Below are 144179 nucleotides of genomic sequence, written 5' to 3' on the forward strand. Positions count from 1 at the left end.
ACCTCTGAAACTAATAATACACTATATGTTAATTAACTGAATTTAAATGAAAAAAATTGTGTCATCAGGTAAAGTTAACACAAACTTTAAATTCTTATGTTAGCAAAGGAAGAATGGTCTAGAATCGGTTGTCTAAACTCTCACTTTAAGCAACTAATAAAAGAAAATTAAATTTAAGGTAAATATAAAGATACAAGCAGAAATCAATGAAACAGAAAATGGACAAATATTAGAGAAAAAAATCAAATCAAAAGCTGGTTTTTTGAAAAGATCAATAATATCAATAAAATTCAAGCTAGATTGATTAGATTGAGGGTGGTGGAGAGAACATAAATTATTAGCATCCAAAATGAAAGGAAAAAGGTAATTACATACAATAAGGCCACTAAAGGAATGATAATAGAAAATTTCAAAAAACTACGTTTCAGTAATTTTGCCAACCTATACGAAAAAGAAAAATTCCTTAAAAGACACAAACTACTGAAATTGAATAAAGTAAAAATTTAAAAACCTCTTTTCAATTAAAAATTTTAATTCCTATTTAGAAACCTGCATAGAGAAAATTCCAGGCCCAAACATGAAAGAATAAATAATACAAATTCTATATAAACTCTTCCTGATAGAAATGAGGAGGAAATGTTTCTCAACTAATTTTATGGGGCCAGATTTAACTTGATCCCAAAACCAGGGATCCAAACTTCCAAAAAAAAAGCCAGTTTTGTTTTTTTTTAAGGTTTTATTTATTTATTTGAGAGAGACACAGCGAGAGAGGGAACACAAGCAGGGGGAGTGAGAGAGGGAAAAGCCCAGTTTTGGGCTTAATCCCAGGACCCGGAGGTCATGACCTGAGCCGAAGGCAGTTGCTTAATGACTGAGCCACCCAAGAACCCAACCAGGCCGGTTTTAATCATGCTTAATGATATGACAAGATAGGGGCACCTGGTTTACTCAGGACAGCAGAGCAACTCTTGATCCCAGGGTTGTAAGTTCGGGTCTCACATTGGGTATAGAGATTACTTAAAAATAAAATCTTTAAAAAAATGATATAACAAGAAGGAAAACTATGAGCCAATATCTCTCCTATACATAGTTGCAAAAGTATTTGAGAAATATTAGCAATATTCATCAATACACAAAACAATAGTATACCATAACCAAGTGGCACATATAACATAATCCAAGGTTATTTTACCATTTGAAAATCAAACAACATAATCCCCACAATATCTGAATAAAGGAGAACTACCACAGGATCATCTCAATAAGGACAGCAAAATAATTTTATAAAATCTAATACCTAACCATAATAAAAACTGTCAAAAAAATGAAAGAAACCTCCTCAGTCTGATAAAGGGTATCTATAAAAATGTACAGCTATCATCACACGTAATGGTAAAAGACTGCATATTTTCCTCTGAAATCAGAAAGACAAAAAAGAAGTCCACTCTCATATCCATCTGACATCATACTTGAGATCATAACCAGTGGAATAAGGAAGGGAAGAAAAATAAATAGAAAGCATGTAGACCGGAAATGAAGAAGAAAGCATGCAGAATAAATAGAAAGCATGTAGACCAGAAATAAAAACTATGTTGATTCACAGAGAACACCTGTAGAAAATAGTAATGTACAGAAAAACTACTAGAACTATTAAGAGATGTTCTAAGTTAACTTGCACCCCACTTGCCAATTCAAATGTTGAAACCCTAATTCCTAGTACCCCAGATTGTGACTTTATTTTGAGAAAAGGTCTTTACAGAGTTAAAATGAGGTCATCAGTTGGGTCCTGTTGTAGATTGAATGTTTATGGCCTCCCCAAATTAATATGTTGACACTCTAACTGCTCAGTGTGATGGCATCCGGAGTTGAGCCTTTGGGAGGTGATCAGGCCATCAGGGTGGGACCTTTGTGCATGGTATTAGTGCCTTTATAAGAAAACATACCAGAGAACTTCCTCTTTCTCTCTGCTCTGCCGTGTAAGGAGGCAAGAAGATGGTCCTCTGGTGAGGAAGAGATCTCTTGCTCGAGCCTAAACATGCTGGCACACCTGATTCCAAACTTCCTAGGCTTCAGAATTGTGAGAAATAAATTTCTGTCATTGAAGCCATCCAGTCTATGGTCATTGATGAAAGCAGCCTGAAGGAAGGCGGGTTCTAATTTTATCTGACTGAAGTCTTCCTAGAAAGGGGAATTTGGAATTGCCATGCATATAGGGAAAATGCCATGTGAGCATGAAGACAAGCCAAAAAGAAAGGCCTGGAACTGATTCTTCCTTTATAGCCTTCAGAGGGATTCAATCCTGACAACACATTGATTTTGGACTTCTAGCTTTAAGAAGTGTCTGTTGTTTAAGCTACCCACTTTGTGATGCTTTGTTATGGCAGTCTTAGCCAATACAAGACAGGTTAGCAAGTCTGCAAGATAGAACGTCATTTTATAAAAATAAATTGATTTCTTTATACAAGCAACATAATACTAGAAAATAAAAATTTTAAAAATCCACTTACAGTAGTGTGCAGAAAAGGAAATAGGTATGGATGAATATAACATTCTTAGCTAAGACTCAAAAAAACCATGACTTATGAAAGCGAAAATTGAATTGACTCTACCAAAATCAAAAGTTTATGCTTTTTAAAAGACAGCATTAAGAAGTTGAAAAGACAAACACCACCTTTGGGGAAAATGTCTGCAAAACTTGTATCTGACAAAGGCTTTGTGTCCAAAATATATGAGAATTCATAGGAAGAAGACCAACAACTCAGTAAAAAAATAGGCAAAGTATTTTGAGACATGTCACAAAAGGAGGCATACAACTAGGTAATAAGCCCATCAAAAATGGCCAACATATTAGTCATCAGAGAAATTCAAATTAAATCCATCATTAGCTAACATTCATGAATGTTAGCATAAATTAGACTGCCAATACCAAGTACTGGTGAAATATGCAGATCAAATAAAATCAAACACTCAGGCACTGTAAAATACACAACCACTTTGGGAAAGATTTTGGGCATTTCTTAAAAAGGTAAGCATTCATTTACTATTTGATGCAGTAATTTCACTTATATGTATTTTATAGGAGAAATGAAAACATATGTTCATGCAAAAGCTTGTATGCAAAAATATAGAAGCTTTATCCATAAAAGTTCCAAACAGGAAACAATACAAAAGTCAATCAACAAGAAAATGGATAAACCAATTGTATATCCATGCAGAGCCATATTACTAAAAAGTTAAAAGATAAGTATATTACTAAAAAGTTAAAAGATAAGTAAATACAAATACCATAAGGATGAGTATCAAAAATGTTATGTTGGGGCATGTGGGTGGCTCAGTGGGTTAAGCCTCTGCCTTCGGCTCAGGTCATGATCTCAGGGTCCTGGGATCAAGCCCCACACCGGGCTCTCTGCTCAGCAGGGAGCCTGCTTCCCCCTCTCTCACTGCCTGCTGCTCTGCCTAGTTCTGATCTCTCTCTGTCAAATAAATAAGATTTTTTAAAAAAGAAAAAAAAGAAAGACATTATGTTGAGCAAAAGAAGCCAGATATGAGAGTATACATTATGTAATTCCAGTTACATGAAGCTCTAAAAACACATATATTTAATGTATAGTGACAGAAAACAGATCAGTGGGTTGGAGTGTGTCTTGGACTCTTAGGCAGCGGGTAACTGGAAAGGGGCACAAGGAAACCTAGTGTGAAGGATTATTTGCATTTTGATTTTGATGTTGCCTAGGAGGTGCATGTATTTTTCAAAATTCATTGCACTATACACCTAAAATTAGTGTATTTTACATGAATTATATCTCAATAAAAATTAAAAAATAGGGTCTAGATTTTCAAAATGGATAAAAACAAAAGAAAATCATGGGCTGCTTGCAAGAAATGCATCTAAAGCATACAGACACAGAAATGTTGCAAATAAGAAGATGGAAAATATATTTCACCTAGTACTAACTACAACAGTAGACTCTAAAACAAACTGAACCAACAAACCAAAGTCACAACCACTATAACCACCAGCGCAACCAACCAGATAGCAATCCTTCCTCACGGAACCAACGCTTGAGAGAGTCAAGAGAAAGAGAGACAAGCTGGTAATTAGATTCATGTCAAATTGTAAAATGATTTTAAGTCTTCATTTAGCTGAAGCATTGTTATGAAATCATAAAAAAATAAAGTATGGCATCAAATAATAGGTTTTATTGTCTTCATGATTCAGAGAGACAGATTTCATTTATAGAAAGAACTTTCATGTTTTGGGGAGGGGGATAATTGATTAAAAGGAGGATAGCAACTTATTTAACCAAGCCTAAAAAGGAAATGCAGTGTGATGAGAGAGATGGCTCGACAGAATGTAGCTTGAGATAGTATTTCTTCTGAAAGGGAAAGATTTGAGCAGTTAAGTGCTACGAGGAAAACTGAGGAAGATACGAGCAGTGGAAGATTCTTGTTTACAACTCAGAGTGGAGTTCTGAGACACCAGGGGCTCCAGAACATTAATATGCTTCTTGTGGTTGTAGCAGGAAAAGTAGAGAGAGGAATGGGTGTAGAATTGGGCAAATTTGTAGATGTGGGTGACAGGCAGTTGAAGGCGTTCCTGTCAGACATCTTTCATTTTCTGCCACCTGGGAGATGTGGTCATGTTCTGAGAGCCAGAGTAGAGATAGTAGTTGGAGGAGATTAGAGAAATTTTAGACTTGGGAGAAAGGGCTGTGGAGCAGCACTGAGATGCCAGTTAGAGGTCATCTAATACAAGTGGTTCCTATTGGGGTGCCTGGGTGGTTCAGTTGGTTAAATGTTGGACTTCTGATTTCAGCTCAGGTTATGAACTTGAGGTCCTGGGATTGAGCCCCAGATCTGGTTCCATGCTCAGTGTGGAACCAACTTGGGGTTCTATGTCTCCCTCTGTTCCTCCCCCCACCCCAGCTTGTGCTCCTTGTCTCTCTCTCTCAAACAAGTAAGTCTTAAAAAACAATTAAGTGGGGGCGCCTGGGTGGCTCAGTGGGTTACGCTGCTGCCTTCGGCTCAGGTCATGATCTCAGGGTCCTGGGATCGAGTCCTGCATCGGGCTCTCTGCTCAGCAGGGAGCCTGCTTCCTCCTCTCTCTCTCTGCCTGCCTCTCTGCCTACTTGTCTCTCTCTGTCAAATAAATAAATAAAATCTTTAAGAAAAAAAAAAAAACAATTAAGTGGTTCCTCTCTGTGCAGTCCTGGGATTTTTCTTCAGCACTTTTCTGGAGCAACAGTGCTTTTAGGCAGGGTCTGGACAGGTGCATGCATATGTTTGAGGAGACAGAACAAGAACCAAGGGAGTCGAGGATACTAGCAGAAGAGTGGTTTAAGTGATGGACCCGGCGATCTAAGTGGGAGACGAAAAAACAGAAAGAATCAAGGGCACTGATTCATAGGCGGAAAGTACAGATGGTGGATGAATAATCCAGAGAGAGTAGACTGACTCAGTGAGGGAGCGGCGTTAAAAGGAGAAGCAAGGGAGTTGAAAATGACTCTTAGAAGACATCTGTATTTTGTTGGATGGGATTCACCCCCTTTAGCCCCTAAAAATAGAGGCAGGGGAAGGAAATCATAACTGAAGTCACAAAATAATCTCCATCACATGATTCCCCTGTTTAAGAAGACAATGTATTTTTTAAAAATTTTATTTATTTATTTGGCAGAGAGAGAGAGAGAGAGAGTGAGAGAAGGAACACAAGCAAGGGGAGTGGGAGAGGGAGAAGCAGGCTCAGCTCTGAGCAGGGAACCTGATGTGGGGCTGGATCCCAGGTCGCCGGGATCATGACCTGAGCTGAAAGCAGATGCTTAACGACTGAGGCACTTGGGCACCCCAAGAAGTCAATGTATTTCTTTACTGATTATTATAGATGACTGAAGTACAGGCTTGGCTATACAGCCTGTACTTCACTCTTAGTAGACACTCAATAGGTGTCTACTAAGAAATGAATAAATGATTGCAAACGTAATCTTTGAAAATCCTCTCTTACATGTCTTTCTAGTTCTGTTTTCCTTAGGCAACTAATAGTTGAATAATTACTCCTAGGAAGCAATGGAGTTGTGATTAGTTTTGGAGTCAGAATTTGGTTCAAATCCCAGAACAACCAGATGCTAGACTAATTATGGCAATGTCCAGTAAAAGTTCTCACCTACTGGCTCCCTCCCCATTTTGGGGGGATACAAGGATAGCGGGTAACAAGGCCTTTCTCCAGACCAAGATGGTCTTATTTTTTATGTGCAAAGTTACTAGACAGTTAGCAGAGATACAAAAGTAAATTAAAACAGATTTTAATCTACAGGAATTTTCCAGACTGTAGGAGAAATAGACACAAATACAAGGTATACACCAATTTCTGGGAAAGATGTAGGAAATAATTATTTTTAAGGGGTGGGTGAGAACAGTGAAGTTTTATGTAGAAAGTGGCACTGGACCTGGGTATTGAAAGATGAGCAGAAAAGGTAAGGGACTATCTAGAATGCAGTAACCACCTAACGAAAGGTAGAGAGAGGGTTACGGAAAGCTTGGAATCTGTTGCGGAAGACAACAGCATCAGAGAGAGAGTAATTTAATTCATTGTTTGGGTCCTGTCCTTGGAAGCTTGTTTTAACTGAATAGGGAAATAGAACAAGTACCTAAATACACACAAAATTAGTGGGCTTCAAAATGAGGAGAGATTCCGTCCAGTTTTGGAGATTTTTCTGGCTGCGGTGTCCTGGAATCCAGCTCACAAGTGTTCAGAATCACCTCTTTAGAATATGATCAATCAAAGAGGTTAAAAGTGAGATCCTGTATGTTCCAGATTCAATTTCGAATGAGGGAGCGTCTGTGTGCCTCAGTTAACTTTTAAATAAAAAGGAAATACTTTCCTCAAAGAATTGTAAAGAATGACAGTGCGTGGGGACGCCTGGGTGGCTCAGTGGGTTAAAGCCTCTGCCCTGGGCTCAGGTCATGATCTCGGGGTCCTCGGATCGAGCCCCGCATCGGGATCTCTGCTCAGCAGGGAGCCTGCTTCCCCCTCTCTGCCTGCCTCTCTGCCTACTTGGGATCTCTCTGTCAAATACATAAATAAATAAAATCTTAAAAAAAAGAAGAAGAAGAAGAATGATAGTGGGTGAAGAATGCCCCGCAAGCAGAGAACCTCACATCTATGTCCTAAACTGTGTGTTTAGTAAGCAGGTACCTGGAGAGTTGGCCAGACAGCATAATTCCGCCGGTTGTAGGCGACAGACCACGCCTTCCCGCGGGTCCGCGGGTTCCCCGGCTTTTGCGGAAACAGCGGTTCAAAACGTCTCCCAGCCTCTGAGAACGCACGTGGTCTCGCCCTCCCACGACAACAAAAAAACACCGTAACTCCAGCGCCGGCCCCCTGTGGTGAGAGCTTGATTTTTAAATCCGTCCGAAAGAACCAATCAGAGCCGGCAGTCCGAGTGCGCGGAAGCCGATTGGCCCATTTCTGCTTACGACGACCAATAGGCTTGGAGGGTGCGTTTGGTCCGTCCCGGAAGCGGGCAAATCGAAAACCGGTGGCGGTCGCGGGCAGTTTGAATTGGAATCTGGGCGGAAGCCCGCGGAGCCTGCCCCGGGAGCCCGACTCTCTGAGGGGTCGTCTTTCCCTCCCCGCCAGCAAGGTGAGTGTCCTGCGTGGGTCGTGGCGTCGGCGGCGGGTGTGATGGGGGCTGGCCTTCCGCCCGGGGCTCCTGAGCAGGGATGCCGGTGGAACCGAGCCCCCGGGGCCAGCGGACCGCCCCCTCCCACCTCAAGGGACTGGAGGATCCACCCGGCCGAGGCCTTCAGGGCTTATCCGCGCTCTTCCGCGCCCGTGCTCGCACGAGTGTCCGCAGACCCTGCTCGGTCCTGAGCTCGCACTTCGGGGGATCACATTCCTCTGGAAGATACATGAATTGGAGATTAGCAGATATTTCCTAGCAACCGTCTAGGTCCAGAGCCAGTGGCTCCTTTTTGAAATGTGGGCGTCGGTCCTTTGTTGCCTGGAGGAGAGAAAAGCTTGGATTTTGATCTGCGCGGCACATTGGTGTGCCCCTTGCTATCCGCGAGAGCATTTCCCCTGCCTTCCACATTTCTTTGGACACGCTTGAGTGCCCGGCTCTGCTGTGTTAGGAAGACCCAGAAATAAGTAAACGACGAGTCCTATCCCTGAGCTCTGCGTAGGAGAGCAGGCAGGGTTTCCACCCTTCGGGCTCAGCCGTGGCACGAGAGGGGACGACTGGGGTTTCTTGGAGATGGGAGCTCTTTTTAAAGGGAAAGCGCGAAAGTGGGCCTCCAGTGCCGGGGGTGGATAATTAGGGCATAAGGAGTGCCCTCCCCATATTTAAGATAGAAAGAGCGTTTTCTGCAAAATCCTCCTTGCAGGAACCTTGACACCCGGGGCTTTTCTTCATCTACGCATCCTTCTTTATACCTGCAGCTGCTTAGGTGTCAGTCTGGAGATTTACGCTTTTTGATCTTTGCCCCAGTAGCTCCCTACAGACTGAATGGTTGATGCTTTAATCTGATCAAAATTGGCTTGGTCTGGTGGTTGTTTTAACTACTTCTTTATAGCTGTATCTTAGACTTTGCAATAGAAAAGCATTCAACTTGCTAGTTTTCCTTCTGTTTATTTTCCTCATCCCTATCATCTTCCTAAATTGATCCTTCTAATATTTTGTTGATGATGGCATCTTGATGTAATGATTGCAGTGGTTGGCAGCTCTGTTTAGGACAGTTATTCTTTTGTGCCGCTGGGCTAGGGTACTCCCACCCCTGCATGAGCAAGCTGGATTGAAATGGCAGGAGAAGCCTATTGTGACAGTGTAAAATTGTCCTTTGTTGGTGGAGAGGCATGAGATTTCTTCCAGCAGTTTCTGGGCAAATGGCAGTGGAGGTTAAGATGCTGCGTTCAAAGAATTGAGATCTGGAAAAAGAAAAAAAATTAAACTGGCAGAGAAAACACTGCTTTTCAAGACTTAATAGCTAAGCCATGTTTCCCATGAACTTTGCTCTGTCTCTTTAATCTTTGAACATCTTTTTATCATTCTTAGTACTTTTGTCAACCGTTTATTAGTTCTGATAAAAAGTTTTATTGATACAGTGACACTAAAATGTTCGTGGACTTCATTTGTCAAAAAGCAGATTCTCACCTTGCTCAACTAGCTGGAAAATGAATGCGTTTCTTTAAGTTCCGGAGGCTAATGAATAAAGAACAATTAACATACTTTTCTCCCAGCTCCTTTAAATTTTAGGAAATGTGGCTGTGAAGGAGGTAAGCCACTTCCTTCTTGGTATTAGTGGCTGAAATATACAAATGAAGTATTTTTGAGGATTAATATAATAACTAACAGGTACAGAATGCTTATTGGGAAATATAGGACTGTTATAAGCCTTTGGAAAGTCACCGTCGCTATTATCCACACTTTACAAATGAGGAAACCGAGGCACAGAGCAGTTAAATAACTTGCCCAAGGTCACACATCTTGAAGGTGGTTGAGCTGAAATTTGAATTATTGAGGCTATATACAAGTTTCCACATCAAAGTCTATCTGGAGCATGGCTTTACCACATTTTGCAATGATTTTAGCACTTATATGTCATTCGCTCTTTGCTCATTCTTGCAATAATCCAACACATGATAGTTGCTGGGAAGGAGAGGTAGGGGGGCCTATGCCATCACTGACCAGGAGATATGGTCAGACTGGGGACCTCCCTAGGAAAGGCTTCTCAGAGGAAGAGGGACAAAGTGTGCATGGCAATGAGGTGAAGAGCATTTGCAAAATAACTTACCATGAGTCTTGTTTGTTTACAGGACGTATTTCACCTGTAACCCCAGAGCAGAGTACTCCTGTTCTATATCATGAAAACAAAGTGAGCAGTAGAAAGCAGGTAGCTAAGAAGTCAAACCTGAGAAATAGGAAAAACAGAGCCAGGGAAGCCACACGAGCATCTGGGGTACCTCGCAATCAGAACTGTTGGTGGCCACCTTTCAGGGGGTGGAGAAGATAGAGGTTATACGTCCTTATCTGTTGAAAGGTGAAGCTTTGAAACTCCTTAGAGACTCGTTAGTCTCTGAGACTTTTTGGTCCCTTTTCCTACAGTAAGACCAACAGTCTGCTTATTCTTTCCAGTTTATTTTTAAATGTGTGACTAGTAAAGAAAGGAGAGCAACATGAGCTGGGCTTTGGAAGAATGGAAGGAGGGGCTGCCCACCAGAGCTCTGCAGAAAATCCAAGAGCTGGAAGGCCAGCTGGACAAACTGAAGAAAGAGAGGCAGCAAAGGCAGTTCCAGCTGGAGACCCTCGAGGCCGCACTGCAGAAGCAGAAACAGAAGGTATCAGCCAAACGCTGGCTTTTAAAACCGTTCACTCAGTATTTGGATTGTTTGATCTTGGTCTAAAATTTCAAGAAAAATGAGCGCTCTCTTTGGGTGGCAATCCGACCCTCTCCTTTTTCTCCAGCCTCTGCCCCTCATTTTTCCTTTCCTGCTAATATCGAGGGCTGCTGAGTTCTTATTAATTCCATTTGGGACCACACGTGGGAAATTGCTTTTCTATTCTGTACCAACATGGCCAGATCCTCTGACTCTGAATTAGGGTGCTTTGTGGTCCAAATGGATATTGCTTCCTGAGGGTGGGCTTTTCACCATGGTATTCCTGGACTACTTCTCTTCTGGGCTAGGAAGTGAAAACTAAAACGGTGTTTCTTCCTTCCCTCTGCGTTAGCCAACAAGCTGGTGGTACAGTCATGGCTTCTAAAATGGCTTTGCTAGTGGGAGAATTTTTACAACTTAGTTCAGCGGTCAAGCTTTTTTTTTTTTAAGATTTTATTTACTTAGGTGGGAGAGAGAGAGAGGGCGGGGGTGGGGGAGAGAGCGTACAAGTCAGGGGAAGGAGCAGAGGGAGAAGCAGACTCCCCACTAAGCAGAGAGCCTGACCTAGGACTCGATCCTAGGACCCTGAGATCATGACCTGAGCCAAAGGCAGACACTTAACAGACTGAGCCACCCAGGCACCCCACACTTTAAAATGAATTACTAAGGAGATTTATAGGGTTTATTTTTGGTTTGTTATACTTGAAAGAACATTAAACCCTCCCTTTCCAGGAAGGGTACATTTAGCCCTGACCAAAGACAGTGTAATTCCTGACTTTGTAGAACTTTTCTATCTACAAGCTTCAAAGTGAGGTCATTTAAAATATGCTGTGTTCGTGGGGAACCTGGGCGGTGCAATCAGTTAAGCATCTCACTCTTGGTTTCCACTCAGGTCATGATCTCAGAGTCGTGATATCGAGCCCCTGTCAGTCTCCGGGCTCAGCATGGAATCTGCTTGGACTTTTTCTCCCTTTCCCTCTGCCCCTCTACCCGTGCTCGTGCTCTCTCTCTTTCTGTCTCAAATAAATAAATCTTTAAAAAAATTTTTTTGTGTTTGTGAAGAAACACTGACCTGTAGATTACAGCAAATACGTCTCAAAATAATTAGTCTTCGGTGTTGCATTCAGATTTACAAATACTTGATAAATTCCCAAAGTCGAGATCTATTTCTTTCTGGACGATCTGTTAGGTTGAGAATGAAAAAACAGAGGGCGCAAACCTCAAAAGGGAGAACCAAAGCTTGATGGAAATATGTGAGAATCTGGAGAAGACCAAGCAGAAAATTTCTCATGAACTTCAAGTCAAGGAGTCACAAGTGAATTTCCAAGAAGGGCAGCTGAACTCCAGCAAAAAACAAATAGAAAAATTAGAACAGGAACTGAAAAGGTAATTATTTTTGAGTGGTATTAATGTGGATATCCTTTATATGTGTTCATTGGATCCTTTATCTTTTCCTTTGATGATGTAATTTTACGTTGCAATCATTTTTGCAATGAAATAAACAATGACTTGAGAGGAATTAATTCTTCTGTACTTCAGTCCTATCATTGCCTGGCTCAGTAGTACGTATATTCATTAAATGGCTTCTCGCTTATTCATTTATTCACTCAAGATATATTTATTAAGCTGCTTCATGGGCCAGATGCTGTGTTTGTTACTGGATGATATAATATTAAATAATACCACATCTCCCAATAGCGAGTACTAGAAGATGGAGGGGAGTTAAGCATGGCTAATACTGATGGCTTATGTTTTTTCCTCTGAGTGGAAAAGCTATTGTAGATAATGAGACAGAACGAGGGAATTTCAGGGGCACCTGGGTGGCTCAGTGGGTTAAAGCCTCTGCCTTCAGCTCAGTCATGGTCTCAGGGTCCTGGGATCAAGCCCCGCATCGGGCTCTCTGCTCAGCGGGGAACCTGCTTCCTCCTCTGTCTCTGCCTGCCTCTCTACCTACTTGTAATCTCTGTCTATCAAATAAATAAAATATTTAAAAAATTAAAAAAAAAAAAGAACTAGGGAATTTCAAAAAACCTAGGAGCACTGAGGGCCCAGTTGAGGTTGGAGACCAGGAATTTATAACAGGACCCGTCTATAGAGTTGTTTGCCCCCCGCCCTCCCCCACTCCACCTCCTTTTAGCATCTGGGTTGTAAATGCTGAGAATGTGAGCAGGAGGATTGACTTAGGGTTGTTTTTAGCCAGGGTAATAGGATGAAAGACGGTGGAATGATGGAGGGTGCTGAGAAGAGGGTGGTTCAAATCGTGTGCCGTGATATCTAGGCTGGAGAGGGAAGGAAGTGTACTCAAGAAGAGTTTCCTCCTGAGGTCCCCATCTTCCATCTTAAGCATTAAATAACCAGTTTGCCAGCTTAAGCAATAAAAAATGGTGCTTATGACTTCTTTTCCATTAAAAAAAATCCTCAAACAATTTGAGACATTAATCAAAATAAATTCAGTGGGACCAAAATACGCTAGCTTATAAATGGTATTTTCTTACTGTAATAGTGGAGATTTGTCAAAATATCAAAGAGTAATACAGGCGGAAAGCAAAGTGGATGTTAGCAGATTGTCCCATTGTTGATTCTGCTAATACACACCCAGAAGTTTAAAAATAAAAAAAATTTTCATTTTGAAATAACTTTAGATTTACAGAAACAGTTGTTAACATCTTACATAACCAAAGTGTAAGACCAAACCAGAAATGAACATTGATTCAGTACTATTAACTAAACTACGGACTTTATTAGAATGTCACTGGTTTTTCCAGTCACGAGCTGTCTCTGTTCCAGACTCGGATCTAGGATTGTACATTATATTTAGTTGATATTTTCTTAGTCTCTTTCTAAGCTGTGACAGTTTCTTGTTGTTTATGTTGTTGAAATTGTTGAAGAATCTGATAGAGTCTAATAGAGTCTGCTCTATTGTAGAGCAGTCTGCAGTTTAGGCCTGTTGGCTGTTTTTTCACTGACGAGATCACAGTTTTTCAGCAGCGGCACAATTCACATCCAGGACTGGATGGTCCTTTGCTGAGGAAAGCTGTCTTGTGCATTGTGGGATACCTAACCGCATTTCTGGCCTCTACCCACTAGATGCCAGTAACACCTCCTCTACCTGCCTGTTTTGATAATCAAACACGTCTCCAGGCATCGCCAGATGCCTTTGGGGAGGTAAAATCATCCTGGATTGAGAACCACTGGGTCAGATTGAGGTTATGAGTTTTGGGTGAGAAGACCACAGAAGGAGCGATGTGCCTTTCTCAATGTATCTTTGCAGAGGATGCGTGACCTAATACAATTTTTACCCTGATTCCCTGGCTGATTAATAAATATCATGATCCCAAGAATTTTTTTTCCTAACATAGCTGCAATAATCTTAATTCTACTTACCTCTCGAATAAATTTTTGCAAGTTAAAGCACTTTAAAATTACTCCTGTTTTCCTGTGAAGATAATTAGGTACACAGAAATATCTTCCTAATTTTGGTTCCTACCCACATAGGCAGATGGCTCTCTTATAAGTTGTATGTTAGAATGATAAATAACTTCTATCTCATTGAATTTTTTCGTTTTCTTGTTTACTGTCTGCCATACCAGACTCCATGAGAATAGGGACCTGGTCAGTCTTATCCGCGTTCCCCACGCACCTGGCAGGCCCTCAAATATTTGTCAAATGAAAAAGTGAGAGATAAGTAGTTGTTTTTGGAAAACAGATGCCAAGGAAGTAGGAAGTTTACTTTATGAATGCCAGAATAGTTTTCTTTGAAAGCATATTTTGGCTGCTGGTTTTAAAAATACTGGTTTTCTTTTTATTTATTTTTAAAGATATTATTTATTTATTTGAGAGAGAGAAAGAGCAAGCTGAGGGAGAGGCAGAGAGAGGGAAAGAATCTCAAGCAGGCTCCCCGCCGAGTGTTGTGCCCCATGTGGATTCGATCCCTTGACCCAGGGATCATGACCTGAGTGGAAACCAAGAGTCAGTTGCTTAACTGGCTGAGCCACCCAGGCTCCCTAGAAATACTGGCTTTAATAATTTAGACAGAAATGTTTGTATTTTTAACATTTTAGGTAAACATTTTTGTATACATGTCTATATTGCAAAGTGACATTTGGTGGGAAGACTTGTAGATACAAAGTACAGGGTTGTGTGGGATACCTGGCAACTTGGTTAAGTGTTAGCTTTATTATTATCAGTTGTTATAGTTGGGGCTAGGATAGCACATTTAGTTTAGAAGTATTTTTATTACCAGTGATGTAGGTATAGATGTTTATAAACATTTACAAACTCTATAAACCTCAAACTGTAAAAACTATTAAGAATACAGTTTTCCAGAATATAAAAGCTATAAACTACAACAACTTTTGAGTGTATTCAAATTCCCACTGGTAACCTTCAAGTGCAGGCTGAAACTTACCTTCTCCAACAGTGGCCACTGATCAGGTTTCTGGAAGGTCTCAAACAAGTTAGTCTGGACTATTGGAAATGTTGGTCAAAAACTGTTGAGTATTGACAATCTCATAGTTAAACCAAGTAGAAAGATGCTTAATTTCGTGTTGTTTTTGGAGGCAGTTTTTTTCTTTATAGGAAACAGGAGAAATAAAGGCTTATAGGAATAAAGCAGGGTATAGTTTTATATTTTAAATAAATACACTTGTTTTTTTTCTAATGAAAGGATAGATAGAGGGGGATGAAATGTGAATTTGTGAGGAAAAAGAAACACTGAGTCTACAAGGTTTTTTAAAATTCGTCTCTAAAATCACCAAATTTGTCACACCTTTGGTAGTCTGTAGACCTACACCATTCATCATGGTGGCTGCTGGCTACATGTGACTGTTATGTGCTTGAAATGTGGCTATTACAAATTGAGATGTGACAGGGTGCCTGCGTGGCTCAGTCGGTTAAGCAGCTACCTTCAACCTTCAATTCAGGTCATGATACCAGGGTCCTGGGATCAAGTCTTGCATTGGGCTCCCTGCTCAGCAGGGAGTCTGCTTCTCCCTCTTTCTGTCCCCTCTCCTGCTTGTGTTCTCTCTCTCTCTCAAATAAAATCCTAAAAAAAAAAAAAAAAAAAATCAAATTGAGATGTGCTATAAGTATGCAATGCATACCAAATTCTGAAGGTTAAATAGAAAAAAATGTAAAATATCTCAATAATTTTAGTGTTGACTGCAAGTTGAAAGGATGATATTTTAAAAATATAGAGTTAAATAAAATACTAAGATTAAATTCATTTGTTTCTTGTTACTCTTTACATGTTAGTAGAACCTTTCTATTGGACAGTGCTGTTACTTACCAGGAGCTTAAATCTGATGATTTGATTTGTAGAGCAGTCCTTTTTAGCCCAGACATTGATTTTTCCTCCCACATTGAGGTTGGATCTGAGTGGGGCTGGGGCACTGGGGCACTTTCCTCATTCCTTGTTTTGAGAGACATGTCCATGAGAAAGAGACTGCTGCGCATCATTAGCTCTTCTATGGAGTGTTCATTTCATTTCTTGATTTGAGCTAAAATCAGAGACATTATAGATTTGTGAGAATTGAGTCCTCCTAACTTAGGTTGTTTGATTCTGAAAGGTGTTCAGAACTTAAGTGATAGAAATATTCTGTGCATATATACAATATATAGCTTACTTTTCCCATTTCTTTGTGACTTTCTCTAGCCCTGTTTTCTCTAGATGCATTATGTTAACTTGATTTTTGTGTCTCTGTTTTTAAAGATTTTATTTATTTAACAGACAGATATCACAAGAAGACAGAGAGGCAGGCAGAGAGAGAGTGGGAGGGAAACAGGCTCCCTGCTCAGCAGAGAGCCTGATGTGGGTCTCGATCCCAGGGCTCTGGGATCTTGACCTGGGCTGAAAGCAGAGGCTTTAACCCCCTGAGCCACCCATGCACCCCTTTGTGTCTCTGGTTTTTTTTTTTAATGTCATAAAATACATGGCAAGTTTATGTTTTTTTAATGACTTAATATCACAAGTGATGTCATTCAATTTTGTGATTTGAATCAATGCTTCAGTGATGCCAATTTCTTCCTATGCTTCTGAAGTTCTGGGGTTTTTTTGGGGTTGTTGTTTGTTTGTTTTTAAATATTCCTGGGTCTTTCGTTGACTTGGAGTAAAAAATTTGCTCAGAGTACATTCCCAACCTCCCAACTCTATAACCATAGTGTCATTACAGACCTTCACTGTAGCTTTTGTAATATTGCAATTTTAAGTTTATATTTTTGTTTCCCTAACCAGACTGAGTTCCTTTGAAGAGGGGGAACTGAGTTTGGGTCTGTCCCATAAGTTAGTTCTTATGAAATGTCTATTGGACCAAGGAAGTGGTAAGAATTCTCAGAGGGTGGGGTTTTTGTAAGTTTATTACTCTCTGGGAACAGGTGGTGCTAGTGTTTGGCAGCATTTGCTCTGATTTGCATCTTCTTGGGTCCTTTCCTAACAGGTGTAAATCTGAACTTGAAAGAAGCCAACAAGCTGCACAGGCTGCAGATGTCTCTCTGCATCCATCCACGACACCACAAAAAATCTTTGCAACTCCACTGACACCAAGTCAGTATTATAGTGGTAAGGATTATTTCCCCTCATTGCTCTTTTACTGGGATTTTAATTTTGCCAAAGAAATCACATAATTCATCTTTGAATTCAACTTTTAACTTGGGCATTAAAAAAAATAAACCTTTTAATTTGGGCATTAATGGCCCACATATCCACTTGTGTATCTGTGTAGTGGAACTACCCACTTAAGCCTTTAAACTTTTCATTTTAGCCTATAGTGTGTTTTTAAAAAAATTCAGGTTCAGAATATTCAAACCCAGCATCTGTTCACTTCGTGTACTACAATATTCATTTCTAAACTATTACGATGATTGTTGACCTGTGAATTCCTTTACAAAATCAGTGACCAAAGTAAAACTGTATCTCATTGTCTTTGTTTAGGTTCCAAGTATGAAGATCTAAAAGAAAAATATAATAAGGAGGTTGAAGAACGAAAAAGATTAGAGGCAGAGGTTAAAGCCTTGCAAGCTAAAGTAAGTTAATGATGGGTCTTCTCAGTGGAGTATGTAGTTGAACAAGTACTTTGATATGCAGGAGTCCAAGGTTAGAGAAAAATCTGGTTCACGTAGAGCTTGACACATTTTTCTTAGATTGAGAAGGTAAAGTTCCTGGATGATTACATTAGTTATAATTACTTATTGGTTTTAAAAGCAAGTAGAAGCAAAAAGTAGTGTGAGGAGATCAGTTTATCCCTTGACAATAGATGTTCATCAAATTCTACAGAAATTGCAGCCATCTAATTATTTCCCTATGGAGACATAATGGTAAGGAGAGGAGAGGACCAGAGCCATTCTAGACATTCACCGGCTGGCTTTATCACCTGGAGGCCCTTGGCTGCTTCCCATTCAGTCCTTATGGAATGTACTGATTGCCACGAGGGACATGGGGTTTAAGGGTCATTATCTATGAAATATTTATTTAGAGGAGAGAATTATCAAGATAATCTCCCCAATTCTGTTACGTAAGTTACAGAGACTCAAATTTTAAGCTCCATTTTGGTACGGGTAAATAGGCAGAGGGGTGGGTCATGAGGTTTGTTTGAATGTCAGCAAAAGAAACAAAATGCAGGTTTCAAAAACCCCTGCTTCTAGTTTAGGGACTGACCCAAATATACCTGGTATCTGTACAATTTACCTTTAGCATTTCTGCTTGTGTGATGTTACTTGCTACAGAAAAGGGGCTGGGGGCAGAAAAACAACCTAAATCCCAGTTTTGTACTTTATGTATTTGTGTAACCATAAGAACTCGCTGAAATGGGACAATTCAAACAGCTTAAGCCTGGAATTCTAAGTAGATACTTATGTACTGAGGATCACAAAGTACCTACGAGAGCTTGATCCTTTAATTATTCTCATGCTTTTAACCCTTGTTTGGAGATCACCAGGATTCTGATATGTAGCAAAAGTATTGGTTCTCACGGAGGAGTACAAATTAAATAGTAATTCTCTGGTTTGTCTTAGAAACATCATGTGTTTGGTGATCAGTTCAGTCATTGGTGCCCACTTTCCTTCTGACATCGATTCCCATAGTTTTCTTGGTGGAGAAATTTGAGTCTGCAAACACGAAACCTCTCTGTGTGGCAAAGAAAAGATTTTGCTATAAAAAATTTAATGCACCGGGGCACCTGGGTGGCTCATTTGTTAAATGTCTGCCTTTAGCTCAGGTTATGATCCTAGGGTCCTAAGATCGAGCCCCGCATTGGGATCTCTGCTGAACAAGAAGCCTGCTCCGCCCTCTCTCACTTCCCCTGCTTGTGTTCCCTCCTTCGTTGTGTCTCTCTCTGTCAAATAAATAAATAAAATCTTTAAGAAAAAGATTAATGCAACATCTATAATCATGTCTTGATATTAGTCAGAATGGAGGTAAAGAGAAAAGAAGGAGATAAGGGGGATTATTTGATGAGGACTGAGAAATCTACAGACTTGTTGAATTATTGTACACTTGAAACTAATATAACGCTGTATGTTAACTATACTTGAATTAAAAAAATAAGGAATTCAGAGCAATTGCAAATCCACAAATGTGTGTTACATAAAACACCTTGTATGACATTTTTTGGGAGTGGTATGGTGGAAAGTGAGATTCTTGAAAGAATTCTTTAGGTTAATATTTAGTTTTGATCCTCTTTGTGCAAAGCTAGGGGAGGAGGTGACCAAGGATAGGCCAAGGACACCGAATTTCAGAACTCAAAATGGTAGCGAATACTCACTTGTTTTTAATAGAGTGTATGAGAGATCCAGAATAAATATAAAAACTGAGCCCATTTTAATAGATTGGGACTCAAATACTACTGCCTTAAGCCTTCAGTGCTAAAGTGTAACCATGAGACAGTTCCTTCCCTGGATATTGCAACCTTATGGTTCCCTTGACTTGATGAACATTCTTTCTTGGTATGTAGTGGAAGTGGTAACTTCTTGGCATTATGTCCTTATGCTCTACCTGAAAATAAATAACCTTGAATATTGAGATGTTTAAGGGGCCCTAAAGAGTTTCTGTCTTTACAGAAAACGAGTCAGGCTGTTCCCCAAAGCACAATGAATCACAGGGACATTGCACGACATCAGGCTTCCTCGTCCGTATTCTCGTGGCAACAAGAAAAGACCCCAACTCGGCTTTCATCGAATGCACTAAAAACTCCGATTAGGAGAGAGTTCTCTGCATCTCACTTCTCTGGGGAACAAGAGGTGACTCCAAGTAGATCAACTTTGCAAACAGGGAAAAGAGATGCTAATGGCAGTTTCTGTGATAATTCGAGCAATTCTCACCTTTTGGACCAATTAAAAGCCCAGAATCAAGGTAACTTTGTGAGCTAAATTAAGTTGAAATTAAATTTTTCTGAGATGATTTCCAAGGTGATTTCAGACGTTTATAGTCCTAGAAGGTGCTTGTGTGTTCTGTTAGTTATATCAAAACTCAACATCTCAATCTGGTGATGTGAAATACTGCTTGGAGGATACAAGATACCATAGTTCTGGAACGTACGTTTATTTGTACTAGAAACCTGGTACCTGGAAACCTTCAAAAGTAGTTTTGAGTGGCTTTGTCTTTCTAGAAGTAGGGTGAGTAGGTCAGTTACAGTAGCCCTGCGCCATTCTTCTCTTTGGGCTTCTCTCGTGGCCCATGGAGCAAGCCTGGGGTCTGGCCAGCTTTGGCCAGAGGTGTGGCCCATGTTTGTGGGCAGCTTTGCTCTGTACTGCCAGGTTGTCCATGTAGGAACCAACCTGTAACTTTGGCTGGAGTATCACCCCACAGCTGACAGCCAAGGGCACCAGGTGGTGTTTTGGAATCTACTGTGCAGAAGATAATTTTCCGTGCTATAGTATATTGCAAATCACCTTCAGTATTTGCTGGTGAGAATTGTCAAACTGCCAATACCATTGGAACCAGTATTATATGTATGTAGGGGGGAAAAATTTATTGTTAATTTTGGCAGTATAGGAGGCTCACACTGTCTTGATCTTTACTGGAGGTAAAACTGCCGGAGAATACAGGAAGGTGAATTTTGCACTGCTTGGCACTTTTTGCATTGACATGGGCACAAAACAAATACTAGTTTGCCAGCGTATAAAACCAAGTAGTAATTTCAATGTGGAGTATCCTATGGGATACAATTTTTTCAGCCTCGATAAGGCACTCTTCATGACTTTAGAAAACCATTTTCTTTCTCAAGTTTCTCTGAAAACATTGGAAAATTTGTTTCACCTGCTTCCTATGGGATCCTTGAATACAAATGACAATAGAGACTAACCATTGAATTAAATCCGATTAAAGTAGTTTCTGTGTTTAGTGTGAATTTATATTTATCCCACCAAAGATTTCAGAGCAGAGTAATAACATAAATGATACATTCTGAATTGAGCTATATAAATTTGTCAAAATTATGTATTAATTAAATTGTGGCTTTTGTATGTCATTTAAGACCTAAGGAACAAGATTAGTGAGTTGGAACTACATCTGCAAGGACAAGAGAAAGAAATGAAAGGCCAAGCAAATAAATGTCAAGAACTCCAACTCCAACTGGAGAAAGCAAAAGCAGAATTAGTTGAAAAAGAGAAAATTCTGAATAAAAATAGGGATGAACTGGTGAGATCAACAGCGCAATATGACCAGGCATCAACCAAGGTACTGGACTTCTCAAGTGTTGTTGAAAACCTACATTTTATCATACAGTTCTTTGGAAATTTTTTTCATGCAATACTTCAACACTAAAATTTTTGAAATGTTAGTAATGAACCTCATTAATACATACTAGACAGTATTGATGCAATTGAATTAGTAAGTTCTTTTAGAGTTGGGCAGATGTGGGGTGAAATCCAGACTGCATGTTTTCCCAGCAAAGTGACTTGGGCAAGTCACTAAGAGGGTGGGGAAGAATAAAGATCATGTATATATGGCACTTGACACATATAAGAGGAGACTAAGTAATGGAGCTTTAAAAGAAGCTGGGACACCTGGGTGGCTCAGTTGGTTAAGCATCTGCCTTCTGCTCAGGTCCTAATCCCAGGGTCTGGGGATCGAGCCATGCATTGGGATCCCTGCTTAGCAGGGAGTCTGCTTCTCCCTCTGCCTGGCACTCCTGTGCTTGTACTCATTCTCTCTCTGTCTGTCTGATAAATAAATAGTCTTTAAGAAAAAATGAAAGAAAGAAAATGTGAGACTTTAAGAAGCACGCAAGAGGGCAGAGAAGCTGGTAGAGTCCAGAGTTTTTGAGGTTTATGCTGAGAACCTTGAAATTAATCCTATTAGATCCATGTCTGATGTGCGCCTAAGGAAATTTACTTTTAATAAACTCTAGATATTTCTAAGGCAGCAGGTAAGAACTACTGTAGTAGGTAGACTTATATCGTCTGTTTGCCTTGTGAAGACAGGTTCGTTCTTTCTTTTTAAAATTATTTTAAGGTAATTGTAGATTTACATGTAATTGTACAAAATAGTAGCTTATTAATATGATGGGTTACATTGATTGCTTTTCAAATATTTGAATAAGCTTTGTGTCCTTGGAATAAAACCTACAAGACCATGGTATATAATTCTTTTTATATATTTCTAAATTTTATTTGCTAATAATTCATTGAGGATTTTTATGTCTATGTTCATGAGGGATATTGGTCAGCTGTATTCTATTTTTGTTCTTTCTTTAGTATTTGTATCAGAGATCATACTAGCTTTATGAAATGAATTGGGAACTGCCATAATTTTGTGGGTCATGAGATAAAGCTCCACGTTGGGCTCTGCACCCAGTGTGGAACCTTCTTGAAATTCTCTCCCTCTCCTGTTTCTCCTGCTCATGCACTCTCTCTCTCTCAAATAAATAAGTCTTTAAAAAATAACAAATTTAATTTTTAAAATAGACATATAGCTATTAAAATTATTTATTTCATACTGGATGAGTTGGGATAGCTTGTGTTTTTTGAGGAAATGGTCCATTTTATCCAAATTTTTAAACTTAAAAACGTAGTTTTTGTAGTATTATTCTTTTGATGTTGTTAGGTGAAGTGATATTCTGTTCCTGATATTTATGCCATTTTCTCTTTGCCAATCTTGCTAGAGATGTGTCAATTTTGTCAATAATGACAATAGAATTTGTCAGTTTAATGATCTTTTGTTGATCTTTCTAAAGAGTCAGCTCTTTGGGGGCGCCAGGGTGGCTCAGTGGGTTAAGCCGCTGCCTTCGCCTCAGGTCATGATCTCAGAGTCCTGGGATCAAGCCCCGCATCGGGCTCTCTGCTCATCGGGGAGCCTGCTTCCTCCTCTCCCTCGGCCTGCCTCTCTGCCTGCTTGTGATCTCTCTCTGTCAAATAAGTAAATAAAATATTAAAAAAAAAAAAAAAAGAGTCAGCTCTTTGGTTCATTTATTTTCTTTTTTCAATTTTATATATTTTTGCTCTGTTATTTCCCTCTGCTTGCTTTGGGTTTATTTTGCTCTTCTTCTGGGTTGTTGAGGTGGGGAGCTTAAATGATTGATTTGACACTTTTCTTTTCTAGTGTAGGCATTTAAAGCTATAAATTTCCCTCAGTACTGCTTTAGCTATGTCCTACAGATTTTGATATATTGTGTTTTTACTCTTATTCTGTGTATTTTTATTTGCTTAAGACTTCCTCTTTTCCCCAGGGATTACTTAGAAATACCTTTCTGAGTACTAATCATACTGTACCATACTTACTGAATACCAATCATACTGTATGATTTCAAATCTTTTAAGTTTGTTGAGGCTTGTTTTATGGTCTAAGACAATGGTCTACCTTGGTATATGATATGTTTCATGGGCACTTGGGGGGAAAAGTATATTCTGTTGTTGGGTGAAGTGTTCTCAAATTATCCTTAGCCCCAAATTATCTGTTGGTTGATGGTGTTGTTGAATTCTATATTTATGCTCGTTTCCTGTCTATCGGTTGTTGAAAGAAGGATGGTGAAAGTCTTCCATGATTGTTGATTTATCTATTTCTCCTGTCCATTCTCAGTTTTCACTTCACATATTTTATAGCTTTGTTGTTTGGTGCATAAACATTTAGGATTGCTGTGTCTTCTTGGTAGATTGACTTTTATCACTATATAATAGCCCTCATTGTTCCTGGAAATTTCCTTCTTTCTCAAGTCTACTCTTTCTTTTCCTTTTTTTTTTTTTTTAAGATTTTATTTATTTATTTGACAGAGAGAGACAAGGAGAGAAGGAACACAACCAGGGGGAGTATGAGAGGGAGAAGCAGGCTTCCCACTGAGCAGGGAGCCCAATGCAGGGCTTGATCCCAGGATCCTGAGATCATGACCTGAGCCGAAAGCAAATGCTTAATGGCTGCATCCAGCCATCCAGCCATCCAGGTGTCCCAAGTCTACTCTTTCTGATATTAACTTAGTCACTCCAGTTTTCCTTTAATTTTGCATAATGTATTTCCTTCTGTCTTTTGAGTTTCAGCCTGTCTTTTAATTATTATATTTGAAGTGAGTTTTGTATAGACAGCATATAGTTGGGCTTTTTCTTGTTTTTTTAAGATTTTATTTATTTATTTGATAGACAGTGAAAGAGGGAACATAAGCAGGGAGAGAGAGACAGGGAGAAGTAGGTTCCCCACTGAGCAGGGAGCCTAACGTGGGACTTGATCCCAGGACCCTGGGATCATGACCTGAGCCTAAGGCAGATAGCCAATGACTAAGCCACCCAGGCACCTGTGCATATATATATTTTTCAAATATTTTATTTATTTATTTGAGAGTGAGAGTGTGAGAGAGAGCATAAGAGGGGAGAAAGTCAGAGGGAGAAGCAGACTTCCCATGGAGCTGGGAGTCCTGTGTAGGACTCCATCCTGGGACTCTGGGATCAAGACCTGAGCTGAAAACAGTTGCTTAACCAACTGAGCCACTCAGGTGCCCCAAGTTGGTTATATTTTTTAATCCATTTTTCCATCATCTGTCTTTTAATTAGCATGTTTAGGCCATTTACATTTGATGTAATCATTGATTGGTCGTGGCTTAAAACTGCCATCTTATTTTTTTGTTTTCTTTTTCTTTTTTGTGAGTTACTCAAACATTTTATAGGATTTCATTTTAATTTATCTAGGGTTTTTAGATACATTTCGTTGTAGAGCTTTTATAGTGACTGCCCTAGATAATACATTATATATACACATCATTTATCAGTCTGTTGGTGTTGTCATGTAAGCAGCTCTAAGGGATTACAGAAAATTTACTGCTCTCTTCATCCTTTTACCCTCCCATAGTTATAATACAATTTCTTTAAGTGTTTACTCTACCTACATTCAGAACTACATCAGATGGTGTTATAATTTCTGCTTTAACTGTCAAACATAACTTAGAGATTCTTTCTCTTCGGTTTTCTATTTATGCCAAGATTATTGCCTACCCTGTTTTTCCTTCTTTCCTGATTCCTTCCAGTATTCCTTCTTTCATCATTTTCATTTTTTTTAAAAGAACTTCCTTTAGCCATTTCTTTCTTTCTTTCTTTCTTTCTTTCTTTCTTTCTTTCTTTCTTTCTTTCTTTTTTTTTAGTTTGGTCTATTGGCCACATATTCTCTTAGTTTTCCTTTCTCTGGAAATGTCTTGATACTTCATCTTGGAAGGTGTTTCCTCAGGATACAGGTATTCTGGGTTGACTGTTCTCTTCTTTCAGGACCATCATGTTTTCCCCTTGAGTTCCAAAGTCCTTAGTCACTCAGTCTCTTCCTTTAGAGCTTTCTTAACATTTGTGCAGAGTTTTGAATTGTTGTCAATGGAAGGAATAGAGAAATGAATGTTTATTCTATCTTTCTGGATGTGGTAGTCTAGGTTCATTTTTTAGACATTCTCCTAGTGCCATGCTTTGCACAAAATATTGTTCATAAATACTGATTCATTGTATGAGGGTGCAATGGAGGGCCAATGGGACCATGACCTACCTTGACCTATATACTTATTTTCTTTGTGCAGTCTGAGTATGTAGGTTGGTTTTCCAAGTTAGAAAGACTGAATTTGAGTCCTGCCTCATCCCTATTGTTTTGTTTTTGACTTCTCAGCCTCCACTGCCTAATCAATAAAATGGTGTTAAAAATGTCCATGTCCGGGGTACCTGGGTGGCTCAGTGGGTTGAAGCCTCTGCCTGCGGCTCAGGTGATGATCCCAGTGTCCTGGGATTGAGCCCCCGCATTGGGCTCTCTGTTCAGCAGGGAGCCTCCCTCCTCTCTCTCTGCCTGCCTCTCTGCCTGCTTGTGATCCCTGTCTGTCAAATAAATAAATAAAATCTTAAAAAAAAAAAAGTCTGTGTCCTAGGATTGTTGTAAAGATTGAGATAACATTTTTAAAGGCTGTAGCGTAGTGCCTGGCACAGGGTAAGTTTATAATAATACATTAGTTATTATTCCATTGAGTTTCTTGTCATTTAAGCTTATTTTCAGTTGCATTTCCTGCCAACTTGGGCTTTCCTTTATATAATTAACTTATGTTATTATACTTTGTCTTACTGGTTTTTATGTGACAGGATCACTGAATCTTTGTTCTACCTAGCATTTTTGATAAAGTTTCTTCTTACCAGATCATGAATTAAAACTTTTGACAAGGACAGTGCTGAGAACACAGCTCTGGCTTTCTATTAGAAGCTTTCTTCCAGGGGCGCCTGGGTGGCTCAGTGGGTTAAAGCCTCTGCCTTCAGCTCAGGTCATGATCCCAGGGTCCTGGGATGGAGCCCTGCATGGGGCTTTCTGCTCAGCAGGGAGCCTGCTTCCTCCTCTCACTCTGCCTGCCTCTCTGCCTGCTTGTGATTTCTGTCTGTCAAATAAATAAAATCTAAAAAAAACAAAAAACAAAAAAACACCTAACTTTCCTCCAGGTTATTAAGACTCATTTGTTCAATGCTTTCTGGATTCCTTTTTCCCAGTGAGCAACAAATCTACCTAACTGATAATTCAGACTACCTTTCTCCCTCTCACCTCTAGGACTAGGTCCTAGGATAATAGGACCTGGTCAAATGTGTTGCTGAAATCAAATTGTGCTTTGTTTATGCTGTTCCTTGACCTACCATTAGAATTACCCATTAAGTAAAATGGAGCTAATTTAATCAAAATCAATACCATGTTCTTTTGTGAGTACATGCTATTTCTAGTTTGCTTCTTTTCCAAGTATTTTCAAACTGTGTGGGATATAAAGTTTGAACTCACATAGAAACTTTGAGGCAGAAAACCTGGTGTTCAGCACCCACATTTTACAGATGAAAACTTGGGCCCAGGGTGCTGAGTGAGTGCCCAAGGTCATACACTACATATTTTCAAGGATTTTAGCTCTGGAAACTATTTTAGAACATTCATGATACTCAGTGGTCAGCTACTCTTACATGGATTGTGCATCTTCAATATCAGAATATTATTGTAAAAATTTAAAATAAGATATAAGTATCTTCTAAGTGCTTTTTTTAAACCTGTTTTGTAGTGATAAAGTTACTGATTTTGAGATTAGAGGAATGTGTTGCAGTTTGAGGCACGACCAGCAGAGGGCACCAAGGGTTCATGCATCTCTGCCCTGCATGGTGTGTTTTTTTGTTTTTTGGGGTTTTATTTCCCCCCTGAGAATTGTCAGCCACCAACATTTGGACAGTTATCTGAGCAGTGACTTTTATCTGGGTTGTTTCCTGATGCATTCCCCCATGCCTAGCACAGTGCTTGACATCTAGTAGGCTCTCAATAAATACTTGTTATTATTATAAATAATTTCTTTAATACTTTTCTTTGGGGATTTAAAAATATAAGAACAGTAAAGATAATGAAAAGGTGTCTTACTGTATTAATTTGAACCACTGGCTCAATTATTTTTCCTTTTGAATTTGGTATATTTAAAGTTCTGACCAACTCTTTTTTTTTTCATCTTTTGTTAGTTAATAATCATTGTCTGATCTTCCAGCTAAGTATTAGTTAGTGTTTTCTTTTCCTCCAATTTTTCTGTTAAATTTCTAGTGTTTCTAATAGTTCTGAATGAGATTATAGTGCTTCCCGGAAAAATACTTTAGAAGAGAGATTTGCCAAACTGGGACACCTTTCTTTTAGACCAGGGAGTTCTCCCCCGCCCCTATGACATGTTTTTAGTCTTCCCTGGAACTTTAGAGTTGTTTTGAGGATTTGAACACTGTGGGGAAAATTCAAAGGAATGATTTTCAGTATTGGTGATTTAAGGCCATTTTGCTCCAATTTAATTTTAGAAGGACATCCTAAATTTTGATTTAGTTCATGTTTTAAAACTTATCCTGAATGTATTGGGTATGATTAAGGGAAAGAAATGTTCTTTGTGTTGCTTATGGCAGCTTGGCTAAAAACCAGTTGTGATATTCTCTGGAGTGCTGTGAACCTTCAGAAATTGAAAATGTCATAGTGGGAGCGTTGTGGAAAGAGGTTTTTTAATATTTAAAATTTTACCTATTATTCTTGAAACAGACTCTCATATGAGGGTCATGGACACCCTCTGATTATTCTACAGCTGTTACATTACACAGGTCAACATCACCGCATTTGAGTGTCTCATTTCCATGCAACAAAGTGTTAGATGAATCTTTATTCATTATTCAGAAACACTTATTTCTTTTTTCATAGTGCAAATTATGAAGTATTTCTTGAAATGGTCGAATATTTACATTTTTTCTAATACTTCCCAGATACAAACTTTATGTGTGCTAAAATAATTAATAGCAGTTTTAGTATTTGTTGATCATTTTATTTTATTCTATTCATTTGTTTTTTAAAGTTTTATTTAGTTAAGTAATCTCTACACTCAGTGTGGGGCTTGAACTCAACCCCAAGATCAAGAGTCACAAGCTCTCCTGGCTAAGCCAGTGAGGCTTCCCTGCTGATCCTTTAAAAATCAAACTTTTAGTGAAACAAAAATGTCAAAATACAGATGATCTTGAACCAGATCTTATAACCAATTTTTCTAAAATTCAAAATATTTGTTTCTCACCTCGAATAACTTTGTATTGACCGTTTTTATTTGTTGTTAAGTGTACCTCATTGGAACAAAAACTGAAAAGATTGTCTGAAGATTTGAGTTGTCAGCGACAAAATGCAGAAAGTGCCAGATGCTCTCTGGAACAGAAACTCAAGGAGAAAGAAAAGGAGTTTCAAGAGGTAAGGTGAATGGCTTCACAAGGAGTTTGCATTTTGTAGTTTTGTCATTTGAAAAGCATTGCTGTTGCTTGGGGTGTTCTACGAGAGGGGAACTCCTTTGTGAGGAACAGGTTCCCCGTGTGATCCTTCACACTTCTGTCTTGCAGTTTTCGATTGGAGAAGTAACTCAGGAGCTCGAATGTTCTTTTTTACCTGTTTCCTCTGATTTCTTAGAGATTTGATACCAAGTAGGAAAGAATCCTTTCTCTTCTTTCAAAGACTCTCAGTTGTGGAGGAAGTTGTATCCTGTTCACCACATGTTTCTAAAGGCTGTGGGTTGGCGAATACGTTAGACAGGTAGTTGATGTGGTGGGGAAAGAAGCTGGCAGCCATGTTATGGGTGAAGACGCCTTTCTAGAAGTGTTGCTGCCAGTGGAGAGTGAGTTAGCCTGGCCGAGTATATCCTATGGATTGAGGCTCTCTAGTCTTTCAGTAAGAGCCCCTGGAGATGCAAGTCTGGTCTCCCGATGTGGTTATCAAAGTTAATTGGTGGCATATCTTTGCTCACATTCTAAGTTATGAGTGTTATGATGTTTGATATCTTAAACCCCTTTTTTTTTTTTTTTTTTTTTTAGATTTTATTTATTTATTTGACAGATCACAAGTAGGCAGAGAGGCAGGTAGACAGAAAGGGGGAAGCAGGCTCCCTGCTGAACAGAGAGCCTGATGTGGGGCTCGATCCCAGGAACCTGAGACCATGACCTGAGCCGAAGGCAGAGGCTTAACCCACTGAGCCACCCAGGTGCCCATTAAACCCCATTTTTGAGTGTCTTTGTTTCCTAGCTGAGTTGTCACCGTGGCGGCTCTGTTCTACTCCCTTTTGCCCCTGGACTTGTGGAAACAGAGATGAAGAATTTCAGCCTGGGGCTGGGACTGAAGCTGGCTGGTCTCCATGTGGCCAACTGGCAGACTCTGCTTTCCCTCTGAAGGCCCGCATTTGATCACCCGGACCAGTGCTGAAGACAGTTTACATTTATTGTTAAGTGAACGGTCAGCCTGGCTTCCTCTTGTCTCCTGCTCTCTCAGCCAGCACGGCCTGCCTGTAGGAGGCTTGCCCACCCTGGCCTCTCCTTGTCACCTGTCGGCAGTCCGACTGACGTACATGCCTTCGGTGTTTCAGGAGCTCTCCCGCCAACAGCGCGCCTTCCAAGCCCTGGACCAGGAGTGTGCGCAGACGAAAGCCAGACTCACGCAGGAGTTACAGCAAGCCAAGAACACTGGCAACATCCTGCAGGCCGACCTGGATAAAGTAGGGAGCTGCCTTATTTCTCTCCTCAGTTAGTCCCCGTTTTCCTTATTCATGCGTTTTCTATCCTGCAGCTGACGTGGTGATGCTTTTAATGAAGAATGGCTCTAACCTCCCTTTCCTTACTTCACCAAGGAAGAGAGCAAGCAGTCCTTCTGAGTCTGGGGTTTCTCATTTCCAGGAAGAGGGGAGTGAGTGAGGATCTCAGACCTGAATGTCTGTGCAGGGGTGTGATGGTGGTTCTTGGGTGCTACACCAGATGGAAACCCTCCCCACTAATTCATGCCCCCCAAACCATCAAAGCGCTGAAAACTATAATCCGTTACTTATTTAACACTTACTCCAAAAATGATCTCAACCATGTTATGGCTTTGTCTTTTATCTATATGATGACAACCCTTGTATTATTTTCTCCAGCTGGGATGCCTGTCCTGAACTTCAGGCTTGTGGGTGTGTACCTGGTATTTCCACTTGCTGGTCCATCAGGCATCTCACACTTGGCGGGGTAATAGCTGAACTCCTGCTACTTATATCAAACGTGCTCCTCCCGGAGTCTTCCTTATCCCAATCAACAGCAATTCCATCCTTCACATCGCTGAGACCAGATCGCATGTCATCTTCAACTCTGCCTTTTCTCTCACACCTCAAAGCCTTCCATTAGGATTCTTCTGACTCCGCCTTTATTTACACATACGTGTGTGTATTTGCGTCTCTCTGTGTGCCCATGTATTTTTGCATATGTGTGGATACTATCTGTATAGCTATATTTAAACCTTTTCATGTTAATATACAAAATTTACATAGGACATATTTACAATTCAATAAATTATTATAAGGAATGTTCTCTTAGAACCATTATCTGTGTCAGGGCCTAGAATCTTCTCAGCTACTCCAAGAAACCCTCTATGTGCTCCCTTCCTCCTTGCTAAGAATAAACCTGATTTGTATGCCTTTTTTTTAAAGGGAGTAAATATAAGTTATGTTTTACTGGTTTTCAGGTTTTTGAATAGAGATATGAACACTTATTCATAGTTACAGAATATAAAATATGTATTTATACAAAATTTAACAATCTTATCTGTTCTTTCCCAATCAGTGTATTTGTGTGAATTACAATACAAAATAGTGCCCCCCCTGCAAGACCCTGTGATAACCATACAAACCAAATGAGTCCCAAATGAGGACTAGGAGTTGCCTGTAAAATTGTAAACTCAAGGTCCTGAGTAAATGAACACACCTTGAAGAGTCCAGAGAAGACAAAAAGCTTGCTAGAAAGGCATGTTTATACATTTTACTTAATAGAAAGTCAAGATACATATTTAAAATTATTGGATCAAGGAAAAGAGACTTAGATTTATTATTTAATATTATAATATTAAGGCAACGGAAGAAGCAAAAGAATAAAAATAGAAATGGTAAAAGACTATATATAGAAAGAAGGATGGTGCTGGACAGAAATCAGTTTATTTCCTACCATCCTGTGCTGTTGTATTCGTTTTTATTTGGATTACTATTATAATCATTTTAAACGGTGGCACTGCCTATTTATGAACAAATGATTATGTTCAATACATAGTTTTATAAAATCTACACCAACCATGAGCTTTGCTTATTTCTGGACTATACTGTTAAGCAGTTTTGTTTTATTTTGGCTTTTGTCTATTTTTAATTTTTCCAAATAGTCCTGTGTAATATACTTTATTAATAAAATAAATATTAGATTGCCATCAATGACTGAAATGTTAAAACCCCTATTTGAGGAAATTGGCAGCAAACTCTGCTCTTCCGTTCCTTCCTTCTGATTCTGTTATCTCCCTGAATTTCTGTCTAATGAACGTTGCTGTCCAGCTTTGTGTTTTATGCTTACTATGGCTACTGTTCACCATTGCTGGTCCCTGTCTGGTCTAAGACTGTCATCTGTCACCTGGTTTACCATGCTAGCCTCCTCACTTCTCTCCCTCCTTCTAGACTTGCTCCTCACAGTGTGTTTTCAACCAGCCACCAGAGTGAGTCTTGTAAAGTCTCAGTCCCAATTATGTCACCCCTCTACTTGCAACAGCAGTCACTTCTTGTCTCTCGCCTAGTAGGAGCCGTGTCCTTCCAAGGATCTGCAGGACCTGGTGGGCTTCCCACCACCTCGCTCACTGGCTTCCTCGCTGTTGGTAGAGCACACTCTGCATGTGCTCTCTGGGGAAGCGCTGTGTCTGGACGGGTGTGTAGGGCACGCACCTTTGCTTGCATACGCTTTCTGCTCTAATGTCGCTGTATCAGTGACATCTGCTCTTGTCATCACGTAGATTCCTACCCTCAAGTACTTTCTGCTTCCTTTCCCTTACTTAACGTTTCTCCATAGGGCACATCCTCTAATGTCTGATACAGTGATTTCTTTCTTTTTATGTTGTCTTCCTTCCATTACTTAAATCTTTCCATGAGGACAGGCTTTTGTCTGTTTAGTTCCCAGCTCGACCTGCAACACGCCAACACTGAACACCAGAGCTCGGAAGCGGCAGGCGATCACAGGTGCTCATTCTTTTCTTGACTTGACCCATGTTGCTTGACCGGTGACGCATTCTGGTTTTTTAATTATTTTTTAAAGATTTTATTTACTTATTTGAGAGCGTGCAGAGCAAGAGAGAAAGAAAGAGACAGAGTGAGCATGAGCAGGGAGCCCGGTGCGCATCTCGATCCCAGGGCCGTAAGATCATAACCTGAGCCAAAGGCAGATGCTTAACTGACTGAGCCACCCAGGTACCCCAGGGTGACACATTCTTGAATTTACCCTGAGTATGTCTGGTATTCACCTTTTGTCAGAATTCCAACTATCTCCTCAGGACTTGCTTCTCTGTTCCTAAAATTAAGGTTCTCCCATTGAGGTAGAGTCTCATTTTATGGAAAATATTGGTTAACTCTCAAATTTAGGACATAACCTAGTGGGACATGTTGACCTCTCTTAGAGGGAAGAGAGATGGGGATGCAGCCAAAATGGGAGCGGTGACATTCCCTGACATCTGTTTGTACTAAGAGTTAGTCCTCTAACCGGCTATCCAAGTTTGAGAGACGAGACAAAACAAAAACACCCCCCAAACAAATGAACAAACAAAAACTCCTTTCCCAGGATGAAAGTTTAACAACTTTAAAAAAACAATTTTTTTAAAGTTTAACATTTAACAGTTTTCAACTGTTAAATGGGCTTCCTCCAAGACCTTTAAAAAAAAAAAGGCTTTTTTTTTTTGCTTTTTGGTTTTTATTTTGCCTGAGCCTTGCTTTTATTAGATGTTGTGTACTATATATACTTACTCTGTGGGTGGATGTTCAGGTTCCCAATATCTTCTTGTTCATTGTAGCCGCGGTAATAACATCCCTGTGTCACATCATGGTGTTTCTGTAGGACAGGTTTCCACATGTGAACTTGGCCATTTCGGGCACGTGTATTCTCCCTTCTGATCGATTCTGACAAGCTGCCCTCCAAAAAACTGTAATGTACCTTCTCACCCGGTTGGTGTAAGAGAGGTCCTGGTCTTGCTTATTCTTCTTGATAGGAGATAGTCCTGGTTTTATAAATTTTGCCAACCAAGGAGTGAAAAAGTCATCTTATTGTTGTTTTAATTCATGCTTCCTTGATTACCATTCAGGATGTTTCTTTCAGAGGTTGATTAGCTATTTTTTTTTTTTTTTTTTGGTATAAAATTGTCTGTTTCTATTCTTTACTCTTAAAAAAATCAGTTTACTTTCTTCTGAATTAACCATAGATGTCCTTTGTTTGTTGTATCATGGATATGTAACTTTGAATCTGTCACACAGCAAATATGTTCTCCCAGTTTTGTTTCTTAGCTCAACTTTTTGTTTTGGTTGTTTATTACTATTTCATTGTGTTCACTTTTTGGTGATCAAATTTGTTTATTTCTTCTGTGGCTCCCTCCCCAAACCCAGCCCTTTTCCCTCTTCTATCTGCTGTCCCCCAAATTGATCTGATGGTATTTTAAGTGAAAACTATAATGCTGTATTCAGCTCTGACATAGATCGTGTCTCACCCAAAATAGATGGTGTTAGTTCTTAAATTTCATGACCATTTCATTTAAGAATAAATAAGTAATTTAAAAAGTAAAGAACATAAAAACAAAACTTTGTCCTATTTCCTCTTTGCAGGTCACATCAGGAAAGCACCAGCTAGAAAAAACTTTGGAAGAGTTTAAGCAGAAGTTCTGCAGAACCGAACAGGCCTTACAGGCAAGTCAGGTCCAGGAAAATGAGCTGAGGAGAAGCAGTGAAGTAAGTGAGGCATCAAGATGCAAATTTATCAGCTGCTTTGTGGGGTGAAGTGGGAGGGTACAAGAGAATTCCTGTGTTGTTTCTCTGTCGTGTATCATGACCACATGTAATTTTCCTTTTTATTTATTGGAAGTATTACAAAGTGTTTTGTAGATAACCTATGACCTAGAACGTATGTGCTTTTTTTTCCACTTTCCATTTGTATATGATTACTAATAAGTGTCTAGCAATTATAGGTAAACATGGGTTGTATTAAGATCATGTATTAATTTTTTTAAAGATTATTTTAGATTATCTGAGAGATGGAAAGAAACAAAATTTTTCATTCTAAGAGGAAAGAAAATTGGTGATGGGAGGTATAATTTAAATCCCTTTTCTAAGGGTTGGTTTTTGAGTCATCAAATATTAACTTTGTTGAAAATCACAGATTTAAATAAACAAAAGCAAAAGTTCTTGGAAGGGGCTCCTGGGTGGCTCTGTTGGTTAAGCCTCAGACTCTTGATTTCGGTTCAAGTCTCGGTGTTAGGGTGTTAAAACTGAACCTTGTGTCGGGCTCTGCAGTGGCCAGGGAGCCTGTTTGAGATTCTCTTCCTCTGCTCCAACCCCCACTTGCATGCGTTCTCTCTCTCTTTTTCTCAAAAACAACAAGTAATTGTTAGTTGTTGCCCAAAGTCATGTTGCCATGTGCAAGTTTGACAGTGTCTTTTTTTTGAGATTCATTTATTACACAAAACGGGTGGATGAAGTTTCTCCAGTCGCTTGGATATGAGGAGAGTGACCTGATGTTGTTATGGGATTTTATCCATACTTACTTGATTCAGCTTCTCTATTTAGTGGCCTGGAGTTTTATTTTTTTTTAAGAGGGAGAAGAGAGGTTGGAAGGACAGAGGGAGAGAGAGAATCTTAAGCCAACTCCCTGCCTGCCCAGCACAGAGCTTGATGTGGGGCTCCATCCCACAACCCTGAGATCGTGACCTGAGCCGAAATCAAGAGTTGGATCTTTAACTGACGTGGCCACCGGGGTGCACTGGCCTGGAGCTTATCTTAAACAGCTCATTTGGGGACAGTTAGTAGACTGAAACAGCCTGACTAGAACCATAAATCAGCACTGTACTCTTTTTTTTTTTTTTTAAGATTTTATTTATTTATTTGACAGAGAGGAATCACAAGTAGATGGAGAGGCAGGCAGAGAGAGAGAGAGGGAAGCAGGCTCCCTGCTGAGCAGAGAGCCCGATGCGGGACTCGATCCCAGGACCCTGAGATCATGACCTGAGCCGAAGGCAGCGGCTTAACCCACTGAGCCACCCAGGCGCCCTCAGCACTGTACTCTTACAAAGAAGCACGGCAGAATGGGAGTTTTTTTCTCTATCAAATATCACAGGAAAGAATTTTTCCCACTTCTTTAAATCTTTTGCAATCATTTTTTAGACTGAAGATTCTTTTTTTGAAAAAAGAATTCTGTATAAAGAACAGTTCTTCATCAGATGGGGAAAGTCTCCATGTGTTTATCCCCACAGCTCTGAAGAGCGTATCCTGATTGCAAAATCTGAACATCTGTCAGTAGCAAAGAGGTGATGGCTAGAGCAGCAGGCCTCGGAGGGGTCATGCTGCTGGGGACAGGAGGCCACAGCTCTAGCCACCCAAGTGGAGGCAAACTTTGTGTCAGATGATGGTTTCATCAGCGACTGTTTTCAAATGGCAGTGTTTGTTTCAGCAAAACAAATGTTTGCCTTTTTGGCCAGTGGGGACCAACCAACAGATGCTTCTGCGAACATTTCCACAGGCGCACTGGCACCGAACCCTTCCCCCTGTGAGCTTTCCTTCTAGCCAGAAACTCTCCCTTGACTCCACTGGCTGCCTAGTAGAAACATTTTGTCGAAGCAGTTGTCTGGTGAAGAGGTTCCAGCCACTTTTTGCTTGGCCAAGTCACAGTAGTGGACTGGACACTGTGTGGCAGGTGTTTCTGAAGACGTGTGTGCCTCCATGGGCTCTGGGCTGCCCACTGTGGAGCTTGTCCATCTTGAACTCTAGCCTGTATGGTTAAATACATGTCCTGTTGGCGTTTAGATTTCATTGATTTCTGTGTCCCGTGAAAGGGGCTAGCCCAGGGCTTAGGGTTTCATGTACTGTTGGCCTTCATTTATGTTTGTGGATCTGTGTCTTTATCAAGACTTCCCAGGGTCTAGCTGGCTCCCAATTTTGAATTGGGATTGGCATTAGAAAAGCGATTTACCCAGTTAGAGCAGTGGTGTGACTTAGTAGCAGAACGGTAGCTTAGAGGAAAGGAGACCTTGGATTGCATCATTTTCTGCCACTTCCCTGTTGTGTGACCTGCAGACAATGACCTAAACTTTCTGAGTCTGACTTAACTCATCTGCATATAGGGACTAATAATACCCTTCCCTTTTCCAAGCTATATTAATGATGGCATTAAATATTCTACAAAAAGTGCTTAGCCCAGTGCCCAACACATGAATGTTTGTTAGTAAAGTATTGCAGGCTACCTGATCATTGCCCTGGTCTCCACAACAGCTATGACCTTTTGTCGTTCCTGCCGTTTGCTGTCCCTGGTAGGCACAGAAAGTGAGGAGCCGCAGGACAGTGCATTTGAGATTTTTCACATTAAAGATGTTGCCTGTTCTATGCTTCTCTCACTCTGGTATCTTTCTGTGTCGTATTCCAAGGACAAACAGGCCTAACATGCTTATAGATTTTGGATGCTGAAATAATGCGACAGTTGTACCGAAATTTTCCTTGTCTGCATTTAGTAAATAGGCTGCTCACAATGAGGAAATACCCGTAACAGGAATGTGATTTAATGGCCCAATCAATGGCAAAATTAACTCTAGTATCAGAGTGAAAGGAGGCTTTAGGTAAGCTGCTCATCCCACGTCCAGTGCCAGCCCCCTAGCGTTAGGGGTAGGCGATAAAATACCATCATGTGATAGCCGAGATGAGGGAACGCTTGCCTGGGGACCTCCCTGAGCTTGAGGATCTGTAGCATACCAGGTTCTCTAAGGAGCTTGGCCTGGCCGGCAGGAATGACGAGCTGGAAGGGGACACATCCTCTGCATCCATCCCTTGTTCATGATAGAGACTTGGTCCCGGGGTGGGGGACTATTAAGCTCCATTCATGGGCGGAGATCACAAAATGCCCACAGTAACCGAAATTTGTTTTGTCTGGCCCTAGGAAATGATGCTTCCCTTGCTGCTCCTAAACTGAAGTTGATCAGGGCGGAATTGCTTGCTAAGCTCTAATGTGGGCTTGTGGTGATAGGGATGTTTGTTGTGCTTTTCCACACTAGTGCCCAGTTTTGCAAATCATTTGAGGATGCAAGAGATGCCTAGGAGAATACATCCTTGTATGCTTAACTCATTGTTGCTGATGAGCTAGCCAATCAAGTCTTAAGTGGCTATGGCCTCACAGAAAACTAATTGGTGATGGACGGCAGCCTACAGATCCATTTTCAGATGTTCATTTTCCACATTTTGGCCTTTTAAAATTCTTGGGTTGGTCGTAGCCATAGTATTACAAGCCTGCTGGGTCCCAGGATTGGCTGAACATTTTGTTAGAAACAAATATTTACGGAGCTAATGCCAGAATAGAGAAAGACATGTTAGTCTCTCCGTTGGGCTTCCTATTCATTTAAATGCCCCCAGTTATGGACAGAGATGGATAGAGACCAACAGACACATAAACAAGCACAAGTTGCCCCCTTCCCTCTCTCTTCTTTTTACCTTGCTTCCTTCTGTGGGGGTGCCCCCAACTTTAAGCAGTGTCTTCTCAGCTTTGTGGCCCCTCCTCCAAATGCAGATGTCACTCGATTTGATTAGATTTTTAGGGTATGAAAATAAGTGTCACTGTAAGACTGGGAAGTCAACTCAGGTGGTTAAACAAGCTGGTTACTATTTTACATTGAACTCATTCTGCTTACCTAGCACGAGCATGTAGATTCGGAGGCTGTCAAATTTGGGGAAGAAATGCTAATAATATTGCTCAGTTACCCTTGTTAAAGTGCTTTAAGGTAGTTTTCCTTTCACATCTGTGATCTCTTCTGAGTGGTGATCATTCTTAGCCTGGAGAGCAAACAAGCGATATAGTTTCTTATAGTTTAATGATGCTTGTTCAAGCCCGCAACATCCGTGCACCTTGATGGTCACTCTTGGCAGAGTTTAACACTGACTGGGGTGAACATTCGCTTCTCAGTCTCCAGATTAGTCGGAGATGCCCATCAGTCCTGATTGATGAAGGGAGCAGGACTAGGACAAAGGAGCCAGAGGAGTGTAATTACAACAGGCTCTGTCTTATTCTGAGGATGAAATGAACATATATGCATGAACACAGCAGCTGCCAGGAAGTTTTCAAGTACGTTCTACTAGCCAGATTCTCCCTCTTCTTGAATTTGGCTTTGCTGCATGGGTACCCATCTGCTGGTAGTAACCAGACTGATAATTGAAGGCAACCTTCCAACACAGCTTTGCCAGGGCCATCTGTTTTCTAACGGGGCTGTAGGGTTTTGGAGGATGGGTCTTAATTGTTTCTTTAAGATTCAAAAATCTCTCCCTTCTGCGGGAGGATATTTTTGAAGTGCAGTTTTTGAAAAAGGTGGCCTTCTGAAATGTTTTCCCCCTAAGGATGTGAGGAGCTTTGTTCCGTCTGTTTGTAACAATACTTACCAATCCCTGATGGTCCAGACCGTAGCATAGAATATAGGCCGAGATACTTATCGCCTAGTCATTGAAGGTAGAAGAACAGATTGAGGAATATAAATAGAGGATTTATTTATCACGGAAGTCTTATGTGGTTGATAAGCAATAGTGTTTTTATTTTGTTGTTTTTAAGATTATGTATTTATTTGAGAGAGAGAGAGAGCGCACAAGCAAGGGAAGGAAAGGGAGAAGTGGACTCCTCGCTAAGCAGGGAGCCTGATGCAAAGTTCGATCCCAGGAGCCCAGGATCATGACCTGAGCTGAAGGCAGATGCTTGACAGACTGAGCCACCCAGGTGCCCCAGCAATAGTTTTTATTTGGCATTTAAATAAATATTGCTCGGTTTTAAGATTAAAAAATAGGCATAGTCATAAAATGGACATGCGTATGAGTCTCTGCTACTTTTTGGTGTGGCTACTTCACCTAATCAGGTACCCAGAGAACCTGTTTTTACTGTGAAAGCTCAGATTCCCCCATCTAGAATGAATTCTTCCTTCCGTGCATCTGCCCTCTGATTTCCATAACCTATTCCACCTTTCTTTAGTATTTAGCACATCCTGATAAACTAAGTGATTAGTATCAAGTCCTCCCCCACTGGAGTGCGAGACCGGCTCTGAGGGCAGGAGATTCTAATTTATGTTTGTATCTTTCCTAATACCATTCCAGCATCTTGCACACTGTAAATTTTCTTAAAAAAAACTTAATATTCATAAAAACATCCTAATTATAGTAAGCCCTAAGATAGTTTTACAATGAAAAGTAAAAAAAAAAATCCGTCATGTGAATTTTGGTTTATTAGTACATCAGATCTTTGCAAAGATGTATTTGATCATTCAGATGTGCTAGGACCTTGGAGCCTCTTTTTTTTATTTTTTTATTTTTTTATTTTATTTATTTGACAGAGATCACAGGTAGGCAGAGAGGCAGCCAGAGAGAGAGGAAGGGAAGCAGGCTCCCTGCTGAGCAAAGAGCCCAATGCGGAGCTCAATCCCAGAACCCTGAGAGTATGACCTGAGCTGAAGGCAGAGGCTATAACCCACTGAGCCACCCAGGTGCCCCTTGGAGCCTATTTCTTTGAGGATCTTGTGAATAGGATTTTCCTTATGAGTTAACTGTTTAGCAAGCATAGGTACATCGAGAAAGATCAGAGAAGTGTTTCTTGAAGAAAAAAGATTATTTGTCTGTGTTAGGTTTTGTGTTTTTGTTTTGAGTTCTCTTTATAACATCATCTGATTGAAGTAAGAATGTCTAACTTCATTAAGTACTTGAGAGGAAAGTGAGATTCCTCCCCTAGTGATATATTTAAGTAGTCCCATTTAGGGACCCTTATAAGGCAGAGGTCATAACTAGCTCGAGTGGTTTTGATTATAACCAGTTAAATGTGTGTTTTAGGAAGTGAAGAAGGAATACAGCGTCCTGAAGAGTCAGTTTGAGCAACGGGCTAGAGAAGTCTGCCACCTGGAGGAAGAGCTGAGGAAAGCCAGACAGAGTTTGAGTCAGAGCCAGAACTCTACAGAAGAAATGAGGGGTGAGTAAACATTGCCTTTGGAGGTATTCTTCTAAGCTGATGTCGCATGAGGGAGGATGGATGTCCTTAGAAACGTTTTTCGATTTTGCTATATATTCTCCCAGGAGGAAGTCTACAGTTGATGTGGAGAAAGTTTTCTCTCTTCCGCTTTCTAGTTTCAGAGTGATAGTCTGACTTTTTTTTTTTTTTTTTTTTTTTTAAACTGGAACACACAGAGTCCCAAACTGTCTTTGAAACCAGAAGGGTAAATATTCTCCAAACAAAAGTAAATTGTCAGTGCTGTCTCTCACCCCAGAGTGTTATTCTTTGTGTCTCAAGTGTGTTTGTTCGTTTTATCTGGACAGCTCATTTCCTTGCTTGTTATCATTTCCCAACAGTGGAGAAATCCTGGATTAAATGCACGTTTTCCCAGCCTTTAATGACCATTGTTTTTTTGATGACTTACTTGACTGAATGATTTTATTTCCTCACTTTCTGCACAGACACTGGATTATGCTGCACACACACACCACACAAGCCCACCATGTCACATTTATCTGTAAGTCCCCTTTGTCTTTTACGTATATTAGTTTTCTCAGCTGGGTATTTGCCCCTCTAGAACTTCTTTTAACCTGCCCTAGGGAATGTGTGTTGTAGTTCCGTGTGACTCCTTTCTCTTTTAAATTCTGATCTAAGACAGCTTTCAGTTCTTCCACAGCAGGGGGTAAAAGTGTCAGTCTTCAGCTTTCTGGAAAGAAAACTAAGAAAAGGCAGGCCGAGGGCATTTTTCAGTGTTGGTCACGAGTGTGGTTGTGCCAGGTGCTCACAAGTAAAGTGGAATGGTGGCCTAGGAAGTAGCACCTCAAGGGCCTTCAACTTTCAGTAGGTAGACTGAAAACTAGGAACTGAGGCACCAGGGTGGCTCAGTCGATTAAGTGTCTGCCTTAGGCTCAGGCGATGATACCAGGGTCCTGGAATCAAGCCCCACATTGGGCTTCCTACTCAGCGGGGAGCCTGCTTCTCTTTCTCCTCCCCAATCCAGCTCTTTCTTGCTTTCTCTCTCTCTCCCTCTCTCAAATAAATAAATAAATAAAATCTGAACAACAATAACAACTAGGAATTGTTTTCCTTTGAGTGTAACAACTGGGTTTATCATACATGCTAGCTTAATCATCTATTGAGATTCTCAATATTTATTCTCCCTCAATGTATTTGAGGAACATGGAGACCTCCATCTCAGCTGAATGAAAGCACGGTCATTATTTCCATCTAGGAGGGGCCTGTGGGTAGACATGAGATCCTAAGCAGAAAACAAGTTGGCAGTGGAGTCTAAAAAATCTTCCATTTGATTCCTCTATTCATAGACACACTGTGAGGGGCTAGGATGTGGGCGACATTGTTCCTCAGTAGTACCTGTAGGCCTTGAGAGTTGTTGATATACAACAACTCTTTTGTACTTAAGCCCAATCCTGTGGATTTTTGGCTAACATGGTGAAATAATTACTCACTTTTCTGGGAAACCGGAATTACTCTGTAGTGAAATATAATGTTTCCACCTTAATGCCTCTCTTCTCACAGTTTTCTTTCTCTGAATAAGTGTCTCCAAAGGGGAAACATACACATAACATATTTGTAAACATAGAAAACATATAAAAGAAAATAGTTTCAAGTGCTTAGAAAAATAAACCCCTTGCTGTTTTACACAGCAGCACTTTACTAAGCTGCTGAGAAAGAAGATGAACAAATATCTTATCATCCTTATAAGGACCATTTCCTCATTGTCTGTGAGTAAGCTCAGGTAATTATCAGGTGATCTACGTTCCAGGAGGTACCCAGGCAGTAATGCTGATTGTTATAGGGCCTGAGAAGCTGTTGGTTTGTTTGGATTTTTTAAGTTTCGAATTCTTCTAGAATAAGTATTTTATTAAAAAATGACAGCTAAGGGCACCTGGGTGGCTCAGTGGGTTAAGCTTCTACCTTCAGTTCAGGTCATGATCTCAGGGTTGGATCGGGTCAGGTTGGGTCCCACATCAGGCTTTCTGCTACCTCCTCTCTCTCTCTCTCTCTCTCTCTGCCTGCCTCTCTGCCTACTTGTGATCTCTCTCTGTTAAATAAATAAAATCTTAAAAAAAAAAAAAAAGCTAATTTTTTTTTTTTTTTTAATAGCTAAGAATGCCTCTCAGGAAACCATGTTAAGAGATCTTCAAGAAAAAATCAATCAGCAAGAGAATTCCTTGACTTTAGAAAAACTGAAGCTTGCCTTGGCTGATCTGGAAAAGCAGCGAGATTGCTCTCAGGACCTTTTGAAGAAAAGGGAGCATCACATTGAACAACTGAACGAGAAGTTAAGCAAAATAGAGAAAGAGTCCGAAGCTTTACTGCTTGCTTTGGAGTTAAAAAAGAAAGAATATGAAGAACTGAAAGAAGAGAAGACTCTGTTTGCTCGTTGGAAAAGTGAAAATGAACAACTTTTAAGTCAGCTGGAGTCAGAAAAGGGAAGCTTGCAAAGTAAAATTAATCACTTGGAAACTTGTCTCAAGACACAACAAATAAAAAGTCATGAATACAATGAGAAAGTAAGAACATTGGAGATGGAAAGTGAAAATCTCAGTGTTGAGATCAGAAACCTTCACAATGTGATAGACAGCAAGACTCTGGAGGTGGAGAGACAGAAACAAGCTTACGCTGACTTGCAACAGAAAGCTGAGTTCTCTGATCAGAAACACAATAAGGAAATAGAGAACATGTGCTTGAAGATTTCTGAGCTTACTGGGCAAGTGCATGATCTTGAACACAAGCTTCAGTTACTGTCAAGTGAAGTCATAGACAAAGACCAGCGTTACCAAGACTTGCAGGCTGAATATGAGAACCTCCAGGATCTGGTAAAATCCAAAGATTCTTCTCTTGTGACAAATGAGGCTCTAAACAGAAGTCTTTTGGCTTTTGAACAGCAGCCTGCAATGAATAATTCCTTTGCAATAACTGGAGAGCAAGGAAGCATGCCTTCAGAGAGGAGCAAATGCCATCTAGAAGCAGACCCAAGTCCAAAAAGTTCAGCCGTCTTACAAAATCGAGTAATGTCTCTCGAGTTTTCATTAGAGTCTCAAAAGCAGATGAACTCGGATCTACAAAAGCAGTGTGAAGAGCTGGTGCAGATCAGAGGAGAAATAGAAGAAAATCTCATTAAAGCAGAACAGATGCATCAAAGTTTTGTGGCTGAAACAAGTCAACGCATTAGTAAGTTACAGGAAGACACTTCTGTTCATCAGAATGCTTTTACTGAAACTTTAGCAGCCCTGGAGAACAAAGAAAGAGAGTTCCAACTTTTGAATGAAAAATTAGAAACTGAGCAAGCAGAGATTCAAGAATTGAAAAAGAGTAACCATTTACTTCAAGACTCTCTAAAGGAGTTACAACTTTTGTCTGAAACCCTGAGCTCAGAGAAAAAGGAAATGAGTTCCACCATTTCTTTAAACAGAAAGGAAATTGAAGATCTGGCCCAGGAGAATGCGACTCTCAAGGAAATTAATGCAACCTTAAATCAAGAGAAGATTAACTTACTCCAAAAAAGTGAGAGTTTTGCAAACTGTATAGATGAGAGAGACAAAAGCATTTCAGAGTTATCCAATCAGTACAAACAAGAAAGACTTATTTTACAACAAAGATGTGAAGAAACAGGGCACGCATTGGAGGATCTTAGTGAAAAATATAATGCAGCTCAAGCAAAGAACTCTCAGTTAGAATGCTTGCTAAATGAGTGCACTATTGCTTGTGAAAATAGACAAAAGGAACTGGAACATCTAAAGGAAACATTTGCAAGGGAACAGCAAGCCTTTGTAACAAAATTAGCATTAGCTGAAGAAACAAACCAGAATCTAGTACTGGAGTTGGGGGCGGTGCGGCATGATCTGTCATCAGAGATTGCAGATATCCAAAACAATTCCAAGAGTGAGGTGGACGGTTTAAAGCAAGAAATCATGACTTTAAAGGAAGAACAAAGTAAGATGCAAAAGGAACTTAATGCCTTACTACAAGAGAATGAGCACCTGGTGACGTTAATGAAGACGAAGCAAGAGCACCAGATTCCAGAATCAGAACCAGTTAGCGACGCGGTGGAAGGAGTGAGTGAGATAAATAAATGTCATGTTCAACTTCCGATGGATCAAGAAGTTAAAGATCCTTCTCTAGACTGTCAGAACGCACAGTTGGTACAATTAGAAGCTAAGGGAATTAGGGAATTAAAACTTCGGGAAGGTGAGAAGGAAAAGGAATGCCTACTGCATGAACTATGCACAATTAGAATGGAATTAGAAACCGGAAATTTGCAACCAGACGCTCAGTCACCAGAACCTAGTGGCCCTAAAGACTGTGACGTAGGCACAGAAGAAAAGTATATGTCAGTGCTTCATGAATTGTCAGCAAGTCAAAATGACAACGCACATCTCCTGTGCTCTCTACAAACAGCAATGAGCAAGCTGAGCGAGCTAGAAAAGATGTGTGAGATGCTGCGGGTTGAAAAGCTCGAGCTAATGTCTGAGCTTGATGATTCAAGATCAGAATGTATTACAGCAACTCATAAAATGGCAGAGGAGATGGAGAAACTAGTAAATGAAGTTAAAATACTAAACAACGAAAATGGCCTTCTCCAAGGGGAGTTGGTGAAAGAAATGGCAGAAGATGAGTCTTATGAACAACAAAGTGAGCGGAAACGTACATCCTTAAATCCCTTGGGTGACAGTAATTGCTATGAGCATTTGACATTGTCAAATAAAGAAGTTCAAATGCACTTCGCTGAATTACAGGAGAAATTCTCATCTTTACAAAACGAACACAAAATTTTACATGATCAGCACTGTCAAGTGAGCTCTAAGATGTCAGAGCTACAGTCTTATGTGGACACATTAAAGGCTGAAAATTCGATCTTGTCAACAAGTCTGAGAAGCTTCCAAGGTGACTTGGTAAAGGAGGAGATGCCAGGACCCGAGGAAGGGCATTTTCTGTCATTATCATTCTCTTGTGTGACTGACAGCCCTAGCCTTACACGTTTGGGGGAATCCTCTTTTTGCAAAGACATTTTAGACCAGACAGGAGAAACATCACTTTTGAATAATTTAGATGGGACTATTTCAGCAAACCAGTCTAATGTAGAGGAACGATCTTGCTGCAGTCCGGGGGAGGAGAATCTGACCAAGAAAGAAATTCTGTCTGCCCCAGCGAGGAGTGTTGAAGAACTTGAAACCCTCTGTCAGATGTACGTGCAATCCCTCAAAGAGCTAGAAGAGAAAATTGAAAGTCAGGAGATTATGAAAAATAAGGAAATTAAAGAGCTCGAACAAATATTAAGTTCTGAAAGGGAAGAGCTTGACTGTCTCAGGAAGCAGTATTTGTCAGAAAATGAACAGTGGCAACAGAAGCTGACAAGCGTGACCATGGAGATGGAGTCCAAGTTGGCAGCAGAAAAGAAGCAGACTGAACACCTATCATTTGAGCTTGAAATAGCACGACTCCAGCTACAAGGTCTGGACTTGAGTTCTCGGTCTTTGCTCGGCACTGACATAGAAGATGTAAGTATCTGGGATTTACATGATGTTTCTCTAGATACATGCCCAGTAGGCACTCGAGAAATGTTTGTTCAATTGAAGTCTACATTAAATCAAACTTAAAATATTTTTAGAATTCAGGGGTATAAAAACAAAATATACCAAAGGTTGTTTTTTGTTTTCAATTTGTTTTTTGTTTTTTAACAAACTTCAACTTTAGAAAAATAAGTAAGCCTGATTGGGGCAGGGTGTATGAGTGTGAATTTCTATGATTCCACTCAAATATTACTCTATAGGAAATTACTGAAGATGTTTTTTAAAGCCTGGAGAAAATTCTATTATGGAGTCAGAAAGTCATCTTCAGGACATATATGTGTTTTCACTCTGTCAGTTAATGGACCACAGTTAAATACTAAATTAAAACTTATGGATGACTATGTGATACGAATTTTAAGTTTTCTTGCCCTTTTCATACCATTTTATTGTTACAGAGTTAAAGTCATAAAAGTAAGTGCAGTTTATTACATATTACTGAATAATTTTCTTATCAACTTGCTCTGGTACAAGTCTATGATTTGTTAACAGTCATTTAAAGGGACATCTCTTTCTTTATGGAAGGTCAAATTGTTCACTCATAACTTCTGCCCTTTCTGGTCTACCAGCTAAACTAGTAATGTTGTACAGTCTACAAGTCTCACTTGATTCCCTCTGTCTGCCTCAGTAAGGTAGAGAGGGCAGGTGGTGATCTAATAGTCGTAGTGGGCACAGCAGAAGATCCCCATTTTACAGATGAGGAGAAGGTGAGGTCCAGACATGTAGTTTATCCAAGTATATGAATAGTTAGTCCTTGGGCTGAGGATCTGGTCATGAAAACTTCCGTCAGTGAAGAATATCGTAAATGCTGAAGATGGAAATTGAACATTTTATATGGAAATTGTTAGCCTCTTAGTTGAGAATCATGAAAAGAAATTTTATATTTAGGCTACCAAGAATATTTCTAGCTAGAAAAAATTATGACGTTTAAATATGTTACAATTTAGAGGTGCCTGGGTGGCTCAGGGGGTTAAAGCCCCTTCAGCTCAGGTCATGATCCCAGAGTCCTGGGATCGAGGCTTGCATTGGGCTCAGCGGGGAACCTGCTTCTCCCACTCTCCCGCCTGCCTCTCTGCCTACCTGTGATCTCTCTCTGTCAAATAAATAAATAAAATCTTAAAAAAAAAATAGATATGTTACAATTTAGATGATCAGATAACTAATTTGGAGGATTTGTCTTCATGATAAATACCTTACCCAGAGCCGTGCCTGTGGAAAGCACTGACTGTTTGTTTAATTGTATTGGATATTTGATGGAGAGAGGAGAATGGGGTGAGAAATATGCCATTTGAGGAGATGTGTTCAGCAGAGGCAAGAAACCAGTTTTTCTATAAAGTAATAATTAAGCATATTTATTCTATTTTGGTTCCTCTTGAAAAATAAAATGAGTTTTCATTGTGTATAACAACTACAGGCTCTTCGGGGTGGAAACAGTAGCTGTGATGTAAAAGAATCAGAAGAATATACTTTGGAAACTCAAGAGAGAACACCAAAGCGTGACATTCATCAGATTTGTGAAGAAGGTGTTCAGCAGGACCTCAGTCGGGAGATGGAAAAAATAACCAAGACCAGTCCAGTCAGATTCACCGGAGAAGAATGGTCTAGGGAACAGTCTCCAGAAACCCCAGCAGAAGACAAAACCCAGGGCTGTTTAGAATGCATTTCTCAATTGTCACTTTCTGGTCCTAATGCTCCGGTTCCTGTGGATTTTCTAGAGAATCAGGTCACCATTCAGAATCTTCAGCTGCAGGTAAAAGAGTCATCAAATGAGAATTTGAGGTTACTTCACGTCATAGAGGAACGTGACAAAAAAGTTGAAAGTTTACTAAATGAAATAAAAGAGTTAGACTCAAAACTCGATTTACAGGAAGCACAAATAACCACCAAGACGGAAGCATGTGTAGAATTAGAAAAAATAGTTGGGAAACTCAAGAAAGAAAAATCAGACTTAAGGGAAAGATTGGAATCTTTTGCTTGTGACAACCAGGAATTACACCAGAGAACAGAAAGTTTGGAAGGCCTCAATTCTAATTTAGAAACAGGCACAGATAAAAGGTCACATGCAGTTATTGAAGATAACGTGGCCGACATGAACGACAACTGGAGAGAGCGATTTCTTGATGCAGAAAAGGAGCTAAAGAGGATCCAGTTTGAGAAAGGTAACATGGAGCATCACGCCCTCTCTGTGGAAGCCAACTTAGAGACAGTTCAGACAGAGAAGCTATACTTAGAAAAAGACAATGAAAGTAAGCAGAAAGTTATAACCCACCTTGAAGAAGAACTCTCTGTGGTCACCAATGAGAGAAACCAGCTTCATGGAGAGTTAGATACTTTGTCAAAAGAAAATAAAGAACTGGATCTAATGTCTGAAAAGATGAAGGAGAAAATATGTGAGCTTGAATCTCATCAAGATGAATGTCTCCATCACATTGACGTGGCTGAAGCTGAGCTAAAGGACAAAGCACAGCTCATTCAGACGTTGTCCTCCAACGTCACCGAGCTCTCGGAAGAGAACACTCGTCTCCAGGAGCAGCTGCAGAGTTTGGAAAAGGACTCACAGGCTCTGACTTTGGTAAAAAGTGAGCTGGAAATCCAAATTGAGCAACTGAATAAAGAGAAAGAATCACTTGCAGGGGAATCTGAAAGCCTGCAGACCAGACTGCATGAATCAGAACATGAAAAGCTGACCATCGCCAAGGCCCTGGAGGATGCACTGATGGAGAAAGGTGAGGTTGCAGTGAGGCTGAGCTCAACACAGGAGGAAGTGCACCAGCTAAGAAAAGGCATTGAGAAGCTGAGGGTCCGCATTGAGGCTGATGACAAAAAGCAGCTCCATGTCCTAGAGAAACTGAGAGCGAGCGAGCGTAAGAGTGATTCGCTTCAGGATAAAGTGGAGAACCTTGAAAGAGAACTGCAGATGTCAGAGGAAAACCAAGAGCTGGTGATTCTTGATGCTGAGAATTCCAAAGCAGAGGTGGAAGCCCTAAAGACACAAATGGAATTGATGACCAAAACCCTGAAAGATCTAGAACTAGACCTTGGCACAGTCAAGTTCGAAAAAGAAAATCTGATAAAACAACTACAAGAAAAACAAGGTCAAGTGTCTGAATTAGACACATTACTCTCTTCACTGAAAAGTCGGTTAGAAGAAGAAGAGAAAGAAAAAATAGAGACGAGAGAAGAATCCAAAGCTGCATTGGAGATGCTCCAAACACAATTGAAAGAGCTAAATGAGGAAGTAATAGCCTTGTGTCATGACCAGGAGATCCAGAAGGTCGAAGAACAGAGTATGGACACCTCGGGGCAGAAAATACATCAGCTGAGGAATAGCATTGAAAAGCTGAAAGTCCGCCTAGAAGCTGATGAAAAGGAGCAGCTCCAGGTCTTAGGAAAACTGAAGGAAAGTGAGCATCATGCTGACTTGCTTAAGGATAGAGTCGAGAAACTTGAAAGAGAACTAGAGATATCAGGGAAAAACCAAGAGCGCATGATTCTTGAGGCTGAGAATTCCAAAGCAGAGGTGGGGACTCTAAAAGCAAAAATAGAGGAGATGGCCCAAAACCTGAGAGATCTGGAATTAGATCTTGTTCATATCAGGTCAGAAAAAGAAAATGTGATAGAAGAATTACAGAAGGAGCAAGGACGGGTATCCGAATTGGAAATATTAAAGTCTTCCTTTGAAAATCTATTGCAAGAAAAAGAGCAAGAAAAGGTACAAATGAGAGAAGACTCTAAAATTGCCGTGGAGATGCTTCAAACACAAGTAAAGGAGCTAAATCAGAAAGTGGAAGCGTTGGGTCATGACCAAGATGCCTGGAAGGCCCAAGCACAGAATCTGCACAGTCAAGTAGATGCTCTTGAACTCGAGAAGGCTCAGTTGCTGCAAGACCTTGACGAGGTCAAGAATAACTACCTCAATGTGCAGTCTTCTGCGAATGGCCTCCTTCAACAAGTAGAAGACGGCAAACATAAGCTAGAGAAGAAGGAGGAAGAAATCAGCCTACTGAAAAATCAAATTCAAGACCGAGAGCAACTCACCTCCAAACTGGCCCAGGTAGAGGGAGAGCAGCAGCTTTGGAAGAAGCAAAAAGGGGAGCTGGAAAATCTGCTGGTGGAATTGGAGCAGAAGAGCCAAGGGCTGCAAGCCAAAAATGACACTTTGCAGGACACCTTAGAAGCACTGCAGAGATCTCACAAGGATCTGGAGAAAGAGCTTGAGTTGACAAAAATAGAAAACATGTCCTTTGTTGAAAAAGTAAGTGGCTTAACCTGTCTATATTTGCATATGTAGTCACGAGGGAGGGAAATCCGCTGTGTGGATTAGATTTCTTTCTGGGCCGTGTTTGCAGCATTGGACCAGACTCTGTAAAGGTTTTAAGTTCGTGGGGCCTTGAACTTTGGGGACAGAGAGCAGGCTGGAACAGCTGTGACTCTTGGCTTTGGCACACATTTACATGGGACTCTTCTATGGGTTAGCCCAGGTTTTCAGTGTGGCACCTGGACACGGCAGAAGCTTTGGGTTAGGCCCAGTTCCTGGTTCTAATTATAGTTCTCTCTTTACAGTACATTAGTGTCGTAGCTTCCCAATACCTGGCTGGGAACTTTTGCCAAGGAGTCTGTAACAGTTACTAGTGAGGATCAGGAGGGACCCCCATGGCCCCTGCACTGCATTTTTGCCTTTAGGAGAAGGTACTATTAAAGGTGCCCATATAACGGTAACCAGCAGAAGTCTCATGCCTCCTAGGGTAGGTCTTGGGGATATTGTGCTTTCAGCCCCTCTTACGCCTTCTCTTTGTGCAACCTCCTGTTTTGTCAGCTCGTAGTTAAAGAGGAAAATCTGCCATCGAGGGCCTCGATTAGTAATGAAAAATTAAGTTTTTGTCCTCTAGGCTTCCATACTGATCTAGAAAAGTGCTTCAAATTCAGTTTTTACTGGGCAAATATTAAAAGAAAAAAGGAGTCTCCAGAAAATGGGATCAATCATAACCCTATAATATTTTCCAGGAATTTCAAGTTTTGACACAGCTTCGAGAGACGGTAGTTACGATAGAGATCATTTGGCAAATTCTGCCAGCCTCTTTCAACGTCAAGGGCAAACGCCAATGGTGAGGCTTTGACTGGTTTTGACTAATCCTAGGCATATTCCTGGCAGATTAGTATGGTATCAGGGGATTAGTAGAGATCCCTGAACTGATAAAAATATAAGACGCTACCTCATACAATGGTCTCTACTATTTTTGTTTAATACAAATTAATACCTTTATGAAGGATTTTAAGACTTAGTAATATTATCTTTCTTTGTCATTGCTTCCCTTATTTCTGTCTTTTATTAAATCTTGGCTGAGAAGAAAAGGTAAGCTTGCCAGAAGGTTTTGAGGATAGGAGCTGAGTGGATTTGTGAAGGGAGGAGTAGCCCGGTTCCATTTTATTTCTGAAGGTGAAAGGAAATGTTTCGAGTGTGTTGTACCAGAGTGACTCATTTGTGCAAAAATGACAACCCCAAACAGATCCTAACGAAAGATGAAATTCCAGGTAAAGGCGATGACTGGGAAGGAAACCGAGCTGCAGAGGGAAATGCACGAGATGGTGCAGAAAACCACAGAGCTGAAAGAAGAATTTACCAGGGAGAGAAATAGGCTAACTGAGGAATTAAATATAATGTCGGAGGACATAAAGAGCAGCAAGGTAAGTCTCTCTGTGACGTGTTTGTGATGCTCTGATAAGGCAGTGTGCACCCTCTCCCTCTTTGTTTTTGTAAGACCTAGAATGTACCAGACTGTTTTTTAAGCTTTTGAAAAAAATAGCCCCGCACTTAGGTCATGATGAGACCTGCACTCATCTTCACCCTCCAGCCCTGAAAGAGCTGGAGCCCTGAAAGAGCCCCAAGCAGCTTTGGCAAAATATTCCAATATTTTTAACTGAAGGCAAGCCGGGTTCTATGTTAACTCACATCAGAAATAGATTTCCTGCAGCTTTCAACAGATTTATCGGCTCTTCTAGCCTGCCTCAGATGAGGAGCCAGAATGTTGCCAGAGACAGATGCCCTGATCTTGCTAAGAATGGCAAAGTCACGGGAAGTCACAGGGAAACGTAAAGCTGGAACAGTCTTTGGATGTTATTTTACGGCAGGGTTCCTGGGGCAGATCTGTATCATCTGGGCTGCCACTCCTCACTGCTGTTTGCAGAGCAGACGTTGCTGATTCATGCCCTCTCCTCTTCCTGAATCTCTTCACACTGAGTCCCCACGGAGCAACTACCGTGCACACAGAGCTGGCAGGTGCAATGAAACCTGTTTGCCAAACCTGGTTAAATGTTGAACACTCGCATATCCGTGATGTCCTCATGCACGTTCATCCCCAGGAAATACTTAGCACAGGGTAATGAGACCATTGGGATTGTGACCCCGAAAGATCCCAAAGAGTTGACATGCTGTTGGTAAGAGCCTGCGTAAGGAGTTGGGGAAATTGGTCCTTTAAATGTGGTATTTAATGAAAATTGAAAAGGTTTGGCATCTCAGCACTTAACTCATGGAATTTTCTGGCAGTGCTGCATGGAAGGAGTTTGTACGAATGATATTTGAGTATGGCACCTGCTGGAATTTCCTTTGGTACTGAGCTGGTTGGGAGTACCCCAACTTGAATCTGGCTTACGGCTCTACTAGAAGGCAAAGCGAGGTGTTTAGGCTCGGTCCGTAGTGCTGGGCTACTGCACTCAGAGAGCTTACAGTCTAGACACACAATACATCATAACATAGGAGCTGTAGGAGAGAAGCTTAATCTCTCAAGTGCCATAAATCAATCAACACGATTCTTTATGGCAAACTTATTGAGAAGTGGGTTGTGTGGGGTAGAGACTAACCTAATTTTGTAGGGAGGTCAGAGAACGTAACCTGCAGGATGTGGAGTCAGCTCTGCAAGGAACAGCGCAGAAGAAGGAAGCTTCTAGGTCTAGAGAACAATCTTAGTTTGTTTTTTTTTTTATCCTAAGAAAGTGAAAGGAAGCCATTGTGAGATAGAAAATGATATGAAAAAAGACTGGATAAGGAAGGTCATCACAATGAATTAGAACAAAATCTAAAGGGATGGCAAATATGTGAGGCTAGAGTTTAAAGGTGAAGGTTTAAGGGGGCTCGTTCGGAATATAGGTAGTACTTACAAATTGGGGGGAATGGTAAAAAATACTGTTGGAGAAGAGAAAGCGGTTTGGTGCAAAGACCCCAGCCTGTGAGATAAGATGGAGGAAGAGGAGCCAGCAGAGAGAATGAGAAGGCATGAGGAGACGAGCCAGGAGTGGAGGCTGCCTCAGGGAGGGAGGAGTGGTCAGCAGCGTCACATACTACAGAGCTTGGACCGGGTGAAGAGTACTCCTTGGGTTTGCAGTGTGGAGGCTGCTGAGGCCATGGAAAACGATCTGTGGAGGAGAAGGTGGGCTATAACCAGGCTGGAGGGCTTGAGTCAGTGGAGAGGAACAAGTGGACACCATGTGTATAGACACACGGATAGAAGCGGTCATTTGGGACCACGCACGGAGAACACAGGGGCTTCTGGCGCTGGAGTCTTGCCTGTCTCACACAGTGTAGGGAGAGAGGAGCAGAAGAGGTGAGGGCATTTGGAAGGAAATTGTCACCATGACAGAACATAGAATCAAGCCTGGTCAAGGAAAATAATGTAAGTCTGGAGGGGCTTCAGTGGCAGTGGGAGTGGTAGGGGCGCTGTTGATGATGTCAAGGAATTACCGCACTGCAAGCACTTCAGTAAATGAGGCTGGAAGCCTAGGAAGTTATGGTCTGGACTGGTTCAGCTCAAGGTGGGTCTCAGAGAGTCTGTGGTCCCAGTGGATATCCGTACCTTGGGGGTGGTTGGGCTGCAACAGAAGAAATTGTCATGGGAGGTGAAGTCACAGTTTCAAGTGAGTCCATCATTAAGGGTTGTAGCACTATTCTATACAAATTTTGTCTTATCTGTAAATTCTTTTTTTCTTCTTCTCTTTTCAGTACTCCGTATTTCCTAAAACTGTATATCCAGGTTCTTAATTATTTTAGCATGATTTTTTTTTTTTTTTTTTTTTTTTACTTTTTCCATTAGGGTCAATTGAAGGAGCTCATGCTAGAAAATAGTGAATTAAAGAAGAGTTTAGATTGCATACACAAGGACCAGATGGAAAAGGAAGAGAAAGTGCGAGAAGAAATAGCTGAGTATCAACTACAGCTGCAGGAAGCTGAAAAGAAACACCAGACTCTGCTTCTGGATATAAACAAACAGGTAAAAACGTGGGGATTGTTTCCTGGAGGAGCCGCAGAGTGGTGTGTTGACCATGGTAATGAGGCATTTTTTGCAAGGTCATGTTCTGCAGGATTGTGTTATAGTCTTCTGTCTCATCACATTACCTGCACTGTCTTCCCTGGTTACCTCACAGGTCTTACTTTACAATGTGAGCTTTTAAAATATATTTACTTCCATCTTGGAATAGGTTAATAGCAGGGTCCCAAGGACTATTTGAAATGGTCCTTGGGACAGCAGTTTTCTTTAGTTTGTTTTCTAGCTGAGAAATTTTTTTAGCTGAGCCTCCTGACTAAAGTAACATTTTTCCTTCTTAGTACGAAATGGAAATCCAGACATACCGGGAGAAACTGTCTTCTCAGGAAGAATGTCTCAGCTCGCAGAAGGCCGAGGTAGATCTCTTAAAGTCCAGCAAAGAAGAACTCAATAATTCTTTGAAAGCTACCACTAAGATTTTAGAAGAATTGAAGAAAACCCAGGTATGTTCCTTTTTTATTACTTCATGACTTAGAATGATTTGTACAGGTAATGGTGGTTTCCATCACATGGAATTAATGTTTTCATTTTAATTGTTACGACATTTTTCTTGGTAGTCAAAAACAAGCGCATCACTTCTCTGCTGAGTTATTATTTAAAAATCAGCAGATGATCGCGGTCTCACAGCTTGAATAAACGTTATGCATTGCTCAGTGAATCCTCTCAAATTAGAGGATGGTAAAAGACTTTCTCAAGATGGATATGAAGAGCCTGATGATAGCAGAGTAGGGCAGGCCTCTCCAGCTGTAGACAATAATTTTGTGGGTAATTCCGAAGTCTTGCTTGATTGGTCTCCAAGTTCACTGCTGTCACCAAGCCCACTTTTTCCGTGGCTCGTGTGGAGATGAAGGTGCACCAGAGCACTTGGTCATGCACTCGTCCGTGTATACTCACCTCTTATCTCCACACAAGGATCGTAAAACTTTCTCCTTTCCAAAGAAGAAAGAGGTGAACTGTACTCTTGGGATTGTTTAGTTATAGGTGGTGCTACAGTAATTCTACTTCTTAGAAAGAGGTGTTTTGATTCCTACCGATATTTTTCATAAGATGAATATCATCCAAGATGTATAAAAATGAACCTGGAAGATAAATACCTATAAAGGTCTTTACTTAAAGGTGATTTAAATTGCAAAAATTATGATGTCGTATATTCAATACATTGAAACAGAAAAATAGGGGCAAACTTCTTAAGTCTGTAGCTCTTAAGTAATTCTCAAGTTGAAGGAAATATACCAACAAAATACCAAGTAGGAAAAGTCAAGATAACATTCATGGTCACTAATGTTCTGCTACTACGAAATGAAACATGATAGGTCTCATAACAGAAGAGTTTCAGTCTACTTTTTTGTTTACTCACTTTCTGCCTTTAAAAAACTGAGGTTTTTTATATAGTTTGGTATATAGTGATATTTTAGTTTCAGGTATGCTTTCTGCTTGTCTGATCTTTGACAGTTCTATTGTGGGGAATGTCTGTGTCTTACACATACTGTGTGCAAAATGGCTCATTGTTAGGTGAGCCCATTCAGATTGCATAATTTTAATGAGCACTGTTGAAATGGAATTAAATGGATCTCTAATCCAATTAATGTTGGACTCAGAAATAAAAATCCTGAAAAATGCAGATTTACTGCAACACTGCTAATATTATTCCAAAATGAAATAGACAAAGAATGAAATCTACTTGCAGTGTGAATGGGATGCCCAGTTCTTTTTTTTTTTTTCTCTTAAACTTAAATAGTTCAGTTTGCCTTTGTATGTTCATGATCTCTTAACAGCAAACTCTGGGAGTTAGTTTGTTTTAGAAGCCTGCTTTTTTTTAATATCACATAATACAAGGCATATGCCATAGATCACATAATATCCCAGCAAGGTATGGGGCAATACTTCATTATCAAATTCATATTTCTGCAACAAAATGTATGATTATGCTTACAAGGTGGGATAAATAAAGACTATATATAAATACCTCTGTATCTGTTCAGGTGAGGTTTTTCCTCTAAATCATTGTCTGAGCTTTCTGGAATATGCAGATGTGGTTAAGGAATCCTGAACTTGTACTCCTGAGAAGTGTATTATTCTATCATTCTCCTACCATTCTATTCACTTTCTATTTGAGCAACTGTAGAACTTAAGTTTGTATCATGAGCCATAAAATTATTTGGCCTTCACTTGGTGTCACCAACACAAATGCCATCTTGGGTATTGAAATTATACAAAGGCACGGACTACAAATGGAAGTAGTTCTATCCTCAAGAATTTTTTTTTAAGATTTTTTTATTTGAGAGAGAGAAAGAGTGAGCACACAGAGGGAAGGGGCAGAGGGAGAGGTGACAGAGAATCTCCAGCAGACTCTGCTTTGAGTGGGGAGTTTAATGCAGGGCTCGATCTCATGACCCAGAGATCAGGACCTGGGCTGAAACCCAAGAGTCAGCCACTCAACTGACTGCACCACTAGGCCCCTCAATCATTGAGAAGTTTTGACCCACCAAAAATATGCCCATGTATCTCCCACCCTAGCCCCTAAGGTGTGATTCCCATTGGGTGAACCCAGACATGGTGGGCTCCTTAGGAACCAAGATTTATGCTTGCTGCCACTCAGAAAGTAACAAAACCACAGTGTCTACTGGGGAGACCTAGGAAATTGAATAGAGAAGATGAATCATTTTTATTTTGAACATCATAATTCTTAAATTTACAATATATGATCCTTAATTATACCTCATGATTATTTTCTCATATACTCATAAAAAATTAATTCAAGGTTTTAAATTCAAGGTTTTGTTTCGTAGGCGGACAATGTAAAATATGCAAATCAGTTGAAGAAGGAAAATGAACGTGCCCAGGGGAAAATAAAATTGTTAATCAAATCCTGTAAACAGCTGGAAGAGGAAAAGGAGATGTTGCAGAAAGAGCTGTCTAAGCTTGAAGCTGCACAAGAGAAACAGAAGACAGGTAGGCGTTAATTGGGCACATCCATGAGCCAAAACCCTTTTCTGCTAGTGAAACCATACACGAATGGTATGTAGACACAGAGATGTTTTTAGTGCTGTGTGTTCTTTTTGTTTTGTTTTTAGGTTTAGTTATTTAGTTTTATTTATTTTTTCTTATGTTCAGTTAGCCAGCATATAGTAAGTACATCGTTTTTTGAGGTAGTGTGATAATTCATTAGTTGCATATAACACCCAGCACTCATCACACTAGTGTAGTTTTCCTTTACTGCGTGTTGATGTCCATTTTCCAGTTTCTGAATTTTCTGTGCAGCTTGGGGTCACAGGATTAGTAGGATTCAGAATGAAGTCTGCAGTTTGAAATAGAATTATTGTGTCTTCTGTTCTATAGAACATATGAAAAACTGGTAGCACATTTTGCAAATGAGCTGTTCCAAGAATTGTTCATGTGGATGTCCATTTATGAAGTTCCTATGTCAAAGGCAGATTGACATTCTGTGCTGGCATTGGTCATTTATCAGTAGCCGATTCTGGCTGTCCTTGGCCCATCTTTGTGGGTCCACTAAATGGAAGGCTTAGGGACTGTAGGTTTGGGTGGCAGGTAAAATAAAAAAGAAATCACAGCTATCCTTGTCACTCTTTTCCACTTACGTCTGCGGAGTAGAATGCTCTCACTGTGTGGGAAGATGGTGCCAAGCCTAGTATGAGGGGCTTTTCTGGACCACAGCTTCACAGGGTGGGTCAGTGGTCTTCCCTGCTTCGAAGAGTACTTGGAGTAAACTGTGGATCCAGGGGGTTTTTCCAGTGGATTTGGTGCCAACCATGGCCAGCTACAAGTTGATCAGGACTCCTGGCTTCCTCTTCATGAGGTCCCCAAAATATCTTGAAGTTCCTTCACTTGCCAGGAAGTGACATTCTTTACTTACCTGGTGTGGCTGCTAAAAACTCTGTAAGCAGGGTATCAGCCCAACATTTCCAAGGGGCTTTATGGCTCCACATTTCATAAAGTCAACCTTAGTTCCTTAATGCTGTTTGGTCCCTGAGTCTGCATGGCTCTCAAATAAGAAATTCCAGTCAAAGCTTTGGTAAAATCACTGAAATTTTCAATGGTGCACTGTTACAAGGAGAACAGATTCTTATTGAACTTCTGCAAATAACTATGACTGCCATGGAAGAAAGAACACTTACTGAGACCTTTCGAATTTTAGAAGGTTCAGGTAGAGAGAAAAGTTAAATGCTTCAATTTGTTTACAAATGAAAACTTCATCATGTTTTTTGTTAAGCCATAGATATCTTAAGAGGAAATTTCTCTTAATCCAGAAGAATAGACAGTAGAGACCAGCAATGTCTCCGACAGCGCTGCAGCCCTGTGCTTGTCCTTTTAGTTCCTTTAGTCCCGCGTTACTGACCCTTGTCTAGTTTGAATGCGACTTTTAGTTCTGGAAATTCTTACTCATTTTAGTTTTGATCTTAAAGATATCAAATATCTGTTTTGTCCTAAAAGTCCTTTATATGAACTTCCTTGAAGATGAAACTCATTTTGCAGGACAGGAAGAACAATTGTAAGTGACAACAACTCAGAATGGACATGGTTAAAGAGCTGATGAGATGAGAGTTTACAGTATAGCTGGCAAGGAAATCAGGTTATTTCTGTGACATATAACACTTCAGTAATTAAAATATCAAGTGAGGACCTTATTAAAACTTTAGGAATTGCATACAACCTCTAGAATAGTTACAGCATTTACCCAAGTGTAACATAAGGTTTATCCCCTGTTTAGCAGTACTTCCTGAGTAACTTAGCATATCAAGATAAAGTCCTAATGAGTTAAAGGGACTTCATTTACAATTTAAATCTTGTGAAAACTTGTTAAACCTTAGAAAGTTTTAAAGCACATGCCTAAATAGGATTAGCCATGCTAAAGACCTGATATAGGCAAAACCTAGAAACTGGTTTTTTTGGACAAGTGTTTACATTTTTTTCTTAATAGCAAATCAATTTTTTTAAAGATTTTATTTATTTATTTGACAGACAGAGAGATCACAAGTAGGCAAAGAGAAAGGCGGGGGTGGGGGCGGGGAAGCAGGCTCCCTGCTGAGCAGAGAGCCCAATGTGGGGCTCCATCCCAGGACCCTGAGATCATGACCTGAGCTGAAGGTAGACACTTAACCAACTGAGCCACCCAGGTGCCCCGAAACATTTTTGAACAGAGAGATCGCAGACTTATGCCAGCATACTTTAAAATCTGTTTATTTCAATCTTAGTCCGTCCTGACCACATCTAAAACTCTGTTACAAAGTCTTCCCTCCATAAACCTTCTACAGCTTTCCTTTGGTTTCTGATTTTGCACCAACCCATTTCTTTCCAAACACCCATCTCATTTAGTACAACATTACCTTATTTTACCTTCAACAAAAATGCATTCCCACTCCTTATAACTTTCTTACATATCTTCTACTTTTCTACATACAGAGTTGTTTCCCTTATTTCCACCAGTCTTAGTTACAGTTAGCAGAATTATGCACTCTTTAGAAACCTTAATCTCTAGTGAAAACTAAAGAGTAGTGAACTGTTGCACCAGAATTCTTTAGATGGCAAATTTGTGAATCAGTTAAGCACAAAACATATTTAACGGCAGATTTAAATATCCTTGGTTTCTTTGCAGTAAGAAGTCAAAAGCACCATCCTATGTCTAGTAATTAACGACTTAGCACTTTATCCTATTTGGAAAAGACCTAGATGTCCAATAAATTTAATTCCATTTATCATCCAAGCAAAATTTTTAAGTTTTAGTTTACCAAAGATTTTGAAAGCTATCTTAACAATCACCCAAGAAGACTTTGAGACAATTATCTAGAGGGCAGGGAAAGGGATCCCGGTTCAGGAGCTCATCAGCTCCAGAGAAGCAGACGCCATATTTTCCCGCCAACAAGGGGGAGAAGGCAGTCCATGTCAGGCCAGACAGGAAATTTCCCAGAAATAAAGGGAGCTTCGGCAGCTGCTTGGGAATATTCCTTAAAGTCCCTGGCTGAAGGATGCCTGGGATCATGACCTGAGTGGAAGGCAGACGCTTAACTGACTGAGCCACCCAGACGTGCCCCCCACAAACGTAAGGATGAGAGCTCCTGTTATTTTACATCCTGTTTCTGTCTGGATCAGTTTTCCTGTGGGCTGTCCGAGCTGCTAAATCAGGTTCTCCCCACACATGCCACTGAGAAGCAGCAGGAGCACCGTGTTCCTGCAGCTCAGCTTCAGGCCCTGGGTCAGAGGAGGACGGTCGTCCCCATGCTTCTTGACTGGCTCATCCTTGTCCAGAGCTCATCCCTGTTGCTGCTGCCGATGCCCCTGGGCAGGGCCTCCCTGATAAGCTTTGCTTCCTCACAGCCTTTGGGCTCATCTACTTGTGTTACAAATATCCTACTTTGGTCCTTCCTATTAGCACAAAAATCGGACTCGAGGGGGCAGAGTTTGGGCTACCTGAAGCCAAGAATCGATATACGGGAACTGGGCAGGGTGCCCGGGAGTCCCGACCACGACTGTGTAAATGACCTGGACAGTGGGTAGGGCTCAGGGCACCCTCGGAGGGCCATTCGACCCCGAAGGTGGCCCATTCCGGTTCACCTAAAGTGCTTAATTTTCCAGGAGACGATTTGACCCCATAGTCTCCTGAGAATCCCTTCTCAAAACTTTTGAGCATATGGTCTAAGACAGTAGGTTTGGAAGAACTTCCACCCATGATGACCAGGGGCTCTCTTGTCTACCCTGTGTGTTCCCTCCCGGTGTCGTTGGCGTGAAGACAGATAAAGGGTGGGTGTCCCTCCAGAGGAGAGACCAGTCAGATGCCCATCTGTCCACCCTCCGAGAGGACACCTGGGTGCCTCTTAGCCAAAGTGAGTCCGTATAAACCCCAGAGTGGTGCCCCAAGGGCTTGCCGTAGACCCTATGAGGTCACTATAGAAACAGGTTAGGGCCCACTCGGACTACGCAGGCTTCTGGGGACACTAAGTGTGCCCACCTGTGGAGCCACAGACTCAGTCCCCGACAAGCAGGGCAAACTGCACATTCACTCCTGCATTCACTCCACAAGTTCTTACATTCCCCCCACACCCTGCCCCAGAGGCCCTGATCTGTGGAATTCCCTTCCTTTCAGAAATTCCTTCTTGTCCCCACTTTCGGGGCATTCCTGACCTGAGGGGCCCTTCCTCTCCCCCCACCCCCCCAGGGAGGCCCGACCTGTGAGACTTCTAAGGGGTCTCTGGGAGGTGGTCAGTCTCCCCTTCCACCCCGACGGGTGGGCCTGACTGGGTCCTGGGGTCCCAGGCCTCACCGGAATCCGACGTGGGGACCAGGTCGTCACCTGCCAGGTCTCCTTTGAGTCTGGTTGGGAACAGCGGGGTGTGGCGGGCCTGAGGCGACTGGGCGGGAGGGAGGCTGCCGGAAATCAGGCCGCGCGCCTTCTCCTTTACGACCTCGCTCGCTCCCTGCCCCGCCAATGCCGCAAACTGCAAACTGGTAGCAACAATGGGCCAGTGTGGTTGGGTTTCCAGGGCAGGGAACCACGTGTTAGGGAACCTGGACTGGGTCCCGATGGAAGAACCAAGTGGCCCTCGGAGACCTTGGAGGATGGGAGGTTTGCTTAACACCGATGGGCTCGGAGGAGACCGTTCTCTAAAAGTCTGAGCCCCGAGCACTCGCAGGGAGGGGAATTTATACCCTTCTACTTCCGTATCCTTGGTCGTTTTAGTGCACGCAGGGAACGGGGTAGGGAAGAAGAACCCAGAAGGGCTTTGAAATAGGGGCTGGAATTGCCTTGCTGGTTTGGTCGGCCAGTTTAGACCACAGTTTTCCCCTTATCACCGCCTTTGAAGCAGCTCTCAAGCACTTGTCCACCAGATCCTCTTGAAAATGGTTTTCAGAGCTGTTTTCTACTTGTCTTGTCACTATCCTCTTCCATTTCCCAAAGCTATTCCAACAGACTTCCTAGTCTTTACCACCTTTTATTTTTTACTCACTTATGCTGAAAAGAATGAACAGGGGAGATTGAGGATGTGATCCATTAACTCGTCTGATCTCCTATGAACTGCAAGGAAGTTTTGATGGGGTGGCTGGGATACGAGTTTGAGATTTTGATGGACTTTATTTAAGCTGTCTTAATGAAAGTCATTTAACCTACTAGAATACGTACTTGATATGATCCCTCCCAAACAAGAGTTGTTTGATCTATAAGAACACACATACATATACTTTCCCACTTCTCTTAAGCGAAAATCTAAGATCAAATCTAAGGTTATCTGCTTTATCATTCTATAGTTAGAGAAACGTCAAGTGGTCTACAGTGTGTTGCTGTTTTTGACAGGTACTGCTGTGGATTCTAACGCAGAGGAATTAATGGCAGAGATCAAAGAACTGAAAGAAACTCTTGAAGAGAAAAACAAGGAGGCCGATGAGTACCTGGACAAGTACTGCTCCCTGCTCATCGGCCACGAGAAGTTAGAGAAAGCCAAAGAGATGTTGGAGACACAAGTTGCTCGTCTGAGTTCACGGTCTAAACTTAATCTCCAGAATTCTCCTTTGCTAAATTCCGTTGTTTCAGAAGACTCTCCAGCCCCTTCTGCTACTGAAAAGAAGTTGTCATCCAGCCAAAATAAAACTTCAGGCAAAAGACAAAGGTCCACTGGGATTCGGGAAGATGGAGGAGGCACAGCGCCTTCTACCCCAGAGACATTTTCTAAAAAGAGTAGGAAAGCAGTCAAAAGTGGTATTCACCCCACAGAGGACACCAGAGACACTGAGTTTGAGCCAGAAGGACTTCCAGAAGTTGTAAAGAAAGGTAGGTATAATTTAAAAGCAAAATTATGTGTGTTCTTTTGAAATTCCCTGTAAAAGTCCACATATGAAAAAGAAGCATTTATGTTTTAGATTATTGTGCAACAGAACTAAATGACCTTCAGAAACAATAGTCCGCCTTTAAACTGGTAAGGTATATTTTTCTTTCTGCATGAGAAAAGGACCAGGACCTAATTACTCATGTTTGCAACACAAAACGTGCTAGTAGATTTCAGAAATGCCTATTCAAAATCTCTTCGGACTTTGATGTTTCTGTGCTGAAAATCCCCAAATCGAGGACACTCTTTAAGCTTTTCCACCTTTAATCTATGTCTCACCCAGGTAGGAGGCGAGCTAGGGGATGTGAGACACTTACCACTTTTTGTTTTTTTTTTTAATTTAAACCTAGTGATCGATCCTTCAAGTGTGGCCCAGGGACCCTGGCCAGTCTGGGAATGGTTTGTTACTGGTCTTTGTCCAAAAAAAAAAAAAAATCAAGAGTAAGAGTTGGGACATTTTCATTACAATTTGACCTGGTAACAACATGCAAAACACATTTTGAGTTTTCTCTTGGTTCTTTCTTGTTGTGTTATACAGAGATTATCATTCCATAGCTGGTTGGAAACCACCCCCCCCACCCCTGTAGCTCAAAGAAATATCAGCACTGATTCTTTGCCATAGATAATTTGAAGAGCACTGTTCTGAGTAATTTTGGCCCTTAGGAAATCTGGCCCCAAAGCGGTTAGCTATCTCTTTCTCATTACTGCGTTTTATTTATAATTAAAGGGTTAAAGGCAAAAACAAATGCTGCTTTAGTTAGCCATCAGCGTGGCTCTGGAGGGTGTGTGACATGCCGACCGTTAGCGTCACTGGGATTGACTTTCTGCTCTTACGCACCTCCGGTCACGTCTGCTCCCACTGTGGAGGGAAACCTTGTGAGCAGACAGTGAGATCCCTCTTTTATAGGGTCGGCTCTCTCCTCCCACCTGAGTAGCAGGGGCTGTTACCATTTTACCTTTTCTCATTTTAAACAAGAGCTGACTTTTTTTTTTTCTCTGCGTTTCCATTTGATCCTCCCTTTTTCTCTCCAATCCAAATTTTATGGGGAGTCTTGCTGGTATGTTCTCCAGATCTTAGAAAAATGAAGAGTTAAGACATCTGATTAGAATTAGAAGAAGCGGGAAAAAAATTTTCTGTTTAATGTTATTTTCCCCTTTTCCATTGTGTTTTCTTGTGTGTCTGGTAAGAAACCACTAGCTACTTGTTTGATTTGGCAACTGTGAAGTCAATCCCTTGTCCACTGGGGCTGGCAGTGTTTCTGGAGTTACTCTTCTATCCGTGAGAACTTCACCTGATGTCTGTTGTTTCCACTGTGGATTCAGTCGGACCTAGCCATGTTGACAGCCAGCATTTTTTGCCTTTAGGGTTTGCTGATATCCCAACAGGAAAGACAAGCCCGTATGTCCTGCGGAGAACCACCATGCCGACTCGGACCAGCCCCCGCCTCGCTGCGCAGAAGTTAGTGCCATCCCCTCTGAGCCTCAACAAAGAAAATCAGGCTGAGACCTCCCAGCCAACAGCTGGTGGCAGCAGATCACAGAAGGTAACTCCTAGGAACCTGGATCTGCCGTCCTAAATCCAGGAAATTACAGGGTTGTCAGGCCAGGGTTTGACACTGACTTGGGAACTCTTAAAAGTCTGACCTTCTCCACACACTGTAAGGAAGCTAATCCTGAGGACATAGTGAGCAGACCTGGGGATAAACATTACATTATCCTGCAGCTGTGGTCTCCTTGATCCGGCAGGCCGCTTAGAGTTTGATGGAAAATGCTCAGTGAGGAGAAATTGTAGATCAGACATCAAAGTGTGTGTAAGCCCGTGTTAAGCAGGACATTGAAGGAATCGAAGAGGTCATCTTTCTTTTGACCACAGGCATTGCTCATTGCTTGTTTCACACTTATTCCTCTAACCCCTTGGACCCCCAGCTGGCAATTCGTTTTTTCCCCTATCTTTTTTACTCCTTTACTTTATAAAAAGCAAATATTTCATTAGACATCTAAAGAAAGGAGCTCTCCTTCTGAGCTGCACTATGAGGACTGTGGGGCTCCTGACTACGATTCCGGTTTCCCTGTGTCTTTGTCTCTCATACGGTGTCAGGCATCCGGCCGCCTATTTGTTGACTTTCTGGAGCTGCTGGTGTCCTCACGTGATTACAATAGGAGAAGTTTAAAGATATGTTAGGAAATCCTCTCATGAAATTGCCCCAGGGGTCATTTTTCTCCCCTCTTTTCCGAGGACCTGTTGGAAAGGCAGTTTCCATGTGCTGTTCAGACTTATTATCCAGGAACAAGAGCTTTGCACACTAGGGGGCCTGCTTTCCACATGCTGCGGAGCCCGCTGAGTGAAGCGGTAACCATGGTTTCCTGCAGGTTCGTGTTCAGTGTGGCGGCACCCGGCCGCCCTGGGCACCAGTGTTGAGGAATCGCGAGGCAGTCTTGTGCGCTTGTGTAAGGGAATGGGGCCTGGTTCCTCTTGACAGGGGGCCCCTGGGAGACTTCCCGGTTAGATGCAAACTCTTCAAAACCCAGCCTATTGGTCAGTCAGCATTTTCTGAGGCGCCTTATAAAATGCTTGCCTCATCAGTTAAGCAAATTTCATCATTCAGGTTGAAAAATAGAGAGCCGAGGCATCTTTTCCAAAGGCAATTGCTTAGAAATAGGATGTTGAGTCCTTGCCTGATGTGCCTGGCTGCGGTCTGAGAGAGACATTCCCTTAGGTCATTTAGCGGGACCTTTGGTGACATCTGTCGGGTTCAAGGTGGGGGAGATGCAAAGCAGGTGAGGGTCAGTCTCCGGGATGTCTCTGGGATGGATAAGCCCAGATGCTCCTCTTTTGTTGGGGACACGTGAGTCATGACTGTAGACTTGGTCTGAACCTGGGGATGGTGGTCAGTGCCAGGGGACCCGACACTAAAGTACAGAGGATGATGGTGATGCCGTCACTGCGGTGTTGGTCAGTGGTCTAGTGAGTACTTGTGTTTCTTACTGTGAATGAGGTTCATTTTTACTGAGCCCTCCACGTGCTTGTCCTCTGGCTGCTGTGGTTGCAGATGGAGTTGTAAGATAGGGTAGGGACCCGGCGCGGGGCTTGATCTGTCAGGACTCCGAGACCATGATCTGAGCCGGAGACAGACGCTTAATCAACTGAGCCACTCAGACACCCCTACACTTAATAGCTTAAATACTTAGTGAATTGGACCTCATCTACCTACAGGGACAAGTCTGAAGCCAATTGACTAACATGAGGATCAAAATCACAGTTTAAACTGATCGCAGCCTATAATAATTTCCTCAGTTCATGATCAGAGAACTTGAGTCTAGAGGGGAAGCCAATGGGTGGGCTTTGGCTATTTAATTGGGATTAAGAAAGAGTTTCATGGCTCAGATACTCTTTTCCCAATGCGAGTGATCTCGATCTCTCTCTCTCTTTTCAATGGTGAACCTGAAGATCTGACTTTCCTACATCTGATGGGTTCAAGGGAAATGCCTGTCTTTTGTATCATTTTCTACTTAAAAAAAGTATCAGTGAAACTCTGTTTTTTTCCTTTAACTTTCCATGGACGGTAATTTTCCATTAAGTTCTGATCCTTCGAGGCTGATCCTTTTAAGTGTCCTGCACACAATCCGAGTTAGAGGCAAGCTTTCCAGGGATTTGATCTGTTGGCCAGATTTACTATGTTTTCTGTAATGAAAAGTAGTTAGCTGCCTTTTAAAACCACCTACTTCCTATGGAAAGAATATAAATGGGGAAATAGTTTCCATTCTTTTTTCTTGCTGCTTCAGGAGGAGGTCACTGGAGTCTGTGGCTCTCCGTCACGTAGCTCCTTCTCCCTGTAGGGACGAACAGGGGTCCCCTCCTTGTTCTTCTTTACCTTTTAAAGATCTTCCTGCTTGAGTCCTCCACTCTTGCCTTTAACTTTGGCTAAATGAAGCTTTTCTATCCTTCATCGGTCTTGTTCCTCTCTCTCTTTCCCGACCCCATATCTTCTGTTATGACTGTGTAAACCTCAGAAACTTGACTCTACCGGCTACCGTGCCCTCTCGACAGCTTCTTAAAGTCCCACATTTTCTTTTCCTTCCTTCCTCCCTCCCTCCCTTCCTTCCTTCCAAGATTTTATCAGACTGAGAGAGAGCACAAGCAGTGTGAGGAGAAGAGGGAGAAGCAGGCTCCCCACTGAGCAAGGAGCTCGATGCAGGACTCGATCCTAGGACTCTGGGATCAGGATCTGAACTGAAGGTAAACACTTCATTGACTGAGCCACCCAGGTGTCCGAAAGCCTCACATCTTCTGAGGTCCCTCTTTCTCTTAAAAGGCCGGTATCAGAAAGTGGATTTACTCTCTTGGGACTTTATTATTTATTCTGCTTTAATGCAAATACAGTATGGAAACAAAACAAGTATAAGTAGAGGAGTAGAGGGGCGCCTGGGTGGCTCAGTTGGTTAAGTGTCTGCCTTCAGCTCAGGTCATGATCCCAGGGTCCTGAAATCGAGTCTCGAGTGGAGCTCCCTGCTCAGTGGGAGTCTGCTTCTCCCTCTGTCCCTCCTGCCTGCTCGTGCCTCATTCAAATAAATACATAAAATCTTTAAAATATATATATAAATAGAATGTTTAAAATGACTATATATGAGGAACAGGTTCTAGGTATTTTAAATGTTGTAAATAAACCTTCCACCATATGAAGATAGTCTTACTCATTTGGATTATATTCATTTGAATGACAGCAGGGCTCACTTGAGCTGAATGAAAGCTGGTTTTGATTCTCACTCAGGCATATATTGAAATTTGCCAGTTAGTCAAGCCTATTCTGGGCACTGGGGATAGAACGGTAAAGAGGACTTTGCCCTCAAAGTTTACCTTCTGATCTAAGAATATCACACTAGCCTTTGGAGTGAGTCTTCTTTGGCCATCAGAGGTGTCAAGGAAGGCTTACAGGGGGAGTCACCAGAGTTCATGTCCGATATCCTCCTAGCTTCTGTGAGGTGGGGCCTTTTCTCAGGGAAAAAGAAATGGTATAGCTGTGTACCTGCAGAGGGCTGAGTTAAAGTTAAACATTTTAACTCAAAATGTGGTGACATAAGCACTTTATTTTCATGTTGTAGAAATGTGAATGTGATTTACGCTTCTAACAAAGATGCTTCGTTGCAGGTCAAGGTTGCTCAACAAAGCCCAGTGGATTCAAGCGCCCCATTCCGAGAACCCACCACGAGATCCCTCTCGGTCAGTAACCTTCCTGAGAGAAGTCCAGCTGACAGCCCCAGGGAGGGCCTGAGGGCCAAGCGAGGCCGGCTCGCCCCCAGCCCGGAAGCTGTCCCCGAGTCCAAGAGCAGTGAGAACTGCAGGGTCCAGTAGAAGCGACCTTGTGTGTCAGGACCCTGGCAGGTGGCCGTGTTTGACCAGAAGGCAGCATGCCTGTCTGCAAAGGCTTTTCTTCAGTCAGAGAGCACATTACTCGTGGGAAGAAAACAATCACTTAGAAATCTAAGTACATTGTACTCTTTAGCTCTCGCAGGTAGAAGTATTGGACAAGTTCGAAAGCACTGATCACCACCTCATGGACAGTTTTCTTCCATGGCGTATGTGGCACCATATAAAGGTTTTGGTGATGTCGCACTTCGATGGCAAGCATGATGCCGTGACTTCTGTTCATATGTGGGTTTCACCCTAAGAGAATCCAAAATATGTCGTCTACTTCCGATGAAAAACTCCCAGGAAAATGTGAACTTTTGCTTTATATTTCCTATGTGTACAGCTAGGCATGAAGCAATTTTAGATCAAGAATTTCTTTCAGTTGAGTAAAATGGAGAAAGATCACGCACGCATAGACACGTGTGAGTGTGATCCTCCTCCTCGTCCGGCGTGGTTTCTAAATGTTCGCGGGTGTGACCTGTACATACTTGTGTGTGGGGCTGGCAGGAGCTGTGGGTTTGTTTCCACTGGGCCTGTTTGCAGGCTCCTTGAAGATGTGGTGTAGCAAGTTTTCTGTCATTGTATTATTTCTTCCTGAGACCAATTTGTTACTGTTCTTTTAGTGTGCGTTCTCACGAATGGTGATCTCGTATTAAAACAAGACATTTTCCTTCCTAATAAAAGTCACTTTTGTTTTCTGTAAAAATGATTTCTAAATATAAATGCATTCAGAGCATTGGCACTATTTCTTGCTAATGTCAACAGCCTCTTAGAAAAGTTTTGGGGCACCTGGGTGGCTCAGTTGGTTAGGCGTTTGCCTTTGGCTCAGGTCATAATTTCAGGGTCCTGGGATCAAGCCCTGCATTAGGCTCCCTGCTCAGAAGAGAGTCTGCTTCTCCCTCTGTCCCTTCCCCTGCTCATGCTCTCTCTCTCTCTCTCTCTCTCTCTCTCTCTCTCTCGATCACATAAATAAAAATCTTAGCGTTTTAACAAATGATACTGGTATATTTAGTGAATGTATTTGGTTATATTAAAAGACATGATTTAGAATGTGGGTCATGTAGATTATATAGGAATTATACAGGAATAATATGTCCAGCCAGTGCCTGGCACATTGTGTGTACCCAGTAAATTGCATCAGCAAGTATACACAGGTATGGTATTTTCCAGCTTATTTATTGATGACAGGGTTTGAAAATATGCAGGCATTATGAGCCACATCAAATCCAAAAACTTTGGAACAAGTTTTTTTGTCCTTGGTCAGGGTAAGAAAATTTTCTAGGACATGAGCAAGTAAAAAATAATTTGCTCTTAGCTTTCAGTTCAGACTGATATATAAACCTTGACAAATACTATCATTTATATTTTAAAATTGGCCTTTGTAAGGTGGCCTCTGTTGTTGAATAATGCTTCAATAATATTAAGCTTCTTAGTATTCATCTACTGAAAGTGATATCCTGACTTTCCTCTTTCTTCAGGGGCTCGGGGTTGTGGTCTGGTGCAATATCCTTATCATAAATCATCCCAAGGCTGCCATGTGCTCAAGGGCATGGCCCGGAGTAGACATCACTGGGATCAGGCCATCAGCTTTGTTGGCTGTCTCCAGTTACTGGAAGATTCCACTCAGTAGGACTCGCTGAGGAGCTCCACGGGTCCTTGAAAGCGTCTTCACGTTTTCCCAGGTGGACTGTGTAGCTGCTCCATGTTATAGGAAATACTTAGCATGCCTTCCATTTTTGCAATTGTTCACAGTCGTCCTAAATGGGCAAGCAGGATATCAAGCTGCAAATAGGATGGAAAGTGAATATACCCCGGTCCCAACTCTGAGGTACCTGTTAAGCCAGTTAGGTCCCAGAAAGATCCCAGCTGACCAATCATATGGAGAAACAGACCAACTCCAGAGAGCCAGGAGTCAGATTCTCAACCTGTACAATGAGGGACTTGGTGGAGAGATTCTTTCATCTTGAATATTCTGTAGGATCTCAGTTGGTCCTTCATTTTATTGGGAATGATCAAGAGTCCAAAGGGGCTGAATCTTTAATAAAAAGGGAATAAAAACCAACATTTAATTGTAGCCCAATTTCTTAAGAATCACCCATCTACTTGCACATGTGTTAACCTTAGAGGTTTGTTTGTGGTTTTTCTCATTTGTCCCCATTCTATTTATTTTGTTGGAACTATGAACTTTTCATAGGTTTCTTTGAACTTGGAAAAAAGTTAAGACCCTTCTTCCCAGGGGCCCCCAACTTTAGGAGGGGTGGAGACCCGTTCCACTTCCCAATGGGTTTGGGTTAGGGAAAAAACTTTGAACTCCTCTTAGGGTGGCTGAGCACAGCGGTCTTAGGATCTTCAAGTTAGTTCTTCCCAGGTCATTCAGGCTATGGCAACATGTCACAAAAGTAGCTTAAATGGGAAATAAACTATGATCAATTCTCTTGATTCATCGGTTTAATATACCACAGTCAGAAAGTTGAACTCATCTGTAGCGTATATTTTATATTTCTCATTTGTGGTTGACAAAGGGAATATCCTTATTTCTTCTGGAGGACACTATGTGTCTGGTATTGGTAGTTCCCAGCTGGTTGTGGAGATGGTTGAGCTAGGCTCTCCCTCCCATTTCCAGCCTAAAAGCTGAATTTCCTTGAGAGGAAGGGGCTTTATGGTTCACTGACCGGAGAGAACACACAGAAGAGATTTTGGAAACGCTTCGAAGATCCAGGCCATTCTGCTGGGAAAAGCCTGAGGACCTAAAACCTAAAACCAGCCTCCCACCTTCCGTGGGTGCCATGGATCTGGTGCCCACTATTCACCTGAGCCATATGGTTCAACTGCTGAAAACACTGTGCGGGACATTACATGCACCTTACACTGTTTTTACGTGTCTGCTCAAACCTAGACACCATTGTGGGGTAGACAGCAGGATCTCCACTTTACAGGCTGAGATCCAAGAGACACAGAGCTACAGACTCATGTCTAAGGAGATCTTGTTTATAATAATGATGAGTCTCACAACAACTTTGCAAAGTGGAGATTATCGTCACTGGATGGAAGATGGAATAGACTTAGGGAGTTGAAGTATTTCAACCTCCGTTTCATGACTTTAGAGCTCAATCTCTTGTTTGTGTTTGCCTCTCTAGAGGCAGACTGTTCCAGAATAATTCTGGTAGCACAAATATTCAAGAGACAGAAGTAGCTCTTCCACCTTTTCTATGCAGTGGAGATGTCCCCAAGCCTAGGATGATGGCATCTGATTTGTGTTACCTGGTACTGCATTTTGTATATAAATAGAAGACTAGCGATACATTTCAACTTGTGAAAATTGTAACTACTCACTTGATGCACAAGCATTATTTACTCAAAACTAAATCCTCTTAGTCTGTTTTGGAAAATCTTAAAAAACCTAGAGATTTGTAAGGCTTTAAATACAAAAGTTTAGTATAATGTAGACCTTAGAAATGAGAAGCGTCAGGGGCGCCTGGGGACTTAGTCAGTTGGGCATCCAATTCTTGATTTTGGCTCAGGTCATGAGCTCAGGGTTGTGGGATCGAGCCCTGCATGGGGTTCCACGCTCAGTGTGGAGTCTGCTTGTCCCTCTCCGTCCCTGAGCTTGTGTTATCTGTCTTTCAAATAAATAAATAAATAAAATCTTTATAAAAGGGAGAAGTGTTGGAATGCCTGGGGTCCTCATGTGACCTTGAGCAAATAACTCACTGTGCCTCAATTTCCTCTGGCAAAATTGGGAAGAATAATACCTTTTGGAATTGTCAGATAAAATTAGTTAATATTTAACTATGTATGATTTTGCAAATAATAAAATGAGGTTATTCTATATAAAGATAGATGCACATAATTTTTAAAATACAGCAGCTTAAAAGTGTTAGATAAATCTGTGTACCCAACACTCCACATTAATTTCAGATTAAGTTCCGACCTACAAGATTCTCACCATTGTCAAGTCCAGTAATGCTTATTTTGCAAATGCGTATAATTGCTATAGGTTTGTAGTATCATTCAGTTACTGATCTTGCAAAGTAATCACCTGCTGGTCTGGGTTTTTCTTTGTTTGGCTCATTAAAAATACCCAAAGAAAACAATTACTGTGATTTAAAAAAAATGAGTTGTATTGGTGATGTTTATATATAAATTAGTTGTTTGGAATTCAGAATATATTTCCTTACAGGAGCAACATTGCAGAATGTGCCTGAACTTAAACTCAGGTAGTCCATGTAGCTCATACTATGTTAAAATGGCAATTACATTTGTTTCAACTATGGAGAACCTACACTCGCAACATTGTTTTTTCTGAAAAATATATATTTTAAGCATCGGATGATCAGAAACTCATTTTTCTACCCCTCAACCATTGTCCAGTGTCACCTACTCTTCTCTTCTCCCCAAATTTGTGGTGATCTAGTGATGCCCGGGGAGAGTAATGGGTGCGTAGATTCCTTTTTTTTTTTTTTTTTCTTTTAAAGTGAGCTTTCTTTTTTTAAAAAAATTTAAAAGATTTTATTTATTTCTATGACAGAGATCACAAGTAGGCAGAGAGGCAGGCAGAGAGAGAGGAGGAAGCAGGCTCCCTGGTGAGCAGAGAGCCCTATGTAGGGCTCCATCTCAGGACCCTGGGATCATGACCCAAGCCAAAGGCAGAGGCTTTAACCCAGGTGCCTCTTTTTAAAAAAATGTTTTTAAAGATTATTTACTTATTTGACAGAGAGATATCACAAATAGGCAGAGAGGCGGGCAGAGAGAGGGGAAAGCAGACTCCCCACTGAGCAGAGAGCCCCATGTGGGGCTTGATCTCAGCACCCTGAGTTCAGGGCCTGAGCCGAAGGCAGAGGCTTAATCCACTGAGCCACTCAGGTGCCCCAGGAATGTAGATTTCTGTCCACCACATTTCTAACAGCAGCTGCTCCTGGTACGAAAGGAAAAGTGATAACTTTTATGCTGGTTCTGATGCTGCAGGCAAGGTCCGTCCTGCTCAATGTTGATGTATTTGTGTGAGTAAATTTAAGTGATTTGTTCTATTTATGTCCTAGAAAATCACAAGGAAACACACATATCCCCAAACTTCACATATTTTTGTTCACTTGCAGATGGGAGTTCCAACCCACAAAATTCTCACCAGCCCCCTTCCCCTCAATGCAAAGAAATGTGGCTGATGAATAAGATGTCTGTATCTTGTTACTCCTCTCTTCTAGGGCAGCGTGAGTTTGCCCAGAGGGTATTGTTTATTTGCATAAGAATACTGTATTTGCCAAATGGAATCCTCACAGTTTCCAATGCTTTATAGCCTTTGGTATTTAATAATCATGTGTTTTGCCACTCAGGAAGAGACCTCAAGAGGTTATTAAGTTTGTGGCAAAACAAAACTGAGGCTCTGGTCTGGATCCCCAGTCCAAAGCGTGTGATATATTACTATCTGCCCCTAACTAGAGAGTGAAGGGATTCAGGAGGCCAGGAAACTAGACGCTGGCCTGACAAGTTTTTAGAATCCCATTCTGAATCTCAATGCCAGAAGTTTCTCTCTTTCCTGGCTTAGGACAACTCCGCGCCTAAGGAGAGTGTGCTTTCTTTCACTTCATTTAAACCTTTGAGGTAGTCAGGGATTTGGCATTGGGGTTTCCAGGAAAAGGTACCCTGTCGTCGTAATAGGGGGATCTCTCCTTCACTTTCCTCTTCCCCCCAGTGGTGCTTTTGCAAGGAGATAGGAAAATGGCAGCTTTCCACAGTTACAGACTTTTTAGCAAAACATGGGGATATTCCTGAATTTTAAATGTGAACAGATCCTCTTGGTGTTGAAATCACAGCTGTGTTATCTAACAGAGCATTTGCTGGGCGCATGCCCTCTCCTTCCTGCTAGACCTTGGGCAGCCCGCATGAAGGGTTATTCATCCTGAATGCCAGCTGCTTGTTGGTTTAATGGCCATATTCTTGGACCTAGGCCAGCAAAGGGTCATGAGGGTGCCCTGTGCTAGCCCACAATGCTCTGTCCCTTCTGCGCTATTTATGGGCAGCCTTTATCGTGCGCCCACACAGCAGGTGGGTGGTCACTTTGCTTGGAGTCACAGACTCGTGGGGAAGGAAAAATGCTCTGCTGTGGTTGGTAAACAGGTGTATTAAGTGTGAAGACTATTTGCCTTCCGAACCAACCTCAACTCAAAGCAGAGAGGTGAGTTACATCTTCGTTCTGCCCAGCTAGTTTTTTCCCAGAGGCTGAGTATTCAATTTATGAGAAAATCAGGGTCTCCCTCTGTGTGGAAGCACCATATGTTCCCAGACTTGAAAGTATCCTATTTTAATGGCAGAACTAATAAACGGAGGATACCCCTCATTCCTAGAATTTGAAACAAGTATTTTGATGGAGAAGACTGCAGATTCCACTTACCAATCTGTTGTTATAAGAGCCAGAAGCCCAAATTAGCAACCCAAATCTTGTTCCAACATGTATAACAAAATTAGATTTTTTTTCCCCCCTTGAGGTTGTCATAAACTCGTTTAAGAAGAGAATATGTTGGTTTGGAAGAGTCTCACACTGATTTCCCAAATGTGGCATAGGTTGTAGTCAATGAAGAGTTATTTTTTAAACCAACGTCAGCCAAGTTTTTTTTTTTTAGCCCCAGACAAAATTTTTTGTTGCTGCATACCCAACTGTTACTTCTACTTTCTTTCTTGCCTGGAGAACCCCACTTTTGTTCAGACATTGGGCAGTCTTGGCTCAGAAAAAGATAGGGGCCCGCCCCCAGGGAAGCAATGTAATTAACATAAGTCAGTTATGGTCCTGCCATTGTCTTTTGCCCGTGACCGTTATGATAACCAGTCAGCAGTAACCAATTCCAAGGCCAGAAATAAAGCATTTCCAAAATACAAGATGTCAGATCAGAAAAATGAGCCCTTGATAACTTTGTTAAGCCTCTGAACGAACCTTGGGCTTCTTGTCAGATCAGAAAAACAAAACAAAACATTCTACTTTAAAGCAACGTCCAGTAGGAAATTCTTTTACTTCACCCACAAGCAAGCTGATAAAATTGCAAAGCCTATATTCTGAATTTTTGGTTAGTCAACATCTACACTCTTTACACTTTCTTGGAGCCTGGCCTGCTATTACCTGAGCAGGAGATCCCTTTGAAACCCATTCCTTTCATGGTCTTTCTTTCACCAGGTCTGTCATGAAAAGCAATTCTTTTAAATTGGTCCAGGGTACCTGTTTGAAACCTAAGTTACAAATAGAATGACAAGAAGAAACCATGTAACTTCCTAATGCCTCTTGATGCCAATCTTTTAGTCCTTCATTATTCTGCTGGATGGTGATTTTCCTAAGCATCAGGTGATTCATAGTAGCTCTAAGTCCCAAATCAAAGGAATTGTAGAGCTTCCGTAACTCCTATTATAACAACATGATTTCATTATCTGGATTTTCTTTATCACTTTGAAGATGAAGAAATTGAAGTCCCAAAGAAGAAACCGTTTTCTCTTTCGTCCCACACTATGTCCTGAAACCCAGATTCTAGCTACTCAGATGGTGCTTTTCAAAAATTGAGCATGTGGCCAGTCAATGTGAATAGCTATTTACACATTTTATTTTTTCTAAAAGTGCCCATTCATGGCACTGAAAGGAATAGCAAGTTTGGATCACATTAAGAAAATTAGATCTTGCGTTCTATGCAGATGGAATATTCCCTCCATTCTGCTGTGGCCTTAAAGACCTGGAGATGATTCTAGGGAACCCAGTAGGGAAACTATGATTAGATTGTCAGCTGCATAGAGAGGTATGTGTGTGCATATTAATGGAATAGCCATGGGGACAGACACATGGGGCATGAACACCCAGTGTTTCTGGTGGCAGGATCACGGAACCTTAACTCTTCCCTTGCCAGGCTTTTCCCACAGGCCAAAGTCCGCTCAAAACTCTGCCTCTTTATGGGGTACCTGGGTGGCTCAGTCAGTGAAATGCCTGCCTTCAGCTCGGGTCATGATTCCAGGGTCCCGGGATCGAGCCCCGCATGGGCTCCTTGCTCGGTGGGGAGTCTGCTTCTCCCTCTGCCTGCTACTGTCCCTGCTTGTGTTCTCTCTGTCAAATAAATAAAATATTATAAAAACCTCCACCTCTTTATGTACCCTAGGGCTTCTCTTTCAGTAGCTCTTAAACATGGCTGTGTAGGTCTTTGACACAATTGGTTTTTAAATGACAAAAAAAGTTTTTCAGATACAATGTGTCAGTATTTTAAGATCTCTCTTCTTCTCCCAGACTCTTACCGGAATTCGATTCCATTTATGAAAACCAGAACCAAAGCAGAAGATCAACCCTCCCAACTTATTTCAAGGTATTTCCTTTAAATGGCAGTGGAGGGGAGCCCTGCCATATGATTTTAGAGACAATTAACCATTGACAGAGAGGCTGAGTTCTGGAGTGAGTTAGAGAGACACACCCACAGAAGATTAAGTAAAAATACGGAAGAATGTCTGCAGGAGCCATTGGAAATGGGGAATGGCGTTCAGTCAATATAACAATGACAGCAAGTTAGGGAAATAGAAAGAAATATTACTTACAAACCCACCCTAACTCAGAAATTATTACTTTTATCTGCAATAGAGATATTGAGAAAACTTTTTTTTTTCTTATGTAACTTCTCCTGATATCGGCAAAGGAGAGTCATCAAACACATAGTCATCCTATTTAAACATTTACCAGAGTTTCCTCTGGACTTGCTTTGTTTGTTTCACTTTATTTTGTTTCTACAATAAAATAAGAAGATCATTTTTAAAAGGCTTCTGTTTTCTGGTATCATGTACGAAGTTCCCACTCTCACTGGTTTCTAGTCTCCAAAGTAACTTCTTAAATGGTCGAGGCCAATGAGGCCTGGGGCTTTTTCAGACTGGTTGTGGCCTCGAAGCCATGGCCATCTCGCCGTTATGACGTTATGGGTGGTGATGGGTCGGGAAACTCTGAGGGGGGAGCGGAGAGGGAAGGAAGAAGGGCCAGCAGCTGGGAGGAGGCACTGGGAATGGGGAAAGGGTTATTGGGGCCGCGCCCGGCAGAGAGGCAGACATTCCTTCACTCGCAGTTTTAGCTCTGTCCCGGCCCTGGAAATCCGATTTGTAGAGGACTGCTAACCCCAGGCCCCGGGAGACGCGGCCACCACCGTGCAGCTTTCCCTGTGAAGCTATCCCTTGCCTTATTCAGGACTGCGGAGTCCTGGAGGCCCCGGGTGCTCCCTGTTTCAAACACAAGGTCCAGCCTATAAATACTTATTGATGATTATTGTCTAGAAGACTGCTGCCTTCTTTTTTTTTAAATCAGGACACAGATGGATGAGAAATTGACAAAGATGTACTGACTTCCCAGCCTTAGCCCCAGTAGCATTAAAAACCATCTTTTTGGTTTTGTTTTTGATGAACGTAGACCAAAGTCTTAATAAGCAATCAGATCTTCGCCCATACCCGTTTCAGCTGAGGGACTGGGCCAACATCTTATGCCAGATTCCCGTGTGATTAATCTCTGTCACAGAATCCACAGAGCTATTTCCATCATCCAAGAGAATCGTACGTAGATGGGCACTTTGTTCCCACCAGTCTGCTAACTATTTATTTCCAGTACAGCTGATCTTTCTTTGACAGAAATCAAAGTATATAGCTCAAGGACCTAATCACAGAAAGGCTATGAAATTGAAACCCAAGAGATTTGTATGAACTTCTTTTCTCTTTTAATGAGATTACTTCATATGACTCTGCAAAGTACAGTAGAACTGAATGCATCCATTCCTCATAAATTAGAAATTCATGAAAATGTCTTATATCCTTTAGATTGCCATCTGCTTGCATCATCAAAGAACAGGTTTCTCGAATGAACTTTAAAAGCTATATTATCTCTCAGGAGGATCGTTAATCTATTTAAATGTTAAAATTTATTTTTCAACTTTTTTTTTTCCCTTACCAAAAAATGTCCTCCCTTTTCGTCAATGGTACTCTGTAGAAGTACCATTTATAGAGCGATTTCTTCTCCGCTCCAAACCCACCTTCTAGAACTGCTTTGTGATACTTGCAGCTGGTACTCTAGGAACCGTATTTCTGCTTTGCCAACGGGCTCCCTGATAGGCCTTCCCGGGAATGGGTGGGGGGTGGGGGGTGCCAGAGAGTTAGAGGAGGGGAACTTAGCTCTTCTCACTTGCTTCCTCTCAGCGTCACCCTGAGCTTTCCTTCTTGAGTCTGGCAGTGCCGGTTTACTTCAGTAGCAGCATCTGGATTCACTTTACCATTTCCCAACACTCATCGGCCTCACGGCGCTCCCTCACCTCCAGCACCAGCGAGGCCCTTCTCAGGTTTTCCCATTCTAATAAGTTTCATCTCTTCCCTTTTTTCCTTTGGCCTAAGGAATAGTAACTGTTGCAGTTGCTACCTTTGTGAATCCCTCGCGTTCTATTTTTTTCTCCCTCCTTCAGTTCTGCAACACCCAGTTAACCATTCTTTATTAAATTGTCTAAAAGAACTGCTGTCATTTCTCTCTCTTGATTGGACCCTGGCTGACACAGATCGTGAAGGTCATCTTACATATTTGGAGGTAATACCAATATTTTAATTAAATTCTTTCATCCATACTTTTTCACCTTTAAAAATTTCCTCCAAAGTTGTCTGAATTGGTGACCTGTTCTGGAAGCCATATTGTCCCCCTCTAGAATGATCTGTTTACCAGTCTTGAAGCTAACACTTCCAGACTTAAAATTTTTTTTTACAAATCCGCATTTTCAGCAAGTGTGAGTTGATGTTGTTCTATGTTCTCCTGTCCTCTAACACCCCAGAAAGAGGGCATGACTTGGAACTGGAGTATCCAAGTCAGCCCAGTCTTGTGACATGTTCCAATCACAGGACGGGGCAACACAGGACACTATAAGAATCATCAGCCCCAGGAATCTGATGATGCCGACCTTTCTTGCTCTTAGTAGCAGGAGGAGAACCCCCAGTGGGGATAACAGAATAGATTTAAGTATTCTTTTCTACACTGCTCAGCATGAGTGCTAATGGGTTTTGGGGCCAGATGCTTTGGTTTGAAGTTGGCTATTCTGAGGTCAGAGGAAAATGTTTCCCTTGAGAGCTGTGCTAAGAAGGGGTGCTTGTTGCAATTACTCATTGAATAATTACTTCTACTTCTCTATCAGATTTCTTTTTGGTCATTATGGAACAGAGCAGAAGTTTTTAATTTTACTGAAACCTAACAATTCTTTATTTCACGGATCATGCTTTTGGTGTTGTATCTAAAAACTCATTGCCAAACCCAAAGACATGCAGATTTTTCCCCCATGCTTTCTTCTAGAAGTTTTATAGTATTGTGTTTTATCCTTAGGTCTATGATCCATTTTGAGTTAATTTTTGAGAAAGGTGTTGTAAGGTGTCCAGATTTGGGTTTTTTTGGTGTTTTGTTTTGTTTTGTTTTTGGCATATGAACATGCAATTATTCTAGCACCGTTTGTTGCAAAGACTATCCTTTCTCTGTGGAGTTACCTTGGCTCCTTTTTCAAATATTAGCTGACTGTATTTGTGTGGGTCTATTTCTGAGATCTTTATTCTGATCCAGGTTCACTCATTTTTTTCAGATACTGTTTCGTAAGCACCTTCTCGAGAGGGCATTCTGCTTAGGCACAAAAGGAAGACAAAGTCACTGCTCTTAGGTAGCTCTCAGTCCTGATAATCAACACAGTAGTTCACAGTAGAGTTGGTAAATGCCACAATGGAAGTACACACAGAGTCCTAAGAGATCCCAGCATCTGTTCCAGCTCTATAACGACTGTTCCCACCCAGGTCCCAGACGCTGTCATTTTTAACCCAGATTTGTGAAGTCCCCTCCTAACTAAATTGTCTGATTCCATGCTTGCCTTTCCTTTGTTTTTTGTTTATTTTTAAAGATTTCTGTATTTATTTGAGAGAGTGCGAGAGAGCAGGAGGAGGGGTTGAGAGAGAGGGACAGGGAATGGATCTCAAGCAGATCCCTGCAAAGCATGGAGCCTGATGTGGGGCTCGATCTCACAACCCTGAGATCCTGACCTGAGCCGAAACCAAGATTCAGATGCTTAACCCGCTGAGCCATCTGGGCACTCCTTGCCTTTCCTTCAAAAGAAAGTGGAATTGTATCATTGCTTTACCCGAAATCTCCAGGGGACTCCCTTCTACCTTAGAGTCAAAGTCAAAGTCCTCACATCACCTTCATGAGCTGGATGCCAAGTGCTCCTGACCTCGTCTCCCATTTTCACCTCATCCTTCTGTTCTGGCCCCTCTGGCCTCGCTGGACTGCGTAGGCGCCAGGCACTCGGGTCTCAGGGCTTTGCACCTGCTTTGCTCCCTGCTCAAGAATAATCTTGCCAGAAAGCTACATTCCCTCCACTTCCGAATTCCATCAAAGCGTGATACAATCTACACCACCCGGGCTCGTTTCCTGCTTGTAATTCACTTCTTCTTCTTTGTCTTCCTCGTCTTCTCCTTCCTCTTCCTCAGCCTCCTCCTACTTCGTTTAACTCTCTCTCCCAAGTAAATTCCATGAGATCATGGAACATTGTCTCTCCCCTTCTTTCCTCCTCCTTTTCTTTCCCCGCTTCTAGTGTCCAGAATAATGCTTGGAATATGGTAGGAACTTGTCAAATATTTATGGAATGAAGGAATGAAGCCATGGAAAAGAAATGAGGATACTTTGGGGGTAATCTTGGCAAACCATCAACTTCTCAAGGAAAGAGGAGCTTATGAAGCCATCATTGATTCTTAGTGCATGGGCATGAAATACATGTTTAATAAATAGGTAAAAACCAATATACTCAAATAGCTACTTTGTGGTGGAGAACACGGAGACACAAAGCTTGGAAAGATTTAAGCTCAGGTAGCCCAGAAGAGGCACACGTGACCTCTGAGACTGTACTAATATGTATATTTTCATTTCACCCTTAAAAAACTATAATCTCGGGGTGCCTGGGTGGCTCAGTGGATTAAAGCCTCTGCCTTCAGCTCAGGTCATGATCCCAGGGTCCTGGGATCGAGCCCCACACCGGGCTCTCTGCTCAACAGGGAGCCTGCTTCTCTCTCTCTGCCTGCCTCTCTGCCTACCTGTGATCTCTCTCTGTCAAATAAATAAATAAAATCTTAAAAAAATCCTATAATCTCTAAAGCAAGATGGACTGATTGGGTCAAGGGGATTATTTAGAAGTCAGGAGGAGGTTTCACAGGTTAGAATAATTCTTAGTAGGATTTTGAAAGAAGGGAGCCTCAATTAATAGACACAGAAAGAGTTCTTCTCTCTCCCAGATCCCATACCTAGGCTGAGCTGTCTGCTACTTCAGGAGCACACTCAAGAGGATCCTGACAGCAGCCTTAACAAGTGGCTGTGGTGAACTTCGCTTGCTTGCTAGCCCAGGCCATGGAGGGAAGGGGCTGAATGGACTTACCATCCCAGCAAGACTCTCTTTCATTTGCATCAAAAGAAAAATGCTGGAGGATTAGGAACACTTGCGGTACCTAAGATGAGGAAGCAATTTTCTCTGACAGGGGCTCTTCTCAGGGAACACAAGAGCTTCCCTTGACAAATCTATCCTTCTCAGACTCCTTCTCCGGGGTGTCTCTTGGACTCCAGCTAGAGAGCCCTATCTCAGCACAGCTCTTCCCGAACAAAGTAGAAAAGGTTGAGGTATAGCTAACTCTGCACTCCTTGCTCACTAGTATAGGCGTGTGTACTGGGGGTGGGATGTCTGCATCAGTACCTCACCGTAGGTTCAAGAGCAAGTTGTTGTTGAGCTGCTCTAATAATGTCGCCAATGTCCTCGTTGGTGTTTGTGGAGATAAATGCACATGGTCACGTCCGAAGTCTCCATCAAGTGGCATTTATAGCTTTTCCTTGTTTGTATTAACTGTTTTGCTGGTAACTTCTCCCATTTGTTCTCCCAGAGAACAAATAATACTGACTTGTCTTTCAAGATTTATATAACTGATTCCATATGCTTTGACAATTCTATCACATTTTTAGACAGTTACATAAGATTTTTTTTTTCTCATGGGATGTCAGGATAGTAACTTGGAAAGTTGAGGGCTGTCTTGTGAGTAATGTAAAAGGTTAGAAAGTCAAACAACAAACTTCAAATCTTCTTACCAAAACTGGTCTAGGAAGAAATGAGAGAGATTCTTAATGTGATGCCCCACAGAGTAAGAAATACTGGGGATTTTGTTTGTTTGGTTGTTTGGTTGGTTGGGCTTTTTTTTGGTTCAACACTGCTGTTAAAACATTTTTTTTTGTTTGTTTGTTTATTGTCTATCAATAAACCACCAATATGTTTTAAATATGCTCTGAGTTTTCTCTTTAAATTTTCCACACTTATCACTCTTCAGTGTAGTTGATTGACAGTCTGATTTTGGAATTTCAGGAACTTGTACAACTGAGAAAGAATAGAACATTTTTTAAATTAATGTTTTGTAATTTTATACTTTTATATGTGTTATAAAAGAAAAAATTCTTTTTCTTAGGAGAAGTATCACAACACCAAACCTCTTCATCCAATATCTGTACTCTCAGGACCTCTTCAACAAGTCAACTGCTCTTCAAGAATTTCATGACTTTCAGTGGTATGTGATTATATATTCTGGTCTCTATTTTCTTTCTTTCTTTTTTTCTTTGTTATTTTCTTCCTCTACTAAATTTCAGCAAAGTTTCTTTTTTTTTAGTTTCTAATTTTTCCAGTTTCTAGGCATCATGTTGTTTATTTTAACTTTTTTCTTAATATATGTATTTATAGCATGAATTTCACTTGAACATCTGTTTTTGCTGCAAAACCCGTAGGTTTTGGAATATTGTATTTTCTTTCTCTCTTGTTTTGAGACATATTTTGATCTACTATTTGATCCTTAGTTTTGCACCATTGTGTTTGAAAAATACACTCAGTATGACTTCAGTCTTCTTAAATTTGTAGTGTTTGTTATGTCTCTTTTTATTTGATTTAACCAGGGGATTCTTCTGAGTATACCTGAAGAAAATGTGTATTCTATTCTTCTTGGGTGGAATGTGTCATACATATCTTTTAGAACCATGTATTTGGAAGTATGCTTCAAGTAAAAACTGTTCTTTTTGGGGGGGGGATACCTTTAACTGAGGGTACTCTTTTAACACAAAGTATATCTGTGGGGAAGTGGGGGGGGGGGTAAAATAGGTGAAAGGGATTAAGAGTACACTTAAAATGATGAGCACTAAATAATGTATAGAACTGTTGAATCACTACATGTTGTATACCTACAACTAACATAACACTGGAGGTTAACTATTTTGGAATTAAAATGAAAAACTTAATTTAAAAAAAGTGCAAGAAAGAACAATAAAAAAAGAGATTTTGGTAAATGGAAAGAGAGACTTAATTTTCACTCAGCTGGGTGTGACTGGCAACATTGGATTTTTCTTTGCATATGGATACATTTTCTTGTACTCACAATGAGAAAAAAAATAAGGCTGGAACTCTTTTTATTCCCTCTGAGCTTTCTTCTCTTTCTTTCCCTCCTCCATTTGGCTGAAGGAGCAAAGATGAATGCAAATGGTTATTAAATAATCACTTGTTACAAATAACTGATTAGGATTTGGGCTATGTCAACAGTTGATGCTTGCCAGTCTCTTGGCAGAGCTCTGATCACATTAGGTTTTGGATAATCAATTTATTCTAACACAAACCATATTGGATGATTGATATTTTATGCCTTTTTATTTCTTTTAAACAGCCTTCTGAACCAAATGCTTATTATTCTGAAATGCAGCCAGATTCTGGCCACCCCAGGAGTCCAGTGTTAAGATGGAACTCCTAATACTTTAGATATTTTCTTGGCTTACATCGAAGAAACACTTAGGAACTTGAACAGAAAAATTATGTTTCTGATTTTCTTTCTTATCTCCTGATTACTCAAGTTTCATAGGCAAGTGACAATAACCTTGTAATCTAGGTAACTTTTCCTGCAATAAAACCTTCCTCCTCTTGCTTTGTTTTGCCTCAATTTTAACGAAACAAGGAGTACCCCAAATTTTAGCCTTCCAATCCTGTAATAAACAGCCACCACGGGGTGGGTGGAAGCCCACAGAAGGGAGCAGAGAGGGGTTTCTGGGAAAATGGCATGCAAATTGACTAGCAGTTGTGCAGTGGATTGAAAGGGAATTAAACTGAGGGGTGGAGCATAGGCACCCGTGGGAATGGGGCTATAACAGAACCATGTTCTAGGGGCGATCTGATGACAGTGTCAACAAGCCAACTATTTGGAGATATGGAGTTGGCAGAAGAAAGACACTTCAGATCAGTACCTGTGGATAAGATGGAGCAGCAGCTAAGATGTGAGCCGAGGTGGCAAATTCAGATGCTTTGTGGGGAGTGGGCAAGTGGCCTACATGCAGGAATGCTATTAATAATATTTAGCAGCTGATATGGTACCAACCGTCAGCCATCGGGACAGATCCTGGCCATGGACATGGAGCAGATCCAATAGCAGGGATCCTTGCAACACCTGGCATTTCTCCTTTCTTTCTTGGATCTTGGAGAGATCTGAAGGATCTTTGGAGGGGGTCAGGGTCTGGGGCAGCTAGAGAGGCAGGAAAACATTTGGGAGGCACAGAATAGTACTGGTTTACCAAACAATTTAAAGTATTTCCCTAGTCTAACTGATTTAACTGAACTGTACTGGTGGATTATCAGCCCTTCCGCATAGACAAAGTGGGCTGCATGGAGGGACAAGGGAGTGGAGCCAACTGCAGTAAGTCTGAGCAGGCGTGCGTGATTAGCGGAGTCCACTGCATTTTTCGTCCAGTGGAAATCTTTTTAAAAACTACGCTTTAACTCTTTGTGGCTGAAACCAAACACATTTGCAGGGTGATCGTGGGCGTTTGTCTTCATGGGAGACATTGTATTCCGGTTTTTATCTGAATATCTGATGCATTATAACACCAATATCTCAGGTGAGAAACCTCAGCTGTTTTTGACCTCTTCATTCATTCGTTTCTCCTTTCCTTCATGTATTTATTTAATGTTACTGAAGATTCTTTTGTTCTCCACATTTTGTCCCTTCTTTCCTGATACCTTTCTTAGACTCTCCGCCTCCATCTTCCAACGAAGCTCCCAGAATAGTACCCGAGCCTGTCTTTTCTGTACTTTAACCTCCTGGTAATCCTCAAATTCATTTGCTTTTTTACTTACCTATTTAACATTTATTGGATACCTTCCATGTCCCAGACACCATACTAGGTGCTGATATAAAAGACTGTAAGTCTTCTTATTCCCCTTAAGGAGATTTTGGTTCAACTCAACCCACTGACGAAGTATTATTGACATTCTGGTTGACAACATTTTACTCAGTCCTTAGAGATGATGATTAAATGGCCTTCTCTCTTTTTTGTTTCCCACCCCCTGCTCCTCATGCTACCCTAGTGTTTTCCTCAGCATCTCACTCCAGGACCTAGTTCTTGGTCTGTGTTTCCTTCACACCCTTCTCTCTTACTTTTGTGAAGACTCTCTGCCCTCCTGAGCCTTCATGGTCATCTCAGGGGTCCAGTGGTACCAGGAAGACTTTCAGCAGCCTAGTTCATCAAGGGCCGTGGCTTTCATTGAGCTGCTGCCAAGATCATACTTCATCTGGGGGAGATTTGTGTCCTTTGCCTGTGGGTGATATATAATGTTACCAAGTTTCCTAGAAGTTTGATTCAATGCAAAATACCACATGCATGGTAGAAGGAGGCTGCTTGACAAAAAGGAGTAAACGTGTCAGACTGACTTAGCAGAGGGAATTAGGGAGGGGGTGGGAAGGACAGAGGGCAAGCGCAATTTTTTTTTTTTTTTTTAGAGGGAAAGAGTCTCTCATCTAAATTTCCAAGAGGGCATGAATAGTGGTGAGTTCCGAAAGCAACACTGTATAGGCCAGACCATAGAGGCCAGTCTGGTGGGAGTCCTATTCAAAGTTGTTGTCTCCTTAGCTTGCCACCATACCTGCAGTGAGCTGAGCAAAGAAGATGCTGGGGAAGATTAAGCACAAGTGGATGAGACTTCTACATATCTTCTGCTCAAGATGGTCAAGCCTCTGTACGTGGACATGGTCCACTGACTTGGTCCTGCTGCCTTTCGGGGATTCGTGTGATAGAAGGGCCCTGTCAGCTTTCAGGGATCTGCCCACTTCCACACAAGAATATTATTGCTATACTGAATGTTATGTGTTGAATTTTGATCCCCCCAGAAAAAGACGTGTTGAAGCCCTGACCCCCAGTATCTCAGAATGTGTGAACTTACTTAGAGTCTTTACAGATGTAGTCAAGTTAAAATAAGGTTATTAGGGTTGGCCTAATCCAGTGACTAATGTTCTTATAAAGGGAAATTTGGACATGAGACAGAAACACAGAGGGAAAGCAATGTGAAGACACACAAGGAGAAGACAGCCAGAAGATCCAAGCAATGCATCAATATGTCAAGGAACACCAAAAATTATTGGCAAACACTTGAAGCTAAAAGAAGCCAAGAAGGATTCTCCTGTCAGAGAGAGCGTGGTCCCACTAAAACCTTGGTTATGGACTTGCCTCCAAAACGTGAGGCAATATATTTCTATTGTTTCAGTCTACTCAGTTTTTGGTATGATAGCCCTAGGAAACTAATAGTCCTTCTTCATTGGCCAAGAGTGCCACAGCAGACATGCCATCATGGTCATCCACAAGCCTACCACAAGCCACATAAAAAATGATAAGTATCTTCTGCTTCCAGCATGGAGAACACTGGGTTTTACAGACATATTTGCATATAGTGATAGTGTTTATCTATAGGCTAATTAACATGTAGTACCTTCTTTGTTGTTCTAGAAATGCACTGTCCAGTAATACATTACCTACTAGTCTACAGAATAGGAGAAGATATTTGCAAATGTATTATCAGATAAAGGGCTAGTATCCACCATCTATAAAGAACTTCTCAAACTCAACACCCAAAGAACAAATAATCCAATCAAGAAATGGACAGAAGACAGGAACAGAGATTTCTCTAAAGAAGACATGCAAATGGCCAACAGATACATGAAGAAAAAATGTTCAGCATCACTCAGCATCAGGGAAATATAAATCAAAACCCCAATGAGATACCACCTCACTCCGGTGAGAATGGCTAAAATTAAAATTTGGGAAACAACAGATGTTGTCAAGGATATGGAGTAAGGGGAACCCTCTTACACAGTTGGTGGGAATGCCAGCTGGTACAGTCACTCTGGAAAACAATATGGAGCTTCCTCAGAAAGCTGAAAATAGAGCTACCCTACAACCCAGGAATTGTATGACGAGGTATTTACCTCAAATATACAAATGTATCATTCTGAAGAGGCACCTGCACCCCAATGTTATAGCAGCAATCTCCACATAGCCAAACTATGGAAAAAGACCAGATGTCCATCGACAGATGAATGGATAAAGAAGATGTGGTGTACATACATACACTGGAATACTACTCAGCCATTACAAAAATGAAATCTTGCCATTTGCGGTAACGTGGATGGAACTAGAGGGTGTTATGCTAAGCAAAGTAAGTCAGTCAGAGAAAGACATCATCATATGATCTCACTTATGTTTGGAATTTAAGAAACAAAACAGAGGAGCATAAGAGAAGAGAGGAAAATGTAAAACAAGATGAAATCAGAGAGACAAACCGTAAGAGACTCTTAAGCATAGGAAAAAAAAAAAAACTGAGGGTTGCTGGAGGGGAAGCTGGGGGCGGGGTGGGGTAACTGGGTGATGGACATTAAGGAGGGCACATGATATCACGAGCACTGGGTGTTATACAAGACTGATGAATCACTGACCTCCACCTCTGAAACTAACAATGCGCTATATGTTATTTAATTGAATTTAAATTTGAAAAATAAAATTTTAATTAATTAATTTAATTTTAATTAAATTAAAAATTTAGTTCCTTAGGCACATGAGCCATATATCAAACGCTCAGTAGTCATGTAGCTAGTAGCTACATGATGCAGAATACAGATGCAGAAAACATGTTCACCACTGCAGAAAGTTCTCTTGGGTAGCACTGCTCAGTGGAATGTTCTGGTCAACAGAGAGATAACCTATGCCTAAAAAACAGCAGAAAGGAAGGAAGGGAAGAAGGAAGGAAGAAAGGAAAGAAAGAAAGAAAAAAAGAACGAAAGAAAGACAGACAGACAGACAAAGGAAAAAGAGGCCAATATAGTTAACTTAATCCTCAAACTGTACTCTGATAGTTCTAAAAGGGACGCTATAATCTAGAAATATTTTAGAAGCGGGAGGGTGAATTTCAGTCCTCGCTGTACAGCGGGCCAGAATGCCAGCAAATTGAGAGTTAGGCTGATTGAACGTTAAATAAATCAGTGTTTGCTGTCTCAACTATGGCCCAAGTACAAAATTTAACCAAGTCTGGGGAATAATTTAGAAACATTTAAAGTCATTAGGATCATTAGATCTGACTTGAGCAAAGCAAAATAAACAACCCTCCTGGCCTGATTTGGAACCAGTTCTTCTATGCCTTCTAAATCAAAGCTAAATCCTCTGAGTTTAAATATATTACAACTATTTTTCTTGGTTTGGATGTGTGTATCCAAACTTCCACATTTTTTTCAGTGTTTGTTCCACTGTTTTCTGTACCCTAATTACTCCCCGTCTCAGAGCCATAAGACTGTAAGGGACCGAAGAGTCTAGTTTGCCTCTGCCTCAAGTCCAGAAGCCAACAGAACAGACTCTCTGTGTCCCTGTGTTCTAGGTCCCATCTTTCATGCGAATGTCATCAGCCCACGAGTGTACTTCGACTTTACCACCGTGATTTCTTGTGCTCCCTCAGTTTTCATAATGGAATTTTTACATTCCTTCCAAACCTTTGGGTCAGAGTGACATTTAATTTGCCCCTCTGAACCCTTCGCTGCAATTTTCTTTGTCTGGCCTGCAGGGAGAGAGACTAAATTTCCTTTTTTATTGTGGTTAGGGGTTCACCAAGGAACAATGGCAGGAATGTGGCTCTGAATTCTTAAATTATGGATAGCTAAATAATACTTTACAGACAAAGAGGACTCCAAAAAATTCTTAGCTGACTGGTTGGCTTAAAGACATTAACACTCTTCTTTAAAAAATAACTTGGTCTGCGGGGCACCTGGGTGGCTCACGGGTTAAAGCCTCTGCTTTCAGCTCAGGTCATGATCCCAGGGTCCTGGGATCGAGCCCCACATTGGGCTCTCTGCTCAGCGGGGAGCCTGCTTCCCCCTCTCTCTCTGCCTGCCTCTCTGCCTACTTGTGATCTCTCTCTGTCAAATAAATAAGTAAAATCTTAAAAAAAAAAATAACTTGGTCCGTGTTTAAGAGATGTGTGGTGCTCTGAGAAATAAATTGCCAGAGAAGGACTTTCCTTACGGAGGCCAGCCATCTGAATATGTGATTGTAAGATTATGATGTCAGCTAAGAGCAGAGATGAGTAGATAAAACAAGAGAAATATTTAATAGGAGAACATTTTCCACGTTGAGAGTAGAAAGGTTCTACCACATTCTTGGTACAGGTTTCTGTCCTTCTTCCAAGTATGGATGATACATGGCCTTTCTCCTTTTAAGAAATTCAACAAGCGGGGGTGCCTGGGTGGCTTCATAGGTTTTGTCTGACTCTTGATTTCGGCTCAGGTCATGATTTTGGGGTCATGAGATCAAGCCTCACATTGGGCTCTGTGCTGAGCAAGGAACCCCCCTTAGGATTCTCTTTCTCCCTCCTACGAAAAGATTCAGAACATTTTTAGAAAAATAGCTAGTATTGAGGGAAAAAATTCCAAATTGCCAAAGGAAACACACACACACACACACACACACACACACACATACACTCACTCACTCATAAAATTTCTTTGAATAGTGAGATTTGTTCTGGTCTTATGCAAATTAATTTTTTTTTCCCACCTGGGTTCTGAACGCTTTATGATTTACTCATGCCGGTTTACAATGGGCTGCTTTTTTTCTTCTATCAAACTTCTTATTGTAAGTTATAGACAATTCTCAGTCTTAACTCCCAAATTTGTAGCCTCAGGCCTGATCTCTTTCTTGGACTCCAGATCCACATACCCAATCATCTAGGCAGCTCCGCCCTGATCAAGGTCTTTTGGACATCTGAGACTTAGTGTCCAAAACTGTCCTTCAACCCCAGAGCGGTTCTACTGATAGTCTTCCCTCGGTCAGTATCTGGGAATTTCAAAATTCCATTTGCTTAGGTCAAAACCTTTGAAATCAAAATAACTCCTTGACTGCACCTCCCACATCTACCACATCAAGAGAGCCTCTTTTAAAATATCTCCAGAATCTGACCACCACATCTCACCATCCCCACTGCCACCATCAGCCGCCAGCATCTCCCCCTTTGATGACTGCAAGGGCGTCTGAGCCGTTTCTCTGCTTCTCTCCTTACCATGCAGAGTTTCCTGACCGCAGCCTGAGTGCAGATCCCCCTGCAGGCCTCGGAGTGGAGGAGTGACAGGATCTGACTTATGTTCTTAAACCATCTCCTTCCTTAAGTAGCACTCAGTGAGGCCTACAGTAAACATCCAGTTTAAAATGACAAGTTACCAGCATTATTTACACTAGCCAAGACATGGAAACAACCTAAGTGTCCATTGACAACTGAATGGATCAAGAAAATGGGGTGTATATATGCAATGGCATGTCATGTAGTCGTAAAAAAGGAAGAGATTTGGCTATCTGCCACAACCTGGGTAGATCCTGAGGGCATTATGCTGAGTGCAATAAGTCAGACAAAGACAAATACTGTATGATCTTTCTTATATATAAAAATTAAGGAAAAAAAACTCAGAAAAAGAGAATGTATTTATGGTTACCAAAGCAGGGAGATTGGATGAGGTGGCCAAAAGGTACAAACTCCTGGTTGTCAGATGAAGAAACACTAGGGAAGTAATGTACAACGTGATGACTATATTTAAGTATAGTATAACCATATTGTAGTATAGTAGTACTGTAGTATAGTATAGTATAACTATAGTAAATATACTGCATATATAGTAGTATACTATGGTATAACTATATTGTATATATGTATATTTTATTTTATATGATATTATTTTTTAAAATATTTTATTTATTTGACAGAGAGAGACACAGCGAGAGAGGGAACATAAGCAGGGGGAGTGGGAGAGGGAGAAACAGACTCCCCACCGAGAAGGGAGCCTGATGCAGGGCTCCATCCCAGGACCTGAGCTGAAGGCAGATGCTTAAGGACTGAGCCACCCAGGTGCCCCTGTATGATATATTTTAAAGTTGTTAAGAGAGTAGATCCTAAGAGTTCTCATTACAAGGGAAAAAATTTTTTTCTCTTTCTCTCTTTATTTTTAGAATAAAATGTTTTCTTTTCTTTTTTTCATTTTCTTTCTTTCTTTCTTTTTTTTTTTTTGATTATCTATATGAGTTGATGGGTGTTAACTAAACTTACTATGGTCATCATTTCACAATATATTATTATTTTGTACACCTTAAAGATACAGTGTTATATGTCAATTTTATTGAGATATAGAATTACAAGCTACCCTCCCTTGGCATTCTCAGTGACCTTAGCTCAATCAATTTCTCATTGCACTAATCACTTTTATCATATCATATAATTTCCCTGTTAATCACGTATATTGTTTGTCTCTTATTCAAACCATCCCTCCCCCTGTCCCAATAGAATATAAGCTACATGAAGGCAGATACCTGGTTTGTTCCCTGATACATCCTAAGTTTTGAAACTATACATGGTACATTGTAGGCATTCAATAAATACTTGCTGAATGACAAAGACAATTTTCTTTGTAATCTACCTGGGAATCTTCAACCCTGCTCAGTGAAATCTACCTTTTCCCACTACTCTTAGATAAATTCTTTATCAGGTCCTATATCTTTTCCAGTTGGATAATGGGAAGGCTGTGGGACAATTCCCGTCACAGGGAGAGTCTTATTTCAGTGTTGCCAATAACCCATTTCTGTGTAATACATGTAATTTGGACTTTCAGTCAAATTTAAAGTGTTTCCTTCCTGCTGGGGCACCTGAGTGGCTCAGTTGGTTAAGCACCTGACTCTTGATTTTGGCTCAGATCATGATCTCAGGGTCTTGAGATCCAGCCCTGTGATGGGCAGTTGGTTAAGCACCTGACTCTTGATTTTGGCTCATATCATGATCTCAGGTCTTGAGATCCAGCCCTGTGATAGGCCCTAAGCTCAGTGCAAGTCTTCTTGTCTCTCTCCCTCCCCCTCTGTCTCTTCCCCCTCTTCCTCACTTGCTCTCTCTCTTTCTCTCTAATGAATGATTGAATGAATGAATAATCTTAAAAAACAAAACAAAACTGTTTCCCTCTTGCCAGTTCCTGGATCCTGCAGTGGGAAGGGGATTGTGGATGCTTCTGTTCCAAATCACCATCTTGTTCTACTTTTCCAACCTCTGCTCACTAGTCCAGACTCTGACTCCCTAAATGAGAAGAAATTAAGGCAATGCACAGTATTCAGAGATCGGTATTTTCACCATCTGTCCCTGGTGTTTATGAGGCTTGGCAAATGTAGCTGTGGGATATATTTGTGGTCCTTCCCTTGGGATACGTTTTGTGGGTTTCTAGGAAACTCTCACTGGGATCCTCTAATGACCACTTCTGTGATGTGGGATATGGCTGGCCACTTAACACTGCAAACACTCAGGCCCTGGACATTGGGGCTTCCACTTCACAAGACTCTCTGGTAAACCTCTTGAGCAAGATCTCTTTGAAGATGGCTCCAGTCTGGTTCCCACAAGGGCATATATGGTCATGTGAACCGCTTCAACATCCTTGCCTGTGTAAAAGTGCAGTTCGCTTTCCATGCTGCCACTTCCTCTGAATGCTTCTCTTTTCAGTTGAGTTAGCACTGGTCCAATGAGTGGTTCCTTCATTAGGGACTCTCTCACTAGGTCTCAAAGTGGGAGATAAAACCCCCTTTTTTCTTCCCCTTGGTGGAAGAGACAGGACAATGGAGTGGATGCAGAGCAAAGGGACAGCTTCCCCAGAGAAATTCTTATTCTCAGCCTTTTCAATCCCAACCTCATTGCATCTTCAAGGTTGGTGATAGATTAGGGATTAACAAATGGATGTCTGGGTATCCTCTTTGCCAAGTTTTATGGGGGCTATGGGATCTACTATTTTGTTGCTAGCCTATGGGAATATATAAGCTGAATGAGCCACAGTTCAACATGTTCTTACAATTTTAAAATAATAAAGAAATGAGTTGGTATTGTCACAATGTCCCCTGATTCAGCCTTGCTCCCACATGCTGCATCCTTCTCGTCTTGGAGCCTTCCTGTGCCTGGCTCCTCCTCCATTTCAGGATTAATCTTAGATATAGCTTCCCATAGAGGCCTGCCCAGCCTAAAGCAGACTCCTGTTGTGCTCTCTCATGTTCCTCTTTATTTCCTTCATGTATTTATTACAGTTTGTAATCTCACATGTGTTGAAGTGATTAATTCTGTCTCCTGTACCAGACTCTCAGCCCCGTAGATCAGTGTGCTTGGTTCATAGGAGCCTTGTTGGAGTCCAGGACAGAACTGAGCCCACAGCTCCTGCTCAGAAATGTTAAGGGGTCCTACATTGTAATTTAGTGCCACACTGTCTGGTAGGGATGTTGGCTCTGCTGCTGACTAGCTGTGCACCCTCGGGGAAGTTCTTTCCCTCAGCTGTAAGTTTGGGACAACAGTAGTATCAATTACTAGGTGATATATGAATTAATACAAATATGGGGTTTAGAAAAGGGCCTGGAACATAGCAAGTACTTTAGAGGTGCTTGTAATGGTTATTAACTGCCTGTGCGTGAAGCATTATCTAAGTGGTAGGTGAAACGTTTCCAGGGGAACATTCAGTGAAGAGTTACCTTTCCACGATGATCCAGACAAATGAAACATGTTTCAAGGAATGTGAAGGCATCCCCATGGCCCGGAGCTGAGAGGTGCTCTCTAGTTCCTGCGTTACACAAACCTGGAGACAGAATTGAGAGTAACTATCTAGTTTAGTGGGTCAAGCTAGCTTCGGAGACAGAGAGATCAGGATCCAATCTTGCCTGTTTCACTTAAAAACTCTGTGATATTGGAAGGTTATTCGATTTCTACAAGACTCAATTTCTTTATATTGAGAAGAAATAATAATATAACAATATGATAATAATAGTATTATAACAGTACCTGCCTCACAAGGCTGTTGTGAGGATTACCTGATTTATTTCACGATTTATATCATAAATACTCGAAACAGGTAGCCATCCTTAATACCATTACTAGGAACAGTAACTGAAGCCATAGAAAATCAGGGGACAAGGATTTTGCATTCTAGAGGTAAACTTTTAGAAGTTGCACGGATGGAGTGTGTTCTTTGCAGTCAGTGTTGTGACTATGTTGGCTATAATCCCATTACGAGAAATCGAAGCCAAAAAAATTGTCAGTACAAATTAATAAAAGGTATTTATATCCTCTGCTTATTCCAAGTCACATTTGCTGCAGGTAATTTCTAGCATATAACATAAATCAGATTGCAAGCATGAGGAGTCGTTTGAATTCTGATAATCTCCAGATTTACAGACATGTGAATCCCCTCCCCGAGAACGGCACTTTGAACTCTTAGAACTGAATGGATCAGGGGTGCCTGGGTGGCTCAGTGGGTTAAGCCACTATCTTCAGCTCAGGTCATGATCCCAGGGTCCTGGGATCGAGTCCCGCGTCGGGCTCTCTGCTCAGCGGGGAGCCTGCTTCCTCCTCTCTCTCTCTGCCTGCCTCTCTGCCTACTTGTGATCTCTGTCTGTCCAATAAACAAATAAAATCTTAAAAAAAAAAAAAAAGAACTGAATGGATCATCTAAATTTAAGGGGTTAGGTGGTATTTTAACCAAACTCAGCTTCTGGGATGCTTGCTCCTTACTCAAATAAATCTTGCAGTTTTAAATGTGCAAAACATTCACATCAGATTCTCAATGTCTCATTTACCAGTAAAAATGTGTTGGGATTACCTCCAAAATGCAGAGTTCTTGTTAGTTCACTAATAACCTGAGTGAAAAAGCTAGATTTCTATTTAGTATTTCATTTACATTTATATTTTTGTGAAAACTGTATACCTATTCATTTGTCGCAGGGAGCAAATGAAGTCGATAAAGGACATTTTACCTACAAGATGAGGTCTCTCTTCTGAGCCGACTGGGAAGGCTGTGCCTTGGGGCTAACACTCAGCAGCTCCTTATCATCATCAGTCTTCATGATTCAACATTCTTTTTTTAAATTTTATTTTATTTTTTCAGTGTTTCAAGATTCATCGTTTATGTGCCACACCTAGTGCTCCATGCAATACGTGCCCTCTTTAATACCCACCACCAGGCTCACCCCCCCCGCCCCCGAAACCCTCAGTTTGTTTCCCAGAGTCCCCAGTCTCTCACGGGAAAAGTGAATTGAGTGAAATTGGAAGGGGACATGATCCAATGGTCTGAGGACATTAAGACAATTATTCTCTTCGACCGTATATACTTGGTATGATGTCATTTTCTTGTTTTTTCAAGAAAACTGAAAGCTAGAGTTGAGATTTTTTTGGTCAGTGCTAATGGAAACCCAAGAAATACATTCAGCGGAACTCCAAATCTGTGGTCACTCATCTGATCACGACGGTCACATGCTTCTGGGCTTACCAGAAACCTGGGGTTATTGTCATTTCTTTGATCTCCCCCGGCAGCACTTCTGAACCTTGGGGTGTAGAATGTCAGAGAAACTGTGTTCCAGTGTTAGGAAGCCCCATGACCTCAGGCAGGACAAGCCCTTGGCCTTCCTCTTTGTCCTGGTCCATTTCCTGTGTGATCTTTCCTGTTTTTCTGCACTCGGGCATTTGGGGGTCTGACTCAAGATTCAGAGAGCCAGAGCTTGAGAGCTGGGGGTATGTGGTAGAGAAAAGGGGCCTTTCCTTCTTCCACTCAGTACAGTGAAATGCCTGGTCAGGGTGTTGAGAAAGAGGCTGAGTCACTCTTTTCTCCTGATGAGACTTTCCTGTTGTCTTTCCTACTAAACCTCCCTCCCTTCACCCAAAGCTTTTCTTCTGTCACAAAGTCACGTCTATAGCACTTGGATGATGCAAATTGGCAGTGAGGGAATGGACCCGAGGGTGACCTGGCTGCACCTCAGTGGTTCCAGCTGGAGTCCATGTTCACCAGGCTATCTGGAGTTGTGCACACCAGAAGTGCCGCATGGGGTGACCTTAACCAGAATACTTTTGTGCAACAGAAATTTACCTTGAAAATCGACTGGTCTGCTTTTAGTATTGGAAACTACCCCATTTAAGTCTTTAGGTTTCACTTATGAAAACACTTCTACCACATTGGAAAAATGAACTATTTTAATAGCAATTTCTTCTGAGAGCTTGTAAAATCCATCTTAGCTGTCAAAAGTATGGTTTATGGAATTTAAGAGATAATACAGACATGCCAAAATCACCCCCTTGTCTCTCTCTCTCTCTTTTTTTAAAAAATTTAATTTATTTATTTGACAGACAGAAATCCGAAGTAGGCAGAGAGAGGGGGAAGCAGGTTTCCTGCTGAGCAGAGAGCCCGATGCGGGGCTTGATCCCAGGACCCTGAGATCATGACCTGAGCTGAAGGCAGAGGCTTAACCTACTGAGCCACCCAGGCACCCCACCCCCTTGTCTCTTAGAGAATGTAGGTAATGTGTTGATGGTGCGAAAACAGCAAATGAACTTCTAGTGTTTTATCAGGAAAACTGTGGGATGAGTCAAAGTGAGGGGTGTGGCGGTTTACCAGATTTTACAACATCCAAACAGAAAATGTCTGTATTTTAAAAATAAAACTATCAAAGTATTATATACAGGAGGATACTTTTGTGGTCTTGAAGAGGGGAGAGGCCTTTCCAAGCAGATACAACACCAGAATTACAAAGAAAAAGTTGGCAGAACTGACTTTATACATTAATTTCTTGTTAATTTTTTTGTTTTCATTAAACTTTTTATTTGAGATAATTGTAGATTCATTTGTAATTGCAACAAACAATACAAAGGGAGCTGCTGTAGCTTTACCTTAATTCCCCTAATGGTAATATCTTGCAAAAACAATACAGTTGTATCACAACCAGGATATTGACATCCATACAGTCAAGATACATACTATTTCCACCACCACAAAGAACCTCCAGATTACCTTTTAAGACCATACCCACTCACTTTCCTTTGAAACCTACCTTATACTTTACATTTTGCAACACTAATCTGTTCCCCATTTATATAATTTTTTCATTTCAAGGATGTTATGCAAATACAATCATATAGCATGTAATCTTTTTTTTTTTTTAATTTAGTGTAACTCTGGAGATATATCTAGGTTATTGTGTGCATTAATAGTTTGTTCCTTTTTATTGCTGAGTAGTATTCCAGGGTATGTACGTACCAGAGTCTGTTTAACCTTTTATTCCTTGAAGGACTTCTGGGTTGTTTCTAGTTTTTGGATATGAATAAAGCTATTCATATCATATGAGTATTATATGTATACAATTTTCCACATGCAAGCATTGGTGAACTTGTTTTTAGGGGAACATAAATTTTCACTTCTCTGGGGCAAATACCCAGGAGTGCAACTGCTGAGTCATGTGGTCTTTTCATGCCTCATTTTTAAAGAAACTGCCACATTATTTTCCAAAGAGATATAATATTTTACATGCCCATCAGCTATGTATGAATGACCCAGATTTCCCGCACTCTTGCCAACATTTGGCATTTCCACTAATATTTATTTTAATTATTCCAATAGGTGTGTACTGATATCTCACTATGGTTTTCATTTACATTTTCCTAGTGGCTAATGATGTGGAACATCTTTTCGTGTATGTGTTTGCTATCTGTACATCTTCCTTGGTAAAATATCACTTCGTGTTTCTTGACCATCCTTTAATAGGATTATTTGCTTTTTCTTTGTATGTTTGCTTACTGTGCTCTTCCTTCCTTTATGATATACCTAGGTCCTGTTTTATTGCTTACTTTCCATTTGGAGGACTTCATGTAGCCTTTTTTTTTTTTTTTTAAATGTGGGCAGCAAAGCAAGGTTTATTGAGTGGTAGCAAAGTGATGGTGGTACAGATCTCCTGAGGAAGGAGGGTCTTCAGCCATTTTTTAGGATAGGTCTGCTGATGAAAAATTCTCTTAGTGTCCCTTTGTCTGATAATGTCTTGGTTTCCCCTTCATTTTTTGAAGAATATTTTCACTGGTCAGAAGATTCTGGGCTGACAGTGTTTTGTTTTGTTTTCAGTATCTGAAAAATATGGCACCTTTTCTTTATGATCTCCAAGCTTTCTGATAAGAAATCAGCCCTCTCTCTGGTTCTTTTTTTCCTGCAGATAGGTATTATTTTCTTTGACTGTTTTCAAGGTCTTCTCTTTATCTTTGTCTTCAGAATTTTACTTATAATGTATTTTGAAATAGATTTTTGGGAGGTTTACCTGTTTTGTCTTGGGATTCATTCAGATTTTTGATTCTGGAGAGTTTTTTTTTAAATTTTTTATTTTTTATAAACATATATTTTTATCCCAGCAATTGCACTACTGGGTATGTATCCTGATATGAGGAATTGATTCTGGAGTTTTATGTCGCTTGTTAAGTGAGATGTTTTCAGTCATTATTTCTTTGAGGACTTTTTAGCACCCCGCCCAATGTTTTTCCCTGTCCTTCCTACACCACGACATGAATGTTAGATATTTTGTTTGAGTCTTAGGTGCTTGTAGCACTATTCATTTTTTTTTTTTTTTTTTTGGTCTATTTTCTCTGTTGTCCAGACTGAGTAATTTATATTGTTCTATCTTCAATTCACCATGTCTGTTCTCTGTCCTCTCCATTCTGCTGTTGATCCCCTTCACTGAGCTTTTTATATGGGTTATAGTAGTTTTCAGCTCTAAAATTTCCACTTGATTCTTCCTTATAGCATTTTTATATTCCTTGGATGAAACTATTATTTGCTGAGCCTTTCTTTTTTCATTTGTTTCAAGCATGTTCCAAATTTTTCATTGAAGCATCATTATCACGACTGCTTTAATGTATTTGTCAGACACTTAAAAAAAAAGATTTCATTTAATTATTTATCTGACAGAGAGAGAGAGAGAGAGAGAAGAGCACAAGCGGGGGGAGTGACAGGCAGAGGAAGAGGGAGAAGCAGGCTCCCCGTGGAGCAAATAGCCTGATGGAGCTCCATCCCAGGACCCTGGGATCATAACCTGAACTGAAGGCAGAGGCTTAACCCACTGAGTCACCCAGGCGCCCCTTTGTCAGACACTTTTAACATCTTCGTCATCTTGGTGTTGACATTCATTGGTCTTTTTTTCTCATTCAGTTTGAAATATTCCTTATTCATGATATGACAAGGGATTTTTACTAGAAACTTAGACAACATTGTATTGTGTTAAAAGGCTCTGAACCTTGCTTAAATTTTCTGTTTTATCTGGTTTTCCTGACACCACTCTGGCATGGAGAGGGATCTCTGTCTTGTTTTTGCCTGATGGAAGTAGAAGTCCTGTTTCCCTACCTGGCCTTCATTGACAGGTGAGAGCAGAGCCTCTTTGTTATTGCTGAGTGAGAGTGAAAATTCCTGCTCTCCAGATGGTTCCTACAGACACCACAGCAGGATGGTCTTATTACTGTTGGGTGATCGGGGAAATCCCGAGTCTCCACTAGACCTCCTCTTATGCCACCCCAGTGGAAAAGTTTCTGGGTGTCTTGTTACAGCCTTGCTGGGGTTGAAGCCTGGCTCAATGGCCCTTTGCTGACGTGGCCAAGAATGGAGTCACAGCATTTTCTGGGGTGTCTGGTGGACGAGAGTGATTATTGTCTAAAAAATGTTTCTATTTTGCAAGGCTTAATCTCTCTTGGTCCTCTGACTAGAAACAGCAGACTTTTGTTGGGACTTCTTATTGGCATTTCTGGGTTGGTAGCTACTTCAGCACGAGGTCTGAGCTATCTGAGGCAAAAAGAAAGCCCAGAAAGTGTATCAGTGGATTGTTCCTTGGGTCCCAAGGTCCTTAGCCAATCTGCCTTCCTGTTTAGTTTTTAGTTGTTCTTGGTGAGAGCAATAGGAAAAAAGCACATCTATTTCATCTTTCCAGATATGAAAGTATTTCTCATTGATTTTTAGACTTTCTTCTAATACCCAGGTATTAATACTTTTCCTGTTACTCATGTTGTGGATATTTTCTCCCCGGTGCAAATTGTCTTTTAATCTTGCTTTTGAAATCTTTCATCATTTCGTTCACAGGGTTTTTTAAGAAGACAAAAATTTAAGAACAGGTAGAAGAAAAGCAGACAATTAAAACAGAAAGAAATGTGACTAGCTAACAACTAGCATATGACATTTGATATCAACAATTTCTTTTTGAAGGACAATGGTGAAATCACCTTACATTGTAAGGTTTTAAGGTCACATTTTAAGTTTCAAAATATAAAAGCCATTATGAAAAAATTTAGTGAAATATCGGTCAATCCATGGTTTCCTGTATTTGTAAAGAACTTTAATAACTATGTAAAAATTGTTCATTTTATTATGATATCACTAGCAGCAAAAAAATAAAAAAATATTGATAAGCCAAATGAAGATGTTTAATTTACAAGGACTGTCATAGAGATGTTAGAGATTCCTCTAAAACTAGGGATGTAAAGAAGCTGTTTTATTCTGTTTTTGTTATTTTCATACAATCGCAGAAGAGCTATAAAATTAAAACATGGGAAGTATTTAGAGAAGAATTCCTTTCAAAGGTGTAAAATTCTTAGTAATCTAGGTAAGGCGAATAATTTCTATGAGAGCTAAATGATCTTTTAAGTGTATAATAGAACCATACTGTATTTTACTAAATGCATCAAATTACTAGGCCCCAATAAAGAAAGAAATATTATCCAAATATAAGTTTCCTTTTAGTGTAATGGCCTACTTTTCCTATTTCCCAAGATGCCTTCAGTCTCTTATGTGCTTTTTGTGTATAGTATTAATTCTGCAACATAATGCCCTCGAGAATTCACAGTGTATCTAGTTTCCTCTGAAAAGGATTTTAGAGGATTACTTCGCTTGGTTTTGTGTTACTGGCCTCACATAATCACATATCCTATATTCAACTGGATGAAAATTACCTCGGAAGGTTTGGGAAATTTTATGGATGTTAATGTAGATATCTATTTCATCATTATATCTGCAATTGGCATCCAATTTTCTCCAAGGAAAGGGGACATAGGGACTGGATTAATCTCTAAGCCTCATTTCAGCCTTGTTCGTAATAAATAGTTACCTGAACTATAAACTATCAGGAAAATTAGTTTGATTTATACTTGCCATTTACTTGTCTATTTCCTGAGACAGTTGCTAATGCAATATGCAAGATGGGTACGGATAGTGACAAAGAGAAGCAAGTTAGCCACAGTTGGCTAGAAAATTCTCTCTTCAAATTACAGTCTGACATACCAATTAAATGCTTTCGTGTTATGATGTAGGTATAAAATAAAAGAATGATACATGGTTAATTATCCCAACTGTGGAAACATATTGTGAATACAATATTTGATAGTCTGCAAAGGAACATTTTTTAAACTAGCAGTATACTTCACTGTATTGGAAGGTGGTATTTGTAGAGCGGTTTTAGGTGAGAACCATATGAAATTGCCACTTTTGAAGGTCAAATATTGTCAATTTCATATGGTTTGATCTATAAAGATCACTAAACAGACCACACATGTTGGGCAAGACATTTTTAAATAGCAAAACCCTTGACTTCTCTTTCTAGTTGGTGAGTGGGGATGAAGTTGGGGAGAGCAGGTGTAACGTGTTGCATCAATGACACAGGAAACAGGAAAGCCATCTCTTCTGTCCAGCAGGAGATCAGTTTTTACAAGGTTGAACTTCACTTCCTGCCCAACTAGGAAATCTTCACCGCCTTCCCCCTCCCCCCACAACAGGTGCTCTGAGGTGTGAGGGTCTGGGTCAGTCCAATGGCAGAGGAACCAGCCATTCCCAGCATGACAAGGACCTGCGACTGATGCTGAAGCAGCATGAAAAATAACATGGAATATACAGGAAAAGTAATCGTAGAAAGATACAGAACTACAAAAAAAAGAAGCAGTGCCTCATCTCTATTTCTATCCTGGTGTGTGACCTATTTTATTGATTTGGTGCTTTATAGAATAATTCTTCAGAAAGCTCTGGGTATTCTTTCCCTCACAGACAGATCTGTGTGGTATACTCATAGCACTCGAGAAGTGGTTTGGATTTATGAACTAACATAAGCCGCAGTTCTCTATGGAAAATGTAGCTGGGTTTCCTGAATTGTTGTTCTACTTGCTAGCACATATAGCCCATGTGAGTTTTAAAAATCATACAGCCTTTTGGTTCTAAGTTTCTGTTAGCTCTTCTCTGCCCAAAATGATCTCTCTTTGGTGTATTACTAAGAAGAAGTACCTCAAAAAAACCAGAATGTCCCAAAATATGGAGCAGAGGCTTCACACCATAGGCAGCTAAAAGGAAAAGCAGCACAGAACCCAGTCATTCGTTTCTTGAACCATGTGCAGGAATTGTATCTGTGTCTGTGCACTCTAGTTGAAGAGGGAAGATATCAAAGACCTGGAGGTCTACAGCGTTCTGGAGTTATTCTCGAGAAGTTGTCCTTGTTTGCTTGGGAACACGCATAGAGAGTAACCACTGCACATAGTAAATAAAATAAAAACATACAGGTATAGATTCCAAAGACATGTGTCACGAAGTCCTGTAGGAAGGGGCGGAATTTATACCTTTGGCTGACTCCGAGTTTGGCGCTGACTTTTAAGAGAATACCCAGATGGCAACAATGATGGAAAATCAGCACTCATGGGGGAGAGAGACCATTAAAAAGGGAAACAACTCTGAAGTGAGTCCAAGAGGTGGGGGAAGCATGGATCATTTCTTTCTACAAAGTTCCTTTTTGTCAAGAAGATGAACTGATTTTAAAAGATTTCAACTTATTTCTCCTCCAGAGACAATTCGCTGCCTACTAAAGTCATTCAAATGAAAATGTAAGCAACCTTGAAAACATCCATTCTATACTAATTGAGACCCCCATGAAGAATCAAAGACATCTTTTTGAATTTAGTGTGCTTTTGAAGTGTGTGGATTGTGACTCAACAGTCATACATTACATATATTTCGTTCTCACATATCTATCATGTAAAAGAATGTAAAACCAGCCATCAGGATGCTAACAGTGTCTGTGGGGAAAAAGATAATATGTGGGGAAAAAATATTTTGACAAGTTTTCAAAAACAGTAAGGTCAACCTGTTTTCTCCATAATTTGAATAACTTTATTTTTTAAAATTTTTGTTATTTAAAAAAAATCCTACTATTCATTTATTTATTTATGTATTTAGAGAGCACACAAGTTGGGGCGAGGGGCAGCGGGAAATGGAGAGAGAGAGAGAGAGAGAGAATCTCTAGCAGACTATGCACTGAGCACACAGCCCCACATGGGGCTCGATCTCACAAGCCTGAAACTATGATCTGAGCTGAAGCCAAGAGCTGGGCATTAACCGGCTGAGCCACCCAGGCATCCCCATCTCCACAATTTGAATAACTCTAAAACCATATCACATTCATTTCAGAGTTCTCCTCTGCTTTTGATTTGGTTACCAGAGAACAGTTACACTCACATGAATATGATCAGGAAATCTTGGAGAAGTGATCACTACTAAGATTAAATACATTATTTTAATTATTTTAGATCAAATGAAATTGCCTGCAAACACATTTCCTTGAGGACAGATTTCTGGTTTCTTTCTCAGAGTTCTTATCCTTGTGGTCAAAGTAAGTACAAATACTTCATCATCCCACTGTATTTTGCTAATCATTTGTCTCCCTAGGCAACGCCACCCCAGTAAATCAAACCAGCTTTCTCCACAGGGTCTGACAGGGGAAGGCAGCCAACCTGGCCAGACAGCAGGTATGCAAACGTGTGCCACAAATTAAATAAAAGAAGCGGTTGTTTGCAAAATCAGTTTAGCAAACTGCAGGATGTTACCTGCATGGTGGGGTTTCAACCTCTCACTCCCTCTTTTTCTATGTGTAATACTCATTTTCAGACATCTAAGACTGGGCTGATGAGACACTGTCGATAATGAGACTTCAAAACTTTTCTGCTTTTCAAAGGCTTTCAACTAATCTCTGTTCCTCTGTCTTGTGACAAATAACCCTAGCTTCAGTTTTACAGACAAGATTGAGCCCTGCATCACACGCCTGCCTTAATTTTCCTCCCTGCCACCTCTAAAATCCCCATGTATATCCCCTAGGCCCTTGTCCACTCCTTTTCTAGGTAAAACCAGCCTTTGTCCTTACTAATCCGAAGCTGATTATCCAAGCTCAGGATTCCATTTCGCTTCTCCTCACACATGATCACACATCGTGTGTGACGTCTCGTGTCTTTGATCTCTTCCCTCTGCCTTCTCTGCTTGCTCCCCTTCCAAACATACCAGGTGTTTGGGTTCAACATGTGTTTCCGTGTTCATGCCACCTTTTCAACTTCCAAGGTTCTCAATATATGTATGGGTAAGGGTTAAAAAAATCTAGAATCTATAGCGGGGCTGCCTGGGTTCAATTTCTGTTATTTCTCTTTCTAGCTGTGTGACATTGTGTGAGAGCTCTCCTTCTGTCAAACAGGCATCATAATAACAGCGGTGTTCTAGGGGCAGGTGAGAGAGGAAGTGCTGATTTGTGTGTGTAATTTCCATGGTGTAAATACTTCCACCCTGGCTGATTTCAAGCTACCAACATGACCTCATTGAATTCTGCATTGGGATGAGATGCTCCCATTCAGCTCAGGGGAGCAGGGTCCAGCTGGGTCCCTGTGCAGCGCATTCACAGGATTGCTATGATTAAGGTAATATAAGCAAAGCACTCAGAACAATCCGTATTAATAATAAGTACTCAATAAGTGCTGGCTTTTCCATGTCCTTCCAGAGAGAATTTGAAAATTATCCTTAACCATTCAATTATTTCTTAAATGCTGGGTAGGTTTTTGGGCGTAGAGCATGGACTTTGTCGTTAAATAATCCGGGTTTGCATTTTTCATTGTGTGAGTTTATGCCAGGTTTTTCTTAATCTGTACAATAGTGACAATAATATCTACATATTAGGGTGGAAAAATTAAATGAGATAATACATGTAAAATGCTTAGAACACAAAAGATGTTCATTAAATGTTTATTTCCTTATCTTTCCATACTCTATTGAAATTGCCTTCAGATGATTAATACAATGCAAGCCAAAAATATATAAATCTGATGGGAATTTCTCAGGAATTTATCTTCTTGACTTCTGTCTTATTTCATATATTTGGTTATCTTCTCTCTGGACTTCCATAGCACTGAATCCTTCTTATTTTCCTACCTTTTTTCTTGAACTGTCTCCATTGATTTCTTTTCCCTATTCTGCCCTTTATAGATAGACATTCTCAAGGCGCCTGGGTGGCTCAGTCAGTTGAACATTGGACTCTTGGTTTCGGCTGAGGTTGTGATCTCAGGGTCATAAGATCGAGCCCTGTGTTGGTCTCTGTGCTCAGCCGGGAGTCTGCTTGAGATTCTCTCCCCCTCTCCCTCCCCCTCTGCTCTACCTCCACTCTCTCTCTCTCTGTAAGTAAATAAGTAAATCTTAAAAAACAGCAGAGAGATAGACATTCTCCATCGGTCTCTCTCTCTTTTTTGCTTCCCCATCAATTGTGCTGTTGAAGTGTGGTTGACACACACTGCTACATTAGTTTCAGGTGTGCGATATAGTGGTTCAATGCCTCTGTATGTCATGCTGTGCTCCCCGTAAGCATAGCAACCCTCTGTGCTATTACAGTACCATTGACTATACTCCCTAGGCTGTACCTTTTATTCCCATGACTTAACCATTCCATAACTAGAAGCCTGTACTTCCCACTACCGTTCACCCATTCGCCCATCCTCCCCAAACCCTCCATTCTGGCAACCATCAGCATATTCTCTGTATATATGGGTCTATTTCTACCATTTTTATTTGTTTGTTCATTTGTTTTCTTTTTTAGACTCCATATAGGAGTGAAATCATATGGTATTTGCCTTTCTCCGTCTCACTTATTTCACTTGACATTAGGCCCTCTAGGTTCATCCATGTCGTTGTAATGGCAAGATCTCATTCTTTTTTATGACCAAGTAATATTCCATTGTATATGTCTATACCACATCTTCTTTACCCATTCATCCATCCATGGACACTTGGACTGCTTCCATATTTTGGCTGTTGTAAATAATGATGCAATAAACATAGAGGTGGAAGTATTTTTTCAAGTTAGTAATTTTACTTTTTTTAGAGTATTTTTTTGTTTCTAGACATACCAACTATAACACTTTTGTTTTATCATCTCTGGACCAGATTTTAAGTTCCTGGAGGAAGTCATCATTTACTTTTCCTCACTGTACTTCCTTAAAACACTTACCACAGATATCCATAGCTTTGTAAGTACTTAAATATACTTTTAAGATAAAATTGGTACTCTACAGTAGAAAATTACTAAGTTAATGCTGACAAAGCATTTTATTGTTGCCAGTTATAATGATTGTGTTTCTTTGTGCCAGGCTGTAAAGAATTGTCCTCTCAGGAAAGTTATACCCTATCAACTGTCCAGCTGAACATGGTCCATTGAGCAAGCAACAAGCTTAAGAACTTCAAGCAGGTGGTTATATTCTTACTTTTGATGTGGCTTATGTGTCAGCCTGGGTCACTGAGTCACATTCCCCTCCTTTCATGAAGGTAGAGGCCACCGACCTGTGGAAGGGTGGAAAGCTAGTGACCCTGTTTATTCCAGCTCTGCATGTATTTGTTTGTGTAATCCAATGAAGCTAAAGAACTTAGAAGGAACAAAAATGCTACCACTTCTTATTTTCATATCCTATGACGCCACATGTATGTCTACTTCAATCTTTGCTGTACATATCTGACAGTCCTGTCTCCCTCCACCTCAATAGATTGTGATGAGTATCATTTATTGATGAATAAAAGTCATTATTTCTGGGTCCCCGAGAGGCACTGATATGTATAAATTCTAATTTTAAAATTTCTTAGTTAATAAAAAAAAAAGAGAGACTAGGGTATGAGTATATAGTCTGAAGTTACTCACTGGCACAGGACATTCATAAATAGTTTGATCCAACCGTCCCTCCGTTGCTGCTTTTATGCTATTTATTGTCCTGACCCTAATTCTTATTTATGGATGGCAGCTTGAAGAATGTGACCCTGGATGAACGACTGTTCTGCTGCCTCTACTGGTCACAGTGAAGAAGTCACTATGGAAACAGTGATCTCTTCTCTCCCTCCACTTCCTGACCCTCTTACCATTTACTGTTCAAAAGCTTCTGGGTCCATTCATGCGCATTGCATGGGCAATGATAATGGTAGAAAGGATGACCTTAATTTTGAATGCAGATCAAAACACCTTGCAGGAAAGAAGAATGTCTTTGTTTGATGTATGGAGATTGATTGGGAAAGAGACATATCTTTGGACATACATTTAAAAAAGCCCTATCTAGACCAAATCAGCTAGAGAACCCTCCCCCCCATAAGAAATATTTACATGTAGCTTTACATTTAGTTGTTTTAAAAACATATGTTAGTGCTTTATTTTCATTTCTTTAGGTATAAAATGTTTTTCCAGAAATATTGTACCTAAAGGGAATAACAGTTCAGTTTACAACATCTTGACTTCTAGTTGTTGTCCAACAAACCAGTAAGGTTGGAGGTTGGAGGTCATTTGCCTCTGAATATCTGTGTTCATTTCTCTTTGTATAGAGGCATGCCTCATAGCAAAAGTTTGCTTCTTGTCCCATGAGTATTTTCAGTCCATTTATTTGTTCATTCATTCATTCATTCATTCAACTGAAGATGCCCAGGTTCCTTCATATTTCTACAAGAGGAGATTGTTACTATTTTCCCACTGGATGAAACACTAATGGAATGAATACCTCTGTTTCCTTTTTCACCTAATTAAATGGACTAATGAAGTTTACTGGTCAGTGCTATTACCTGATAGTGGGAAATTTCTCTTTCAGGAAATGCCTATAGCCTATGTTCACGCAAGATGGGCTTACCTGACTATTCTCCACATCTTAGGCCCAGTGGGTAGGATTTTAAGGAACTAGACCTGCAGAAGGAAAAGTCTGACAGTTCCCATTTATTTTGCGGGCTCCGTCGTTTTCAAAGGCTCCCCGTTTGGCCTCAGAATCCAGCCATATTCTCCAATCTAGCTTTATCAGTCTTGATTTTTTGTTTGTTTTTGTTTGTTAGTTATTGGGTTATCATAAACAAAACTAATTTTTAGATCTCTATACAGCTTCCAGTGTCTGTTCTCTACTGTGAAGGGCCTGCAGGGGAGGAATGATGAGTGTCTCATAATCTCCAATATTATGAGATATAAAACAGGTAAGGCAGCAGCCCTCAGGTAGCTTATAATGTAGCCGAGGAAGCCAAGAATGAGCAAATAAGTCCAATTAAAAATTTAAAACATCGTGAGTAAGTTTCAATTTACTGGTGCAGACAGGGATTCATAAAAGACAGTGATCATTGAATGCTGGAGTACTCAGAGCAGGATTTTTTACAGAGGAAGTGGAACTCTGGAAGCAAGGTGCTTTCAGATATGGAGAGAAGCATCCCAGAAGACAGAATCAGAGCCCATCGAGAAATTACAAAGAGCAGATTTGAGACTAGCATAAAGAAGCTCTTTCTAATATGGAAAAGTCATATTGGTTTAATAATATTGATTCTAGGGAAGGACCAATGAAAGGAATACCACTTCAAACAGAAAATATAATAAAAAAGTTTGAAATTTAGAATTGAAGCTTCAATTATGTAAACAAATTTATTTTATTTTAGAGTTTACAGAATCCTGGTTTTAAATACACATATTTGATTTAAATAAATCAAATGTCCCTGATATGAGGAAGTGCTGATGCAACATGGGGGCTTAAGTGGGTAGGAGAAGAATCAATGAAACAAGATGGGATTGGGAGGGAGACAAACCATAAGTGACTCTTAATCTCACAAAACACACTGAGGGGGGCGCCTGGGTGGCTCAGTGGGTTAAGCCGCTGCCTTCGGCTCAGGTCATGATCTCAGGGTCCTGGGATCGAGTCCCGCATCGGGCTCTCTGCTCAGCAGGGAGCCTGCTTCCTTCTCTCTCTCTCTGCCTGCCTCTCAATGTACTTGTAATTTCTCTCTGTCAAATAAATAAATAAAATCTTAAAAAAAAAAAAAACACACTGAGGGTTGCTGGGGGGAGGGGGGTTGGGAGAAGGGGGTGGGATTATGGACATTGGGGAGGGTATGTGCTTTGGTGAGTGCTGCGAAGTGTGTAAACCTGGCGATTCACAGACCTGTACCCCTGGGGATAAAAATATATGTTTATAAAAAATAATAAATCAAATGATTTTTAATAAAATGTTTCTGATTATATTATAGGATGGCATGATGTGATAGTTCTTATAACAAGTTTGATTTTTGTAACCTGATCAAAACATTTAATGCTTGAAAAATTATTCTCTCCTTTTTCTTTTCCCAATTTGGCTGCCCAGTATGCGGTACTGAGATAGTCATCATCCTTACTCATTATATGGTCTAGTCATTGGCCTTTGGATTTATTTATTTAATATCAGTTGAATCCATGATCCAATTTGGGGCCATAATGCATCTTTGTCCCTTTTCATCTTTGTCCCTTCATTTGCCTCTACCCTTCCTGTGATCACTGACTTGAATTTTAGGCTTATCGTTCTCTTGTCTTATTTTTTTAGTTTGAGTGCTCACATTTACTTTAACATTTAGTTTTACTGAAGAAGTTTCATGTTATACATCGTCTTTTAGGACTTGCTTATTTTTCTAAATATAATATCACAAAAATTCAGCCATATTTCTGAATATGACTTTGATTCATTCATTTCACTGCAGTATACTGTTCCATTATATGGCCATATCACAATTTATCTATCTTGTTCGTCAGTCAATGAAGTTGTTTCCAGTTTTGTTCTTCTTGCTACAAAAATTCTCTTTAATGTTCATCCTGCTACAAAAATTCTCTTTAATGTCCTCTCGTACACAAGTGCAATATTGCTGCAAAAATTCTTTTTAATATCCTCTTGTTCACATGTGCAAGATTGTCTTTTGTTAAACCATATGTCTAAGAATAGAATTACAAGGTCAAAAGGTATGCTTATCTTTAATTTTATAAGGTAGTGCTAAAATTTTTTCCAAAATAGTTATACCAGTTTATGTCCCCACTAGTAATGTATAAGAGTTCTATTAATCCACATCTGCTGCCACACTTGATGTTGTCAGGCTTCTTCTTTTTTTATCAAACTATAGTTATAAAATGGGATCTCATTTGGTCTTGATTTGCATTTCCCTGATTTCTTGGGAAGCTGAGCTCTTCCTATGTGTTGGTCACATGTGACTACTCTGAAATGACTGTTTTGTTTTTCTCTGAGCCTCACTTTGTTTCTTTTATCTAGAAATTCAGATAATAATATATATCTTATGGAGTTTAACCAGATACTCAATGCAAAGCATCTGGTTCAGTGTCTGTCATAAAGTAGATCTTTAATAGAAAATTTTTTTCCTTTAACAGGAATTATCTTTTCCTATTCCTGATGCTATCTTCTGGTTTTCTCCCATTTTTCTGGATTCCTTCCTCCCTCCCTTCTTTTTTCCTTCCTTTTTCACCCCACCTCAGAACTGTTCTCTTCGGTCCCAGCTCAGTGTCTGAAGCTTTGGTTCTTACGTGGATCATCTAAGAAGCCCATGGTGATTACTACGTTTCTGGACTTCCAAGACATCCATCTGAATTGACCACTGCTATCTTTCTCCCACCGTGTGGGAAGTCCGTCCACTCGGTCTTCTACCATATTTCGTTGACAGTTTGTTCAGTTTCTGATCAGAGACTTTTGTATCCTTTTAGATCCTGCTCCCGCTCCTCAGACCGACACTGCATTGTATCACTAGTGGGATCTGTCTTCCCTAGGCCTCTAATTTCCAACCCATCCTGTGGTAGGTGATCATACTTGCTCCCTGGATCTCTAGATACAACTCTGCTACCGGCATCAGAGTCATCTAAGTCTGGGCTTTGCAAAGGTTATTGTGCATGTGAATCACCCAGGGTTTCTTAAATGTAGATTCTGATTCGCTACTTCTGGGTGGGCTTTGAGGCTCCACACATCTAACCAAGTCTCGGGTGATGCCAGAGCTTCTGGTCTGTGAAAGGTCTAAAAAGCAAAGGTTTAGGTAATTTTTGAAGGTTTGAAGGTTTCTTCTGGCTCTAGATTTTTACATGACAGGGACAAATAAGACTATTCTTTCGTACTGTAGGCTCTGTGTGTGGGTCTCTAACACAATTTTAAAATTTATTAGGATCTTATTTTATTTTATTTTTTTTAAAGATTTTATTTATTTGACAGAGAGAGACACAATGAGAGAGGGAACGCAAGCAGGGGGAGTGGGAGAGAAAGAAACAAGTTTCCCACTTAGGAGCAAGCCCAATGCAGGTCACCCAGGACCCTGGGATCATGACCTGAGCCAAAGGCAGATGCTTAATGACTGAGCCACCCAGGCACCCCAAAATTTATTAGGATTTTAAAATATACTCAAATTCTTTACAATATTATCTTATTTAGCATGGACAACTTGTATCATTTGGTTGAAAGTTACTCATAGAATAAACCATGAAGAAAAAGCACGCTGAAACTTTTGTAAAATAAACATTTTGGGTTTTTTTTTTTTGTATGGGAAAAATTTGATGTCCATATCTCTTTAAGTTTTCTTTGAGATTGGCTTTCCTTGCATTTATTATTTTGCTTTTATTTTTCACCACAGGAAGTAATTCTCGATAAACCTTAAAATTCAGGATGTCTTGGTGTGCATTTCTCTCCATAACACACTTCAAGGCAAAGCTTTTGAAGTGAAACAAACTTCAAAGTTGGACCATAAGCTTTTGAAGTGGATCTACCCCGAGACTGATTTTTGAAACAAGAGAACGATATACTCATTCTCCCTGGTGCTTCACATATGACAGAAAAGAAATTTGTAGTGACAAACAGTGCCTCTACCAATGCCTAAAGTATTTAAATCAGTGAGCACAGTACCCAAATGCTTTAAATCCAGATTTTAGAGACAGAAATAAAAAAGTGTTAAAAAAAATAAAAAGAAGGTTGAAGACTCTCTTTATTATCTGCAATCGCAGTGGATGAAAACAACTAATTTTCAAGCTCGGTTCGGAAGACATAGGCTAGTTTATGAAGTGACTACAAAAATGCAAATTTAAGATATTTAAATTAACCCATCACAACAAGCCTAGTTCTTAATATATGCTTGAAATGCTATCAAATGTCCTGTGAAATAGAATAAACAATAAAAAGAGATGATCAGAAAAAGAAAATAAAAACATTTAGCTCCTTAAAAAAAAAACAAAAATATTAATGAGGTATTGGTTGGTTGTGACACAGTAATTCAAATGGTACAAATTGTAACTCTATGTCAGACTCCCTTGTTTTCTAAATAAAGTTGTAATTTTTTAAATCTTTCAAAAACTCTAAATACTTACATTAATCAATGACATGCCAGGATGGAAAGTCTAGAACTCAATTATCTTTTAATTTCTAATTATAGTTCTCAACTAGAGCTAAAAGAATTTAGGGTGCCTGGGTGGCTCAGTTAGTTAAGCGACTGCCTCCAGCTCAGGTCATGATCCTGGAGTCCCAGGATGGAGTCCCGTGTTAGGCTCCCTGCTCTGCAGGAAGTCTGCTTCTCCCACTGACTTATCTCCTCTCATGCTCTTTCTCTCTCAAATAAATAAATAAATAAATAAATCTTAATAAATAAATAAAGCCCCTCCTCACTTTGTGTATGGTGTGTGGAGTATGTGTGTGATGTGTATGTCTAAAAAAAAAAAGAATTTAATACAAAGAAAATACAAAAGCCTAAATATTATAACACTACACTATGATAAAAAGATACACTTATGAGAGATGAATATGTTACTTTCATCTGAGGATGAAATTTTTATATTGAGGATAATTTTATATTGAGGATTTTATATTGAGGATAATTTTATATTGAGGATAATTTTTATATTGTCACTTCTGTTTGTAAGTTTTGGTTTCAATCCTCTTACCTCTTATTCCTAAAATTCAGTCAATTACTGAAAATATGTTTTATTAAAATAATTTGAATTCCTATATCTTGAATTCCTTGAATTCCTATATCATGAACCTATTGTTCATGTTGATTTCTTAAAGAAAAGCCTACCTTTTGATTCATCACCACAATGTTTTGATGTATCCACCCCTTATACTTTTAGAAAAAAATTATTTCATACTCTCTGTGCCATGGTCGTGTGTTTGTCACCATCTCTGTTTTATCTTTTTGATTTTGGAGCTTGCAATTTAAATTTTGTTGTTATCTTACTGGAGGTGATTGGATGGCAAATTAGTGAATAACCCAAACAATCATAGATCCTATGCTTCATTAGACTACAGTTGCATTACCTTCCTTTAGGCAAGATTTTACTCTTCTACTCAGTTTCTCCCTGTTAATAGATAGGTGAAATCAATCACACTAATTTGAATATTAATAAAAGAAATATACCCTTATAAGATTGACACAACAAGCTGAATCCATGAAACCAGGGTCAGAAATTCAACTGATACATGTTCTCCAACCCGGTGGCCTCAATATTGTGTGACTGATCTCAGTGAAAGTAGGTGAAAGAGGGGCGGTCAATCAGCTCCTATCAGTGACACCAGATAGGAAAAAGCTGAGGACTTGTGGGCTCTTGATGAATCAGGGACACCAAATTTCTAAAAGAAGAGTATCTTTTGTATTGTGGTGATTGCTAAGGAACAAACAATGCCAAAGTTAGTTTCAACAGCCATTTTGCTTTGTTCACAATTTTATAGGTTAGGATTTTGGGAAAGTCTCCTCTGGGAAGCTTTTTTCCACTCCCCCAAGTGATCACCGGGTAGGCTGGGGTCTTGTGGACGCACTTCCAAAATGAGTTTTTCACTCACTCTCAGTGCTCCTTGGTCTCTCTTTTTGTCCATTTGGCTTCTCATCCCCCAGAGGCTCTCCAAGTTGCTCAGGATTATAATATCAGTGGTACCAAAGGAGTCAAACTTCTCATATGGTAGCTAGTGTCCCCCAGAGCAAGGATTTTAAGAGAAAATGAAAATGTATCAAGCTGTAAGGCTTCTAATTACTTAGCTTCAAAAGTCCCAGAGTATCATTCCCCTGCACACCATCGGTCAAGCGAGTGTCCCAGTCCAACCTTGTTTCAAGGGAAGGGTGAGAACAGATTCCACTTTCTTAAGGGTCATGACACCAAAAATAGATTCCATTGTTTGATGGAATCGATCAGAATGGTAGAAATTAATGGCAGCTCTCTGAAAACAAGCAATCACAAAGACTGTTCTTTTTATGATATGGGAATTGACTATCGCAAGACTCTGGGGGCTAAAGTCTATCACTATGCATTAAACAAACAGTTACCTGCAGGAGTTTACCTGGTTTCCTAATGGGTGAGCTCCTTGGGGGAGAGTGTATCAAGGGGCTCAATTCCCTTTTAACTTGAAACACATTAAAATTCACTTTGCTAGGATGTGAGTAGAATCAAAAATATTTCAAACAAAATTAAATCATGCTAGCAACTTCAACATTATAATTGATTTTTGCTCATTATCCTTTTATTAATAAATATGCCCTTGAAATTATATTCTCTCCTGGTAATTACTTCATTAAGGAAGCATAACTATAATTCTGGACTTAAACTTCTTAGGAACACTATGAATGTATGAACACAGAACTTCCTCGTTAATGTCTGCCAACTGTCTTTGAGGTTAAATACTAGGAGTTCCCTAAAATCCTTCAGTTTGACATCTATGTCATGACTAGCAAAAGTTATTCTATCTTTAGGAAACTAGCAGAGTGGAAAAGAGGGAAAAAATTAAATACAAACAAGTATTTTCCCCCACTTTTGTTCTCACATCAAAAGTTCTTGCAACAGAATTATGACTTAATCTATATCTAAGAAATTCTTAGTTAAGTTCAAACGATCTTAATTCCATTGGAGATGAGTATTTGAAAGCTGGAAAAGACCAGGGGCTGCAGCTCTAGAAGAGATGGAGCCTGAAGACTAGACTGACTCCAGGACAGAGGTGCAAGACCCAGGTCAGGAAGAGGTCATGGCCCTCATCAAATGCATTTCTATTGCCTCCGCTTTCCACAACACCAGAGCTCACAAGAGTTGACTCTGGTCTCTGGTTTCTGATCTTTACATCATCAAATGCTAAAATGTGCTCATTCATTTGTTCTTTTGTCAACAAATATGTATTTAGTACCTTCTATTTTAAAAGCAGGTGAAAATATTTAAGGGAGTTGAAATACGTAAGATGGTTCTCCCTAGTTCTTTTATCCAGAAACTTAAAAAGAAATTGTGCTTTCATGTTTGAAATAAACAGAAAACCCAAAGATTTGAGGTAGCAACTGATGCAACTTTCATTTTTGTTTTTCATTTTTATGTCAGGTCTGGGTTGGGTTGGAATCAACTTTCTACAAAAACTATGGACTTGCAGTCAGTTGAGACATGACCTAGTGAATTTTGTTGGCAAGTTGCCTCCTCGACTAAGGAAAAGTCAAGGCCTGAGCAGTCTGTGGCCTGAGCAGTCCTTGTATCCTGGAGGACATGGCCTTGTCTCCTCTAAAGCATGTAACCAACTCACATGAAAAAGGACTTGAGGGGGAAGAGCTTTTTTTTTGGCATGTGGTAGTACAGAAACTGATGTGGAAAATGACACGGGCGACATGAGTAAAAACACCCTTGGGGAGGGGCTGTATTATTTATCTTTTCCATTTTCTTTGATTTTTGAGATAAGCCTTCATGATTTTTGTTTTTATATTATGTTTTTAATATCAGAGAAATCTCTATACTCTAGTGCCACCTTTATTTTATTTTTTAAATTTAAATTTAAATTTAAATTCAATCAGCCAACATATAGTACAGATGTGCAGCATTCAGTAATTCATCAGTTGTAGATAACACGCAGTGCTCACCACATCATGTGCCCTCCTTACTGCCAGTCACCCAATTACTTCAACCCCCACCCCCATTCACCTCTAGCAACCCTCAGTTTGTTTCCTGGAGTTAAGAATTGTTCATGGTTTTTCTCCCTTTCTGATGAGTTCCCAGTTTTCCCTCCCTTCCCCCACAATCCTCTGCACTGTTTCTTATATTCCACATGTGAGTGAAACCATACGATAATTGTCTTTCTCTGACTGACTTATTTCGTTCAACATAACACCCTCCAGTTCCATCCACATTGATGTAAAATGTAAGTATTCATCCTTTCTAGTGGCTGAGTAATATTCCATTGTGCATGTCTATCTATCTATCATCTATCATCATCTAGCTCACATCTTCTTTATCAACTTATCTGTCGATGGACATCTTGGCTCTTTCCATGTTTAATTTGTATTTATAAAACTAAGACAAACTGGGGTGCCTTGGTGCCTCAATTGATTGAGCCTCCAACTCTTGGCTTTGGCTCAGGTCATGATCTCAGGGTTATGAGATCAAGCCCTGCCTCAGGCTCTGCATGCAGCACAGAATCTGCTTGAGATTCTCCCTCTCCCTCTGCGCCCACACCCCACGCTTTCTCTTGCTCTCAGATAAATAAATAAATAAATAAATAAATACAATTTAAAATCACTGTAAGGGGACGCCTGGGTGGCTCAGTTGGTTAAGCAGCTGCCTTCGGCTCAGGTCACGATCCCAGCGTCCTGGGATCAAGTCCCACATCGGGCTCCTTGCTCCGCAGGGAGCCTGCTTCTCCCTCTGCCTCTGCCTGCCACTCTGTCTGCCTGTGCTTGCTCTCGCTTCTCTCTCTATGACAAATAAATAAATAAAATCTTTAAAATAAATAAATAAATAAATAAATAAATAAATAAAACCACTGTAAGGCAATACAGTACACATTTCTTTTACAGCTCTGGTATGAGTCTGAGTAGAAGTGCTTGGGGTAGGGGTGTGGGTCAGTGTAGAAGGTCTATCCTTAAAATAGTGTTTTATTAATATTAAAAGGGAGAGCACATCTCCACAACAGAAAGGGAATTTTGGGGCAAATAATGACATACAAAATGTTCATGATACAAAATCCCCGAAAGCTCAGAAGACAATAGCATACTGCAGACTGAGACCACCAAACTTGAAACAGGGACTGGAAGGAAAAAATAAGATAAAATAAAATAAAACAGTAACTGTGTTATCTTTGGATGGGAATGTTCACTGTGATTTTAATTTTGTCCTAGTGCTTCCCTGTGTTTCTAAACTCTCTGTGGTGATCATGACCTTAATAGCCAGAGAAAAGATTCATCAGGAAAAGTGAAATTGTTTCCTCGTCTTTGAGCTTGAACAGTGAGATTTCCATTACGTTAAGATCTAGTTAAAATGCGACCCCCCGCCCCAATGTTTCCCTTACTGGTTTGTTGTTCTTTTATCCCATTAGTGACCTCTGTGTACTCCCATGGCACCACCCACGAGGAGACAGAAACTGAGAGACATTTTATATAATATCCCCAAAGAGAGAAAAGAGCAAAGAAAGTGAAGAACATGGTGGTAAAAACAGAGGAACAAACAGGGTGAAGACTTGGGGTTCTCGCCCTCCGTTCGAATATACACAACCAGTGAGATTATCTCAAAGTCCCGTACTCTTCCCTCACTTATCCCTTCTCATTTGGTAGAATTCCCTTTCTCATATACTTCTCTGCCCTTCTCTTTCAAATATTTGTTTTTTGGATGATGATGATAATTATGGCTAGCTACGATGTGCATGGTAATGTGAGTTTATGAGGGGCAGGGCAGGATTCAAATCCAAAGTCCTTCTGACTCCCAAACTCCACGTCATGTGGCTTCCATATGGATTTATCCATAACATCTCCATCTATCCACGATCCAAGGAAAAAAAAAAATTAGTGTTTGATTTTTTTTTCTTGTTAAAAATAAAAGAAAATGCCAGTTCCAAAACTGCTTGGGACATTTCCATGTCATTTTGATTTGCTCTCAAAGAAAAAGAAAACCAAACCCAAAATAAGTGTGTCTTCCAGCTTTTCCAATGTCAAATGACAACTGCAATATGTGAAACAAAGATTCGGATGTAATCTTCATATCAGAATAGAAATACAAGCTAGGGAAGCCAAGCGAGTAGGCTGTTGAAAACAAAGGACTGACCATAAGCCACAGAACATTTATATTCATATTTCTAAATAGCTCTCATTCATTATATGCTGAGATATAATTCTCATCTTCAGCTGAGTTTAAAGTAGGAGAAATTTCCCACTTGTTATGGTAGCAGCGTTGAATCAAAAAGCAATTTGTATTTTGCTAGAAGATAAAGGTGCTTCAAGGCTTCTCTGTACAAATGTGAGAGAGACTCAGCATCAAGAAACCCTCCCTGCTCTCCTGACAATTTTTGTTTCTTCGGTAAACTGCAAACAAATTTGCAACTTTGCTTGTTATGTTAATGTTTTAGCAATGATGAGTGTCATTTGCTGTGGTTCTAATCTTTAAGAAGTCTTTCTGGAGAAAATAAATCATGTTAGTTATTACAAAGCTTAATTAACACTCAAGTAATTGACAATTCACATCTACAGCTTGATTATATATGACATCTATTGTTCTTGTCTAGTAAGTGTTTTTTTTAAAAGAACATATTAAAGTGAAATTCACAAAGCAAAAGGAACCATTTTATTCTTTTTTTCTTAAAGATTTTATTTATTTATTTCACAGACTGAGATCATAAGTAGGCAGAGAGGCAGACAGAGAGAGAGGGGGAGCGGGCTCCCTGAGCAGAGAGCCCGATGCAGGGCTCGATCCCAGGACCCTGGGATCATGACCTGAGCTGAAGGCAGAGGCTTTAACCCACTGAGCCACCGAGGCGCTGCAAAATGAACAATTTTAAAGTGAACAACTCAGTGGCATTTAGTTGTGCAATCACCAGCTCTATCTAGATCCAGAACATTTCTATCACTCCAGAGTTGAACTCCTATCTACTAAGCAGCTTCTTTGCGTTCCTTGCACTCCCCAGTCCCTGGCAGCCACCACTCTGTATTCTGTCTCTAACTTCATCTTTCGGATGGCTCGTATAAATGGAATCATCCAGTATGTGACCTTTTGCATCCAGCTACTGTTGCTCAACACAGTGAAGTTGAAGTTACGCTGCATTGTAGCATGCATCAGCTCTCCATTCCTTCTTTTGTGCAATTTTTTTTTTTTTTTGGACCAGCTGAGGTGTAAGGGTCAAATAAAATTGCAAAATGTGGACGTGTACAGTGTTGGGGGGCACCTGGCTGATTCAGTTAGTAGAGCACGAGACTCTTGATCTTGGGATTGTGAGTTCGAGCCCCATGTTGCATGTAGAGATTATTTGAAAATAAAATCTTGAATAAATCTTTAAAAAATGTGTCCAGTGGGATTATTTCATATCCATACACAGGATGTCCAGAACTGAGTCAACACATCAGTCAACCCCATCACCTCATATATTTATCTTTAGTGTTGCTGTTTGGTAAGAACACTTAAAAATTTACTGTCTTAGGAAATTTCAAGTATTTGTAGCTTATCTGCTATAGTCACCATGTTATACACTAGACCCACAGAACTTACTCATTTATAATAGGAAGTTTGTACATTTCTCCAACCTATTTTCTTTCCCCCACCCTAAACCTCAGGCAACCACCATTCAACTCTGTTCCTGTGAGTTAAATTCTGTATATGCAAGATCAAGCAGTATTTGCCTTTCTCTATCTGTCCTAGTTCACTTAGTTTCATTCCCTCTTGATTCATCATGTTGTTTCAAGTGACAACATTTCCTTAATTTTTAAATTAACATATAATATATTATTTGTTTCAGGGGTACAGGTCTGTGAATCATCAGTCTTACACAATTCACAGCACTCACCATAGCACATACCCTCCCCAATGTCCATCATCCAGCCACCTCATCCTTCTCACCCCACTCCCCTCCAGCAATTCTCGATTTGTTTCCTGAAAGTTTCTCTTTGGTTTCTCTCCCTCCCGGGTCCCTTCTTGTTTCATTTCCCCTCCCTTCCCCCCATGACTCTTTGCCCCACTTCTCAAATTCCTCATATCAGAGAGATCATGTGATAATTGTCTTTCTCTGATTGACTTATTTTGCTTAGCATAATACCCTCTAGTTCCATCCACATCATTGCAAATGGTCAGATTTCAAAATTTTTGATGGCTGCATAGTATTCCATTGTATATATATCACATATTCTTTATTCATTCATCTGTCAATGGACAACTAGGCTGTTTCCACAGTCTGGCTATTGTGGACATTGCTGCTATAAACATTCAGGTGCACATGACCCTTCAGATCACTATATTTGTATCTTTAGGGTAAATACCCAGTAGTGCAATTGCTGGGTTGTAAGGTAGCTCTATTTTAAACTTTTTGAGGAACCTCCATGCTGTTTTCCAGAGTGGCTGTACCAGCTTGCATTCTCATCAACAGTGTAGGAGGGTTCCCCTTTCCCCACATCCACACCAACACCTGTCCTTTCCTGAGTAGTTATTTTTAGCTAATCTGATTGGTGTGAGATGGTATCTAATTGTGGTTTTGATTTGTATTTCCCTGATGCTGAGGGATGTTGAGCACTTTTTCTTGTGTCTGTTGGCCATTTAGATGTCTTCTTTGGAAAAATGTCTTTCTTGTTTCTTGAGAAAGCCTTATATTTCTATATACTTTTCTCTCAGGACTGCCTTTGCTGCATCTCAAAGATTTTGAACAGTTGTGTTTTCATTTTTATGAATGGTTGACCCATTCATGCTTTAGTAGGATGCTCTTTAGCCTCCATCATTTGAGTTCTTTCCAACTTTCCCCTTGTTGAGTTCTAATTTCAAAGAATTGTGGTCTGAAAATATGCACAGACTGATCCCAGTCTTTCGGTACCAACTGAGACCTTATTTGTGGCCCAGGATGTGATCTATTCTGGAGAATGTTCCATTTGCACAAGAGAAGAATGTGTATTACATTGCTTTGGGATGGAATGTTCTGAATATACCTGTGATGTCCATCTGGTCCAGTGTGTCCTTTAAGGTCTTTATTTCCCTGTTGATCTTTTGCTTGGATGATATGTCCATTTCAGTGAAGGGAGTGTTAAATTCCCCTACTATTGTTGTATTATTGTCACTGTGTTTCTTTGATTTTGTTATTAAGTGGTTTATATCGTTGGCTGCTCCCATGGTGGGGCATAGATATTTAAAATTCTTAGATGTTTTTGTTGGACAGACCCTTTTCTCCTCTCTTATTATAGTGTTTGGCTTAAAATCTAATTCATCTGATAGAAGTATTGCCACCCCAGCTTTCTTTTGATGTCCATTAGCATGGTAAATTGTTTTCCACCTTCTCATTTTCAATCTGGAGGTGTCTTAGAGTCTAAAATGAATTTCTTACAGACAGCATATCAATGGGTCTTTTTTTTTTTTTTTAATCCATTATGATATCCTGTGTCTTTTGATTGGGGGCATTTAGCCCATTTACATTCAGGGTGACTGTTGAAAGATATTAATTTAGTGCCATTGTATTACCTGTAAGGTGACTGTTACTGTATATTGTCTGTATTTCTTTCTGGTCTATGTTACTTTTAGGCTCTCTCTTTGCTTAAAGGAGCCCTTTCAATATTTCCTGTAGGGCTGATTTGGTGCTTGCAAATTTTTTTAGTTTTTGTTTGTTGTGGAAGCTTTTTATTTCTCCTTCTTATTCAATGACAGCCTAGCTGGATATAGTATTCTTGGATGCATTATTTTCTCATTCAGTGCTACTCTGAATATATCATGCCAGTCCTTTCTGTCCTGCCAGGTCTCTGTGGATAGGTCTGTTGTCAATCTGTCAATCTAATATTTCTACTGTTGTAGGTTATAGACTTCTTGTCCTGGGCTGCTTTCAGGATTTTCTTTGTCTCTAAGACTTGTAAGTTTTACTATTATATGAAGGGGTGTTGACCTATTTTTTTTTTTTTTTTAAATTTTGAGGGGGTTCTCTGTGCCTCTTGGATTTTAATGCCTGTTTCCCAAATTTGGTTAGTTCTCTGCTATAATTTGCTCCAATATACTTTCTGCCCCCACTTCTTCTTCTGGGACGCCAATTATTCTAATACTCTTTCACTTTATGGTATCACTTATCCCTTGAATTCTCCCCTCATGATCCAGTAGTTGTTTATCTCTTTTTCCCAGTTTCTTTATTCTTCATCATTTGGTCTTCTATATCACTAATTCTTTCTTCTGCCTCATTTATCTTAACAATAAGAATCTCTATTTTTGATTGTACCTCATTAATAACTTTTTGGATTTCAACTTGGTTAAATTTTATTTCTCCAGAAAGGGATTGTCTAATATCTTCTATGCCTTTTTCAAGCCCAGCTATCTTCTTTATAATCATCATTCTGAGCTCTAGCTCTGACATCTTACTGATGTCTGTATTGATTAGGTCCCTAGCAGTTGGTACTGCCTCTTGTTATTATTTTTTTTTTTTGAGGTGAGTTTTTTTGCCGTGTCATTTTATCCATAGAAGAATGGATGAATGAGAGACCAAAATACTAAAGGGTAACAATGACTCCAGAAAAATATACACTAACCAAATTAGAAGAGATCTGAAACTGGGAGAAGAAAGCAAAATAAATAAATAAATAAAATAAAAAATTAATAAAAAAATGTATGTGTGTGTGTGTGTGTGTGTACACACATACATACATACTGGTGACTAGAACAGAGTCACACACTTGATTTTGGGTGTATTTTGGTCTATTAGAAGAACCTGTCTCCCAAAATTTTAAAGAAAGAAATACTTATATGTATACAAAAAATAACGTAAGCATGTTGAAGGGATGGAATGTTACTATAAAGGTAAAGATTAAAATAAATTTTTAAAAAGGAATTGATAAGAAGTTGGCTGAAAAAAGCAAAAAAAAAAAAAAAAAAAAAAAAAAGAAGGAGAGAATGTGATCAGACTGGAGACTAGAACAAATCCATATGCTAGATTTGGGGTATATTTTGGTCTGTTAGAAGAAACTGTATCCCAAAATTTTAAAGAAAGAAAAACTTATATGTATACAAAAAATAAGGTTAAATACAATGAAGGGATAGACTATGACTATATGAATAAAAATTTAAAAAGACTTTTAAAAAGGTATTGTATTGATAAAGGGGCTCGTGGGTGGCTCAGTCCTTAAGTGTCTGTCTTCGGCTTGGGTCATGATCCTGGGGTTTGGGGATTGAGGCCCGCATTGGGCTCCCTTCTCAGAGGGAAGCCTTCTTCTCCCTCTCCCGCTCCCCCTGCTTGTGTTCCTTCTCTCACTGTGTCTCTCTCTGTCAAATAAATGAATAAAATATTTAAAAAAAGTATTGATAAGATAAAATAATTAAAATTAGAAAGAGAAAACATTCCAAAAAATGGAAAAAGAAAAAGATAATGAAAATGTTAAAAATTTAACTTTGAAAGACTCAAGAATCATGGGAACAAAGCCATGAATTCTATGTGCCATGTTCTTTGTGTTCTCGTGTTCTGCAGTTCTCACTGATCTGTAACCTTGGTCTTGGTCGGATGGATATTCTTGCTGATCTTCTGGGAGTGGGGCCTGTTGTATTGACTCTCAAATGCCTTTGCCCCAGGCAGAATTGCACTGCCCTTACCAGGCGCTGGGCTGAGTAATCAGCTTGGTTTCGCTTTTAAGAGCTTTTGTTCCCTGAACGCCCTCCGTAGAGTTCCGGAGGATGGGAATATAAATGGCGGCACCCAAGTCTCCCGCCAGAGGAGCCCAGAGCCTGGGCTCCACTCCTTAGTGCAGCCTTGGAGAAAGTCGCTCAATCACTCCCCTCTCCCTGGTCTCTGGCCGGGCTCCGAGCTCGCCGGGCTTGTCACAGAGCGTTTCTGTCTCTGGCGCTCTGCCCTGTTTGGAGTCTTCAAATCCTGCAGATTCCTGCCATGCTTCTGTGCCACTCCCCTCAGGGAAGGAAGGCGAGTCTCCCCAGATCTGCCACTCGTGGGGTCCCTTCTTGAAGAGCAGTGTCCCGACTGTGTCCCAGATCATAGTTTAAGGCAAACCCTGAGTTGAGAGCCCCCTTCTCTGCTCCCTCTGCCGCCAGTTTCCCTGCTCCCATACCTGGGAGCTCTGCTGCACTCAGACACTCCTGGTCTTTCTGTGACCCTGTGGGACCTGAGACCACACTGTGCCCCCAAGGGCTCCACCCTCCCCTTAGCCTCTGGAGTGATGTCCATCAGGGGAGCAAACTTCTGAAAGTTCCTATTTTCTGCTCCGCTGCTTTATGGCTTGCCGGGAGCCAGCCCCTCCCCAACCCTGCCTCTCTCTGCCCGTATATCACTTTGGATTCACTTCTCCGCACATCCTGCCTTCCAGAAAGTGGTCGCTTATCTGTTCCTAGAATTGCTGCTCTTCTTCTCTTCCATCTCCTGTTGAGTTTGTAGGTATTCAGAATGGTTTGATAACTATCTAGCCGAATTCCTAGAACCATACAAAATTTAGGGCTCCTACTCCTCTGCCATCTTACTCCTCCTCCCTAAATTTCCTTAATTTTTAAGGCTGAATAATATTTTCCATTGTATTATATTACATTTTCTTTACCACTCACCCATCAATAGACCCTCAAGTTGCTGTTTTCATATGTCAGGTATCATGAATAATGTTGTCACACACATGGGGATACTGGTACTCCTCAAAATCACAATTTAATTTCCTTTGGATATACACCTACACATGGGATTGCTGGATTTATATGGTAGCTTTATTATTAATTAATGAGGAAACTGGTTTCCCTAGTGGCTGTAACAATTTACATTGCCATCAACAGTGAAGAAGGGTTTCCTTTTTTCCTTACCACCATTTGTGTTCTCTTGTCTTTTTGATAAAAGCCATTTTAACAAGTGTGAGGTGACATCTCACGGGGGTTTTGATTTGTACTTCCTTAATGATGAATGATGTGGACCACCCTTTCATGTAGCTGTTGGTCATTTGTCTTCTTTGGAAAAAAAGTACTATTCAGGTCCTTTGTCCATTTTTAAATTGGGTTATTTGTTTTTTTGTTATTGAGTTATAGGAATTCCTTGTATATTTTGGGTACTAACTCCTGATCAAACTCCTATCGTTTGCAAATATTTTCTTCCTTTCCATAGGTTACCTTTTCATTTTTTGATGGTTTCCTTTGCTGTGCAGAAGGCTTTTAGTTTGATGTAGTTCCCTTGTTTATTTTTGTTTTTGTTGTCTTTGCTTTTGGTGTCATATCCAAAAAAATCATGGCTGAGACCAAAGACAAAGGGATTATCTTCTGTATTTCCTTCTTGGAGCTTTATAATTTCAGGTCTTCTGTTCAAGACTTTAATCTATTTTGAGTTGATTTTTGTGTATGGTTTACAATAGGCATCTAGTTTCATTCTCTTGCATGTAGGTATCTAGTTTTCCCAATAACATTATTGAAGACACTATCCTTTCCCCATTGTGTATTCTTGGTGACTTCGTCAAAAATTAATTAGCCTGGGTGGCTCAGTTGAGCACCAGACTCTTGGTTTTGGTCAGGCCATGATCTCATGGGTTGTAGTCAAGCCTGGGGTTGAGCTTCATGCTCAGCGGGGAGTCTTCTTGAAGGTTCTCTCCCTTTGCCCTCCCCCGCCCCCGTCCCCATTCTCTCTCTCTTTACAAAATAAAATAAAATAAAATAAATCTTAAAAAAATTAATTGACTATACATGCATGGTTTTTTTTCTGGTATCTTTATTCTGTTCCACTGACCTACCTTGTTTTTAATGCCAGTCTCATGCTGTTTTGATTACTATAGCTTCGTAACATAGTTTGAAATCCAGGAACTATGATTCCTCTAATTTTGTTCTTCTTTCTCAAGATAGATTTGACCATTCAGGGCATTATGTGGTTTCATACCATCCATTTATTTGTTTCTTTTTTAGTTTTTCTCATCAAACTTTTATAGATTTCATGTATAGATCTTTTACCTCTTTGGTTAAATGTAATCTGAAGTATTTCATTCTTTTCGATGCCATTATAAATGGCAGAGTTTTCCCAATATGCAACTGATTTTTTATCTTGATTTTGTTTCCTGCAACTTTACTGAATTCCTTTTTTAATTCAGGTTTTTGTTTTGTTTTGTTTTGTTAGTATTTAGGGTTTTCTATGTATCTTGTTAACTGCAAACAGAGATGATTTTTCTCCTTCCTTTCTGATTTGGATGCCTTTTATTTCCTTTTCTTTCCTAATTGGTCTTTTAGCTCCCAGAAGGATCCCTGTCATGCTGACTAGATGGCAGACCTTCAGGGAGCAGCTACTAAGGTCTGCAGTCTAACCCCTTCCAGGGAACAACTGGGGACTGGCTTTTTTGTCTGCTTTCTCTATACTGAATGGGATAGCCACGGGGAGGGCTCACATGTCCTTTTAAAAACTGCTTCTTTGTTGTAGTCCTATAGATTACATTTCTTCTCAGAACTGATGACTGGGGACTTTTGGGGGGTCAGCCTTGATAATTAGGAGGCTATATCTGTAGTCTAGACCCTTAGCTTCTCAGAAAGAAACTGGGATTTGGGGTTCCCTCCTTATTGTACAGTACCGAGGGTGAAGTTGAGGCTGAGGGTGTATCTCAGTCTTTCCTCTTGATGTGCATATTTTCTCAGTTGCCTGATATGAAGGGGTCAGTCAACTCTCAAAGGCAGTACCTCTATGTGTAGCTGCATATTCTGTGCTTCCATGGAAGGAAGGAAATTCATGCTCCTCCTGTAATGACATCTTGATGATATCACTCCAAAATCATCCTGAAAGACCCGCGGATCCCCTTACCCAAGAATCCAACACTGCCACTGGATGCAATCAGCAAGAGGTTCTTTATTGTTACGCAGGCGCCTGCGGGTGGTCAGCAGCTCCTGCTAGCTGAGCACACCCGGCTGGGGTGGTGCTGGGTTTTTATAGACAGGTACAAACAAGTTTTGGGTGGGGCGCAACTGATTGGTTGACAGTTAGAACTTTTGAAAAAGGCCTTAGTGGAGTTTGCTGATTGGCTTTGGGGACCCGCGCGCGTGAAGAGAGAGGCGGGAAGGGGGAACAAGCTGATTGGTTCTGAGGGCCCGCGCGCGGGAGGAGAGAGGCAGGGAGGGGGAACAAGAAGGGGGAAGGTAGGAATGCCATCATGGCGTCTTCTATTATTTCTATAAGCCAAGCAGTTACAGAAGGGCAAAAGAGCAATTAATAACCTAATTTACGCCTAAAAGCCAGCGATTCACAGAAAAGCAAACAAGCGGTTAGTTATCCTATCTATCTTCTAGGGGAGGGGTCTTTCAATCCCTTCATTCCTTTTTATGGCTGAGTGATTCTCCACTGTATGGCTATCCCATGGTCTGTTTATCTGTTCATTTGTTGATGGACATTTGGGCTGATTCTATTTTTTGGCTCTTGTGAAGTGCTGCTGTAGTAAGTGTTATTAGACTTTTTTTCCTCCTACAAACACATAGTTTCAAGAATCAAACAGCCCTACAAGCCTTATAGACAGCAGTAGTTACCTGAAGCACTCTCATACCACTTTGCTGCTGAAATTCCCCGCTCCTTAAAAATTGGTAGAATGGTTAAGATTCCTAATTCTTAGTGCTCTTTGAAAATTATTCTGCTCCCTTCTTGGACCTTCTTTCCGTGGCCTTTCACATCACACACATACCATTAATTCTCAGCCGGCATGTCCTCAAGGCTCAGGAATCTCTCCATGGTCCTCTCCTGAAAATTCTGTCTCAATTCCTCTGACTCCCATTTTTGTGACCTGCTCAGCAACCCTCACCTCCTGTACTACTGTGCAGCCTGGAAATCACTTCAATCCAGGTCAACTCTAGGGCTCACTTGTCTCCTTCTCAGAGACCGCAGTCCTGTCCTTCCTGTTGTCCACTGTCTAGCACCCTTTTTCCATATCTGTTTATCTAGGTGTTTAATGCAAGAGCATGAATAAATCCAGTTGCTGTTAGTCTATCATGACAGGATTCAGAAGTCCCTTTCTGTGGATTTTTGGTGATTGTTTTGTTAAGTTTCTTTCTTCCAGGTCAAGCCTTTTTTGTGTTTGTTGCTTTTGTTTTTCCAATTTCTGCTCTTGTTTATTTTGGTCTTTGTCCTTGGTTATACAATAGATGTTTTCTTCAAGTTCCTGGTGACTCTAGGCTATTCATATTTAGGATGAGAATGCTAAAACTGATTGGAAACTAAGTGTGTGTGGGTGGAGTTTGTTACCTGAGGGGTGTCCCTGGAGAGAGATCTGATTCAAAGCTGTTTAATAATTAACATTGATCTTTGGTTAAGTAATAGTATACTTTGTTTAGAATTAAGACACATGCTTACTACATTCTTGAACTTGTAGTGACTGAAGAAATGGCCAGTAGAATGTATAAGGGGAAGCTGATGGAAACAAACAGACTTTCTTTTACATGTTAAATTACAAGCTGACGATTCCTTACTCTGCATAAGCACAAGAGTACTTTGTTTTATGTGAATTCTTACTTTACTTTGAGAAGATGATTGTATTTATCAGCTTAGGCTGCCATCACAAAACATCATAGACTGGGCAGCTTAAACAATAAGAGTTTCTCAGAGTGCTGGAGGCTGGAACCCCAAGATCAAGATGCTGGCCAATTTGATTTTTGGTGAGAGCTCTCTTCTGGCTTGTACAAAGATGCCTTCTCACTGTGTCCTCATGTGGAGGGGAGTGGAAAGGGAGAAGGAGAGTGAGAGGGAAAGGGGTGGGGGTGCAGGGAGGGCAAATTGTCTGGTGTCTCTTTTAATAAGGACACTAATTACATAGGAGCAAAACTCCATCCATAGGACCTCATTTAACTTTACCTCATTAGAGGCCCTGTCCTCATATATAGGCCACTGCGGGTTAGAGATTCAACATATAGATTTGGAGGGGCACACAATTCACTCCAGAGCAATGATCAACTACTTTTTTGTCTAGAATGTAAGCTCCTTTGAAGAGAAGAATCATGTTTTGTTTTGTTTTGCTTCATTTCATTTTCTCTCTCTCTCTTTTTTTTTTTTTTTTAAAGATTTTATTTATTTATTTGTCAGAGAGAGAAAGAGAGAGTGAACACAGGCAGACAGAGTGGCAGGCAGAGGCAGAGGGAGAAGCAGGCTCCCCGCCCAGCTAGGAACCCGATGCGGGACTCCATCCCAGGATGCCGGGACCATGACCCGAGCTAAAGGCAGCTACTCAACCAACTGAGCCACCCAGGCATTCCTCATTTTCTCTTTTCTTTAACACTTTTTCTGCTGCCCAATCCCTAATCATGTCCATAATCACCTAATTGATAATTAGATCATGTGACTACATTCATTCCAGGTATAGACTCTTTAGTTCATAGTTCATGTTTTAAGGTCTCTCAGAGGGGACTCTGTTTGCAGTGGCCCCCCAGACACTAAATGACCTATTCAATCATTATTAGATACTGTAGAAGGTAAGGAAGATAAATGCTCTTATATACAAAAATCTTTATCTCTGACATGTAAAATTATAATCTGGGAATAAAATGGAGAATTTATGGCCCCATAAGTACACATTAAATGTCTATCTCAAATGGAAGAGTTTTAAGGAGGCACCTGTAGTATTATAAAACCTCCTTTTAAATCATCTTACCCTATTTACGTATATGTACAGGAATTATCATAAGATAAAATAGAAAAGTACTTCACAAATCATTTTGCAACAATGGCGAAAGTTAACACTTTGGTCAATATTTTTTCTAACAAAATGTTTTCTAGTCTAGCTCTCCACGCGTGGGTGGCTCAGTCGGTTAAGACTCCAACTCTTGGTTTTGACTCAGGTCATGATCTCAGGGTCGTGAGATCGAGCCTGGCACCAGCTCCAGGCTCAGTATGGAGTCTGCTTTGGTTTCTCACCCCCTCTCGTTTTGTGCGCACCACCCATCCCCCACCCTCACCCCCTACTTTCTCTCTCAAATAAAATAAATAAATCTTTAAAAAATGAAGTCTAGCTATCTGATCATTTAATCAATCTTTTGTTACTTGAGTAATTCTGAGGCTATTTCACTTATAGGAACTTATGAACTATCAGCAGACATGATTTTGTATATCCGTTTGTAACAACTCCGTTCTTAGCTGACCTTTGACCATTTCTGGTCTCTGAATTAAACATAAAGATAAACTTGTGGGACTCACCTGGATTTTAAATTTTGGATGTGACAAGGAGAAAACTTTAAAATAAACATTGCATTTTAATATGCTTATTTTTCTGAAGTGAGTGAACCGAACATTTCAGATTTTAGAACCCATAATGCATCTCTGTGTTTTTCCAACAGAAAAATGAGCAGAGGAAAAACCCATCTTTATTATATTAGCTCTCTGTATTATCTGACTTTGTGTTCAGTGAGATCATTTTGAAAGGTTAAGTGACTTGGAAATTTACAAGATGTTCTTCGTTTCATGTCCTATTCAGTTCTTCTCCCAGGAGAGGACGTTGAAGACACTTCCCATGTTAGCCATTGTTATTTCTGGCCAGTGGAGCCATTTGGTGAATTTGCATGGAGGAAAGGGGAAAAGAGAAATAGGGGTAGTATGTACCGAGAGCAACGATGGACATAGAGGAAAAATATGTGATTCCTGTCCATATGGCATTTTTAGTAAAATCCTGTAAATCAGACTGACATAAAAATTAGGGAACATACAAGACGGAATATAATTAAGAAGTCAGTCATGTGGCATACACTGTAAATGCTAACACGCATTTGGAGAAGGGAGACATCAGTGTATCTTTAGAGGAACCGAGACAGAACATGTAATACTCTAGGAGTTTATTACTGAAGGGAAGGCAGAATTCGATCGGTAACCAGGAGGAAAGAGTGCATGCTCTGTAGCTGGAACAGCAGTCAGCAAAGGCAAATAGGTGAAGAGAGTGTGTTTTTTTTTTGCCCAAAGGGAACCTGCTGGAGGAGGGTTTGATTGGAGAAGTTCTATAACATAGGGATAAAGTTGAAGAAAATGCTTTCATGATGTAGAACCATTAACACATACTAACAGCTGTTTTTTTTTCCCCTGGAAATTATTTCTTTCTACCACGCAAAATTTGGGAAGTAGATCTGAAGTGGGGGGTGTGCACAAATATGGCAGTGGTTCTGGTGAATTGCCTCCTGGCTGGAGCCCTTGCTGCTTGCATGATCTTGGTAGGATTCTTTATTTGTGAAGCTTTGGACGCTGCTATAGCCTTGGCCTCTTTCTCCTTATCTTGCTTTACTTCCTTCCGTTTTCTGATACATACTTTTTACATGTATCAAGCTGATTTCTGCCTGGGCCCATAACTTTCTACCTTCATACCTTCCACCTAGGTTAAACTTTGTAACTAAAAAAAAAAATTCCTCCCTAATTACAGTATTTTAGTGAATGCTGGGGTCCCTGCTGGTTATATGGATCTTTGTTTTTCCTCTTCTTTGGATTCCTAGTACATGTGGAATCTGTAGCACATCCCATTAAATCTTTATCATAAATTCTCCATATTATGTATATTTTCTCTTGTGTATCTCATACTTCGTTATGATTTTTTTTTTATAGCAGTGACCATGATATAATATTGAACCACAGTAGGTGCTCGGTGGGCTCATATCAATTAAGTTAATTGGTTGATGTTTCTGAATTTCTGGTGTGCTTTTTTGTTACTATGACATTCTTAAGAATTATTTATTAAAGTATGTTTTTGGAAGTCAGGTAGGGAAAAAAAGTTGCCATATCCGTTTGAGTTTCTTTCCATTTATTTTGAGATCTTTCATAGCAAAAACTGAATTAGGAAATAACGAAATGAAATCCTAGAAATAAGTCTAGTGAACTGTATAATAAAATCTATTTATAGAGTGTTTCTTAAAGGTTTTTCCCATATGATAGTATCATAATTGTGGGTGAATAGTCACACAGCTGTGTTCCTCTCCCTAAGAAATTTTATATTTTCATTAGTAGATCATCTGAATCTCATCTTAGCAGAATTTATTATATTTTATTTATTTATTTTTTTAAGATTTTATTTATTTATTTGTAAGAGAGAGAGAGTGAGAGCGAGCACAGGCAGACAGAGTGGAAGGCAGAGTCAGAGGGAGAAGCAGGCTCCCTGCGGAGCAAGGAGCCCGATGTGGGACTCGATCCCAGGACGCTGGGATCATGACCTGAGCCGAAGGCAGCTGCTTAACCAACTGAGCCACCCAGGCGTCCCAGAATTTATTATATTTTAATGTTCATTTTTTATATAGTGAGCTTTGAGAATTATCACATATTTAAAGTAATTGCTATCACATTTCCTAAAATTATATTATCTCTATAAATGCTCTATAAATGCCTATTCTTAGGCACTTATATTCTTTGATTTATATTAAAAAAATCAAACTTTACCACTAAAATTATTGTCATTATGTAGACGATTATGATAAACTCAGAAATTGTGCACATCTGAATTGCTAAAACAGATTTACAGAAATTTTTATTTATGAGTATAGATGCATCATACCTCCAGTAAATATGGAACATCTTAATTGGAAGATGGGTGGAATAATACTTATTTTTCTTTTTATTGTGTATTTTCCAAAGACCTAGAAGGTTTTTTTTAAAACAACTAAATTAAGATAATTTTGCTCTTTTATGTGATTTGCTAAATTCTTCTAAAGAAGCTTATTAGAACAAATGTAGCAAAATTATAGTCATATTACTAATGTGACTTTAATAGAGCAAACGGATATATTTTCCTTCATGTAGCATTTTACTCTTCAAATTCTGTTTATATTAGTATGTTGTTTCTAACAAATTCCTTGGCAAAGATAAACTTTTGTTCAAAAAGGGTGTAATACTTGTATTTTGAAAAAAGCAAAAATGAAAACAAAGCCTTTTCACATGGTGTTTCAAAATATACAAGTTACTAAGCTGACAAGGCACAGGAAACCAGTTTATTTATTTGAGAAGGTGGCCACTATATATATTACCTTAAACATTAATTAAGTCTCAGATAATTAATACATATGGTATATAATTTTAATTTCAAAAAGAGACAGAATGTAAAACAAATTTCCTACTTACCCTTGCCTACCAGCAACCCAATTTTGTCTCTGAGTGAACCGCAACCACTTTATTATATGTCCTTCCAGAGATAGTCTATGCTTATAGACATATGAATATATACGTGTGATATTTTTCATCTTTTTTCACCAAACAACATTTACTGAGGACTCTTCCGTTTTCAGCTTCTGTGGAGATGTACCTTTTAGTGGATGATTATTAATCTATTACATATCTCTACCAAGATGTCTTCAACCAGTCTGCTATCAGTGAGTTTTCTGTAGTTTGTTTCTGAAACAATCTTGCATTCATGCTCCGTGAATAGCTTCGCACCTACGATATTGGAGCATTTCTAAATTTGTAGACAGAGTTGTTAGCATGAAGGGACTGTATCTATTGAAACTTGATAAGACACCCACAAACTACCAGCATAAAACCAGGGTTAGCTTCCTACCAATGAAGAGGATAAAGCCCTGTTTATCCCTCTCCACAGTGAAAAAGCATCAAACTTTTTGATTTTTGCAATTCTGATTTTGTAAGGTAGGAAATAAGATAGCAAATGGGATCGTACAGTTCTGTTTAGAAACTTTTTTTTATTATGAGTGAAGTTCAATATCTTTTAAATGTTTAAGGACCATTTCTATTGTATTATAAATATCTGTTTGTATCCTCTGCCCATTTTTTTTTCTGTTGGTCTGTTGGCCTTAGGAGGAACTCGTCATTATTAAGGGTTAATGACCTATGGCGGAAAAGTTTTATCCCTGTTTGGTTTTTGCCATGAAAATAATGGACTTTTTTCCCCTATGTGTTTGAATTTGTTACTATTTTCTCTTTTGTCTCCTGGACTTTGTGTTATACTTAGGATTTTTCTACTTTAGGATTAAAGAAAAATAATTTTTTCCTCTTTGTGCTTGCTAATGATTTATGGTTTCCTTTTCTTTTCTGCCTTTTCCTTTTTAAAGATTTATATATTTATTTTTAGAGTGAGAGAGTGAGAGAGGGATAGAGGGGCAGAGGGATAGAATCTCAAGCAGACTCCCCAGTGAGTATAGGGCCCAATGCAGGGCTTGATCTCATGACCCTGAGACCATGATCTGAGCCAAAATCTAGAGTCAGGTGCTTAACCGACTGAACCACCCAGGTGCCCCCTTTTCTGCTTCTTTTAAATAAATGTTTTATATCTTTGCTCCATCTGATATTTACTTGGATATTGGTATAACATTATTTATTGAATAATAACTTTATCTAGTAACCCATCTGTATCTTCTGGAGCAGAATGATATTTCATCATATTCTAAAGACCTCAATGTATTTGCTCCTGTTTCTGGATTCTTTTTTTGATCCATTGATAGTGTGTCTTATCTACTTTAGTACCATCACACTGTTCTGATTATTGTAATGTTAGACTAGACTTCAATATCTGATGACCTAGTCATTATTTCTCTATTTTTAAAGGGTTTTCCTGGGTATTTTTTCATGGGAACTTTAGAATCAGCTTTCCTTTTTTTTTTTTAAATTAAATTTATTTATTTTCAGCATAACAGTATTCATTATTTTTTCACCACACCCAGTGCTCCACGCAATCCGTGCCCTTTACCCCTTCAAAACCCTCAGATTATTTTTTCCTATTTAAAAACAAAACAAAACAAAACAAAACAAAACACCTTATTTTTATATTAATTGTAATGACAACAAACATACATTTATTTAGGGAGAATTGGCATCTTTGCAACCTTAAATTTTCCTATCCAATAATAGTACATATTTTCCCATTTTTTAAGGTCTAATATTGTATCTCTCAGTAGTATTTAAAATATTTCTGCATACAGGGACGCCTGGGTGGCTCAGTTGGTTAAGCAGCTGCCTTCAGCTCAGGTCATCATTCCAGCGTCATGGGATCGAGTCCCACATCGGGCTCCTTGCTCCGCAGGGAGCCTGCTTCTCCCTCTGACTCTGCCTGCCACTCTGTCTGCCTGTGCTCGCTCTCGCTCGCTCTCTCTTTGACAAATAAGTAAATAAAATTAAAAAAAATATATATTTCTGCCTACAGAGTTTTTACATTTCGAGTAAGTTTATTTCTAGACTTTGCGGTACTATTTTGAATACCTCTCTAGTTTGTCTTTGAGCTAGTTTTGGCTATTTTTTGAATTAATTTTGAACGAAGTCATCTTTCTGAATTCTCATGTTTTTTTTCAGTATAATAGTTTTCTAGTGGATTCTCTTGGATGTTACAGGTTTATAAGCATCTAATCTTCAAAAAATGTAAACATTACCTCCTTTCTGCTGATCACACCTTTTTCTTTTGTTTAAGTGCATTGGCTAGTCAGTTGAGAACAATGCTAAATATTTGTGATAGTTAACAGCCTGTGCTTTTCTTTGACTTAATGGAAATGATTTTACTGCTCATGGGCTCTTTCAAAGCAATTTCTTTCATCTATGTTTTCATATTTACTTACATATAACTGAGAAGTCTGTTTTGATTTGTGGTTTTATTCCACATTTGTGATTTCTTTCTCTTATCCCTATTAATTTACTATTTATATGCAAAGAATCACCTAATAAAACAGGTTCAGGTTTACTGAAGATGGGCAGCTGCCGGGTTTGGCTTTCATATTCATGGTTTTACTTGATTTTTGCATCTGGAGATTGGTATTGCTGCCTGACAAGCTCGGCAATGCATTTAAAAGTCTTGAATTATTTTATCAAGCATTTCCAAGTGTTTTATGGCCTAGAAGTCCTATATGTCTTTTTGAAGGTTACCAATATTTGTTTTCCAGAAAATGCTTTCCTTAGCTACTTTCACCCCTTGGTCTCTTACTATATTTCTCTTTTCCATTCATCTTCCTCTTTATTATTACTTTCCTTTCATAAATGGTGGATTTTGTTTTATAATTTCTTGAATTTATTGGCTGTGAAACATAGCAGAGAAACATTGGAAACACGGTGCCTCACTGTCAAGGAAAGGAATCTGTTTTCTCGAAGAGTTCAGAAGAACCTGTCAGTGTAAACAGCAGGTTCGAAGATGCCAAAGAATGTGGATGCAGAATTCAGCTTATTGGAATGAAACTCTTTCTAACACTCAGAACTTTCACAAACTGTAAAAAGCCCATGGTCTCCCTCACTGGTTCTTTTCAGCAAGACTGCATCCTTGGATGTGTTGTGGAGGAGCATGGGACATGGGGCACAGGGTAGGGAGTTGCAGTGGGTGGTCTCTCTAGTCCCTTGTAGCTCTGATGCAAACAAACGCCCCCAAACACTAGCCCCACTCTGGCTGTCGCTCTCAACGGCCTTGGATAGCATTGTAATAAACAGCTCTACTGAGTCTGCCTGCCTTCCGTGGAGCCTGAGTATAATCTGGACTCATTATTCATAAAACCAGCCTGCACACTCTGTTGCTCATCTTGTGGGGCTCCTGGGAAACATTTCTGGAGTTAAGTAGGGCTGCAGAGTAAAGCTAAAGCATTTCTTTTGTAGGCTTTTAAAGGTTAGATCGGTTTTTATTTCTTCTGCTGTTTTATCTACTACATAGGTAAGCACACACACACAAAACTGGTGCACAGTAGTTCGTATATGATTTCAAAAGTGATGCTTTTCATTTTTTCATAGGCCAAGTTGAATCTTGAGTCATTTTGGACCAAGGGGTGTTTTGAGAGAGTGTCGTGGGACAGGCAGGGGCGTGCTGAGAAATGATGGCACGTGAGCCTGGTTAATGAGACTGTTGGGCCATGTGAATGGGAGGAGGAGAAAAGAGGCTTAGAACCTTCGCTGAAGACTATGCATGGCACATCGCTTGGCATAACATGACAGAAAGGCACTGGGCTGCTTTGCAGTCTGCCCTCTTGCAGAATATGTGTTTTTAATATAGTGGTAGTGATTTACTATGTGCCCACCTTGTGTGGGGTGTTTTATATTACTTTAAGCCACTTACTAGCATCCAGAGTAAGAAAAATTATATTCCTCCTCTTCCCAATTGTTATGGATAAGAAAAATGAGATTTAGAGTGCCTAACTGCCCATTTTCTTACTTTAGAGGTGATTCCATCACACCTGGTTGCAGACCAATCAGCAGGTACTAAGTCCAGTCCACTGGACTAGCTGCAGTATTCCCACTAGGCCCTATTAATCTTAATCCCCCCTCATTCCTTTCTAACTTTTAGTTTTTTTTTTAAAGATTTTATTTATTTATTTGTCAGAGAGAAAGCGAGCGGGATCGAGCACAGGCAGACAGAGTGGAAGGCAGAGTCAGAGGGAGAAGCAGGCTCCCTGCGGGGCAAGGAGCCCGATGTGGGACTCGATCCCAGGACGCTGGGATCATGACCTGAGCCGAAGGCAGCTGCTTAACCAACTGAGCCACCCAGGCGTCCCTCTAACTTTTAGTTTTGAAGATCACGGCCACTACCCTCACTCCCTTTCTGTTCGTCTCACACCCAGACAGCCCTTCTGTCTGGTGTGGTCAAGCACATGGCCCCATCTTTCCTCACTTCAATCCAATCTCACGTCACTTCCCAATCTTCTCAAGACCCTCAGTGGTCAGGTCCTGGATGTCCTCAGAAACCTCCCATGACTCTTCACTTCCATTGACTGCTGTCCTCTACTATTTATAGAGCACCCGCTATGCTCCAATCCAGATGTTAAGCTGTTCCCACATGTATTCTGGTTTTAATATCCCAGAAAATTCAATGAAGTAGATACTGTTTCTGTACCACAGATGACAAAAATGAAGCTGAGAGAACCCTTTACCTGCCCTCATGCACCTTCTACAGGGTAGAGCCAGGGATGAGAATTTGCCTTGCTGTCTAAACTTTGTTTTAGACAAGGTTTTAACTTTGTTCCCACAAGGTCTCTACAGTAGATTCAAGAGCAACAGGGTAATAGTTACTCAGTAAATATTTGGTGGTGAACAAATGGATGTTCTTGTATCTTTACCTCTTGACTCTAGCAACCTTGGCCAGTTTATTGTTCCCCAAATGTGCATTATGTATAAATATCTGGAGGCTTTTATCCATGTAGTTCATTTTAATACCAGCGTTCAGATACCCTTCTTGATGCTACTTGTATGTGTAATTTATTACTATTTTGTACTATGTACTATTTTTAAATTTCTCATTTTAAAAAATCAATTAGATGGTAAATTTTTTGAGGTAATGTGCAGTCCCTGTAATTCCTTGAATCACAAACACAGTGCCGTGCTTATATTCATGATTATTTGACTAATGTTGGTCTTACCTTTTGGCACCCATTCCTCATGATGGCAAGAATCTTGTTCATTTTTGCTGAATATTGAATCCCCAGGGCTGAACACAGGAGCAAATTCCATAACAAGTGCTCATTTGCTACTATTAATATTCATTCTGCATTGTTAGGTATGAAGAAATGCAATGACTTTTGAAACAGACTTTCATTCTGCCCCTTAATAGCAACACAATCCTGTACAAGTTAATTAATCTCTCTGAACCCAGTTTGCTCATTTGTAAAATGAAAAAATAATAGGGCTGCCCACACAGGAGTGTTATAAACACTTTGCACTTAGCATGAGCATAATAAATGGTTTGGTTGAAATAGATTGGGAATACAAATGAACTGTTACTGAGATTCGTTTCATGATCTAGAAAGTTCATTATAGAGTAACATAAAAGTGTGTTCCTTCTTGAGAAGTCCCAGAACACCATAAATCAAAAGATTCTCGGTTATGTTCTAGGAGGACTCTGAAATATCATCCATACAACCTTCTGCCTTACTGTTCCCTAATCCAGCATTTTCCAGTGCACAGACCAAGAGCAATCGATGTTTAGGAGCTTATAGATGCTCTATGGGAAGGAGTTTTACAGTAAAGAAAAAATTTACAACAGCCAGATTAAAAACGGTATTGTGTTCCTGAAAGATACCTTGTAATATGCAACGAATATGGCATAACTTGTAGCAATTCCCACTCTTACTTAACCACCCAATACTTTTCTTTTCTCACATGCTGTGTGATTAATAAATGTTTCTTAAAACTATCCTTGAGAAAATCAGTATGATTAGTTTCGATTCTTGTGCCAAAGTTCTGAAAAAACAAAAAGTAACCCAGTGAACAAAATTTTCTTTAGAATATAGAAGAAGGGGTTAGAATAGACTTACGGGTCAGTGTGGTAAATATTCCTAAAATCAGTGTTTGTAAGAACAATAGTTACTAAAATACTAAGTGACTAACCAACCTAATGCTTAGATAACAAGGCAAATGAAGCCAAGTTAAAAAAATTTTATTTAAATTCAGTTTAGTAAACATGTAGTGTATTATTAGTTTCAGAGGTAGGGTTCACTGATTTGTCAGTTTCACGAACCAGCCGGTGCTCATTGCATCACGAGCCCTTCCTTCATGTCCATCACCTGGTTACCCCATCCCTCCTCCCAGCCCCGCTCCAGAAACGCTCAGTTTGTTTCCTAGAGTTCAGCATCTCATGGTTTGCCTCCCTCTCCGTTTTTATCTTCTTTTTTTTCCCTTCCCTTCCCCCACGTTTATCTTTTTTGATTCTTAAATGCCACATGTGAATGAGATCATATGGTATTTGTCTTTCTCTGGCTGACTTAGTTCACTTTGTATAATACCCTCTAGTTCCATTCACATCATTGCAAATCAAATAAAGCCAAATTTTAAAATTTTGTCTTATTCTCCCTCAAACCACCATCTCCCAATAAGTGTGGGAGTTTTAACTGGTATGCTGGAAAAGAAACTGAAAACTTGTTTTCATTCCAAATGCATGCTTCTTAGAAGAGGAATTTAAGCATAGCAAGAATAGGACCCTTCAGGTGGAATGAGCTATAGATAAATCAGAATATATGATCTTTCATCACATACTCATCTTATTTTTGACTATTTACAGCAGTCAGAAAATGATGAAGCTTCTATTCATTGAAGATCATGTGTTCCAAGTTGAGGGCTGGCTGCCATTTTCAAAGTTTTGAGATTCTTTTATGCTCTGAAAAATTGTTTCTGTTTTCACATTGTGTCATGGCTATGAATATCTATTAGAAGCATTAAGTAACACTTTGTAGATATTGTCCTAAATAAACATCCTTTATTATTGTAGTTTCCTATTTAATGATTTCCAAAAGCTGAGGTTGAGCTAGACCCTAAATGTTTTGCTTGGATTCTCTAAGTGATAATCTGAGTTAGTGGGAGAAGGGATTCCAGTGGCAGCATTTTTTTTCCTTTATATTTTTCTTTCATTTTCTTTTTTTTAAAGTGAAATTTACTCAACTCTGCAATGGACTTTTCCCTCCTTAGAAACCATTACGTTTTTCTTTTTGTAAAACAGGGCTTGGGGAGCAAGAGCCACTGTGGACACATATGCCACTGTATACACAAAATTTTCAGTTACGTATGTACCTTAGAAAGGCAATATTCTATGTCTTAAGAAGATCTACAAGATCTTTTTTCAATAGTCACATTTACTTATAAGGTAGGCAAAACAAAGGAAAAGTTTTTTTCTTGAAACCCAATTTTTCTATCATAAAAACAGTTACTGAGGCTGACCATATGTCAGACTTTAAAATAATGATTGAATCATCACAGCAAACCCTTTTTACAGATCCAAAAATGGGAGAGTCCTGATGTCACCCAGGCAGCAGCTCTTACAGCCTAATAGCCTCCTCCTAAGACTGTGCTAGGTCCTGCAACGGAGTCTAAAAGAATTATTGGGGGAACAGAAGCTGTATCTTCCACCCACATCCCCGCTCTCTCTCCTCAACCCTTTCCTTGTAAAGTAAATCCTTGGCTTGTGAAGTAAAAGTATATCCCTGTTAGTGTTGCAGTAAATACCTGAGTGGGGATGAGATGTGGAACTGAGGTCGGGCAGAGACGTGATGCCCGTCTGTATTCAACATGTGTGGACCCCAGCTCCGCCAGCCATAAATGCCGGGTTAATTGTGTACCCCAGTTTAGCATCTAGCACTACCTCTGGAGGGACTTTTACCAATGCCTTAGAGGGAGGGGCTGAATGTGTAGTTAAAAGTAAATGAAATAAAATGAAATAAAGTGAAATATGCACAATTATTTCTCTGAGAAATTGAGTGACTATGCGGAGTTGGTAATATAGTGCAACACAAGTGGATTTCCTCTGGTTTAGCCCAGTATTGGTGAGAATGGAAAGCTTATGGCTAGGGCCATCTTCTTGGCACTTTGGGAATCTCCTGAGAAAAAGAGTAGTAAGGGGAAGGGGGTGTCAGTCATGGCACGTGTGTGCCTATGAGAAGAGGATGCAGCCAAAGGTCCTTGCTCTAGAGGAGGTGGGTCTGGTGTCTGGATTACAGTGAACCTGGAAGTGGGTCTTGTTAGCTATAATTGTGACCTTTTTGTATCATGTGGGCCAATTTGTTTTAGGGAGATTTGGGTCAAAAATCTGATATTTATAAATCGGTTTATGATAAATTTAAGATAATAGGTTCTATCCTCTCAATATGCTAACATTGTATTTATGGAGTTATTTGATCTAATAATATGGAGTTATTTGATCTTCTTTTATTTAGGAACGAGCGACTCTAATGGAATTCTTTTGTTCATTTTCATACCCTTACATGTATCCTCAGTATATGTTTTCATTTTCTTATATCTTATACTCCATTCAGGTGGTCTTTATATTTCCTATGAAAGACTCAAATATTTTATATGAACAACAGTTAAGAGGGTCAAAGTCTGCATCTACATATATGAACCAGAAGGCAGATACAAAATATTTTTTTGAATTTCTGGTTTCTGAACCAGAAATTACTTCTTTGCTGAAATTCTGTAGCACTATCATATCATATCCTAAAGCTCTCAACCAGGAGAGCAAATGTTCTCTCTGTACCAGGAAATTAATGAACTAGCATCATTTTTTAAAGCATATTTCATGGAGTCCTAGGTGGGCATGTGAAAAATAGTTCCCTTTTACTATTGAAGAAAATTATGCCAGGCAAGAATACAGCCAGTGACTATTAAATGGGTTATTATAAAGTTAATTTCTTTATCTGCACAAAGACACATCAATTTTTCTTGTTCAGTTGTTGACATTTGCTGATGCCTAAAGAAAATATATATCTTTTTAAACATACGTCCATGTTTTCAGGCTTGAATTCCAGAGAAAGAGTTAGTTATACAAATAAATCTTGGTTAACTAAGCTGGACTTAGGTGAATAATTATGATCTGCATTTTAATTTTTTCTAATTAAGTGCATCTCCTCAATTAAAATATGTTTATGTCGATGACTTTCTTAGTTTTAAATTCTATGGTGGAGGTGGTTTTTTTCCTAACTATCACTTCATAGCAATCAGAAAAAAGTATGAATCTTTGCTCGTCAACAAATACTATTTGCTACCATCATGCTGGTGTCTCCTGTTTGTTTCTTAGCCCTGCTGTGCTCAGCCAACTTAGAATCTTAAAAACACAAACACACACACACACACACACACACACACAGAGTCTAGAAGACCTCCCCCAGTCCTATTTTGCCTACATCCTGTGAGGCCTTGTTCAGGATATCCACATACCTAGAAAAATTTCTTTTTCAAATCCTTCCAAGTTTGTCTGTACTACCCAATCAGAATCTTAATACATGCCATCCTATTCTCTAGGTATCTCTACCATGTAATTTTACACAAGTAATAGTGGATATAAGTTTTATTTGTGACTTATTTCATTGCATATATCTTGCTTCTTCAATTATAAGCCTCCAGAGAACAAGCTCTATGTATCAGTTTAATTATTTTGTATTCCTTCACACTTAAAGGAAGGCTAGTGAGAGGTGGGTAATAATTTCTTGGGCATTGGTTCCCATTTGGTATTTTCCCTGATAGCTCTTAATTAATCTGTGGGCAGGTTAATTCGTAGGCTAACTTAAGGAATTTAATAAAGTTTACAATTTCATACAACTTAGTAAGTCATTTAGCAAGACATTTCTCTCAGTTACATGTAAAAGACTATGGTTTTCAAGAGTTTCATTTCCAATATTTTTTACTCAAGCTCTGAGAGCTTGCTATATGTAGGCATTATTTTTGTGTCCAGATTGAGAGAGTATAGGTAGTGGAGGTTTGTTTTTCTTTTGTTTTAAAATAATGTTTTAAATTCAGCCTCATGGGTCAGTTAAGATATAAGATTAATGGTTGTTAATATATTAAAAAAACTTCGCAGTTCTTTAAATGTTTTTTACTGAAAGTTTTTTTTTTTTTTTTTAAATTGTGATGCAATACATGCTTGGTGTAGAAAACTTGGAAAATTTGGGAAAGCAGAACAAGCCAAAACAAGAATCCCCCATAATTCCACTGGTTTCCTCATCATTAATACCCTGGTGGATTCTGATACTTACAGTGCTTTTCCTAGACCAAAGAAGGCTAGAACTTTTGTAAGGCCCAAGTTTTTACATTTACATTTTCCTCTTTAAGAAAAAGAATACAAAATTATAAATAAAAAGTCAAATTAAAAAAGGAATAGTTATACAGAAAATGAAAGAAATCACAGAAATTACAAATTTTGTGATGTAGAAAACTACCACAAATGTCAGAAAAAAAG

At 40.2% G+C, this 144179-nt stretch overlaps 1 protein-coding gene across 3 annotated transcripts; it reads left to right on the forward strand.

Moving 5' to 3' along the window:
- The first annotated feature begins 7512 nt into the window (after positions 1-7512).
- Positions 7513-69177, forward strand: CENPF (centromere protein F). Of its 3 annotated transcripts, none has more exons than XM_059146045.1 (20): positions 7513-7637; positions 10128-10330; positions 11559-11755; positions 16804-16925; positions 17298-17389; positions 19421-19712; positions 20836-21038; positions 28386-28511; positions 29671-29799; positions 33943-34065; positions 40168-40303; positions 42449-45846; positions 47330-50170; positions 51448-51600; positions 54000-54176; positions 54512-54673; positions 57020-57182; positions 62536-63009; positions 64430-64608; positions 68211-69177. In XM_059146045.1, the coding sequence occupies exons 2-20, from the start codon at positions 10169-10171 to the stop codon at positions 68412-68414; spliced, it is 9333 nt and encodes a 3110-aa protein (XP_059002028.1). In that variant the 5' UTR covers positions 7513-7637; positions 10128-10168; the 3' UTR covers positions 68415-69177. The 3 variants fall into 3 exon arrangements, with proteins under 3 accessions (XP_059002028.1, XP_059002031.1, XP_059002030.1); XM_059146048.1 differs by having other exon boundaries at positions 33943-34027; positions 40172-40303; XM_059146047.1 differs by having other exon boundaries at positions 16804-16910.
- Positions 69178-144179: the final 75002 nt, after the last annotated feature.

This window comes from Mustela lutreola, chromosome 14 (assembly GCF_030435805.1).
Source record: "Mustela lutreola isolate mMusLut2 chromosome 14, mMusLut2.pri, whole genome shotgun sequence".
In the NCBI taxonomy this organism is placed as follows: domain Eukaryota; kingdom Metazoa; phylum Chordata; class Mammalia; order Carnivora; family Mustelidae; genus Mustela; species Mustela lutreola.

What these genes read in the sequence shown, in the direction of transcription:
- CENPF (XM_059146045.1), top strand. Translation starts at nt 10,169, where the DNA reads ATGAGCTGGGCTTTGGAAGAATGGAAGGAGGGGCTGCCCACCAGAGCT. An exon ending in AGCTGAGGAGAAGCAGTGAA is followed by an intron (nt 34,066 to 40,167) that starts GTAAGTGAGGCA and finishes TGTGTGTTTTAG; the next exon opens with GAAGTGAAGAAGGAATACAG. An exon ending in AAGAATTGAAGAAAACCCAG is followed by an intron (nt 54,674 to 57,019) that starts GTATGTTCCTTT and finishes TTTGTTTCGTAG; the next exon opens with GCGGACAATGTAAAATATGC.